The following is a 111,979-nucleotide window of genomic DNA, read 5'->3' as shown; positions in this document are numbered from 1 at the left end:
TGAAAAGAGGAGTTGTCACGTTCTGTTTGTTTTTCATCCAGAGATTGAGCCAGATTGCTCAAGATTGACTTCAAAAAAATGTTTTAACCCTATCCAAAATCTTGAACCCTTAACTTAACCATTTGGAATGACGCGGAACAGGAGGAGCAATCCAGGGTGTCATTTAAAAATAATAATTACGTTTGGAGCAATGAGACTATCCTGTACACGGGACCTGAAAAACTGTACATTTCTATGTTTCCCAGAGTCGTGGCTGAAAACAAAAGAGATGATCGTGGACTTCAGGAAACAGCAGAGGGAGCACCCCCTTATCCACATCGAAGGGACAGCAGTGGAGAAGGTGGAAAGTTTTACGTTGGTGGGCGTACACATCACAGACAAACTGAAATGGTCCACCCACACAGACAGTGGGGTGAAGAAGGCACAGCAGCCGTGGTGGTGTCTGGTGACAGTGTGGTGACGAAGGCACAGCAGCCGTGGTGGTGTGCCGTGGTGGTGTTTATAAGTAATCCCGCTATGACCACCGACGAGCCATCAACCACGCAAAGTGTCAATAGAGGACTAAAATGGAATTCTACTACTCCAGCTCTGACGCGCGATGGATGTGCCAGGGCTTGCAAACTATCACGGATTACAAAGGGAAACCAAGCCGGGAGCTGCCCAGTGACGCGAGCCCACCAGACAAGCAAATTCCTTCTATTCTTGCTTTGAGTCAAGCAATACTGAACTATGCATGAGAGCACCAGCTGTTCCCAACGACTGTGTGAGTCTCGCTCTCCGTAGCCGGTATGAGTAAGAACTTTTAAACAGGTTAGCAAGTGTCCAGCTGGCAAGTGTCTTCACTGACATTTTCAACCTATCCCTGACCCGGTCTGTAATACCGTCTTATTTTAAGCTAGCCTCTGCCGATTGCCCAAAGACCAGATGTTCCAGTTTTCAGGTGAAATGGAGGGTGAACCTGTGACGTAACTTTTGGATGTTAATGAGATGACACTCCAGCTTAACTCCTCCTCTATATTTACTGCAGTGGTTGAACAGTGCAGAAGAGAACCTCCCCAAACAGTTTTTTTTTCAAGACCAGTATGTAGGAGATCTAGTTTCAGGCATTTCTCTTACGCCTGCTATGTTAGGTTAGTTTCAAACAGACCACCATAACCCCAGTGCCAAAGAACGCCAAGCTAACCTGCATAAATGTCTAACGTCCCTTAGCACTCACATGTATCGCTATGAAATGCTTTGAAAGGCTGGTCATGGCTCACATTAACACTTTAATCCCAGACACCATGGACCCATTCCAATTCGCATACCACCCCAACAGATCCACAGATAACGCAATCTCTTGCACTCCACACTGCCCTCGCCCACCTGAACAAAAGGAACACCTATGTAAGAATGCCGTTCATTGACTACAGCTCAGCATTTAACACCATAGTCCCCTCCAAGCTCAGGACCCTGAGACTGAACACCTCCCTCTGCAAGTGTATCCTGGACTTCCAGACGGGCCGTCCCCAGGCGGTGAGGGTTGGCAACAACACATCCGCCACACTGACCATCAACACGAGGGCCCCTTAGGGGTGTGTGCTTAGTCCCTTTACTTTACTTTACTGTTCACCCACAACTGCATGGCCGAACATCCCCCACATCGATGGGGCTGTGGTGGAGCAGATCAAGAGCTTCAAGTTCCTCAGTTTCCACATCACTAAGGAATTAACATTGTCCACACACACCCACACAGTTGTGAAGATGGCAAGACAGTACCTCTTCGCACTTAGGAGGCTGAAAATATTTGGGTGGGCCATCAGATCCTCAAAATGTTCTACAGCTGCACCACTGAGAGCATCTTGACTAGCTTCCTCACCTCTTGGTGCAGCAACTACAGGGCACCCGACTGCAAGGCGGTACAGAGGGTGATGAGTACAGCCCAGTACATCACTGGGGCTGAGCTCCCTGCCATCCAGCACCTCCATAAGAGACGGCGTCAGAGGAAGGCCCAATAAATAGTGAAAGAATCCAGCCACCCAAGCCATAGACTGTTCTCTCTGCTACCGCACGGCAAGCGGTACCAGTGCACCAAGTCTGGAACCAACAGAACCCTGAACAGCTTCTACCCCCAAAGCCATAAGACTGCCAAATAGTTAGCTACTTAACCAAATAGCTATCCAGACTATCTGCATTGACCCTTTTTGCACTAACCTTTTTGACTCATCACATACGCTGCTGCTACTGTTTAATATCTGTCACTTTATTCCTAGTTATATGTAAATATGAACCTAAATGACCTCTTACACTCTTACACTCTTGCACATCGACGTGGTATTGGTACCCTGTGTAGATAGCCAAGTTATCTTTACTCATTGTTATTTATTATTACTTTTATTATTAGTTGTACTTTTCTATCATTTCTCTATGTTTTTGTTTCTGCATTGTTGGGTAGGGCCCGTAAGCATTTCACTGTTAGTCTATACTTGCATTCACTAATATACACTAAAACTTTGTATTTCTATATCCCTCTCTCCCTCACACAGAAAGAAGATGGCGGATCGAAGAGAGGGTGTTGCGGCAGGTGCTGTTTCTCCTCCAGATGCTGTTATTTTATCTAAAGATCAGGTGTACGCCAACCCCAGCTAAGTAACTCTTGCAAAGATTTAAAGCGCAATTATGTGTTTTATCTCCAGTACATTGCCACGATTGTCAGCTATGTAGCTGCTCTACTGATAGTCTCAGCGCTTCCTTGCTGGGATGACACAATCAATCTACTGTCGGGAAATGCAAACTCCCCAGACAAACACCTTGGTTCACCATTCCACACGAGCGAACAGTACACATCATACCATAATGTTCTGAATAATGGCCAAGTCTACCTCGCTCCCTTAATCGACTGAATCACTTGGGAGTCACAAACACAAGTCCAACACCTACCAGAATCTGCTAAGCTACCTATTCACTACCCTCCTGCTCTCTGGGGAGATGCACCTCAACCCTGGGCCTAACACCACCGAACCAGAAATACTCACCAGAGTGGAAAGCAGTGGAGGGCTGTGTCCTCAAATCATCACCGCCGCTGAGGTGGGTGAGTGTTATGGTCCCATGATTTCTCTTGAGTCACCTGACTCCAAGATGAAATTTGACTCTACAAACATATCCAAGTCGCTATATATTCGATCCCCGACCCTGCTTCTGGCACGCAAGCTGTTTTCATTCGTTCCCCACATCCAGTGCAAGCGCAAGGGATAGTTAATTGCACTAACAAACTGCCCCTATTCAAAACTAAACAAAACGGTCTAAACCCAGCAGTCAGATAACACCAGTGTGTCACTCACGCTGGAGTCATCTGGGACCCACAAGCTAAGCTCAAGGGGTACTAGAGGGGAACTTGAACATTCGCAGTGTCACTCCAAAATGTGTTCACATTCAACATCTTCTGACAGATTCCAACCTTGACTTCCTCAACCTTTCAGAGACATGGCTCCATAAAAACTCTCCATCTGCTGCTTTGATTGTGATTGGCTACAATGTCTTCAGGAGAGACAGGATTGAAGGAAGAGGAGGGGGTGTGATGATTTACATTACAGAACATATCGATGTAAACAAATTGAGTGGTCATGTGATAATGAACTAGAATGTATTGGCCTGAACGTTGCACTGTCTCCCCAAATGTATTTTTACCCTCATTGGAATGTACAGACCACCTTCCACCAAAAGTTTTTTTAAATCAGTTTAATAACATACTTAGGAAATGTGGTTTTGGGAAAGAGTGGGAGATCTTAACATTAATTATGAAGACAAGTCTTGTAGGAAAACCCTCAAACGTATCACTAATGCCTTTGACCTTACACAGCCAACCAGGGTGACTTGTTCTTCTAAAACACATATCGATTTGGTGTTCAGTAATAAACCAGAGAGATGGTTCAATATTCAATATGGTTACTGAGCTGTCTGACCATAATCTGACACTCATAGCCAGAAAGCTTTCTAAAGAACAGGTTTAACCTCTCTACTGTTAAAAAGCCTCATAAACTCAGAATACCTAAGGCTGAATTTAAATGATTTTGAAAATGCAATTGAGGGAATTAACTGGAATGATCTTCTGTCCTATACAAATGTGGAAGCTGACAGTCATGTTTTTCTATCCACAATCCTGACTACAGTAAATGGCTTCCTAAAGAAAACTAAATCCAAACCTCGCCAAAATAGCACTCTTCCTTGTCTAAATGGAGAAATCTGGAAACTGATGAAAGAACGAGATTGTGCTCTAAAAAGTCCCAAATTGGAGTATGACAGATGTAGGTTTACCATGTTCAGAAATAAGGTGAAGCCAAGGGAAATTCTAAAATGATCTGGGAGAATCGAAAAAAGTTAACAGGGAAAGACCATAGCAACACTGCAAAAAGACTAGAAATCAATGTGAATGACAGTCTAACACAGGATGCAGTCGAAACAGCAGTCTTCAATTTCTACTTTGTTGACTCTGTCAATGTACTGACACAGAACACCTCCACTGGTTTCTTTGGCTCACTAAAGAACTATAAAGCCAAAGATGTGTTTGGGCTGGACTCTACCTTTCTTAAAAACTACAAAGAGTCACTCACTGGCCCCATTACTAAGGGCACCAACACATCTATTTGCCAGGTGGTGTTTCCAGGGATCTGGAAGTCGGCCATAATAACGCCCATCTTTAAATCAGGTGACCTTGCTGATGTGAGTAACTACAGACCCATTGGTTTACTACCTGTGGTGTCGAAGGTTGCTGAAAAGTGTATAGCAGAGAATGATTGCCCACCTCAACAACAGCCCCTTCACATTACACTCCATGCAGTTTGGCTTTAGCGTAAAACGCTCCACAGAAACGGCCAACTGCTTTCTTCTGGAAAATGGGAAGTCCAAAATGGACAAAGGAGGCGTTGTTGGGGCTGTGTTCTAGACCTAAGGAAAGCCTTTGATACTGTTAACCATGAGATTCTCATTACAAAACTGTCGAAGTTCAACTTTTCCCCCGATGCCTTGAGATGGATGAAATCATACCTTGAAGGCAGAACCCTGTGTGTCAGAGTGAGCAATGAGATGTCTCCCACTCTTAGCTAAGATGTGGGCATGCCCCAAGGGTCAATACTGGGGCCCCTCCTGTTCAGTCTGTACATTAATGATTTGCCCTCTGTCTCTGTCTGTACTAGGGTCATGAAGTTCAAATGTCTGCAGATGATACAGTGATATATGTGCATGCAAAGAGCAAACAACAAGCTGCACAAGGACTCTACTGCATTGGTCCATATTACAAAGTGGCTCAGTGACTCATGTTTGTGGCTCAATGTGTTTGTTATTCACTGTGCATTTATTCCCCATGTCACTATTTTAATTGTATTTTTATGTTTTAATCTTTATCTTTAACTCTGCATTGTTGGAAAGGACCCGTAAGTAAGCATTTCCCTGTTAGCCTACCATCTGTTGTTTACGAAGTGTGTGACAAATACAATTTGATTTGATTTGACTTCCCGTGACTCACTTCCCCTCTGCATGTTGGGCTCTGCTGAGATTAACACACACACACACACACACACACACACACACACACACACACACACACACACACGCACACGCACACACACACACACACACAATGGGGAAAAACCCAACCCACACCTGGTATGAAGAGAAATCTTTATGACAGGAAATCTAATTTAATAACTGACTATTGCAAAATTAAAGCGAAGGCCACTATGACATTTCCACACACTGTTCGACATATGCTGTGTAACCAGAAAGTATTCAATGCAATTTGGTCAAAGGTTAGGAATGTAGTAACATTTCATATTAGGACTGCCAAAATCTCGAGTGTTCCACCCCTAATAAATACTGTACTCCCGATACTCCCCCACACACTGTTGACCCCCTCCCGCGTATGGCATGTAGAACATGTTGTTCTTCAGTTTTATAAGGACAGGTTTTAATAAGCTGTCCTTCAGATGCCACACACACACACAATCATCTATCCCGCAGCGACCACAGAAACCAAGGCTACTGTCTTTGCCAAGGCTATTCAACATGTTGAAATCAACCTCTCCTGTCTTTACGACCTATATTTTATATGACCCTTCTCTCTCTCTAAATATCTCCTATGCTTAGATACAGGCCTATGACATCCAACCATACAAACTGTGGTATCTGACCACCTCCCATAACGTCCGTCCACCTGCTGGGAAGTTAACTCTAACTAACATATACACACTAAAAACAAATGGTTATATATAGTGCCAAATTAGGGTTATTTGGCTTGTAACCATAGCGGAACCGTTTTTGGTGTTTTATGGAACCTTTTTTGAAGGTTCTATAAAGAACCATGCTCATAAGGTTCTAAATGGAACCTGTATGGGGCTATAAAGAACCCTTAGAAAAAGGTTCAATATAGCACCAAAAAAGGGTTACGCTATCGTTACAACGCATTTTGGGGCTATATAGAACCCTTTTTTATGGTTCTTTATATAACCTTAATGGAAAGTGGTTCTATAAAGAACCTTTCTCAATCTCAAAGGTTATTTGTAGAAGGGAAAGGGAAAGGGGGATACCTAGTGTCGTGACGTTTTATTAGTTAGTGTGACGACTGTTGCTCATCGAATGATTAAAGTTTCTAATTGTGTGATAAACTGAATCAAGCAATTATTAACTCATTAACCCGTGGCACCATGGGAAAACTAGTTTTTATTGAGTTTCTATTTCCCAAATTAACTCAAAGAATATCAGAATATCGATTTTACAACAGCCGCTAATTAACCAGTTGCCTCTACAGTCTAGTTCTGAACGTCGCATAATCCGGGAATCTGCACGGACCCGGGACTCACCAATGAGTTCATACCACACCAATCTTAGTTTAATATTTATTTACTAAAAAGCTAAAATGATGATAAAAGACACACATAGACAAAACACATTATAGGCTATTGATTAGAACTTAGTATAACGGGCCAACACACTATGGCGTGTGTTACCCACAATGGGGTAAAAGAGAGAGAAAAAATAAAGTACACAAGAGAAATATACATTTGGGTGAATTTGTCAGCTATGCTATTCTAAACCTTGCTCCAAACTGGCGCTCTTATGGGTCAGAATACAATGATGTAATTACGTTGCGATGACCTCCGAGGATTCTCTGCATAGGCCTTCAGCTGTTCGATGACGCACTACTTCGGCGCACCTCTCTGAGCGTCCTCCCGATGTCAGTGTCCTTTTTGGCTTAGGAGTCTGTTCCCTCACCCTTTGCTCTGGAAGGGGTCTTTTGAGGACAGACAGCTCTGTAGCTCACAGCTCACAGCATATGAATGAAACCCTTTAGATACCACGATTCGATGGGAGATGGAGGCTAGGTGGTTCGACTTGAATTCACCCGCTTAGACACAGCTACTCATCCGTACCTTGGGTAGAACAGGATTTCCTTGTCTTCAAACTTGCGTTGCATTCGGGGTTCGTTGACTTTTTAGACCTTGCTGCAGCTTGGGTCACGTAGTCTTCCTGTACATTCTACACTCACAGGTTTTATACCCTTGGGTCAGAAGTGGGCGTAACCGCCTTTAGGGCAATTCTCTGGGCGTACCAAGTTAATGAGGCAAGGTCTAGATTTCACTAAAATACAATTTTAGACAACTAACTTAACATTTCATCTTCCCCAAAACATTCCCTTTGATTTGGACATTTTCCACACAACGTACAATGTATAAACATCAAACATATACTAGGAAAACTCTTTATGTTACAATGTTTTCGTAATAACATCATCTATTAACCTTAACATAACAAAACAAAAATGACATACATTTTCATATTCCATCTATCGTCATGACCACCATTGTGGCTGACGGAAACCATTGTTCCAAAGTCCCTTTATTTCATGTTTAATGTTCTGAGGCTGGTTCTCCATAGTAACAGGACAAAGGAATTTGTCAGGGGCGTGAGGGGTCATAAAACCCCTCACATCTTCAGACTCCTAGATCTCTCCTCCTCTGTTGGGGTTGAGAGATAATCTGTAGGGTTGTGGTCTCCTGTAACCTGACCTGGTCAGGACAGTCATGACACTAGTCAGTTGAACGCATTCAACTGAAATGTATCTTCCGCATTTAACCCAATCCCTCTGAATCAGAGAGGTGCGGGGGTCTGCCTTAATCGACATTCTACGTCTTCGGCGCCCGGGGAAATGCCTTGCTCAAGGGCAGAATTTACGATTTTTACCTTGTCAGCTCAGGGTTTCAATCCAGCAACCTTTCGGTTACTGGTCCAAGCTCTAACCACTAGGCTAGAAGCATAGTTTATTTTATCCTGGTTTATAGCCATATTATATTGTTAAAATTCCATAGGTTTTATTATTGTATTTATTAACAGGTTGAATTAGCTCTGGAACAGCTGGGGGTCCCTGAGGAGAGACTTGAAAACTACAGACTTAGTCAACCTTTCTCAATTGATGAAATGCCATATGTGAGTCTTTCACAAGACACCATCTTGACCACAGTCACATATAACATGCAATATGACAACACAACAGATTAGACCAACTGGAATGACACTCTCACTCATGATTGCACAAAAAGAGCTGTGCGCAAACCACGCCCCCAAAATATTTGAATGAACTGCCGTCACTGTATTTGAATTATCACTAAAAGGGGAAAGAACCCTTTTTTGGACTGCAAAGAACCATTGAAGAGCTCAAAGGGTTCTTTGGGTCAGTATGGTTCCACATAGAACCATCACCCTTGCCAATGAACCCTTGAGGAACCCAACTGTTTTAGCGTATGTCATGTATTTTAGAGCGTATCTCATGTTAACTGCCTGTGGTCTGAGCAAGAGGCTAAGCCATATACCCTATAGTCAGGTGTGTGTGCGTGTGGGGAGTGTGTGTGTGTGCGTGCATGTGTGCGTGTTTTGTATGTTTGTATCTGGGGAGGTGGAGCCCTGAACACTTAAAGAACTATAAAAGGAGAGACAAAGGGGAGCATTGAAAGGCAGAGAGGTAACACGGGGGGCAGAGATGGAGAGAAAAGGATAAATACAGTGGGACGTTTATAGAGAGGGAAAGAGAGAGAGAGAGAGAAAGAGAAGGAGTGAAAAGAGTCATGAACAACAACAGAGTCATGTGGGAGAAGGAGAAAGGGAGCAGGGGGGGGGGTGATCAGAGAATTGAGGGAGAGAGACGGAGGGGGATGGTAAAAGAGAATGAGAAGAGGTAGGAAGACGAGAAGAGATGAGAGAGAAAAATTGTTAGAAGAGGGGATGAGTGAGAGAGTAAAGAATAGAGGAAGGGAATGGAAAGATGGAGAGTGGATGGGAGTAACAAGTGGACATTACTGATGCCTTCCAATCTTAGAACTAACCTGGACAGACCCTGCTTGGCTTCAGCTGAGATCGGGTGGCCAAACTGTCGCCTAACCTCAAACACTGACCTTCATAATTTTAATCTATTGAATGTCTCTACTGGGACAATAAAGATTGAGTTTAATTGATTTGAGTCACATGTAGCTCACATCGGAAAGTTAGCTATAACAGCGGTATTATAATTGTGTTACATTAGAAAAACTGCCCATTGGCCCCCTTCTCTCCGGACGACACGATAGGACGGCTGCCAGTCAGCACAAAGTCATTATCCAATCACAGCATGGAGTCTGGAGAGGGAGGAATAATCATAACAATAATCCAGCAGACACGTTTATTTCATTATAAAAGACAAATTAAAGTGTTTAAATGCAGAGCAGGCCACAGAGGAGTGCTGGTGGGAGGTATGTGTGTGTGTGTGTTTGTGTGTGTGTGACATGTGACTGAAGCACCGTTCTGGATCTTTCCCTCTGCTGTTTCTTCATTAACGGAGAAGTCAGGGAGGACGCAGGCAGGCAATTAATGCAACATCACAGCACTGACGTTTAACCCAAGAACATGCGAACAAACACACATACACGAACACACACAAACACATACACACAACCACATGCACGCACACACACACATTAAGGAGTGCACACGTTTCTAGGTAGACACAACAGAGCACTGCTCATTACGTCTGTTATGTTCTGCTATGTCTGCTATATTCTGATCTGGGTGCTGCTCATATTAAACACATCAATGGATCCTATTTTGATAATCCTGCTTTGTGGTCTGGTTTGTGGTCTGGTTTCTCTCCCTCTTTGTCTGTCTCTTTCTATAGAGTCGATATACAAAGCCCAACCCAACAGTCTGGATATATCACATACCAGTGGTGTCCTTGTAGCCTACCTCAGAGGCAAACCCGCGCGAACACACTTTCTCTCTTTCCTCTTATTCTTCCTTTCCATTTAGCTGTAATTGTCAGTTACTGACCTTTGACATGGATACTGTTTGTTAAAGACACACACACACACATACATACACATACATACACATACACACAATTGAGGAGTTTCGGCAGTTGCGATAGATGGTAAAATAAGTGCTGAATTGTCTAATCTCCAGAATATGCTAATGCCATGACAACAAACATGTTATGAATATGCAAATTGCTTTAGTCTTCAGTTAAACAGATACTCAAACAGCCATACCAACAAACATGTTATGAATATGCAAATTGCTTTAGTCTTCAGTTAAACAGATACTCAAACAGCCATGACAACAAACATGTTATGAATATGCAAATTGCTTTAGTCTTCAGTTAAACAGATACTCAAACAGCCATGACAACAAACATGTTATGAATATGCAAATTGCTTTAGTCTTCAGTTAAACAGATACTCAAACAGCCATGACAACAAACATGTTCTGGAACTTCCATGGCAGTTGGAAAGAGAGTAAATATCCAGTGATTGCTGCTTCCAAATATGACACCAGTGATAGTTCCTATCAAATATGGACCTGTGACATATTGCTTCATTAACCGATCATATTTGTTCGAAAACAGTGATCTCTTTTTTTGTGTGTCCACCTGTTGTGGGACCATGGTAATTGGAACAGTTAGTAAAATAGTTTACCGACACTGAATAAAAATATAAACGCAACATGCAAAAATGTCAAAGATTTGAGTGAGTTACAGTTCATATATGGAAATCATATATGGCTCACGAGTGGCGCAGTGGTGTAAGGCACTGCATCTCAGTGCAAGAGGCATCACTACAGTTGTCACGACTTCTACCGAAGTCGATGCCTCTCCTTGTTCGGGCGGTGCTCGGCGGTCGACGTCACCGGTCTTCTAGCCATCATTGATCCATTTTTAATTTTCCATTGGTTTTGTCTTGTCTTCCTACACACCTGGTTTCAATCCCATTCATTACCTGTTGTGTATTTAACCCTCTGTTTCCCCTCATGTCTTTGTCAGAGATTGTTTGTTATTCAGTGTTGTGTTGGTTTTTGTATTGGTACGCAACAGGTCCTCGTACCCACTTTGTTTATTGTTTACATTTAGTGTTTGGAGTATGTTTTGTTTATCGTTATTAAATAACTCCATTACACTCAGTTTGATTCTCCTGCGCCTGACTTCCCTGCCACCTATACACACGACTCTGACAGAATCTCTGACCAAATAATGAAGTCAGCAGGAGAAGGTACCTGGCCATGAAGGTGGAGGAGCGCGTCATGGGACAATCTGAGCGCCGCCATGGATCGCGTTGTCCAGAATATGGACTGCTGGAAGAGACCGGGAGTTTTTCCAGCACCTCCACCAACACAACCGGGGTCTCCCCTGAGTGCCCTTTCCCCGCCTGAACCCAGCAGGATCCATTTATCCCTGCCTAAGGGTTACGGCGGAGATACTGCCGGCTGCCAGGGTTTTCTCCTCAAACTAAGCTTGTATCTGGCCACGGTCCACCCAGCTCCATCGGACCATGAGAAGAGTTACACCCTCGTCTCGTGCCTCACCGGGAAAGAGGATGCAGCGTTGGACCATTTTGAGGAGTTCACCCGTGATTTCAGGACAGTATTCGACCACCCACCCGAAGGCAGAGAGGCGGGTGAGCGCCTCTACCATCTGAGGCAGGAGACGAGGAATGCACAGGAGTTTGCTCTGGAGTTTAGCACCCTGCCTGCCGGCGCTGGATGGAGCAACAGAGCCCTGATCGACCATTACCGCTGTAGTCTACGCGAGGACGTCCGTCGGGAGCTGGCCTGCAGAGACACCACCCTCACCTTCGACCAGCTGGTGGACATGTCCATCAGGCTGGACAACATGCTGGCTACTCGTGGACGTCTAGATTGGGGTCTGGTTGTTCCATCCTCCTGCACCCTCTCTCCTGTACCCATGGAGCTGGGAGGGGCAGTGCGCAGGGAGACCGGAGGGGGTTCCCGCTCGAGCACCATATGTGGTCGCAGAGGTCACACTGCTGGTCGGTGCCGGGTTGGTTCCTCTGGGAATCAAGGCAGCAGGCAGAGCACTCTGGCGTCACCCCAGGTGAGTAGGCATACATTTTCATCCAGAGTTTGTCTCTGTCACTTTTCCAGATTTTTTTCCCCGCGTTCCCAGTATAAGGCGCTAGTAGATTGAGGCGTGGCTGGGAATTTCATTAATAAAAGTTTAGCTCATAGTTTAGGAATCCCCATCGTTCCTGTGGATATGCCCTTCCCTATTCATGCCTTAGATAGTCGACCATTAGGGTCAGGGTTTATCAGGGAGGCCACCGCTCTTTTGTGTATGGTAACGCAGGGGGGTCACAAGGAAAAGATTAGTATTTTCCTTATTGCGTAATGGGCCGACTCCCACCACGGTAAAGGAGGTGCAGCGATTCTTAGGGTTTGCCAACTACTACCAGAGTTTTATCAGGGTTTTGGTCAGGTTGCTGCTCCCATTACCTCACTGCTAAAGGGGGGCCCAGTGCACTTGCAGTGGTCGGCTGAGGCGAACAGGGCTTTTAGGCACCTGAAGGCTCTGTTTACCTCGGTTCCTGTGTTGGCTCATCCGGATCCCTCTTTGCCATTCATAGTGGAGGTGGACGCATCCGAAGCTGGGATAGGAGCAGTGCTCTGTCAGCGCTCGGGTACGCCACTGAAGCCTTGTGCCTTCTTTTCGAGGAAGCTCAGCCCGGCGGAGTGAAACTATGATATGGGGGACCGGGAGCTGTTGGCTGTCATAAAAACCTTGGCTTTTTTCTCATCTGGACTGACCATCGCAATCTGGAGTACATCCGGGAGGCGAGGAGACTGAATCTTCGCCTGGCAGGTTGGGCCATGTTTTTCACCCGTTTTGTGTTTACCCTCTCTTACAGACCAGGCTCCCTGAACGTTGAGGCAGACGCACTGTCCCGGCTGTATGACACAGAGGAGCGGTCCATGGATCCCACTCCCATACTCCAAGCCTCTTGTTTGGTGGCACCGGTAGTGTGGGAGCTGGACGCAGACATTGAGCGGGCGTCACGTGCAGAGCCCTCTCCCCCTCAGTGTCCAGCTGGGCGTCTGTACGTTCCATCTGCTGTCCGCGTCCGACTGATCTATTGGGCCCACACGTCACCCTCCTCTGGTCATCCTGGGATAGGTCGGACGGTGAGCTGTCTTGATGGTAGGTACTGGTGGCCCACTTTAGCTAAGGACGTGAGGATTTATGTTACCTCCTGCTCAGTGTGCGCCCAGTGCAAGGCTCCTAGACACCTGCCCAGAGGTAAGTTACAACACTTACCAGTTCCACAACGGCCGTTGTCGCACCTGTCAGTGGATGTTTTTAACTGATCTTCCACCTTCACAGGGTAACACCACAATCCTTTTCTAAGTCCTGTCGTCTCCTCCCTTTGCCCGGTCTCCCTACGGCCTTACAAACTGTGGAGGCCCTGTTTACACACGTTTTCTGGCACTATGGGGTGCCTGAGGGTATAGTGTCTGATCAGGGTCCCAAGTTCACATCTAGGGTCTGGAAAGCGTTCATGGAATGTCTGGGGGTCTCGGTCAGCCTTACCTCAGGTTTTCACCCCGAGAGTAATGGGCAGGTGGAGAGAGTTAACCAGGATATGTGGGTAGGTTTCTGCCTCCTTGCCATCAGAGTCAGACCGAGGCTCCTGCGGTGGACAATTGGTTCCGGCGCGCGGAGGAAACCTGGGAGGGCGCCCACGTCCACCTTCAACGCACCATACTGCGCCAGAAAGTTGGGTCCCGGCGTACTCCGTTCGATCCATCTTGGATTCAAGACGTCGGGCGAGGGGCCTTCAGTACCTTTTGGACTGGGAGGGGAGATGCTGGGTTCCGGTGGGGGACATATTAGATCCTTCCATGCTGCAAGAATTTCACCGTCTCCATCCGGATCGCACTGCGGCTCGCCCTCCGGGTCATGCCCGAGGCCGGTGAGGACGACGAGCAAGTAGATGAGCTTCCCTGAGACGGTGTCTGACAGTTTGTGTAGAAATTATTTGGTTTTGCAATCCTACAGTTTCATCAGCTGTCCGGGTGGCTGATCTCAGACGATCCCGCAGGTGAAAAAGCTGGATGCGGAGGTCCTGGGCTGGCGTGGTTACAAGTCGTCTACGGTTGTGAGGCCGTTGGACATCTCTAAAATGACCTTGGAGGCGGCTTATGGTAGAGAAATTAACACGAAAACAGCTTCGGTGGACATTCCTGCAGTCAGATTGCCAATTGCACGCTCCCTCAAAAGTTGAAACATCTGTGGCATTGTGCTCTGTGACAAAACTGCACATTTTTGAGTGGCCTTTTATTGTCCCCAGCACAATGTGCACCTGTATAATGATAATGCTGTTCAATGAGCTTCTTGATTTGCCACACCTGTCAGGTGGATGGATTATCTTGGCAAAGAAGAAATGCTCACTAACAGGGATGTAAACAAATTTGTGCACAAATGTGTTTTCAGCTCATGAAACATGGGACCAACACTTTACATGACAAATTTATATTTTTATTCAATATCATTTTATTGGCCTTTGCAATTGATAGTGAAATTGTATGGCTTGCTGCAAGAATGTTGTACACAGTCAAGCTAGTGTGTGAAAAGAGTGTGTGTGTGTGCATGACTATTGGCTCCGTCTATGAGGTGAGGCCAGACAGGAGACAGTCAGGGACATTACTCTGATCTGGTTGAGTGAGTTATGTTCAGCACATGATGACTGAGCTAAGTGGTTTTTATTTTCTTACTCCTGTAACGTTGTCTCATGCTCTTAGGCCTGGTGAGAGTGTGGGGAAAAGAGTTACGAAACATTTACAGAGTTCACCATTTCAGAGCAACAGTAGAATACTGCGATGTGATCCAATCTGAGACAGGAGCCACGGTGTTGCAAACTTGTTTCAAAATGAGAGTCCACAGATGGCTTTTTTACTTGCAAAACACTCCTCTCTCAACCTAGAAAACACACACACACCAGTAGAAAAACATGCAATCTCTCAACAATCTCTCAATGGAAGCGTGACTATGAATAATCCTAACTCAGTCCTGCTTAAACTAGAAATGCATGCTTGTTTCATCTTTCAGGCACCACGCACTTACATACACACTGTGTGTGTGTGTGTGTGTGTGTGTGTGTGTGTGTGTGTGTGTGTGTGTGTATGTGTGTGTGTGTGTGTGTGTGCGTGCATGAGCATGTGTGTGTATTGGTTAAGACCTGGGTTTTCAATGGGGCAAGTGACTAATCTGTCTCGCATGACTTCTGATTCCCCGCCTTAGCAACTGTCGCCAGGTCGGAATCTCCTGATTTTGATTTATCTATCGGCCAGCACTTAGGTTCTGTTTTGTTAACAGGATTGCAGCCATTTATAACAGTGTTTCATTACTGTACTAAGAGCCGATAAGACACACACATGCTCACACACATGATCACTCACACACACTCACACAAACGTGCACGCAGTGACAAGCGCACGCACGCACACATACAAAGAGACGCTCACACTGACACACAGAGACACATGCACACATACACACGCACACACATACATACAAAGAGACACGCACACTCACACACACACACACAGGGACACAGACAAGCTAGCGCTAATTCACTCTGCTGACAGGAAAGCACGGCAAACAACATCCATTATGGACACCCAGCTAATTGGTAGTGGGGAGGGGAGGAGGGAGGAGGGAGCACAGAGGGAGAAAAAGAGGGGTATAAGGAAGGAGAAGAAGGACGAGAAGAAGAAATAACAATGTAAACATTGTAAGGGAAGAACAAGCCTCTGTTTTCTGATGCTTTAGAGCAGGACTGTACTTATTGTCCTCCTTGCTTCCTTTGTCCATCTCCCTGACATTTCTCTTGCCCTTCCCCTTCTTTCTTGACAGGTGAGCAGATACCTTGAGGACTCTGTCCCTCGGTTCCCCCTCTCTTCTTCTCCCCCCACTCTCTCTGTGACAAAAAAAAACTTAGTTACAGTAACAGCGATCTCCAAGACTTTAAATGTCACATGAATCAGAGCACAGAGACTAATAAACAGCTTCTATGTCCAGGCCATCAGACTGTTAAACAGTCACTACTAGCCAGCCTCTGCCCAGTACCCTGCCCTGAGCCTCAAACACTGTTACTAGGCGAGTCCCACCTGGTACTCAACCCTGCACCTTAGAGACCGCTGCCCTATGTACATAGTCATCAATCACTGGTTACTTTAATCATGTTTACATACTGTTTTACCCACTTTCTATGTATACCCTGTATTGTAGTCATGGATCATCCTATATAACTACTGCTGAACACACATTTTCTATTCACATACTGCCCATACTGTCTATACACACCATTCACATATATACAGTATATAATTATATGTTTTGAACACTGCTGCTACTCACTGTTTATTATTTATGCATAGTCACTTCACCCCCACCTACATGTACAAATTACCTCAACTAACCTGTACCCCTGCACATTGACTCTGTACCGGTACCCCCTGTATATAGCCTTGTTATTGTGTTACTTTTAATTATTTTTATTTTATTTTTTACATTAGTATTCATTGGTAAATAAACTTGGTTCAAATAAAATTGGTTCAAAACTCTTCTTGAACTGCACTGTTGGTTAAGGGCTTGTAAGTAAGCATTTCACGGTAAGGGCGCATGTGACAAATAAAGTTTGATTTGATTTGATTGGATTTATATTCCAGACTCTGGTCCGGAAATTAATTTACATAGCTCATTCTAACATTTCTACTACTGTACACTGCATTTTAGTTTATGTTGTGTAAGTTCCTCTGGTGTAATTATGTATAGATTGTATTTGGATTACTGTTACAGTACTATTTGGGTTGTTAATTGGATTCCTTCCGACATTTCTTGATTTCTTCTTGAATATGTTTTTTGTGTACTGTTTAACACTACACTGCATTGTTAGGAGCTAGTAACACAAACAATTTACTGCACCTACTTTAATAACATCTGCTAAACTGTGTATGCAACCACTAAACTTTGATTTGACACCCCCAATGAAGTGATAAACGGGGTACGGCCGTCTTACTGGCAGTGAACATTAAGGCCAAAGCCAAATAAAGATGGCGGCTGGGTTAGTGGCATTAAAAAAACTGCTGTTCCCCTCGGTAGTCAGTTGCACCTGGGAATAAATCTACTGGGCACTGATGAATGAAGCGGTTAGTTTATCGGGAAAATAAATATGTGTCGTGTGAGAAAATAACACAAATGTGCGTGTGTGTGGATTGTGTTTAGGAACTGTTTCTCTGGAACTTTAAGGTTTTATAAATAGGAGAAATGGGGAAAGAGAGAGAACAAGAACATGCTAAGGGAGAGCGAGAAAGGCACCAGAAAGAAAGACAGACAGACAGACAGACAGACAGACAGACAAAGAAAAAAAGAAAGATGGCAAGATAGAGAACAGAGTCGAGACGGATGTGCAGAATTAGAGTGTGAGATAAGAGGAGAGATAAAGAAGAAGAAAACAAAGTGAGGGAGGGGTGGAGAGGGCACAGCAGACATTGTTTACATTCTCTGATACATCATCCAACATGTCTGCTTATTTATGTCATTATCTCCAGCTACTGAGCAGACACAGATGGGCTACACACACACACACACACACACACACACACACATTTTACCACAGCAAAATATCCAGTGTTAAATCAACACTGAGAGTGTTAGATTTAACAATGAAAGTGTGGACCCATTTAGACACTGAACAGTGTTGAATTAACACACTGCTTAGTGTAAAGCTTATTTGCATTTCCCAGAGTGCCTTGCCTTTCGAGTAAATTGTATTTGTTGTATTTGACTGTATTTGTTAGTTACAGAGACATGGTTGTTGCATTCATCCATTTTCAGTCCTGTGGACTTCATCAAGTGAGATCCTAAGAAAATAATTAGCACAATACAATAAATACAGTACCAGTCAAAAGTTTGGACACACCTACTCATTCAAGGGTTTTTGTTTATTTGAACTATTTTCTACATTGTAGAATAATAGTGAAAACATAAAAACTATAAAATAACACATATGGAATCATGCCGTAACCAAAAGACTCTGGGTTCAAGTCCAGGCTCTGTAGCAGCCGGCTGCGACTGGGAGGTCCATGGCGCGACGCACAATTGGCCTAGCGTCGTCCGGGTTAGGGAGGGTTTGGCCGGTAGAGATATCCTTGTCTCATCACGCACTAGCGACTCCTGTGGCGGGCCGGGCACAGTGCACGCTAGCCAGGTGCACAGTGTTTCCTCCAACACATTGGTGCGGCTGGCTTCCGGGTTGGATGCGCGCTGTGTTAAGAAGCAGTGCGGCTTGGTTGGGTTGTGTTTCGGAGGACGCATGGCTTTCGACCTTCGTCTCTCCTGAGCCTGTACGGGAGTTGTAGCGATGAGACAAGATAGTAACTACTAACAATTGGACACCACGAGTGTTAAACAAATCAAAATATATTTTAGATGTTTGATTCTTCAAAGTAGCCACCCTTTGCCTTGATGACAGCTTTGCACACTCTTGTCGTTCTCTTAACCAGCTTCATGAGGTAGTCACCTGGAATGCATGTATTTCGATTTTTGTATCACTTTTTTGATTACTACATGATTCCATATGTGTTAATTCATAGTTTTGATATCTTCACTATTATGCTACAATGTAGAAAAAAGTAAAAATAAAGAAAAACCCTTGACTTGTATTTCATAAGGCCTTATTTTGAGGACCTAGTTTCACCTCAATACAGTGGCCTGAAACTCATGGTTTACAGGCAACAGCAGGCCTGCAAGTCACATTATGCTGGCTTGCAAAGTGATGTGTAATTCCTATTGGAATCAAGCCAGAGTGGGGAAATCCAACCTTTGGATTTTTTTATCACCCGCAACTTGCATTCAGAATGACTGCCAGGGTTGGGACGATGAGACTACCTAAAGTATCTAAACTGGAACAACCATTTTAGTAATGGGTTCAATAAGTCCAAGTAACATATTTCATTAGTTTAGAAAATGTATATAACTTATATTTGAATAGCAAAATATGAATTGATCAATGTACATGCAAAAACATTGATATTGAAACAAACCATTTAAAAAAATCTACCTGCAATAGAGCACATTTGGAAAAATGATAATGATGGGCGTGGTTTAGGTTAAACTATGGTATTAAAACCAACACTGTGGTTATTTTTTCACCAATGAGTGTTAATTTAACACTGACAGTGTTAATTGTTATGTTATACTGAAAAATCAACACTGGATAACACTGGCCAATTTGCTGTGTGAGTGAAAAATAATTCAATTCATTCCCATTAGAAGCTCAGAAAGGTGCATTAGGTCATCCTAAATCTGCCATGGTAAATGACAGAAATACATTTATTTATAAACAAAAAGTATTTAGTAATAATTAGCAATAATCATTTCTATATACTTCAAGGCATATAATATAAACCGCTTAAGCACATTGGATAGACAAAATCAATATAACATGTAGAAAAAATCAGAGCTGTTAGGTACATAGCTTTGGTTTGGTGCCATTACTGCTGTTCCCAATGGCCAGTCCATTTCTGTCCAAAAGCCCTCAGTCCAGGCTCTGTCGTGATTCTCTTCCCTGGATGGTCTCATACTCTAGGGACTCAGTGTCTCTCCCAGTCCCTCACATCTGCAACTGTGTCACACTCAGAGGACCAGGTCTTAAAGTTCAGAGCTGTGTACGTGTCACTGTTCTGTTCAGGACTGTTTGGGTCAGGTGTGTCCGCTGTGACATTACTTCCTGTGGATCTTCTCTTCGGAATAAGGACTAGAAGGCCTCCAAAAGCCAGGACAGCCACAACCCTCACAACAGGAGCCCAGACATACATTGCTTCTCCGCTCAGTGTTGGTGGTGAGTCATTTACTTACAGTGCCTTGCGAAAGTATTCGGTCCCCTTGAACTTTGCGACCTTTTGCCACATTTCAGGCTTCAAACATAAAGATATAAAACTGTATTTTTTTGTGAAGAATCAACAACAAGTGGGACACAATCATGAAGTGGAACGACATTTATTGGATATTTCTAACTTTTTTAACAAATCAAAAACTGAAAAATTGGGCGTGCAAAATTATTCAGCCCCTTTACTTTCAGTGCAGCAAACTCTCTCCAGAAGTTCAGTGAGGATCTCTGAATGATCCAATGTTGACCTAAATGACTAATGATAATAAATACAATCCACCTGTGTGTAATCAAGTCTCCGTATAAATGCACCTGCACTGTGATAGTCTCAGAGGTCCGTTAAAAGCGCAGAGAGCATCATGAAGAACAAGGAACACACCAGGCAGGTCCGAGATACTGTTGTGAAGAAGTTTAAAGCCGGATTTGGATACAAAAAGATTTCCCAAGCTTTAAACATCCCAAGGAGCACTGTGCAAGCGATAATATTGAAATGGAAGGAGTATCAGACCACTGCAAATCACCAAGACCTGGCCGTCCCTCTAAACTTTCAGCTCTTACAAGGAGAAGACTGATCAGAGATGCAGCCAAGAGGCCCATGATCACTCTGGATGAACTGCAGAGATCTACAGCTGAGGTGGGAGACTCTGTCCATAGGACAACAATCAGTCGTATATTGCACAAATCTGGCCTTTATGGAAGAGTGGCAAGAAGAAAGCCATTTCTTAAAGATATCCATAAAAAGTGTTGTTTAAAGTTTGCCACAAGCCACCTGGGAGACACACCAAACATGTGGAAGAAGGTGCTCTGGTCAGATGAAACCAAAATTGAACTTTTTGGCAACAATGCAAAAAGTTATGTTTGGCGTAAAAGCAAAACAGCTCAACACCCTGAACACACCATCCCCACTGTCAAACATGGTGGTGGCAGCATCATGGTTTGGGCCTGCTTTTCTTCAGCAGGGACAGGGAAGATGGTTAAAATTGATGGGAAGATGGATGGAGCCAAATACAGGACCATGCTGGAAGAAAACCTGATGGAGTCTGCAAAAGACCTGAGACTGGGACGGAGATTTGTCTTCCAACAAGACAATGATCCAAAACATAAAGCAAAATCTACAATGGAATGGTTCAAAAATAAACATATCCAGGTGTTAGAATGGCCAAGTCAAAGTCCAGACCTGAATCCAATCGAGAATCTGTGGAAAGAACTGAAAACTGCTGTTCACAAATGCTCTCCATCCAACCTCACTGAGCTCGAGCTGTTTTGCAAGGAGGAATGGGAAAAAATGTCAGTCTCTCGATGTGCAAAACTGATAGAGACATACCCCAAGCGACTTACAGCTGTAATCGCAGCAAAAGGTGGCGCTACAAAGTATTAACTTAAGGGGGCTGAATAATTTTGCACGCCCAATTTTTCCGTTTTTGATTTGTTAAAAAAGTTTGAAATATCCAATAAATGTCGTTCCACTTCATGATTGTGTCCCACTTGTTGTTGATTCTTCACAAAAAAATACAGTTTTATATCTTTATGTTTGAAGCCTGAAATGTGGCAAAAGGTCGCAAAGTTCAAGGGGGCCGAATACTTTCGCAAGGCACTGTATATGTTGAGGAACAAGGAAGTGGAGAGCTGAGCTCCCATCTCATTCCCAGCCTCACAGAAGTACTGGTCTTCAAGACTAATGCTGGGGATGGTGTAATTTTCTGTTCCAAGAGTGGTTGCCTCTTTCCACTGGGTCTAGGTACAAGTGGTTGGTTAGAAACTTTGGGATGGTTATTTGATATCCATTCTTGTACCAGATGCAGTATGGCGCCGACAGAGACGGTCACCTCGCTTCGAGTCCTTAGGAAACTATGCAGTATTTTGTTTTTTATGTATTATTTCTTATGTTGTTACCCCAGGAAATCTTAAGTCTTATTATATACAGCCGGTAAGAACTATTGGATATAAGAGCAACGTCAACTTACCAACATTATGACCAGGAATACGACTTTCCCGAAGCGGATCCTCTGTTCGGACCACCACCCAGGATAATGGAGCTAATTCCAGTAGGCGCTCCCGAGTATACTACTAGCCAATGTCCAGTCGCTTGACAACAAGGTAGCCGAAATTCGAGCAAGGGTTGCCTTCCAGAGAGACATCAGAGATTGTAACATTTTCTGTTTCACAGAAATATGGCTCTCACGGGAAATTGGTTAAGCCACCGGGCTTCTATATGCATTGCGCCGACAGAGATAAACACCTCTCTGGGAAAAGGAAGGACGGGAGTGTATGTTTTATGATTAACGACTCATGGTGTAATCATAACAACATACAGGAACCCAAGTCCTTCTGCTCACCCGATCTAGAATTCCTTACAATCAAGAGCCAGCCATTTTACCTACCAAAAGAATTCTCGTCAGTTATAGTCACAGTTGTGTACAGTCGTGGCCAAAAGTTTTGAGAATGACACAAATATTAATTTTCACAAAGTCTGCTGCCTCAGTTTGTATGATGGCAATTTGCATATACTCCAGAATGTTATGAAGAGTGAGCAGATGAATTGCAATTAATTGCAAAGTCCCTCTTTGCCATGCAAATGAACTGAATCCCCAAAAAACGTTTCCACTGCATTTCAGCCCTGCCACAAAAGGACCAGCTGACATAATGTCAGTGATTCTCTCATTAACACAGGTGTGAGTGTTGACGAGGACAAGACTGGAGATCACTCTGTCAAGCTGATTGAGTTCGAATAACAGACTGGAAGCTTCAAAAGGTGGGTGGTGCTTGGAATCATTGTTGTTTCTCTGTCATCCATGGTTACCTGCAAGGAAACACGTGCCATCATCATTGCTTTGCACAAAAAAGGGCTTCACAAGCAAGGATATTGCTGCCAGGAAGATTGCACCTAAATCAACCATTTATTGGATCATCAAGAACTTCAAGGAGAACAGTTCAATTGTTGTGAAGAAGGCTTCAGGGCCCCCAAGAAAGTCCAGCAAGCGCCAGGACCATCTCCTAAAGTTGATTCAGCTGCAGGATCGGGGCACCACCATTACAGAGTTTGCTCAGGAATGGCAGCAGGCAGGTGTGAGTGCATCAGGGACAGACTGATATTCTGCAAAAGCTACAGAGATTGGACTTCTGAGGACTGGGGCAAAGTCATTTTCTCTGATGAATCCCCTTTCCGATTGTTTGGGGCATCCGGAAAAAAGCTTCTCCAGAGAAGACAAGGTGAGCGCTACCATCAGTCCTGTGTCATGCCAACAGTAAAGCATCCTGAGACCATTCATGTGTGGTGTTGCTTCTCAGCCAAGGGAGTGGGCTCACTCACAATTTTGCCTAAGAACACAGCCATGAATAAAGAATGGTACCAACACATCCCCAGAGAGCAACTTCTCCCAACCATTCAGGAACATTTTGATGACGAACAATGTATTTTCCAGCATGATGAAGCACCTTGCCATTAGGCAAGTGGCTCTGGGAACAAAACATCAATATTTTGGGCCATGGCCAGGAAACTCCCCAGACTGTAATCCCATTGAGAACTTGGTCAATCCTCAAGAGGTGGGTGGACAAACGAAAACCCACAAATCATGACAAACTCGATTATGCAAGAATGGGCTGCCATCAGTCAGGATGTAGGCCCAGAAGTTAATTGACAGCATGTCAGGGCGGATTGCAAAGGTCTTGAAAAAGAAGGGTCAACACTGCAAATATTGACTCTTTGCATCAACTTCATGTAATTGTCAATAAAAGACTTTGACACTTATGAAATGTTTGTAATTATACTTCAGTATTCCATAGTAACATGTGACAAAAATATCTAAAGACACTGAAGAGGCAAACGTTGTGGAAATTAATATTTGTGTCTCAAAACCTTTGGCCACGACTGTAAATTCCCCCTCAAGCAGACATCAAGATGGCCATCAAGAAACTTCACTGGACTATATGCAAACTGGAAACCATACATCCTGAGGCGGCATTTATTGTAGCTGGGGATTTTAACAAAGCAAATTTGAGAACAATTGTACCTCAATTCTTCCAGCATATTGATTGCGCTAGCGCTAGAGCAAGTGCGACACCCTCAACCCCTGTTACTCTAACTTCCGTGATGCATACAAAGTCCTCCCCGCCCTCACTTTGGCAAATCCGACCACGATGCCATCTTGCTCCTTCCATCTTATAGGCAAAACTGTTTGAGGATGTACCAGTGACGAGAACCATTCAACGCTTGTCCTACCAATCGGAAGCCACTCTTTAAGATTGTTTTGATCACGCAGACTGGTCTATGTTCCAGTCAGCCTCAGAGAACAACATCGGCTTATAAACTGACTCAGTGAGTGCGTTTATAAAGAAGTGCATTGGAGATGTTGTACCACCTGTGACTATTAAAGTCTACCCTTACCAGAAACCGTGGATGGATGGCGGCATTTGCGCAAAACTGAAAGCGCTATCCACTGCATTTAACCACGAAAAGAGGTCTAGGAATATGTCTGAATATTAACACTGTAGCTATTCCCTCCGCAAGGCAATCAAACAAAGAAATGCCAGTACAGGGACAAGGTGGAGTCGCAATTCAACCCTCAGACATGAGATGAATGTGGCAGGGTCTACAGGAGATCACGGACTACAAAAAGAAATCCAGCCACGTCACGGACACCGACATCAAGCTTACAGAAGAACTAAACACCTTCTTTGCCTGCTTTGAGGATAATACAGTGCCACCGTTGAGGCCCACTAATAAGGACTGTGCCTCCCCCTCTCCTTCTCCAAGGCTGACGTGAGTGAAACATTTAAATGTGTTAACTCTCGCAAGGCTGCTGGCCCAGACGGCATCTGTCCTCAAAGCATGCACAGACCAGCTGGCTGGTGTGTTTACGTACGTATTCAATCGCTCTCTATCCCAGTCTGTTGTCCCCACATGCTTCAAGATGGCCACCATTGTACCTGTAACCAAGAAGGCAAAGATAGCTGAATTAAATGACTACCACCCCATAGCACTCACTTCTGTCATCATGAAGTGCTTCGAAGACTAGTCAAGGATCATATCACATCCACCTTACCGGCCACCCTAGACCCACTTCCGTTTTCATACCGCCCCAACAGGTCCACAGACGACGCAATCTTCAACACACTGCACACTGCCCTATCCCATCTGGACAAAATGAATACCTGTGTAAGAATGCTGTTCATTGACTACAGCTCAGCATTCAACACCATAATACCCTCCAAGTTCATAATCAAGCTGGAGGCCCTGGGTCTCAACCCCGCCCTGTGCAATTGGGTCCTGGAATTTTTGACGGGCTGCCCCCCGGTGATGAGGTAGGAAACAACATCTCCACTTCGCTGACCCTCAACACTGGGGCCCCACAAGGATGCGTGCTCAGCCCCCTGTTGTATTCCCTGTTCACCCACGACTGCGTGGCCATGCACGCCTCCAAGTCAATCATCAAGTTTGCAGACGACACAACAGTAGTGGGCTTGATTACCAACAACGACGAGACAGCCTACAGGGAGGAGGTGAGGGCACTTGAAGTTTGGTGTCAGGAAAACAATTTCTCACTAAACGTCAACAAAACAAAGGAGATGATCGTGGACTTCAGGTGTGTTCACATGTATATATACTGTATTTTATACCATCTATTGCATCTTGCCTATGCCACTCGGCCATCGCTCATCCATATACTTATATGTACATATTCTCATTCACCCTTTAGATTTGTGTGTATTAGGTAGTTGTTGGGGAATTGTTAGATTACTTGTTAGATAATACTACACTGTCGGAACTAGAAGCACAAGCATTTCACTACACTCGCATTAACATCTGCTAACCATGTGTATGTGACAAATACAACTTGATTTGATTTGATTTGAGGTGGCGCTTCCATTCAGAATGCAGGTGGTGCTACAGGTCAGTGTCACCTTCTGTCCTCTTATTACTGTGGCATGATTCACCTTCACCTGCAGACCTGTCGCAGACAGGGAATCTATAACCCCATCCTGTGGTATGTCTTAAATAGGAAGCAGTACTAGGGCTGTGGCGGTCACGAAATTTCGTCAGCCGGTGATTGTCAAGCAACTAACGTTCAGCCTCACGGTAATTGACTGTTAATTAACATGAACACGTTCAGCATCTCCTGGCTTCCACACATAGCCTACAAGCCACTGATGGGAAAGGGGGATACCTCTTAAGTTGTACAACTGAATGCCTTCAACTGAAATATGTATTCCGCATTTAACCCAATTTAACATCAATCGCATTTAACCCTCTGAATCAGAGAGGTGCGGGGGGCTGCCTTAATCAACATCCACGTCTTCGGCGCCCGGGGAACAGTGGGTTAACTGCCTTGAATAAATGCAGCCTCAGGATGTATTGACGCTTTGCCTGTTTGATTCGTCGCAGGGCATAGCAGGATTTCTTGTAAGCTTCTGGGTTAGAGTCCCGCACCTTGAAAGCGGCAGCTCTACCCTTTAGCTCAGTGCGAATGTTGCCTGTAATCCATGGCTTCTGGTTGGGGTATGTATGTACAGTCACTGTGGGGACGACGTCCTCAATGCACTTATTGATAAAGCCAGTGACTGATGTGGTGTATTCCTCAATGTCATCGGAAGAATCCCGGAACATGTTCCAGTCTGTGATAGCAAACCAGTCCTGTAGTTTAGCATCTGCTTCATCTGACCATTTTTTTATAGACCGAGTCACTGGTGCTTCCTGCTTTAATTTTTGCCCTTAAGCAGGAATCAGGAGGATGGAGTTGTGGTCGGATTTACCAAATGGAGGGCGAGGGAGAGCTTTCTACGCATCTCTGTGTGTGGAGTACAGGTAAACTAGATTTTTTTTCCCTCTGGTTGCACATTTAACATGTTGATAGAGATTTGGTAGAACTGATTTAAGTTTCCCTGCATTAAAGTCTCCGGCCACTAGGAGCGCCGCCTCTGGGTGAGTGGTTTCCTGTTTGCTTATTTCCTTATACAGCTGACTGAGTGCGGTCTTAGTGCCAGCATCTGTCTGTGGTGGTAAATAAACAGCCATGAAAAGTATAGCTGAGAACTCTCTAGGCAAGTAGTGTGGCCTGCAGTTTATCACAATATACTCAACTTCAGGAGAGCAAAATCTAGAGACTTACTTAGATTTCGTGCACCAGCTGTTGTGTACAAATATGCACAGACCGCCCCCCCCTCGTCTTACCGGAGTGTGCTGTTCTATCCTGCCGGTGCAGAGTGTATCCTTCTAGCTGAATATCCATGTCGTCATTCAGCCACGATTCCGTGAAGCATAGGATATTACAGTTTTTTATATCCCGTTGGTAGGATATTCGTGATCATACCTCGTCTAGTTTATTGTCCAATGATTGCACGTTGGCAAGTAATATTGACGGTAACGGCAGCTTTCCTAGTTGTCTTCTGTGGGTCCGGACGAGGCATCCGGCTCTTCGTCCTCTCCGTCGCTTCCTTCTGCGTAGAATTGGGATGTCTGCCCTGTGGGTTGTTTGGAGAATATCGTGTGAGTGATCGCTGTCCTGATATCCAGAAGCTCTTTGTCTAATCCGAGGTGAGTGATCGCTGTCCTGATATCCAGAAGCTCTTAGTCTAATCCGAGGTGAGTGATCGCTGTCCTGATATCCAGAAGCTCTTAGTCTAATCCGAGGTGAGTGATCTCTGTCCTGATATCCAGAAGCTCTTAGTCTAATCCGAGGTGAGTGATCGCTGTCCTGATATCCAGAAGCTCTTAGTCTAATCCGAGGTGAGGGATCGCTGTCCTGATATCCAGAAGCTCTTAGTCTAATCCGAGGTGAGTGATCGCTGTCCTGATATCCAGAAGCTCTTAGTCTAATCCGAGGTGAGTGATCGCTGTCCTGATATCCAGAAGCTCTTAGTCTAATCCGAGGTGAGTGATCGCTGTCCTGATATCCAGAAGCTCTTAGTCTAATCCGAGGTAGTGATCACTGTCCTGATATCCAGAAGCTCTTTTCTGCAGTAAGAAACAGTTGCAGAAACATTATGTACAAAATAATTTACAACAATCACAAAAAAAAACTACATAATAGCACAATTGGTTAGGAGACCGTAAAACGGCGGCCATCTCCTCCGGCGCCATCTGGCATTTGACTGAGATCTTCAGAAAATAAACATTTATTAAACCAGAAGACATTTGTGCAGGGCAGGTCCACTGACAACCCCTTCAAAGCACAGGCGCCGACAGAGATGGCCGCCTCGCTTCGCGTTCCTAGGAAACTATGCAGTGTTTTGTTTTTTTACGTGTTATTTCTTACATTAGTACCCCAGGTCATCTTAGGTTTCATTACATACAGTCGAGAAGAACTACTGAATATAAGATCAGCGTCAACTCACCATCAGTACGACCAAGAATATGTTTTTCGCAACGCGGATCCTGTGTTCTGCCTTTCACCCAGGACAACGGAATGGATCCCATGCAGCGACCCAAAAAAACGACTCCGAAAAAGAGGGAAACGAGGCGGTCTTCTGGTCAGACTCCGGAGACGGGCACATCGTGCACCACTCCCTAGCATTCTTCTCGCCAATGTCCAGTCTCTTGACAACAAGGTTGATGAAATCCGAGCAAGGGTAGCATTCCAGAGGGACATCAGAGACTGTAACGTTCTTTGCTTCACGGAAACATGGCTCACTGGAGAGACGCTATCGGAGGCGGTGCAGCCAGCAAGTTTCTCCACTTATCGCGCCGACAGAAACAAACATCTTTCTGGTAAGAAGAGGGGCGGCGGCGTATGCCTTATGGCTAACGAGACATGGTGTGATGAAAGAAACATACAGGAACTCCAATCCTTCTGTTCACCTGATTTAGAATTCCTCACAATCAAATGTAGACCGCATTATCTACCAAGAGAATTCTCTTCGATTATAATCACAGCCGTATATATCCCCCCCCCCCCCAAGCAGACACATCGATGGCTCTGAACAAACTTTATTTGACTCTTTGCAAACTGGAATCCATTTATCCGGAGGCTGCATTCATTGTAGCTGGGGATTTTAACAAGGCTAATCTGAAAACAAGACTCCCTAAATTTTATCAGCATATCGATTGCGCAACCAGGGGTGGAAAAACCTTGGATCATTGTTACTCTAACTTCCGCGACGCATATAAGGCCCTGCCCCGCCCTCCTTTCGGAAAAGCTGACCACGACTCCATTTTGTTGATCCCTGCCTACAGACAGAAACTAAAACAAGAGGCTCCCACGCTGAGGTCTGTCCAACGCTGGTCCGACCAGGCTGACTCCACACTCCAAGACTGCTTCCATCACGTGGACTGGGACATGTTTCGTATTGCGTCAGATAACAATATTGACGAATACGCTGATTCGGTGTGCGAGTTCATTAGAACGTGCGTTAAAGATGTCGTTCCCATAGCAACGATTAAAACATTCCCTAACCAGAAACAGTGGATTGATGGCAGCATTCGTGTGAAACTGAAAGCGCGAACCACTGCTTATAATCAGGGCAAGGTGACTGGTAACATGACCGAATACAAACAGTGCAGCTATTCCCTCCGCAAGGCTATCAAACAAGCTAAGCGTCAGTACAGAGACAAAGTAGAATCTCAATTCAACGGCTCAGACACAAGAGGCATGTGGCAGGGTCTACAGTCAATCACGGACTACAAGAAGAAATCCAGCCCAGTCACGGACCAGGATGTCCTGCTCCCAGGCAGACTAAATAACTTTTTGGCCCGCTTTGAGGACAATACAGTGCCACTGACATGGCCTGCAACGAAAACATGCGGACTCTCCTTCACTGCAGCCGAGGTGAGTAAGACATTTAAACGTGTCAACCCTCGCAAGGCTGCAGGCCCAGACGGCATCCCCAGCCGCGCCCTCAGAGCATGCGCAGACCAGCTGGCCGGTGTGTTTACGGACATATTCAATCAATCCCTATACCAGTCTGCTGTTCCCACATGCTTCAAGAGGGCCACCATTGTTCCTGTTCCCAAGAAAGCTAAGGTAACTGAGCTAAACGACTACCGCCCCGTAGCACTCACTTCCGTCATCATGAAGTGCTTTGAGAGACTAGTCAAGGACCATATCACCTCCACCCTACCCGACACCCTAGACCCACTCCAATTTGCTTACCGCCCAAATAGGTCCACAGACGATGCAATCTCAACCACACTGCACACTGCCCTAACCCATCTGGACAAGAGGAATACCTATGTGAGAATGCTATTCATCGACTACAGCTCGGCATTCAACACCACAGTACCCTCCAAGCTCGTCATCAAGCTCGAGACCCTGGGTCTCGACCCCGCCCTGTGCAACTGGGTACTGGACTTCCTGACGGGCCGCCCCCAGGTGGTGAGGGTAGGCAACAACATCTCCACCCCGCTGATCCTCAACACTGGGGCCCCACAAGGGTGCGTTCTGAGCCCTCTCCTGTACTCCCTGTTCACCCACGACTGCGTGGCCACGCACGCCTCCAACTCAATCATCAAGTTTGCGGACGACACAACAGTGGTAGGCTTGATTACCAACAACGACGAGACGGCCTACAGGGAGGAGGTGAGGGCCCTCGGAGTGTGGTGTCAGGAAAATAACCTCACACTCAACGTCAACAAAACTAAGGAGATGATTGTGGACTTCAGGAAACAGCAGAGGGAACACCCCCCTATCCACATCGATGGAACAGTAGTGGAGAGGGTAGCAAGTTTTAAGTTCCTCGGCATACACATCACAGACAAACTGAATTGGTCCACTCACACAGACAGCATTGTGAAGAAGGTGCAGCAGCGCCTCTTCAACCTCAGGAGGCTGAAGAAATTTGGCTTGTCACCAAAAGCACTCACAAACTTCTACAGATGCACAATCGAGAGCATCCTGGCGGGCTGTATCACCGCCTGGTACGGCAACTGCTCCGCCCACAACCGTAAGGCTCTCCAGAGGGTAGTGAGGTCTGCACAACGCATCACCGGGGGCAAACTACCTGCCCTCCAGGACACCTACACCACCCGATGTTACAGGAAGGCCATAAAGATCATCAAGGACATCAACCACCCGAGCCACTGCCTGTTCACCCCGCTATCATCCAGAAGGCGAGGTCAGTACAGGTGCATCAAAGCTGGGACCGAGAGACTGAAAAACAGCTTCTATCTCAAGGCCATCAGACTGTTAAACAGCTACCACTAACATTGAGTGGCTGCTGCCAACACACTGACACTGACACTGACTCAACTCCAGCCACTTTAAATCAAATCAAATCAAATTTTATTTGTCACATACACATGGTTAGCAGATGTTAATGTGAGTGTAGCGAAATGCTTGTGCTTCTAGTTCCGACAATGCAGTAATAACAAGTAATCTAACTAACAATTCCAAAACTACTGTCTTGTACACAGTGTAAGGGGATAAAGAATATGTACATAAGGATATATGAATGAGTGATGGTACAGAGCAGCATAGGCAAGATACAGTAGATGGTATCGAGTACAGTATGTACAAATGAGATGAGTATGTAAACAAAGTGGCATAGTTTAAAGTGGCTAGTGATACATGTATTACATAAGGATACAGTCGATGATATAGAGTACAGTATATACGTATGCATATGAGATGAATAATGTAGGGTAAGTAACATTATATAAGGTAGCATTGTTTAAAGTGGCTAGTGATATATTTACATCATTTCCCATCAATTCCCATTATTAAAGTGGCTGGAGTTGAGTCAGTGTCAGTGTGTTGTCAGCAGCCACTCAGTGTTAGTGGTGGCTGTTTAACAGTCTGATGGCCTTGAGATAGAAGCTGTTTTTCAGTCTCTCGGTCCCAGCTTTGATGCACCTGTACTGACCTCGCCTTCTGGATGATAGCGGGGTGAACAGGCAGTGGCTCGGGTGGTTGATGTCCTTGATGATCTTTATGGCCTTCCTGTGACATCGGGTGGTGTAGGTGTCCTGGAGGGCAGGTAGTTTGCCCCCGGTGATGCGTTGTGCAGACCTCACTACCCTCTGGAGAGCCTTACGGTTGAGGGCGGTGCAGTTGCCATACCAGGCGGTGATACAGCCCGCCAGGATGCTCTCGATTGTGCATCTGTAGAAGTTTGTGAGTGCTTTTGGTGACAAGCCAAATTTCTTCAGCCTCCTGAGGTTGAAGAGGCGCTGCTGCGCCTTCTTCACGATGCTGTCTGTGTGAGTGGACCAATTCAGTTTGTCTGTGATGTGTATGCCGAGGAACTTAAAACATGCTACCCTCTCCACTACTGTTCCATCAATGTGGATAGGGGGGTGTTCCCTCTGCTGTTTCCTGAAGTCCACAATCATCTCCTTAGTTTTGTTGACGTTGAGTGTGAGGTTATTTTCCTGACACCACACTCCGAGGGCCCTCACCTCCTCCCTGTAGGCCGTCTCGTCGTTGTTGGTAATCAAGCCTACCACTGTTGTGTCGTCCGCAAACTTGATGATTGAGTTGGAGGCGTGCGTGGCCACGCAGTCGTGGGTGAACAGGGAGTACAGGAGAGGGCTCAGAACGCACCCTTGTGGGGCCCCAGTGTTGAGGATCAGCGGGGAGGAGATGTTGTTGCCTCCCCTCACCACCTGGGGGCGGCCCGTCAGGAAGTCCAGTACCCAGTTGCACAGGGCGGGGTCGAGACCCAGGGTCTCGAGCTTGATGACGAGCTTGGAGGGTACTATGGTGTTGAATGCCGAGCTGTAGTCGATGAACAGCATTCTCACATAGGTATTCCTCTTGTCCAGATGGGTTAGGGCAGTGTGCAGTGTGGTTGAGATTGCATCGTCTGTGGACCTATTTGGGCGGTAAGCAAATTGGAGTGGGTCTAGGGTGTCAGGTAGGGTGGAGGTGATATGGTCCTTGACTAGTCTCTCAAAGCACTTCATGATGACGGAAGTGAGTGCTACGGGGCGGTAGTCGTTTAGCTCAGTTACCTTAGCTTTCTTGGGAACAGGAACAATGGTGGCCCTCTTGAAGCATGTGGGAACAGCAGACTGGTATAGGGATTGATTGAATATGTCCGTAAACACACCGGCCAGCTGGTCTGCGCATGCTCTGAGGGCGCGGCTGGGGATGCCGTCTGGGCCTGCAGCCTTGCGAGGGTTAACACGTTTAAATGTCTTACTCACCTCGGCTGCAGTGAAGGAGAGTCCGCATGTTTTCGTTGCAGGCCGTGTCAGTGGCACTGTATTGTCCTCAAAGCGGGCAAAAAAGTTATTTAGTCTGCCTGGGAGCAAGGCATCCTGGTCCGTGACTGGGCTGGATTTCTTCCTGTAGTCCGTGATTGACTGTAGACCCTGCCACATGCCTCTTGTGTCTGAGCCGTTGAATTGAGATTCTACTTTGTCTCTGTACTGGCGCTTAGCTTGTTTGATAGCCTTGCGGAGGGAATAGCTGCACTGTTTGTACTCGGTCATGTTACCAGACACCTTGCCCTGATTAAAAGCAGTGGTTCGCGCTTTCAGTTTCACACGAATGCTGCCATCAATCCACGGTTTCTGGTTAGGGAATGTTTTAATCGTTGCTATGGGAACGACATCTTCAACGCACGTTCTAATGAACTCGCACACCGAATCAGCGTATTCGTCAATGTTGTTATCTGACGCAATACGAAACATCTCCCAGTCCACGTGATGGAAGCAGTCTTGGAGTGTGGAGTCAGCTTGGTCGGACCAGCGTTGGACAGACCTCAGCGTGGGAGCCTCTTGTTTTAGTTTCTGTCTGTAGGCAGGGATCAACAAAATGGAGTCGTGGTCAGCTTTTCCGAAAGGGGGGCGGGGCAGGGCCTTATATGCGTCGCGGAAGTTAGAGTAACAATGATCCAAGGTCTTTCCACCCCTGGTTGCGCAATCGATATGCTGATAAAATTTAGGGAGTCTTGTTTTCAGATTAGCCTTGTTAAAATCCCCAGCTACAATGAATGCAGCCTCCGGATAAATCGTTTCCAGTTTGCAGAGAGTTAAATAAAGTTCGTTCAGAGCCATCGATGTGTCTGCTTGGGGGGGGATATATACGGCTGTGATTATAATCGAAGAGAATTCTCTTGGTAGATAATGCGGTCTACATTTGATTGTGAGGAATTCTAAATCAGGTGAACAGAAGGATTTGAGTTCCTGTATGTTTCTTTCATCACACCATGTCACGTTGGCCATGAGGCATACGCCCCCGCCCCTCTTCTTACCAGAAAGATGTTTGTTTCTGTCAGCGCGATGCGTGGAGAAACCCGTTGGCTGCACCGCTTCGGATAGAGTCTCTCCAGTGAGCCATGTTTCAGTGAAGCAAAGAACGTTACAGTCTCTGATGTCCCTCTGGAATGCTACCCTTGCTCGGATTTCATCAACCTTGTTGTCAAGAGACTGGACATTGGCGAGAAGAATGCTAGGGAGTGGTGCACGGTGTGCCCGTCTCCGGAGTCTGACCAGAAGACCGCCTCGTTTCCCTCTCTTTCGGAGTCGTTTTTTTGGGTCGCTGCATGGAATCCACTCCGTTGTCCTGTTTGTAAGGCAGAACACAGGATCCGCGTCGCGAAAAACGTATTCTTGGTCGTACTGATGGTGAGTTGACGCTGATCTTATATTCAGTAGTTCTTCTCGACTGTATGTAATGAAACCTAAGATGACCTGGGGTACTAATGTAAGAAATAACACGTAAAAAAACAAAAAACTGCATAGTTTCCTAGGAACGCGAAGTGAGGCGGCCATCTCTGTCGGCGCCGGAAGTACAGTATATACATGAGGTGAGATAATGGGAATTGATGGGAAATGATGTAAATATATCACTAGCCACTTTAAACAATGCTGCCTTATATAATGTTACTTACCCTACATTATTCATCTCATATGCATACGTATATACTGTACTCTATATCATCGACTGCATCCATATGTAATACATGTATCACTAGCCACTTTAACTGGGCCACTTTGTTTACATACTCACCTCATGTATATACTGTACTCGATACCATCTACTGTATCCTGCCTATGCTGCTCTGTACCATCACTCATTCATATATCCTTATGTACATATTCTTTATCCCCTTACACTGTGTATAAGACAGTAGTTTTGGAATTGTTAGTTAGATTACTTGTTGGTTATTACTGCATTGTCGGAACTAGAAGCACAAGCATTTCGCTACACTCGCATTAACATCTGCTAACCATGTGTATGTGACAAATAAAATTTGATTTGATTTGATTTGATTTAATGTCTTGTCTGTAAGTCACACTCCAGACATTTTGACCCAATACCACTACAACACAGTCAGACAATACACAATTATTTCACCATCTCACCGTGAACTCATTATAAAATGTTATGAACATTTTAGTGTGAATTGATACTTAAGCCGAACAAGACTGTGAAAAAAGAATGAGGCCATAGCTACCTGCCACAGACGAGAGAAAAAAACAAAGAATTCACTTCCTGATGTTTCTAAGCCTGCGGGGTCTCCCACTCCGCAGGCTTAGAAACATACAGATAGTCAACTAAACACAGTTTATAGCTGCTGAATAACTCAACCTGATCCTTACAAGAAAGGGTTAGCAATCGCTACTTCAACAATATGCAGCACTCAAGGAAATATGTTTCCCCATTGAGAATAACCTGTTTTATTCTAAGAACTAGCGTTTCAAGTATACTTACAGAGTGAGGGGAGAGGTGGATCTGGTCAGTGTGCATACTGGCAGTGCATGACAACATAGCCTACAGTAAATTAGGTGTCTGTGGTTGGCACAAGCAGTCAGTGGACGACCTGGTAATGCAGGCATAGATTCCTTCTGACCTTCTGACCTTAATAATAGTTCCACACTTTGAATGTCTCTGCCCCTGTACGCACTTGACAGAATGGTTGATATTTTTGTGATACAACGGACAGTTTGTCCAAGATGTTTACACAAACATTCTGTGGTGTCTCCACAATACTTATTTTATTTTTATACTAAGAAAACTCTCTGCTGTATCACAACCGCTGTGCCAAATGCATTGTACATTAGTTGTACAACTTGCATGTGTACAGGCCTGAGTCTCTCTCTTTCTCTCTGTCTTGCATTTTAACACACATTGACAATGATCTCCTTCTTCGGCGGTAGGAGTGTTATAGATTAATTCTCAGAGCATCACAAAGATAAACTCATAAACAAACAGACAAGCCCAGAATGAACCGCTCAGTCTGGAAACACGGCTGGAAAACTCCCATGAAAACTAACCAAAACACAAACCATAATTCACAGAGCAGGATGCTCCATCTGTAGCTGGTTTATTTCTCAATAAGCATGTAATTTGTCCTCCACTAGATGCAGAAACAGTGTAAACACATTTGCATATGCCAATGTGCATTTCAATAAGAATGAGAGATGACATAAAGGTGTTGAGAAAGAAAAGAAAGAAAGAACATATCCTTCATCTTTCTATCTCTCTACTCCCTTGTAGGACAGATGCTGTGTTGAGGCCGTAACAAAGGCCTGGGGTGAGTGTCTAACTGAGCTGTGTTCTGGACTGAGAGGCCAGAGGCCTGGGGGAATAATGGTTAGCAAGTTGAAAAATGTCTTCATCACAAAAAGCCTCAGACAGTAATAAATGAAATAGTTGTACTAAACACATTAATCCACGCTAGTGTGTGTGTGTGTGTGTGTGTGTGTGTGTGTGTGTGTGTGTGTGTGTGTGTGTGTGTGTGTGTGTGTGTGTGTGTGGAGAGTTTTGGGGATGGGGGGCCTGAAAAGGTTGTGTGAGTGCTATAGCGGAAGAAAGTGAGAGCTAGCAACCCACCGTCAAAGCAAAAGTACCCTCTTGCTCACTCTTTCACACGCTCTCTCTACCTCGCCCACATTCTCGCTCCTCTCTTCTCTCTCCTCCCCCACCTCTCACTCTTCTCCCTCTCCACTCTCTATCCCCCATGTTTCCCTCTCTCTCCAAACTGTGTATATTTGGGGCTGTCTATAGGGAGGTAGGGGTCGTTATTAATCTTGCTGCCTCTCTTAGCTTCAGGCATAACAGCAGGGCAGAATCAGTGCATGCGTGTGTGCGTGTGTGTGTGTGTGTGAATAAGCAGGAGAGAGGTTTTGGTTGTGAATGAAACTGTTATGGTGTGTGAGTAAAATGTGTGTGAGAATGTGAGTGGATGCTTGTGTGCTTGTGTGTGTGTGAGAGAGAGAGAGTACTTTGTCATGATGGATCACGAGAAACGCACATTCTTAACACACTCACACAAAACCGAAACCTGTGAAAAATGAAGAGCAGAGAAAAAGAGAGAGGAGGGGAGGGGACAGCGGAGGAAGAGGAGACGGAGAATGAGAAAGAAATAAAGGGGACAGAGAAAGGGAGGATGAGAAGAAGGAGAAAAATATTGAGGGACAGAGAGGCAAAAGAAAGGGGGAGAGAGCGCGAGAGAGCACAAGAGAGAGAGAGAATATGAGGGACAGAGAGAAAGAAGAGGGGTGAGTTTTTGGTTCTCATGAACTCATTAAGCGTTGTCCTCTCTGCCCTCTCTACTGCACTCCCACAATGCTGAACAGTGGCGTGCATCAATAACGCCTGTGACTGCATGAGGAGGACGGGTCAGACGAACAACCACCATCACCATGGTAACCATCACCACTTCCATCGCCACGACAACAATCTCTGTGGCACACAGGGGAGTCCCCTTCCTCGGTCCTTGCCACTGCTGGCAGGCAGCTCTCTGGGTTGAGGGCTGACTCAGGACTCCTAAACCAGTGGTTCTCAAAACTCTCCTCATGGACCCCCATACATTTCACAATTTTGGTGTAGCCCCGCACTAAGTCACCTGATTCACATATTCAAGGGCTTGATGATTAATTAACAAGTTAAATCAGGTGTGTTAGCTCTGGAATAGATCAAATACATGGAACGGCTGGGGGTCCCCGAGGAGAGGTTTGAGAACCACTGTCCTAAACCACAGGTCCATGGTCAGACATAAGTTTAGTCATCCTAATGGTAAAGGTTATGATTTGTGTAGGTTGGATCTGATCCTAGATCTGTGGCTATGGGAAACGCCTACCCTGCTCTACCCGGGATCCAGGGACTGGATGGAGGAGGAGGGTCTCAAGGAGGAGAGCAACACGACAGAGGTCCACTAAAACTGGGCTCCGTCTAAGACCTGCATGACGCTTTTTGTAGTACTCACACAATGCATTGAATTAGGTTTACTCTCATGTTAATATTCATTCGTTTAATGAATTCATTAAAGGTCGTTTAAATGTTAACGGTCCCTGTCGCAGCGTTGGTCAGATCTGTCACCGTAACGTTTCTTGCATCTCAACGAGGCCATGTGTCTGCCGCGCATGAACGCGTCGTCCTATTGATGAAGGAAAGACAATGTAGGCCATTTCTTGTCAGATAATAAAACAACAATTGTTTTAAAAATACCTTTCGAATCCAATGTCATTGTTTGAATGGGCAAATTACAGCATATTATGGCCTTTAGGGAAGGCGCAATCTCAGGTAAAATGGCTTGATATTATTGTCTGGTTGGGTTGGCTGCTGTGACAAACATTTGATTCCACTGTGAAAGTGGTTATTTGTGTAGCCCTAGTTGCGGGAGTGAGGGAGCTACTACTATTGGCTTTATGAAGAGAGAAAAGTGAAAGCGAAAAAGAGAGAGAGGGGAATATGTCCCAGGCAATTGGCAATATAACCAAATAATGGCCTCTAGAAGACATATTGTGAAGGTGGTGGCCGTTTGCATCGCGCAGACGATACGGAGTTAAATATCATATCTAATTATCATGTTTTTAAAAGAAATCATATTGCGGTTGTTAAGAGGACCGTCGCGAAATGTCAGATCTGTGTTGGTTTCACGCGCCTCTTGATAGATGTGAAGCGACGAACCCCGGGCTCAGGCCCACGGAGCTCGCGAGAGGGATATTTCCTTTAGGGCTGAAAACAAGGAAAGGAGGAGCGGATCGCGGACGGTTAAACCAATCAAATGGTTGTAAGGGAATGGATGTGCGAATTCAACCAATGAAAAGGCAAATAGTGGTCTTTACCCCACGTGGGGTGTGAGTCCCAAACAACACCGACCTTGCGTTGAAGCTGGTCTGGCCAATCAGGGAAAAATAAGGTGTTAATTTCGGTACGGATTGGTTCACAATTTCATACAGTCCCTCAGTCATCTGGTTTGTACCATTTGTTAACCCCTTACTACCACAGGAACATGGCATAGTAAACAAATTGTTTTACAGCCTAAACTGAGCTATTAGTAGACCAAATGAAATAATGTGGATTAATTATTTAGACCACAGATGTGGTTAGTTAGAAAAACTTAGACACAACAACATGTCAAAAAATAAAGACATATTCAATCTTGAAGAAAGAGTTTGGTCTTGCATAGCCCAAGTCAATCCCAGATGTTTTTCAGCTCACTAGAAAGGAAAGCAGGTGTTGAACAAGTAGCCTAAGCAAGTAGGCAAAGGCGAGAGAGAAACCTGATAGCAGGTGATGGTGCAAGATAAGGACACTTAGTTAGTGTTAGTGTAAGAACCGGTTGCCTAATTTAGACTGTGTTTCTGTTTCCTATCAAAAGAAAGCCTCATACCTATTAGGTGGCATGGTTTCCATACAGTGTAATAGCCGTTCCTCTAGCCTAGCGAAAACCATGCAAGTTGCCATCCCTGGGTGGCCTTATGTAGGCTTTTACTAATGGTGAATGCATGCTGAGCAATCAGGCTATAGTGCCTTATTGGCTGACATATTATCAGCATCAGATTTAGCTTTGTAGGCTATTTCACTATGTCCCTCGCTGTAATCTTTCCACTTTTAAGGAAAGGGACACATTGATAGGTCGTTGTTCAGCTCTCTCTCTCTCTCCCCATTTAATTGCAGTGATGATTTAAGGCAGATAACGTCCACGTGTTAACATCTTTGAGTTCACTTCTTACATTTCTGGAAGGCCCCCATTAACGAAGCTGAGAGCAATAAAACAGCGATTAAAAATAGTTTAGAGATTCCTGCCTTCCCCTCCTGCGCTGCTCAGTCACACAGGCACCAAGTCTGACAAACCAAGCATCAATCTTTTTATTTTCTTTAAAAACATATTCTGGTTCCTCCAAGGGTCTGGCTGGTAGGATAGCTTAATACTGCCTCTTAGTGGAGACATGTGGAACTACAGCTGTCAGACGTGGCCCTCATCTGGTCTGCTGATTAACAAACAGAGCTCTCGTAGTGTGTTTGTGCCCATGTGTGTGTGTGTGTGTGTGTGTGTGTGTGAGTGAGTGAGTGAGTGAGTGAGTGAGTGAGTGAGTGAGTGAGTGAGTGAGTGAGTGAGTGAGTGAGTGAGTGAGAGAGAGAGAGAGAGAGAGAGAGAGAGAGAGAGAGAGAGAGAGAGAGAGAGAGAGAGAGAGAGAGAAAGAAAGAAAGAGACTATCGACAGTGTTAGACTGACAGAGGAGAACAGAGATCAGCTTTCTTTCATCCGGCCCGTCCCAAAAGTGTGTCCCTGTGGATAGGAGCAGGGTTTGGGAGAGGGGGTAGAGTGAAAGAGGAGAAAGAGGGGTCGCGGCAAATGAAAGAGAGATGGTTTGCTGTCAGTTATAAATGGGAAACGGAGAAAGAGATTGAGTGAGGATGAGAGAGAAGGGGATGGAGTCTATGAGGGAGGAAGGAGGGAGATATCAGAGTGTGAAAGGAAAGGAGGAGGAGAACATAATGATGGAGAGATGGTAGTAGGCCGAGAAAGGAGAGTAAAATGCAGAATGACAGAAGAGTGGTTGTGAGAGAGGGAGAAAAGGACAGTGGAGAAGGGATGAGGCTAGTAGAGGGATGGGGTACGGTAGAGAGGGTGAGGATGAGTGCGGGAGGGAGTAGAGGGTATGGCTGACAGAGAGAAAATGAGCGAGGAGATGGTGAGGCTGAGAATGGGGTGAGAGGGTTAGGATGAGGGAAGAGGATGACACAGAGAGAGAGAGATAGAGAGAGAGAGAGAGAGAGAGAGAGAGAGGGGGAAAGAAATGAGGGAGGAGAAGGTGAGGCTGAGAATGGGAAAGAGGTAAGGGAGTTATGAGGTATGATAATGATAGGGGTGAGAGAGGGAGGTGGTGGGGTGAGAGAGGGAGGAGGAAATAGGAGTAGGGGTGTTGGCGAGCACCCTGCAGACCAGGGAAATGGCAGAATAGCACTTTAATAGGCTAGAAAAGACTGGGGGCTGTTAACTCTAACATTTTATTTTTAAACTCTGTCTCTCTCTCCCTCTCTGTCTTTATCTGCACTGTGCTCTCCTTCCTCATATTCTCTCATTCTCTCTCCTTTCTCATTCTGTCTTCTCATACTTTAGCTCTCTCTCCCCTTTCTCCCTGTAAGTTCACATACCCTCTCTCTCTCCCTCCTTCAACCCCCTCCCCCCTTTCTCTCCATCTCTTCCTCTCCATCATCCTCCCTCTCTCCCTCCCTCGTTTTTCCTTGGAAGAGGTGTAATGGTAGCTATTTGAGTGTCATCAGAGGAGCGCAGTTATGGCTTCTAATGGCTTCTAAAGAACCATTCTACAGTTGCCACGGTGAAAGTGGCACAGCCGCCATCCCACAATAACATCTGGTTGGCCATCGACAGCCGTTGCTGTGCCAACGGCAGTGAAAGCGACGGAACATCAACAGACGATGACATCGCCCCCCGGCCACAGAGAAGAGCTAATGGCGCGTGGGATAAGGTCCACATGAGGATGAAATATAATGGTGATGATAATAATAATAGAATAATATAGTAAATAGAAGAATACTTTTTATTAAATAATATTTATTGTTATTAAAGTGTGTGGGTGTGTGTGCTTGAGTATGTGTCTGCTTCTACTCCTTGATGAGGGCTCAGGTATGCTAATGTGAGGTTCTGATTTCCAATTCATCTCTGTTATTTCTTAGGTAAAGAGTATTGTGTTCACCCTGTGTAGACGTGCGCACATGCACACGCGCACACACACACACACACACACACACACACACACACACACACACACACACACACACACACACACACACACACACACACACACACAACCAGATTGCCTTACCAAGAGTATCAATTGACTTAGAATGAAGAGACATGCCAAAGACTTGTCAGTCCGCAGCAGCAGAATGCTAGTTAGAATCTAGTCTGGTGAATATCTCTCTGGGCTATCAGGTGGATGTCCACTTTTATTAAAGTTATTTTTTGACCCAGGTTGATTTCATATTCTATATCATCTACCATAAGCAGGGCCTTAAGCTTCCAGTTGCCCGCCATGATGAATAAAACAAGACAAAAAATATCAAATTATATCTCAAGAGGTTGATAACAACAATTTTATCTAAATAGACCTAGCTGTAGACCTGCGCTACAGTGCGATAAAAATGTGAAGGCAATGTTCCCGCATTCGAGGAGACCGCATTCACTGTAAACACTGCATATGTCGGCTCAATCAGAAATGACCAAAAATGTTAATCGCGCTACAGCACTGATGTTCAGGGCTACAGATTGAATCAAGTCCTTCATCGCTCTGTGACATCCTCAAAATGGATTGTTGTCTTGTTCCAGCTTTCAGTGTGTGTAGGAAGAGCTCCCTCTGGTGGCCTTGTTGGGAGCTGACTAGTGTTTTATCTGCTGTACCACAGGCCTTGAATCTCAGTGACTGATCACATGGTTAAATGGGTAGGCATTCACCTGATCTGTCCAAGACAAGGTTATGGTTTGTGTTTGTGTTTGTAGCTCCGTCATGTAGTGTGTGGTTATGTGTGTGTGTCCATACATCAGTGTTTGCATGTGGCCAGCTGGTCCAGTCTGGGTCGCAGAAAGAGTAAATAGATAGAGGAGTAGTTTATCATGAACTCTTGGACTGTCCTCTCACTCAAGTTTGTGTGTGTGTGTGTGTCATTCCCATGTGTGTGTGTGTGTGCGTGCATTTGGTCAGTCACTAACAGATGGACTCTGTGTGTGCGTGTATGTACAGTTGATGTCGGAAGTTTACATACACCTTAGCCAAATATATTTAAACTCAGCTTTTCACAATTCCTAAAAATTCCCTGTCTTAGGTCAGTTAGGATCACCACTTTATTTTAAGAATGTGAAATGTCAGAATAATAGTAGAGAGAATGATTTATTTCAGCTTTTATTTCTTTCCTCACATTGCCAGTGGGTCAGAAGTTTACATGCACTCAATTAGTATTTGGTAGCATTGCCTTTAAAATTGTTTAACTTGGGTCAAGCGTTTTGGGTAGCCTTCCACAAGCTTCCTAGAATAAGTTGGGTAAATGTTGCCCCATTCCTCCTGACAGAGCTGGTGTAACTGAGTCAGATTTGCAGGCCTCCTTGCCCGCACACACTTTTCCAGTTCTTCCCATTAATTTTCTACGGGATTGAGGTCAGGGCTTTGTGATGGCCACTCTAATACCTTGACTTTGTTGTCCTTAAGCCATTTTGCCACACCTTTGGAAGTATGCTTGGGGTCATTGTCCATTTGGAAGACCCATTTGCGACTTGAGATGTTGCTTCAATATATCCACATAATTTTCCTGCCTCATGATGCCATCTATTTTATGACATGCACCAGCCCCTCCTGCAGCAAAGCACCCCCACAACATGATGCTGCCACCCCTGTGCTTCATGGTTGGGATGGTGTTCTTCGGCTGCAAGCCTCCCCCTTGTACCTCCAAACATAACAATGGTTTTTAAGGCCAAACAGTTCTATTTTTGTTTCATCAGACCAGAGTACATTTCTCCAAAAAGTACGATCTTTGTCCCCATGTGCAGTTGCAAACTGTAGTCTGGCTTTTTATGGCGGTTTTTGAGCAGTGGCTTCTTCCTTGCTGAGCGGCCATTCAGGTTATATCGATATAGGACTCGTTTTACTGTGGATATAGATACTTTGGTACCTGTTTCCTCCAGCATCTTCACAAGGTCCTTTGCTGTTGTTCTGGGATTGATTTGCACATTTCGCACCAAAGAACGTTCATCTCTAGGAGACAGAACGCATCTCCTACCTGAGCGGTATGACGGCTGCGTGGTCCCATGGTGTTTATACTTGCGTACTATTGTTTGTACAGATGAACGTGGTACCTTCAGGCGTTTGGCTGATATCTTTGGATTTTCCCATGATGTCAAGCAAAGAGGCACTGCGTTTGAAGGTAGGCCTTGAAATACTTCCACAGGTACACCTTCAATTGACTCAAATTATGTTAATTAGCCTATTAGAAGCTTCTAAAGCCATGACATAGCTGTTTAAAGGCACAGTCAACTTAATGTATGTAAACTTCTGACCCACTGGAATTGTGATACAGTGAATTATAAGTGAAATAATCTGTCAGGAAACAATTGTTGGAAAATGACTTGTGTCTTGCACAAAGTAGATGTCCTGACCGACTTGCCAAAACTATAGTTTGTTAACAAGTAATTTGTGGAGTGGTTGAAAAACTAGTTTTAATGACTCCAACCTAAGTGTATGTAAACTTCCGACTTCAACTGTGTGTGTGTGTGTGTGTGTGTGTGTGTGTGTGTGTGTATGAGTGTGTGTGTATGTGTGTGTGTGTGTGTGTGTGTGTGTGTGTATGTGTGTGTGTGTGTGTGTGTATGTGTGTGTGTGTGTGTGTGTGTGTGTGTGTGTGTGTGTGTGTGTGTGTGTGTGTGTGTGTAACTCGTCAGGGGGAGGGGTTACGGGTGGTAGATTAGCCAGGTTGGGATCACTGGGAGAAGGATTAGAAGGGTTAAGGAATGGACACGTCTGTTTACTATCCAAATACGCTTTAACACACACAGGCCCTACTTTGATCAACAACTCTTTGTTGGTACACCAGAGGAGAAAAGATGACGTGATGATTGGTGCTCTCACTAAAATAGGAACAAGACACATTATGTTGCTCTCTCTTTCCACTCTCCCCATTCTTTCTTTCTCTCTGTCAACTTTTCCCCTTTCCTCCCTCTCTTTGAAATTCACATTTATTTGAAATTCATCCCTTCTTCCCTTTCTCTCCCTCCTTTTTTTTCTCTCCTTCTCTCTATCTCTCTGTTTCCTTCTCTCACACACGTGCTCCATTAAAGCTGACCGACAGAAATTGGAATCAGAGATGGTGTGTAACCATACACTGGCCAGGCAGGTAAGGAGAGCTGCACTCGGGCCACTGCCACAGAGGCACAGGGTGGGCTCTGGTTACCCGACGCTCACTGTATGTGTGTGTGTGTGTGTGTGTGTGTGTGTCTACACATTGTTTCTGGTTACCTTGGCTTTTGTCACTCCACCTCTCTCGTCATGGCAAGAAGTAGAGAGCAGAATAAAGCGCAAAACCAGATAAAGACAGGAGTACATACACAGCCGCCACGTCAGAGAGAGACAGAGAGAAAGGAGGGGAGAGATACAAAGAAGGAGGGAAAGACTAAAGAGTACTAAAGCATGCGTTCCACCACCTTGCTGTAGCGTAAAGATGAAGGGTTTATGTTTGGGTGCTTAGGAGTTGGGGAAGGAAAAGGGTGTCGCGCCGCTCTAGGGCCTCACTGAGATCTCAGGGTGGAACCTTTTTAATCAAAAGATGTGCATATTTAAGGGACGTGCGGATCAAACTAGCTTCTGGTCAAGAAGGAAACTGGAATGTGAATAAAGGCAGAGGTGTGAAAGAAGAGGAGAAGAAAAACAAACGGAAGATAACGTGAGAGGCAGAAAGTGACAGAGTGGTAAAAAGAGAGGGAGAGAGATGAAGTGAATGAGAAGGTAAGGACCAACGACAATCCACCACATGCTCTCCAACACATGCTCTCTGATTACAACCTCATTGATGCCTGGCAAGCACATAATCAAAAAAGCATACACTTTCTATTCAAACAGGCATAAAACATTCTTCCCAATAGATGTTATATTATTATCTACACCTCTACCTTCTTAAAATTAAGAAAAGAGAAAATATACATATGAGATTGTCTGATCACCATACTTACTACTGGCAACTACAAATGTCAGAATCTCCCAAAAGAGCTATAAGATGGTGTTTTGATGTTTCATTACTACACAATCCTACATTCTGTGATAAATTAGAAATGTAACTAAATGAATTCATAATGATCAATAAAAATTCAGTTGATGACTTCTATGGGATGCCACCAAAGGTTATCATAAAAATAAGGCAACTGCATTCGCATCTGGGTTGAATAAATCACAGGTAGAAAAGATTTCAGAATTAGAAATGTTGTTAACTGCCTTAGAGCGGTCTCAATAAACACTTTTTTTTAGCTAATAGTCTTTCCAAAGTCAAGATAGAACTTAATTTATTGATAAGACAGAGAGAAGAATTTGCGATACATTACTTCCATGGTAATCGTCCCAGTTGTTTACTGGCCAACAAGCTAAGCAGTAATGATCAATTAGCTGATATAGCCACTATTGAATCTGAAACAGTGGAATTACAGAACCCAAATGAATGATTCTCCCTCTTCTATTAAGAACTGTACACCTCTGATTGTAAATCCACACCAAGCCAGACTAAGTCCTTTCTAAAATAATGAAGAACTCTTCTCTCAACAGATGAAGCTGCCTCACTGGGAGCCCAAATCTCTCTCAATTAACTCAAATGGGCATTGGGTAACATAAATAAAATCATCAGGATTGGACGGTATTCCTCCTGAGGTCTATTTGACATTTGTGAATCAATTAGGTCCAATATTGCTCAAAATGATTAACACAGCCGTTCACAAAGGTTCATTGGGGATGTGAATGCAGCACTAATATTAAAAAAGGTAAGGATGCCGCCCAGTGTCCTCCGCCCAGTGTCCTCACTATCATAAACGCAAATAACACAGATATTAAACTTTTCCAAAAATGTAATCCCGCCTTGACACTTACCTAGTCAAATTGGTCCACATGGATCAAAGCGGCTTTGTCAAAAAACAACCTCCGTTGACTATTACATATCTTAAATGCTTAGTCAGAAACAACAGATCCTTGGGCTGTTTTATCTCTCGATGCAGAGAAAGCTTTTAATAGAGTAAAATGGTCATATCTCTGGTATGTCTTGGAAAATTGGAATTGGCTCCAATTTTATTCATATGATTAAAATACTATATCTGCCAATCCCTCAACCATAGTTATAACAGGCAATATCTGCTCAGCTCCATTCATAATCACTAGAAGCAGCAGGCAAGGCGATCCGATTTGTCCTTTGCCATTTTTATTATCCATGGAACCCCTGGCTCAAGAAATTCTTCAATCGAATGGAGTAACATCAATTTCCCTCAAATCTACTGATCACTTCATCTTATTATACACAGATGATATTTTACTGTATCTAGACAATGTATTTCAATTGCTCTGAAACGCATTGAAGATCATAGATAAATTCAGCTACAGTGGGGCAAAAAAGTATTTTGTCAGCCACCAATTGTGCAAGTTCTCCCACTTAAAAAGATGAGAGAGGCCTGTAATTTTAGTCATAGGTACACTTCAACTATGACAGACAAAATGAGAAAGAAAATCCAGATAATCACATTGTAGGATTTTTAATGAATTTATTTGCAAATTATGGTGGAAAATAAGTATTTGGTCACCTACAAACAAGCAAGATTTCTGGCTCTCACAGACCTGTAACTTCTTCTTTAAGAGGTTCCTCTGTCCTCCACTCGTTACCTGTATTAATGGCACCTGTTTGAACTTGTTATCAGTATAAAAGACACCTGTCCACAACCTCAAATAGTCACACTCCAAACTCCACTATGGCCAAGACCAAAGAGCTGTCAAAGGACACCAGAAACAAAGTTGTAGACCTGCACCAGGCTGGGAATCTGCAATAGGTAAGCAGCTTGGTTTGAAGAAATCTACTGTGGGAGCAATTATTAGGAAATGGAAGACATACAAGACCACTGATAATCTCCCTCGATCTGGGGCTCCATGCAAGATCTCACCCCGTGGGGTCAAAATGATCACAAGAACGGTGAGCAAAACTCCCAGAACCACACGGGGGGACCTAGTGAATGACCTGCAGAGAGCTGGGACCAAAGTAACAAAGCCTACCATCAGTAACACACTACACTGCCAGGGACTCAAATCCTGCAGTGCCAGACGTGTCCCCCTGCTTAAGCCAGTACATGTCTAGGCCCATCTGAAGTTTGCTAGAGAGCATTTGGATGATCCAGAAGAAGATTGGGAGAATGTCATATGGTCAGATGAAACCAAAATATAACTTTTTGGTAAAAACTCAACTCATCGTGTTTGGAGGACAAAGAATGCTGAGATGCATCAAAAGAACACCATACCTACTGTGAAGCATGGGGGTGGAAACATCATGCTTTGGGGCTGTTTTTCTGCAAAGGGACCAGGACGACTGATCCGTGTAAAGGAAAGAATGAATGGGGCCATGTATCGTGAGATTTTTAGTGAAAACCTCCTTCCATCAGCAAGGGCATTGAAGATGAAACGTGGCTGGGTCTTTCAGCATGACAATGATCCCAAACACACCGCCCGGGCAACGAAGGAGTGGCTTCGTATGAAGCATTTCAAGGTCCTGGAGTGGCCTAGCCAGTCTCCAGATCTCAACCCCATAGAAAATCTTTGGAGGGAGTTGAAAGTCCGTGTTGCCCAGAAACAGCCCCAAAACACCACTGCTCTAGAGGAGATCTACATGGAGGAATGGGCCAAAATACCAGCAACAGTGTGTGAAAACCTTGTGAAGACTTACAGAAAACGTTTGACCTCTGTCATTGCCAACAAAGGGTATTTAACAAATTATTGAGATAAACTTTTGTTATTGACCAAATACTTATTTTCCACCATAATTTGCAAATAAATTCATTAAAACTCCTACAATGTGATTTTCTGGATTTTTTTCTTAATTTTATCTGTCATAGTTGAAGTGTACCTATGATGAAAATTACAGGCCTCTCTCATCTTTTTAAGTGGGAGAACTTGCACAATTGGTGGCTGACTAAATACTTTTTTGCCCCACTGTAATTAATCTAACCAAATCAGACCTACTGTCTCTCAATACCCCGATGGAGGACTCCATCTCTACTTATGGAATCCCAATAATTTCCCATTTAAAATATTTGGGATTAGTTATCTTTCCTTTCTTAGATAAAACCACTGACAAAAAAAACTTTTACAGAATTTTCAAATCGATTCAACCTGACCTCAGTAGATGGACTAGCATCCCAGGTGCTTTAACCCGCAGAGTATCTATTGTCAACATTAATATACTGCCAAGGCTGAATTTCTGTAGTTCAATGCTTCCCCTTCTGGCTATTGAGATAAAACTCATAGTGCGGTTACAAAATGTATATAACAAGGTAAGCGATCCCGGATCAAATTAACACATTTACAAAGAGGGAAAGACATAGGAGGACTATACCTACCAAACTTTAAATTATTTTTCCAGGAACTAGCATTTCACCACATCCTAAATTGGTTTAGACATGATTCTTCCTATTCCTCTGAAAGAGGTGGCCTATACTGATAGATCCCTTAAAGTCCCAATGCACTTGTTTTTATCAGTAGCGCTACGTGGGTAAAATAACTGTGGAAGCCAAGCCAGAAGAAAATGCCATATTACAACAAAGGCTGAGACAATAAGATGACACAGTGGCAGGATAAATTCAACCACACGTTTGTTTCGTCACAAAACCGGAGAGCAACCTCTGTCCATTCAAGTCCACAAAGCATATTGCAGGTAACAAACTGTTACATGACCTGCAGCATGACCTGCAGGTTAATGTTTATTTTCGGGCTACTAAACAACTATTGATTTAGAACCACAGAGAGTTACCACAAGTCACAGAGAAAACAGGAACTGCCTCCACTATTCCATCACTACTTCAACTTCAACATTATCAAATCACTTCTGCTTAGTCTAATGCAGTGACAACTGAAATATACCAAAAACGATTTAAATCCAATCAACGTAAGCTAAATATGATGTGGTTGTCCATGGTTCTGATTTCTGTGTGTGTGTGTGTGCTTACATTCGTGCTAGTAGAAAAAAACATTTTGACTCACCCTACTTGTATAGAAACGCTAATGCCATCCTCCTCTCTTTCATGTTGACAAAACGGTCTATGACTCTGTTATACAGTACACACTTTTAGTTTTTGCTGTCCTAGGCCACCTGGCTAAAATGCATGCTTGCAAGCCTAACTTCCATACATAGGCAAAGATGAGCCAGCTAGTTAACATTAGCATGCTATGTCAAACTACATTTTGAACTTCCATCCTCTCAGGCCAGGGGCACAATGTATGAATTTTTGGTTGGATCAGAATCGTCATTATAATCATTGCCCTGTACGGAAAATTAAGTAAAACCACAAGTCCAAATCCCTATCTCCATCCATGGCTAATTTAGGAAAGGGACAATTTTAGCTAGCTTGCTAGCCACCGGAGGACAACAACACGAGATGCAACAATTCAAGTTTTTCTGTCAATTATGTTTCACTCTCGATGTGATGTGATTGGTGTGAAGCCAAATCCAAACTGGCTTCCCTTAACATTTATTTTTGGTGCGCCAGGCCCAATCACAGTTGAGCTCATTCAGTTTAGCTCAACACTGATTGGCTATTATTTTATACTTTTTATCAAGGGAGGCCAAATGCTCCCTGGCTTCCTTTGCATTCAATGCAATGGGCGGCAACAATGTCATACACTTTTTGACCTGACAGCATCAGATAGAAGGCTACACAGAGACAGAGGGGCACTGTTTCACTTGCTCAGATGCTTTCTCCGGTGAGATACTTTCAGCCACTTGCGAATTGAAGGACAATTATGAAACACAGAGAGACAAAAGATACATTATTTTATCTTTTAAAAAACATTATAGGACAATTTGGGGGGGAAGCCTGGCTTCCCTTAGCCTCCATGAATATACACCACTGTTTTTTATGTCAATATCAAATCATTTCTAGGTAACAATTAAGTGCCTTACTGTAATAGATTTCCATTCAAATTGGCAAAATTAGCTTTATAGCAAAAAAACTATTTCTCAAGCAAGAATATTGCTAGGAATGTCTGGGAGTGGTCTGAGTCGGGAGGGGGCAACTATGAACTAGCTGTAATTGGCAGAGAGATTTGGAACTCTTTGTTATTGGTCCATTAGCCAGTTTACCCCATGGTGATGTCACCATAGAAAGCCGAATCTCCCGGCAAATTAGAAGTATTTTCAACCAGCAACTATCAAGAAATTGATGGGAAATTGGGAAATCCCCCCCAATGGTCCAAATGTGGAATCCATACCCTTGATATCTATATTTCTAACTTAGGTCAGGTATGCTGGGGAAACCCAACTACCAAACCATCCAATGATGGGATTTATAAATAAATGACCTGGGCTCCCCTGAAAGGACTGATCTCTATAATATATAAACATTTGGAAAGCTCATACTCTAAGCTGGCCATTAAAAAAGTATGGTCCATAGATATAACTGGAAAAATATGGTCTTTGCTTCCTGTAATCCAAACCATCAATTTACACATTTGAAGTTTGTTCACAGACTGTATTTAACACCAAGGAAACATTTTTGTATTTTTTATTCTTTGCTCTCAGGCCCACGGGGAAGAAGTGGTATGGGGAGGGGTTTCTCTGGTAGCTAGGGTATAATCATTTGGGGGGTGCTTATATTTGTCCTGTTACACCCAAGTGTGGAATGTAAATGTGTTTCTTGCACATCCCAACTCCCCCTGAGACACAAGTGCCTTGCTCAAGGGCACAGCAACAGATTTGTTCACCTTTTCGACTCTGGGATTCAACCCAGCGACCTTGCAGTTATTGGCCCAACCCTCTAACCTTGAGGCTATCTGTCACCCCATCATTATTACAAAATCCTGTGTGATCAATATGATAATTTCTCTGTATGTATTTCTTAGTTTTCCTTTTGAGTGTCAGCCTACGGTACATGTGGTATAAACTGAGTGTGTGAATTGATATGAATATTCTACCTGTAACCCCCCCAACAATAAAAATGACAAAGCAAATAAAAACTTGGTAACTGACTGACTGACTGGCCGACTGGCCGACTGACTGACTGACTGGGTGACTGACTGACTGACTGACTGACTGGGTGACTGGCCGACTGACTGACTGACTGACTGGGTGACTGGCCGACTGACTGACTGACTGGGTGACTGGCCGACTGACTGACTGACTTGGTGACTGACTGACTGGCTGACTGACTGGTTGGGTGACTGGGTTACTGACTGACTGACTGGTTGGGTGACTTGGTGACTGACTGACTGACTGACTGACTGGCTGACTGACTGATTGGGTGACTTGGTTACTGACTGACTGACTGACTGGCTGGCTGACTGACTGGTTGGGTGACTTGGTGACTGACTGACTGGCCGACTGACTGGTTGGGTGACTTGGTGACTGACTGACTGACTGGCTGAGCGACTGGTTGGGTGACTTGGTGACTGACTGACTGACTGACTGGTTGGGTGACTGGGTTACTGACTGACTGACTGGTTGGGTGACTTGGTGACTGACTGACTGACTGACTGACTGGCTGACTGACTGATTGGGTGACTTGGTTACTGACTGACTGACTGACTGACTGGCTGGCTGACTGGTTGGGTGACTTGGTGACTGACTGACTGGCTGACTGACTGGTTGGGTGACTTGGTGACTGACTGACTGACTGGCTGAGCGACTGGTTGGGTGACTTGGTGACTGACTGACTGGCTGACTGGTTGGGTGACTTGGTGACTGACTGACTGACTGGTTGGGTGACTGACTGACTGACTGACTGGTTGGGTGACTGGGTTACTGACTGGTCACTAAGGCCAAGGTTGGAGACTGGTCAGGAGATCAGTGGCTCAGTAATCTCAGAGAAAGAAACTGGGAGAGAAAGAACAGGGAATTGAAAAAAGAGAGAGACTGGCTGAGGGAAAGAGAGAGAGAGGGAGAGAAAGAAACAGAGGGGGGGAAGCATAGAGGAAGAGCGTTAGAGTGAGACAGAGCCAAAGGTAACGATTGAGTGAGAGGAAGACTAAGAGAGGGAGATAGAGAAGGGGGAAAATATCAATTGAGGGAGAAAGGGAGAGGTAGTTTGAAAGAAATTGTGAGAGGAGAGGTGGAGAGGGTGACGTCACTTGTTGGATTGCAGTATTGAGCCCTGCTGATTACTATAATCCTGATTAGGAAACCGAAGGAAAAAAAACAGGAGCCCTGAATGACAGAAAGAGAAAAGACGAGAAAGAGTCCTTCACTACCACCAGAGAGAAACGGAGGTGGAGAAGAAACGGAGAAGGGAGGAGAAACAGAATAAGAAGAGGAGCAATTTGAAAGGAAACGTTTTCATCTGGGAATTAGGAGCATAGGAATCACAGAAACTACAGAAAGGAACCACATAAACACAGTAAGTAGATCATAAATCTGTGTAAAAAAAATGTAGAAGACAAAGTCACGGCATTATAGCTACCTTCCTCATTGATTTCTTCTCATATTTTATTGCCTAATTCTGCCCACCCTTTTAACCTCACCTCATACTTGTCATTCATACCCCCATGCCCTCCCCTCCCCACTCTTCCCCTCCGCCACACATTCTTCTTCCTCCCATCCCTCCTCCTCTTCCTTCCCCCAGGCCAGGATGCCCACTAACGGTACAAACTGTCCACTGAAGCTGCAGTTTGGTCTGATCAACCACGAGAGTCGCTACCTCACCGCAGAGGCCTTTGGCTTCAAGGTGAGATACCTCATCTGACACAGCTTAGTCTTACTGTGTTCCTGTCTAGACTGGTACCAGTCTGGTCCTGCTTTAGCCAACTCCTTTGTAGTTTTCATGCCAGAGTAGAGTAGATGCCAAAGAAGTTTATCTAAAGCAGGAAAGAGTTAGAAAGGGTGAAGACAGGGGAAGAGGGAAGGTGTTTTAGGTAGACAAGTGAAAACGGTCTATTCCCAGTGCTCTTGACAGTGATCTCTCCTCCATCAGGTGAATGCGTCGGCCCCGAGTCTGAAGAGGAAGCAGGTGTGGACATTAGAGCAGGACCCCCAGGACCCCCAGGTGGTTTACCTCCGCAGCCATCTGGGCCGCTACCTGGCTTCCGACAAGGATGGCAAGGTCACCTGCGAGGCCGAGGGCCGGAACACAGACTGCCGCTTCCTGATCGCTGCCCAGTCAGACGGCCGCTGGGCACTTCAGTCGGAACCCTACCTGAGGTTATTCGGAGGTTCCCGGGACTACCTGTCCTGCTTCGCCCAAGTTATCACAGAGGCAGAGTTATGGGCGGTGCACCTGGCGCTCCACCCGCAGGCCAACCTGCTTAGTGTCGCCCGCAAGCGCTATGCCCACCTGTCACCCGACGACGGCGAGATCGCCGTGGACCGGAACATTCCATGGGGCGTGGCGGCGCTCCTGACGCTCGTCTACCTGGAGGGGAAGTACCGCCTCAAGACCTGTGACAGCCGTTACCTTGTCAACGACGGGAAGCTGTCAGCGGAGAGCGGGCGGGGCACGGGGTACACGCTGGAGTTGAAGTGTGGGAAGCTGGCGTTTAAGGACTGTGAGGGGAAGTACCTGAGTCCCATGGGCCCCACGGGGACACTGAGGTCTGGCAGGTGCAGCAAGCCGGGGAAGGACGAGCTGTTTGACCTGGAGGAGAGCCACCCTCAGGTGGTGCTGATGGCAGCCAATGGGAAATACGTGTCTATACGGCAACGTAAGACAACCACAGTAGACAAAACACAGTATGAACATAGATGTCACACACGCATAAATATACAGTATACACTTCTTTTGTTCTCTTTTTTTGTTTTCTCTCCCTCTCCTCATGTGTCACTTCTAAAACTACTCAACTACTACCACTACTACTACTACTACCTCATATTCTCGTACCACTTGATACCTACTGTGGTAACTGAGCTTTCAGATGTACAGAAAATACATTAGCAGCCGTATTGAATATGCATGGACCTTCACCACTGTCATTCGATATGGATGATTGACAGCCGATAAAGACCATACCCATAATTATGGGTAATGTAGTCTTCAGATTCCTTATCATATTGTCTGAGGTTGGGTGTTTCCTCAAAGACGAGAGGAACGCAGTTGATATCAAATCAAATCAAATGTATTTATGTAGCCCTTCGTACATAAGCGGATATCTCAAAGTGCTGTACAGAAACCCAGCCTAAAACCCCAAACAGCAAGCAATGCAGGTGTAGAAGCACGGTGGCTAGGAAAAACTCCCTAGAAAGGCCAAAACCTAGGAAGAAACCTAGAGAGTAACCAGGCTATGAGGGGTGGCCAGTCCTCTTCTGGCTGTGCCGGGTGGAGATTATAACAGAACATGGCCAAGATGTTCAAATGTTCATAAATTACCAGCATGGTCAAATAATAATAATCACAGTAGTTGTCGAGGGTGCAGCAAGTCAGCACCTCAGGAGTAAATGTCAGTTGGCTTTTCATAGCCGATCATTAAGAGTATCTCTATTGCTCCTTCTTTCTCTAGAGAGTTGAAAACAGCATGTCTGGGACAGGTAGCACATCCGATGAACAGGTCAGGATTCCATAGCCACAGGCAGAACAGTTGAAACTGGAGCAGCAGCACGACCAGGTGGACTGGGGACAACAAGGAGTCATCATGCCAGGTAGTCCTGAGGCATGGTCCTAGGGCTCAGGTCCTCCGAGAGAGAGAAAGAAAGTGAGAATTAGAGAGAGCATACTTAAATTTACACAGGACACCGGATAAGACAGGAGAAGTACTCCAGATATAACAAACTGACCCTAGCCCCCCGACACATAAACTACTGCAGCATAAATACTGATATGTTGTCATGTTTGTGCATGCGTTGATCGTTTGTTCATTTTCTAACAGATCATTATTGTATTGTTAAAAGGGAAGTTCCAGTGTTGTAGTATCATTCCACTGCCTCCTAACAGTAGCTTAAACCCCTCCGCAGCATAGTAGTCTTTTTGTATTTCAGGCTCAGAAAACATGTCACCAGGTCAGTGGGAATGAGATTGGCAAATTATAATGGCTGATTATTCCAGTGCAGTTTATGTACTGTGTAGACTTAATCTCTGGCCTAACCTGCATGCACGACCACTGTGAAAAGTGTGTTACTGATTAATAGTGTCAGCATCACTGTATAATATGATAATGTAGTAACTTGTGCCTCTTTCCCATTGCCCGAGCCACAAACAATTCTGGAATCAGTTACCGGGTCTATGATAATGTCATAGACCAGGTAACTGACTCCAGAATCTACAGTGTTATTAGAATCTCATCGAGAGGGAATCTTTTCCTAGAATCTCTAGAGTGTTCTGTGTATCGTCTGTGTGTTTGATGCTGTGGTCTTTGGTGAATATTCTTGTCTGAGGAGTAGTGTTACTCTAACCTGAGGGTTGTAACTGTAGCTGTGGCTCATTGTTCCTGGTTAGCACTACGATCTGCAATAACCAAATGACTGAGTGAGACGAGCAGAAAGTGATTACCTCGAGGCCTGAGGGGTACAGGAAACCTCATGAGGGCAGGGAAGAAAGGGCGGTGACACACCTCTATGCTAGTGCTGAAAGACACTCAAACAGGATACACAAAACATTTCCTAACACTTACTTTTTCCACTCTCATTCTCTCTCTCTCTCTCTCTCTCTCTCACACACACACACACACACACACACACACACACACACACACACACACACACACACACACACACACACACACTCAGACGACAAGTGCACAGACACACATGCACTCACACACTTTCTCTCCCTCTCCATCTTGTACCTACAAACATGCATTACACACACTCTCTCTTTCACAAACACAAGCTTTGTCTCTCTCTTTCTCTCTCTCTCTTTTACAAACACTCCTGTATTGGTGAGTGATGAGGTGCAGAGTGTGTTAAATAATTGATAGTGCCAGGGCGGTTGTTCATTGAAGGCGGGGAGTCTGTTTTCAGAAACCCAAGCCCTACTCTAACTCTATGGGTCTCTGGCCAACAGCACACCAGGGGCATAGCCCATAGCAACTCAGCCCACAAATCAGAAAGACAACTGGGTCAGTCAGTCAGCCACAGACCCCAGCCCAGGGATGGAGATAAAGGAGGTTGAGAGGGCGACCCAGGGAGAGAGCTGCGAAGAGAATAAAGGAGGAGAGGGAAGGGCAAGTGAGGAAAAAAGAGTTAATGGAGGAGAGGAAAGGGAAAGACTGTAGGGAACAGCCAGGGGAGAGGGTGGGGAGAGAGGGTTCGTGAGGTAGACAGGAGGAGAAGGGTGGAAGGGGAAAGCGTATATAGGGAGAGTGATGGGAAAAGAAGAAATAGAGGAAAGTGAGCGGAGAGTGGTTGTGAAAGTACATGAGGAGGAGTAAGAGAGAGAGAGCGGAGAGCATAGTCAGATATAGAAGAAGTCACCTTCTCTATGTGTTCGCACATAAATCAACAGGACTGCCAGTTCTCCCTGAAGAGCAGACGTGTCACCGTCAGATAGTTTACAGACACAACTAGGCTCAGAAACTGACTTGATACTTCTCTCTCTTTCTCTCTACTGCCTTCCCACTCTCTTTCTATTAAAGTGCCCATGTGGTGTGTGTGTGTCCATGTGTGTGTGTGTGTGTGTGTGTGTGTGTGTGTGTGGGTCAGATCTGTTATCATGTCTGTCGTCACCTCTCTACTCCCTCGGGTACATCGATCTGGTCTGGGAAGAAATTGTAAGAGAGACGAACGCTCAAATACACACACACACACACACACACACACACACACACACACACACATCATCCCGCTACGGTCTGATAGACAGATAAAGGATGCAGTGAAATAAACAAAGAGAAAGAGAAAAAAATGAGAATAGCAAAGGAGGAGAGCAAGTGAGAAAGATACAAAGGGGAGAGAGAGAGGGATTAGAGAGAGGAAGAGAGGGACAGTGGGCTGTGGCATCATTAATAATGGATGGCAGAGCGACTCTCTGATGTATTAGTCGTGCCTGATCCAGTTTTGGGTGGGCAGGCGGGTGGGCGGGCTTCCAGGTAGGCCAACACCAGGAATTGGAGATGGGTCTGCGGTCTGTTTTAAACCTTACACTACACTCTTAGAAGAAAGGGTTCCAATAGGGTTCTTCGGCTGGAGAACTCTTTTCGGTTCCAGGTAGAACCCTTTTTGGTTCTACCTGGAACAAAAAAGTTCTACCTGGAACCAAAAATAGTTATTCAAAGGGTTCTCCTATGGGTACAGCCGAAGAACCCTTTTAGGTTCTAGACATAACCTTTTTTTCTAAGAGTGTAGACTAGCACACTCTACCCTAGGCTAGTGATTTTTGAACCTCTCCTTGGGGACCCACAAACGTTTAATGTATTTTAACTATCCACAGCTAGACCTTAAGTGAATCAGCTCAGCTAGTTCAGGGTTACAACACAATTGCTAAACGTCTGGGGATCCCTGAGGAGAGGTTTGAAAACCATTGCCCTAGGCTATGTAGCAGTCAGTGTGCACCATTTGGTATGATTGACCAACTGTAGTGTCAGCAATGCCTTTCAAGATATCAGATAGATGCAGTATCAGATAGTTTTAAAACCTTCCATTGATACCCCCTGAATTATAAAACCTTCTATTGATACCCCGAGTTATAAAACCTTCCATTGATACCCCCTGAGTTATAAAATCTTCCATTGATACCCCCTGAGGTATTAAACCTTCTATTGATACCCCCTGAGGTATTAAACCTTCTATTGATACCCCCTGAGGTATTAAACCTTCTATTGATACCCCCTGAGGTATTAAACCTTCTATTGATACCCCCTGAGTTATAAAACCTTCCATTGATACCCCCTGAGTTATAAAACCTTCTAGTGATACCCCGAGTTATAAAACCTTCCACTGATACCCCCTGAGTTATAAAACCTTCCACTGATACCCCCTGAGTTATAAAACCTTCTATTGATACCCCCTGAGTTATAAAACCTTCCATTGATACCCCCTGAGATATAAAACCTTCTATTGATACCCCCTGAGTTATAAAACCTTCCATTGATACCCCGAGTTATAAAACCTTCTATTGATACCCGAGTTATAAAACCTTCCATTGATACCCCCTGAGTTATAAAACCTTCCATTGATACCCTGAGTTATAAAACCTTCCATTGATACCCCCTGAGTTATAAAATCTTCCATTGATACCCCCTGAGTTATAAAACCTTCTATTGATACCCCGAGTTATAAAACCTTCCACTGATACCCCCTGAGTTATAAAACCTTCTATTGATACCCCGAGTTATAAAACCTTCTATTGATACCCCCTGAGTTATAAAACCTTATATTGATACCCCCTGAGTTATAAAACCTTCTATTGATACCCCGAGTTATAAAACCTTCCATTGATACCCCCTGAGTTATAAAATCTTCCATTGATACCCCGAGTTATAAAACCTTCCAATGATACCCCCTGAGGTATAAAACCTTCTATTGATACCCTGAGTTATAAAACCTTCTATTGATACCCCCTGATTTATAAAACCTTCTATTGATACCCCCTGAGTTATACAACCTTCTATTGATACCCCCTGAGTTATAAAACCTTCTATTGATACCCCCTGAGTTATAAAACCTTCTATTGATACCCCCTGAGTTATAAAACCTTCTATTGATACCCCCTGAGTTATACAACCTTCCATTGATACCCCCTGAGTTATAAAACCTTCTATTGATACCCCGAGTTATAAAACCTTCTATTGATACCCCCTGAGTTATACAACCTTCTATTGATACCCCCTGATTTATAAAACCTTCTATTGATACCCCCTGAGGTATTAAACGTTCCATTGATACCCCGAGTTATAAAACCTTCTATTGATACCCCGAGTTATAAAACCTTCTATTGATACCCCCTGAGTTATACAACCTTCTATTGATACCCCCTGATTTATAAAACCTTATATTGATACCCCCTGAGTTATACAACCTTCTATTGATACCCCCTGAGTTATAAAACCTTCTATTAATACCCCCTGAGGTATTAAACGTTCCATTGATACCCCCTGATTTCCTGTCTTCTTCCTCTCTCTCATTCTCTCCTCTTTCTCTCTTAGATGGGCTGTAGTCTGATCACAGCTGAGCTCAGCAGACTGTTATGGTGATGGTGTGGTGTGAAATGGACACACACACACACACACACACACATGAAATTGGACAATAAAGCGTGAAGCAGTGCTGAGATGAGAGGGGAATCTGATCAAACAGAAACACAAGCCCTGGTGATAAGATAGAGAATAGTTTTTTTTAGACTAAGCCAATAGTTGCTTTAGAAAGCTGGGTTGAATGTAACTAAGGAGGACCCTAGTGCAGAAGACTGTTAGTAAAGGGGTTGGTAGAATCTGCCTGCCTGTCTGCGTGCATGCCTGTGTCTTTAATTAATGTTAATGCTATTTGTATTCTGCATAATGGACAGAGGTCTTTGACATTATGGTGGGTTACGGGCCATCCACATGTGGGTGTATAAGGGCATGCATGTGTGAGTGTGTAAATGTGCGTGCCCACGGATTTCAGACAGCCTGTATTGACAGTTATGAGTATCAATAAAACTTGGATTGATTTCGAACTGAACATACCATGAACTGAATTTGACTGACCTCACACCTCTGGCCCCTCCCAGGTGTGAGTATCTCGGCAAACCAGGAGGACGAGACGGACCTGGAGACGTTCCAGATGGAGATTGACAAGGAGAGCAGGAAGTGTCTGTTTCGGACCAACGAGGGGAAATACTGGGCCCTGGTGGCCCACGGAGGCATCCAGACTACGGCCACAGAGAGGTAACTAACTCTAAACCAGAGGTGTCAAACTCTAGTGTCTGCAGGTTTTTGTTTTTTTCTTTCAATTACGACCTAAACAACCAGGTGTGGAGATTTCTTTACTAATCAGTGACCTTAATTCATTAATCAAGTACAAGGGAGGAGCGGAAACACGCAGACACTCATCCCTCCGTGGAATGAGTTTGACACATGCTCTAAACCTAAGACTAACCCCTACCACTAACCCTAGCTCCAGTCACAACCCTAGCCCTAGCTCCAGTCACAACACTAACCCTAGCTCCAGTCACAACCCTAACCCTAGCTCCAGTCACAACACTAACCCTAGCTCGTCACAACACTAACCCTAGCTCCAGTCACAACACTAACCCTAGCTCCAGTCACAACCCTAACCCTAGCTCCAGTCACAACACTAACCCTAGCTCCAGTCACAACACTAACCCTAGCTCCAGTCACAACACTAACCCTAGCTCCAGTCACAACCCTAATCCTAGCTCCAGTCACAACACTAACCCTAGCTCCAGTCACAAGACTAACCATAGCTCCAGTCACAACACTAACCCTAGCTCCAGTCACAACACTAACCCTAGCTCCAGTCACAACCCTAACCATTTATTATCCAGGTCTGCCAACACCATGTTTGCAGTGGAGTGGATGGGCCGCAGGGTGGCACTAAGAGCCAGTAACGGGAAATACATCTGCACCAAGAAGAACGGTCAGCTAGCAGCCGTCAGCGACTCCATAGGTAAGTGTTTTTTTGTCTTTAAGTGGGTGAGTGGGTTCCATGGTTCTTATGCTTTTTAAACCTAATATTCCTTCCTCTCTCCTTAATTTCTACCTCTACCTCTTCCTCCTCCTTCCCTCTCTTTCCCCACCCTCTCTTCCCTGATCAGGTGAGGATGAGAAGTTGATTCTGAAGCTGATAAACCGTCCCATGCTGATCCTGCGAGGGTTGAACGGCTTCATCTGCCATCATAAGAACTCCAACACGCTGGATGCCAACAGATCAGTCTATGACATCTTCACACTGCATTTCAGTGATGGGGCGTACCACATCAAAGGTGAGGATATGATATGCACATTCTAGCTTATTGCATAGAATTCAATGTATTTTTCATGAAGAATTTAAGAAGTTTTGTGCAACTGCTTATTTTAATCTATTGCTTTCTGCTTCAATCTGTCTTGACGTGTAAAGGCCTTTCATATAGTGCTGCCAGTCCATGTTGTCTCTCTCTAACTAACCCCTTGTAGGTGAGGGAGGGAGGTTCTGGTATGTGAACAGCAGTGGTCTGGTATGTTCAGACGGAGAGACACCAGATGACTTCTCATTTGAGTTCCTGGAGCACGGACGCATCGCCATCCGAGGCAAGAACGGCAGATACCTGCGAGGCCAGGGGGGCATGCTGAAGGGCGACGGGGTTACCCCCGACAGCTCTGCCCTCTGGGAGTACTGACCTATATGGGGGCCACTCTCCTACCCTGCCGGAGGTTACCCCTAACCACAGATCTAGGATCAGATTGGGGCAGATTACCAGATTACCCTAACCCCCATGTCCTAAAAATGAATGAACAGATTGGTAAAGAATATCTGACCCTAGACTAAAAGTTAGTGGCGACTTCTGCCCTCTCCCATAGGTCCCTTTCTGCCCATGCCACTCCCCTCAACCTACTCCTGGCATGCCAGCCAATGAAGAAGGCACAAAGAGAAAACAGACTCTTTTTACAGGGGAGGTCGAGGGAAGACATGCGTTTAAATGAATGCACTAATTGTAAGTCGCTCTGGATAAGAGTGTCTGCTTAATGACTAAAATGTTCATTTAAAATAAGGCAGAGGTCTCAAGTTTTCAGCTCAGAAGAGCCTGGTCAGAAGAAATTAATCATGTTTGCTGGAGTTAACACTGTTCAGTGAGTCAACGGCAGATTCCAAACAACACTATGCTTTATAGGCTTATGAGTTTTTTAAAAATGTTTTTTAAAATTAGCATGTTACTAGTAAAAGTCAGGATTCAGAGTAAGTACCATACTCACACATAGAGGACTAGTCATGGCTTGGGTTTTCATTTTGCAACATTATTTTAGCTACAACAACACTATTCATGATACAACAGCAATACAACTACGGATATTTCCATTTCCATACACATGGAATGACTTGACTTTGTTTATACCTGGCGCTAACATGCGTTCTTTCTCCTGTCGTGGTCCACATTCTCACATTCTGATCGTGCCCACATTTTCAGAAATATGTCTATACACGGTATTAAAATTAGTATTTTAATCGTATAGACCGGATGCATTAAAAGACACATTGTGGGTCTGATATCTTACAAGTGTAAACGGATTTGGGCCTGGTCTCCCAAAAGCATCTTAAGGCTAAGTTCAACTTAGGATCCTATGGTTCTAACAATGAACTTAGGCCTCAAGGTGCTTTTGGGAAACCGGGCTCTGGACAGTGAAACCATTTAAATCATCATTATCCAGCCTTCTAAAATCACTGACAGGTGGCACTATTGACTTATGGCATCAATATGTATCTTTAAGCAGCAATCAACAGTAGAAACAATATCAAAGCACACTCCCCATCCGTTTTGGTTAAAGGCTGAGGGATGGGGCTGGAGAAATGTAACCACTCTCAAATTCATAAACAGAGCTATAGCTGCAAGGACTTATATTTTGGGTTCTGATAGTTAAACTAAGCTCATGAGACATTTACAAGTTCATTCTTTTGATTTTACCTTTATTTAGTTAGCCAAATCAGTTAAGAACAAATTCTTATTTACAATGACGGCCTACCCCGGCTAAACCCTAATGACACCGGGCGCCGCCCTAAGGGACTCCAAATCACGGCCGGTTATGATACAGCTTGGAATCTAACCAGGGTCTGTAGTGATGCCTCTAGCGCTGAGATGCAGTGCCTTAGACCACTGCACCACTCAGGAGTTCTTCAAGAATCAATGGGTACATATCCTTAATTTATAAGTCCAAAAATTGATGTAGCAACTGCTGATTGCCCCTTTAAAATAAATAAATATTATTTTGAAAGAATAGCTGTCAAATAATTTGCATACAGGGAGGGACCAGGAAATGTAGTCACAGTAGATGGATAAGAGAAACATTTTAATACCACGTGTAGACATATTTCTGAAAATGTGGGCACAATCAGAATGTGGAAAAGATCAGGAAAGAGGACGCATGTTCGCACCAGGTATAAATGAGGCTATAGAGGAGTTGACATGGCTTGGGTTTTCAGTTTTGAAGTGTCTACTGGTCATCTGTAGCTCAGTTGGTAGAGCATGGCACTTTAATGTTTGCTATGCCAGGATAGTTGGTTTGATTCCTGGTACCACCCATGTGTAAAATATATGCATGACTGTAAGCCCCTTTGGATAAATATATCTGCTAAATGGTATACATTATTACTACAGCAGCTACAAATACTCCAGAACATACACACAATGCTACAAATACCTATAGAGACACTCTGGTGTAAAACCAATGTGCCTTAAACCAATTGTCTATTACACTCTCTTCCACCCCTCTCTCTCACTTGATTCTCTGGTTTCACCAACTGTTCTTTTCCACTCTTCCATTCCCATTCTTCCCTGTCGTTTTGCCAATTCTGACTTTCTAAGCGAGTGACAGTGTGTAATAATAAACTCAGAAAGTCATCAATTCATCGTAGCTGAGTCATCATTAGCGGACAGCTTCCTTAGCATCGTAACATTAACAAGCATGACCCTCTTCCCCATGTAGGGCAGTAGGCCCACTTCAAAACACAGACACATAGAGTAATGGCTTCAGGTGATAAGTAGGAGCCCTCTATATGGGATACAGGAGTGTAATGGGTGTCGTTTGAGATTTTTACAGGCTTTTCCCTACAATCAAAACAGTAACATCATCCTAGAAAGAGTATAGTGCTCGTGATTTACAGCCTGTCACTTGGCAATGATACATACTTCATTTGTCTTTTGTTTTATCCTTTTCTAATATAAATTTTTCTGAAAAGTTTTGAAAAACTATAATAAAAATAATCTCTGAGATGTGTAAAAGTTATGTTTCGTGTGTGGATAATGTTGTCAGTGAAGTGACTCTTCAAATCCGTTGTTCTAACTAACTTTACAGGTACATTTTAATCCACACACACAACCTACCTGCTATGTACTATTTTACAAACGTTCACATAAATAAATAAATGCTGTTTGTGTACTAAAACAGCAGAGGGAGACAAACAGTCATTTATTTCTCCTTTGCAGGAGATGTATTGGATAGTGAGTGTGGGGCTGAGAATGAAGATGCGGAGAGGATTGTAAATGTGTGGATGAGGATGTTGTGTGTGAGGATGTTGTGTGAGAGGATGTTGTGTGTGAGGATGTTGTGTGTGAGGATGTTGTGTGTGAGGATGTTGTGTGTGAGGATGTTGTGTGTGAGGATGTTGTGTGTGAGGATGTTGTGTGTGAGGATGTTGTGTATGAGGAGCGTATGTGGGATGGTAACGGTGTCAGAGGATGAGGAGGGGGTTCTCTCTGAGTTGCCTGTAAACGCTGAACAGTGTCTTGGTGGTCTGTCCCGTGGTCATCCCCAGTCCAATGGCTTCTGGGATACGAGCCTCCTGGAGATGCTCAGATAGGACCTGGCAGGGGGGAGGAGGAGGAAGAAGATAAAGAACAGGAAAAAGAGGTAAGGCTATAGACACAGAGAAAAGTTGAGAAAATACTACAGATTGTCTGTTTCTTGTGTGTTTGAGGATTTGTGTGTTTGAGTATTTCTTTCAACCCTTATGTTACCAGGTAGTTTGTTGTTAGTCTGGTCTCACCTGTGCCCGCTGTAGGGCCTGTCTCAAGCCCAGTCCCTGGACTCCCATAGAGGACTCCTGTGTGCTAGCAGTACCCTGGAGAAGAGCCTTTCAACACACACAACACACAGGGTGTAAGGGAGGAGAGGGAATGTAGCAAACAGGCACAAATGTTTATCACACACGTTGGGATTCCCTACCTGAACACGGCTTAACACTGCATGGTGTAGTCCACACACGGCTGCCATGGAGGAGCACTGCACCCGCACCTCCACAGCCTCCTTATCACTGGTGTCCCCTACAGTTACCTGGCCAACAACATACAGGTACAGTCATTCTCAACACATACCTCATACAATAGTCTCCCAGGAAAGTTAAACATGACCTTAAAGTGAGTCTAAAAGGATACAACTATAATAATATAATAAAATAAATTTTTATTTTTTTTAATCCAATGAGATTTAGTCAAGCATGCATACATTTTCTGTATGGGCGGTCCCGGGAATCAAACCCACTACCCTGGTGTTACAAGCGGCATTCTCTACAAACTGAGCTAAAGGACCACAACTGATACACCCAGTATCAATACAATCATGTTTTCATGATATGTAAAAATATAAAATAAATACACACCTCTTTGGCTGTGAGTTTGACGGTGTGTCGCCCTAGACACCGGGCGTAGACCACAGAGCTTTCCTGTCCTCCATTGTCCCCTCTGCCCCTCCAGTCCTCTTCTCCTGTCCCCTGTGACAGCAGCCAGCCCAGCACAGAGCCACACACACCCTGAGAAGGGCCAGCAGAGCCTGGTGGCTCCAGTCCTAGTGTCCTTCTCAGTAGCTCTGTTGAGACCTTGATGCTTGCTGAAAACAGCCCCCCATCAGACGCCACCATCCTCTCTCCTCCTCCTCCTCCATCCCCCCTCCCAGAACCCCTGCACCGACGGGTGCTCACGAAGGCCTCAACGATATCCATCGAGACGGTATCTGGGGAAATGGGGGGTCTGTTTGGGTCCCTGTGAGGGGGCGTGGTCCCAGTCACCTGCAGAGCATCCAGCCAATCCACTGTCAGCGTGTCAAGGGGCAGACTGACCCATCCACCCTCCAATCCCAGACGAGATGCCGGCTCCCCATTGGCCAGGAGGCGGGACAGCTCCTCAGACCCCAGCAGGCTTTGCAGGGAGTAGGTGAGCGAGCAGCTAACCGTCACAGGGAAAGATGTGTCCCCCGCCGCTGTTAGGGGCAACGACACTTCCATTCTCCCACCCGGCTCTAGTTTCTGGAATGGGAATGAGAATGTTTGAGAGGTGTTCTCCCCCCCTGCAGGAAGAGGGTAGGATAATGGTAGAACTCTCACACAGAACGTCCAGTTCCGTTCTAGAATGTAAGGACTAGAATTGTCCAGAACACAGGTCAGATTCAGGGAGTCTCTCTGTAGCAGGCGGCTCCACTTGGCAACAACGTGACACCTGATTGGCTTCTTGCTGACCGGGAGCTGCTCTCCACTGTTCTGATTTGCTAGCAGTAGGCAGCAGACATTGAGCACCTGATTCAGGTGTCTGAGGGAGTGGTTTTTGGACTGTATGGTGCTTTTCAACACAGATGCTCTGTGGGACAAGCAAGAGCACATACAAGTAAATTAACATGTTAAATAAGTACTATTCATCTGAATAAAACATGTTAGATCTACCATCAAATCTACTGCATGCCTCCTCACCTCTCACACACATCTCCGATGGCTGCAAGGAGGTCCCTCACTCTCTGTCCCACCTGTGATAAGGGGAGCCTGGGTATGCCCCCTGTCTCTGTCCCCTTAGGCAGGGTTAAACGCTGGAGCCTCCCCCGGAGAGACAAAGCCACCAACTGCACTATGCCTGTAACACACACACAAACACGATCCGAAAGAAAACAAACTCGATAACAAAGATCGGTTGCAGAAAATATTGGTTGAGCTGAACACACACTTTACCTGAGGCATTGCGTGAGGGCCCAGCCAGGGCAATGACCCTGCAGACATTAAGGCTGACAGGACTCTGTAGGGTAGCAGACTCCCTTGCTCTCACCATGGCCTGTCCCTGGCCTTGCCTCTCCCCGTGGCTGACCACCAGGCTCTCTTCTGGCTTTGGAGCTTCCTCTCGCACCCCTGGGAGATCCAGGGCTAGAAGATCTGACCCTGTGCTGTAGTACAGGCCCTCCCTGCCTGCACACACACACACCACAGGCCCCGACACACACCCCTCTGTTAATGCTGCTACCTTGCCCCCCTCCTCCGGCCCCCCTTCACAGGTTCTGACCAGCACCACCCCCCCCCATTGGCCTACTGCCACCAAACACTGTGGACCATCATTTGTCCCGGTCGTGGTTCCGATAAACATGATTGGCTGCTCCATGCTGTGTAGAACTCTAACGCAGGGGCCTGATCGTCCTGGGAGAAGTAAGGGGAGGGAGCAGAGACGCCCATCAGGCAGGCCGCAAAGGATCATGGGGGAGTTGATGAGGGCAGCGTCGACGCCGAAGAGGAGCTTGAAGAGGAGAGGCTCCAGGAGAAAATGTTTGATGCCTAATGATGATGACAAACGTGGTAGTTTTGTTGTTGTTGAGGATGATGAAGATGATAAGGGTGGTGCATCACTGCTGTAAACGCAAGCTAACACAGGTCTCATGACCAGTCCTGCGGAACCATTTTCCTCTGATTCGACATGGTGACCAACTGAAACGACAGGTAGACTAAACTGAGTCAGTTTCTGGTGGTCAGCTGCTTTATAGAGAGTAAACCACCAGGCTGCGTCTCTCAGTGAGACGGTCACCAAGGTCCCACCTGACCCTCCCACCTCAATCAGAGAACACACCCCCTCGTCTCTGGCTGCCAGCGAATTAGACGACACCTTGATCAGAGCAGGGCCAGGGGATTGGTCAGCTGGGGGAGTGGGAGACCTGGTGAGACAGGACAAGGGGGAGAGGGTAATCAAATATACGTCATTTTTGCATGTTCAGTCTCCATAGTTCAAATGAAGAGGTTCATACTTAGGGTGCAGAGTTGGTAGACTGACACAGTACACCCCATCACTCTCACAGACAGCATAAACAGACTGCTTGTCCTCACTCAGCACCATGTGACACACTGGACTCAGGAACTGAAGAATAGCCTGGAATAACAGACAAGATGAGTGTTTCTTGTCCATGAAGAATATCAGATATATTTGACTGCCAGGTTCAAATAGACCCCCTGTTACTGCAACTTCAGCGTTAATCAATAATCAGTTCACCTGCTATTTACCCCTGTTCACAAATAATCTGTTTATTGTAATTGTATCACCTGCTGCTATTCATTTCAGTGTTTATCAATAATCAGTTCCTTGTCATTATATTACCTGCAACTCACCTGAGTGTTCATCAATAATCAGTTCACCTGTTATTCACCTGAGTGAATGTGTCACCTGTTGTTCTTTAATTGAAGCGGGCGAAGTGTATGGTTTGAGATTCAGGCTTACCGTCAGTTTCAGCTCTTGTGTGTTGAAGACCGACACCTCGTCGCCCCCAGTGCATATCAACACATCTTCCCCAGACCAGATCACTTTAGCAGCTGTACCCGGCGAAGGACATCCGAACTCAGCCCAAGTCTCAACAACAGCACATCTCGCCTCCATAGCCGAGAGAACTGGAAAAATAACAGGTCAGAAAGATTATTCAACCAAGAGATTATTCAAATTATCTTTATAGTCACAATTGGGAAATGTATTGTGCAGTCAAAGTTATGATAGCAGCAACTTATTTACTAACTAGTTATGTCCATAATACCAATTTGTAGGTCGTTTCAGTGCTGTAACTTGATTGAAAAAAAACATCAACTGGTTGTTGACGGATGCAAAACTCCGTGGGTGTTTCTGACTAATCAGCGTTCCTAACCGCTTTTTTTTATACCCATTACCCAAACACCAATACCGACGTATAACGTCATGAGCCTCCCACCAATCACAACATCGCAGGAAAACATCCGCCAAATTTTCTAACACGTTTCAGTGCGGTCGTAAGCTTTTAGCTATTGTAAACTCTTGGTTGAAGGCGTTATGTACGGAGCCAGATAGCTGCCAAAAGGTTGAATGTACGTAATCGTTAGGATCAGTAAGAAAAGCCATTTGTGAAACATGACACGTAAACGTGAAATGTAATCTGTGAACATACAAACACCAGGTTACGATTACGGACTAACATTTTAGGCTTGAACAAATCTTGTTGAAATTCTGACATACAATAATGCCTTTCAGAGTTTTAGCAGTTTCATCTCGCACAAAAAAAACGTACCCCAAACCACTTGTTAGGAGTGCTACACGAACAAGCCTAACCCAGTATATATAAAAAAAAAAACGGAAGTCGGGGAAACCGGAAAAATAGGTATCCTGCACGTTTTCAAGTTAAAAGTCTCCATTCTCTCTTACTCCTCAGTTTAGTTTACTTCACATTTAGGTAGCTAATGTAATGGATTAGTTTGCCAGCGCAAGTCTAGATGGCACTAGCTGTATTATGCCTACAACAGTGAAGTTTGCTAGGTGTATCTCTACAGCATGGGCATATCTCTGGGTGATGTGGACACCCCCATGTATGCACCTTCTCAAAATGTGACTAATTCAATATTGTACCATCCAATTCTCTGGGTTCTGTCTGCAATCATAACCAGTAGTGTGTGTGTGTGTGTGTGTGTATATATATTACTAGGAATAATGAAACAGAATATATGTTTGATGACTCTATGAATTATATATGACCACTGGAGTCTTTGCCACTTAGTATTAATATTTGTATATTTATTTACACTCATAATCTTGCCAAAGCATATTCTGTAGGAGGGGTTAATTTAAATGTAAAATAATTTGACATGATTTATATGAACCGGGTCATGAACATATGGACTTTGAAATGAACAAGGGAGAGGTTACATTTAGGCTAAATCAGGCATAAGCTTATTCCCACACTTTACAACAACTGTTCAGTGGTCTTAGGTAGTCTCCGTATAGGCTAATCTCTCAATTGTGATACTGCTACCCAGGTGAAGAGCTTGTGATCTCCATGCAACACAGAAAAGCACCCCTCAGCCTCAGAAGATGCCCTTCTGAAGGCATGCAGCTATAGTCATTATACTCTAATGTAGGCCCATTTGCCTACTAGCCAAATAAAGTGCAGAGCATGCTTGATGTGGGCAACTCATCATTCTAACATATTTGATCATTTAAATCATCCTTCATTCAGTTCAGTCAGTCTGACATCCATTCTGTTTGTCTGAGTGGCAATAGGAACTAAATCAAAGAGAACGGAACAGTCTTATTCATTTGTTTATTGAAATCCGTGTGTATTCAAAAGTATCATAATTAAGGTCTTTAGTAATTAATAATTAAACGTTTCATTTAGGCCTATCCAAATACAAAAAAATAGGCCTTCAACTTGTAGGCATTGCAATTTAGGCTCACACAATGGAAATATTTTAGAACTCTATTTGTGTTTTATAATGTTTGATTTATTTATTATAGGCCTCCCCTTAAAGAGATCCTAGCTCACAGGCCTCTAAATATAGCCTCTAAATTAATTTTAAATGCCGCTGTGTGTTATTTAATGGCCATATAGTGATGGCTATTTAACAGTCGGATGGCCTTGAGATGTTTTTCAGTCTCTCGGTCCCAGCTTTGATTCACCTTTACTGACCTCACCTTCTGGATGATAGAGGGGTGAACATACCGTGGCTCGGGTGGTTGATGTTGATTGATGTTGATGATCTTTTTGGCCTTCCTGTGACATCGGTTGCTGTAGGTGTGCTAGAGGACAGACAGTGTGCCACCTGTGATGCGTTGGACAGACCGCATCACTCTTTGGAGAGCCCTGCGGTTGAGGGCAGTGCAGTTGCTGTCCAGGGGGTAGTACAGCCCGACAGGATGCTCTCAATGGTGAATCTGTAAAAGTTTGAGGGTCTTAGGTGCAAAGCTGAATTTCTTCAGCCTCCTGAAGTTAGAGGCGCTGTTGTGCCTTCCCCACACTGTGTGGGTGGACCATTTTAAGATTGTCAGTGATGTGTATGCCGAGGAACTTTAAGCTTGTCACCGTCTCCTCTGCGGTCCCATTGATGTAGATGGTAGTGTGCTCCTTCTGCTGCCTGAAGTCCACGATCAGCTCCTTCGTTTTGTTGACTTTGAGGAAGAGGTTATTTTCCGCCAGGGCCCTCACCTCCTCCTCACTGTAGGCTGTATCTTGTTGGTAATCAGGCCTAGTACAGTTGTATCGTCTGCAAACTTGATGATTGGGCTGAGCATGCTCCCTTGTGGAGTCCCTTTGTTTGAGGATCACCGTAGTGGAGGTGTTTCATGCCTTCACCACCTAGGGGCGGCCCGTCAGGAAGTCCAGGACCCAGTTGCACAGGGTGGGGTTCAGACCCTGGCCCCAAGCTTAATAATGAGCTTGGAGGGTACTATGGTGTTGAAGGATGAGCTGTAGTCAATGAACAGCATTCTTACATAGCTATTCCTCTTGTCCATATGGGATAGGGCAGCGTTCAGTGCGATGGCGATTGCATCGACTGTGGATCTATTGGGGTGGTATGGAAATTGAAGTGGGACTAGGGCCGGGTTCTCCAACTGGCAGCCCCCGGGCTGAATTTGGCTGTTGGTGGTTTTATTTGACCCCCCCCCAAGTATTCCGAGCAACAACAAAAAAAACTTTGTGGAATTTTCATTGTTGGACATAAAAGACTACAAAAACACCATGAAATCAGCTCAGTGATTTTAATTTAAGAAATCTGTTCCCAAGTATTCCCGCACATAATAGAGAGACACATGATCGTATACAAATGTAAGCAAGGTTTAAAATGATTAGATTTTAGTCAAACATCCCTTTCTTGCTTTCGGTCCTCATCTTTGTAAGTCACCTTGATTTTGCACATGTGTGTTTTATCAATTTCTTTATGAAAATATTTAGCTAACTCCATGACAGTAGCTGAAGCAAGGGTCTACAGCACCACACACATAGACTACAAACGCATGCGGGGCCTGGCATGTCCTGAGCTTGTGATGTGAGCACAATTGGAATGGGCGAGAAGGCCGACACTCCAGCCTTTGGGTCTCTCGCTCCGCACTCCAGTAAAATTGGGCAAGCTTCGCTTCTCGCTCCGCTCGCATATACTCTGGCCCGGACTTAGCCAAGTGCTTCTTCTGTCTCAAAGAACTGGAGGGCTGGGAGCCAGAAGAGGACCCAGAGTGAGTTGTTGGACAATTTATTGCTAAAGAACCCTAAATTGGTTCTTTGTGTCCTTTATTTCAATGTGTGTAACGTGAATGAAAGAATGCCGCCAGAAACATGTAACTAGTAATGTTGTGCAGTGTTGCCAACTTAGCGACACATTTTCAAAAAATCGACTAGCAACAAATCTAGCGACTTTCTGGTGTTATTGGAGACTTTGCGACTGACGTGAAAGCACATATCGTTTTACTCTTCTTCTTACTCTTCTCAATGAGCCACGGGTGCTGCCTTGGGCCCCATCCCCTGCTGGCTGATCCCGCCCAGGGCGGGATGCAAAATGTTCTTTGTCTAAAATAAATCGCTGCACAAAAATAAATCTATGCATTTGACTCGCACGGCCTCAGTCACTTACTCACCTTGTCCACTGTGTGTGCCTCTCTGTGACATACGCTAAACATCTAGCTGGCTAGCTCATGTCTAAACTGTACACTCAAAAATACAGAAAGGAGTAGGAATCAAACCCTGAATTCAAAGGCTGGTTGAAGCTGTGTATTGGAGATGATACATGGGCATACTGCCTATATTGTAAGGCTGATTTCTACGCCAAACTTAGTGATGTAAAAAACACATGGCATCTCAAAAACATACTCAAAAGGCAAAGCCTTAACAGTTCCACCCAAAACAAACTGCCATTTACGGTTTAAAAAATTGACTCTGCAAAAAAGGGGCCACCATGGCATTAGCTATCGCTGAACACTGTTCCATGCTGGCATGTGATCACATTGGAGAAGCATGTAGAGCTGCTTTCTCAGACTCCACTGCTGCTACCCACTTCAAAATGCACAGGACAAAGTGCACAGAAATGATTAATGGTGTTCTAGCACCATACTTTCTGAAAAAGTTGGTCGCAGATGTGGGTGACCAGCGTTTCAGCCTCCTCCTCGATGGGTCCACGGATGTAAGTGTTTCTAAGTACCTGGGGGGTTGTGATAAGGTAATTTAGTGACACCAAGCAGACAATTGTATCAACATTTCTGGGGCTTGTTGAGTTGGAGGGAGGAGATGTCAAATCTATAGCCCGTGCTGTTGTGGCTTTCCTCGAAGTGTTGTCTTAAAAAAGAGAAACTCCTGGGGAGAGGGACTGACAATGCCTCTGTTATGACGGGGATTAACAATGGGGTCCATAAAGTGCTGAAGGAGGAGTATGGCCTCAAATATCTGGTTCTTATTCGCTGTGTGCCACTCTCTGCCGCTTGCTGTAAGTCATGCTTCCAATGACACCCCCCCCCCCCCCCCCCCCCCCCCCGTAGTGAGGAGTACTTGGTACGAGAGACTTATAACTGGTTTTCAGTGTCTCCAAAGCGCAGGGAGGCCTACAAGGCCATATATGAGACCATCAACTGTGGGGGAAACCTTTACAGATAGCCAAGGTGTGTGCCACATGTTGGCTCTCCATTGAACCCACGGTTTCACGCATTTTGGACCAGTGGTAGGAGCTTAGGCTGCACTTCGCAGTCACCAAGTCCAGTGAACACTGCTACATGGCTGAGGTTTTATACTCCTGGTACAGTGATCCTCAAAACATATTGTATCTGACTTTTGTGAAGTCAGTGCTGGGTGAGGTACAGTTGGCCATCAAGGCTTTTGAGGGAGAGCAAGTAGATCCTCTTAAGCTACTTGACAGCTTGGTTAGTCTGATCAAGTCTGTGAGCAGCAGCAGGGTGCTGAATCCACTGGCAAATATTGATGTACTCAAAGGGCCAATAGATGGATACATCAGTCCCAAACCGTACCTTGGTTACCTCTTTGAGTCAAAGGCAGCTGAGCTCCACCTTGCGCCTGAGGATGAAAACAATGTCCGAAAGCGGTGTGTTGCCTTCACCATCTCCCTCACTAATGAGTTGAGGGTGAGACTGCCAGACAACATCGAAGCGGTGTGTTGCCTTCACCATCTCCCTCACTAATGAGTTGAGGGTGAGACTGCCGGACAACATCGAAGCGGTGTGTTGCCTTCACCATCTCCCTCACTAATGAGTTGAGGGTGAGACTGCCAGACAACATTGAAGCGGTGTGTAGCCTTCACCATCTCCCTCACTAATGAGTTGAGGGTGAGACTGCCAGACAACATCGAAGCGGTGTGTAGCCTTCACCATCTCCCTCACTAATGAGTTGAGGGTGAGACTGCCGGACAACATCGACGCATTGCAGTAGATGTCAGTTTTCAATGTGGAGGAAACTCTAAAGCACAATAAGAGCCCTGGAGGAATTAAAAAAAATAGCCAAGCTCCTTGGCTACTCCCCTGCAGAGATAGACAAGATTGTCCAGCAATGGCGTGCCATCCAGCTTAGTAAATGGAATGAGACACAAAACACACTGGGAATCTGGAGTGAGATTTGGAAGTTCAGGGATGCAGCTGATATCAACCCGTTTCAAGAACTTGCCATGGCTGCTGTGTCTGTTGTCCTTGCCACTTAGAAATCGCATGTCCTTGCAGACCCTTAACTCCATCCTGTACATTCGATATGGACTGAAGCTGTCTGGTGAGGCTTGCTATGAGCACCAGCTGCCTGATAATGTTTTGCAGCTTTTTGACACATCAGCTGCTTACTCATTTAAATCAGCTCCCTCAGAGGGGGAAAGCGAGATCAGACTAGGAAAATCGTTTTGAATGGTCATCCAAGTCGGAAACTCTGGCATCTTTTGAATGTTCGAAATCATAGTGTAAGAACACTTTTTTAAAGCCTAAAAGGATAAGATGATCCAACTTGGCTAACCACAGCAGTAAGCTGGGTACCTGTTTAGCAAATTCACTAATGTGTAAGTTTATTAATAACCTAGTTAGCTTTCACATGTTCTTGTCAAACTGTCAATAAATTAGCTAGCAAGAAACAAGATATGCCAAAAAAAATCTTAAAAACCATTTCAGGGCAAATAAATCAGATTTGACCATTCAGACACAAGTCGCAATGCTAGGAATCAGATTTGTATATGACATCTAACCACCTACCAAGGCGGAAAATGTGACTTGAAATATCTGATTCCATTGGCTTTTTGGCTGTTCAGACTGAAGGAGAAAGAAGAGATTCAAATCGGATAAGCAATTAAAAAAAAACATTTAGTCACTTCAAACTGCCAATGTGAACAAGGCTTTAGATCATGTATTTTCAGGCAGAGATACTTTTGGTCATGTAGTGTATGTTGACACCTGCTTGTTGAACACCTCATTCCAAAATCATAGCCATTAATATGGTTTTGGTCCCCCCATTGCTGCAATAACAGCTTCCACTCTTCTGGGAAGGCTTCCCACTAGATGTTGAAACATTGCTGCGGGGACTTGCTTCCATTCAGCCATGAGCATTAGTGAGGTTGGGCACTGATGTTGGGTGATTAGGCCTGGCTCGCAGTCGGCATTCCAATTCAACCCAAAGTTGTTCAATGGGGTTGCGGTCAGGGCTCTGTGCAGGCCAGTCAAGTTCTTCCACACAGATCTCTACAAACCATTTCTATATGGACCTCACTTTGTGCACTGAGGCATTGTCATGCTGAAACAGGAAAGGGCCTTCCCCAAACTGTTGCCACAAAGTTGCAAGCACATAATTGTCTAGAATGTAATTGTATTCTGTAGCATTGAGAATTTCCTTTACTGGTAAGGAGCCTAGTCTGAACCATGAAGAACAGCCCCAGACCATTATTTCTCTTCCATCAAATTGTACAGTTGGCACTATGCATTGGGTCAGGTAGCGCCAAACCCAGGCATTACAGGGTTAGCAATCTCTGCTCTAAAGAAACTGCGATATGCACATTGAGCTCATAGAAAAAAAATCTACTAAATGTAATGACGTTGTTTAATTAAAAACCGAAAAATAACCAACATTTTGGTTAATCACTCAGCACACAACCAAAAGGCAAATGTTTTCATGACTTTACGATTTTGGCTTTGTGGCAGTGGTAACAATTGGAAACCGTTTTGCCTGTTGTGCTGATGTTGGCAAGCTAATGGGCCAGGGTTCTGGTCTGGAAGCAGGCTTTTGACTGCAGTTACAGTAGTACTTAGGTTCTGCAGTTTAACTGAATCATGACTGAGAAAGACAATTCCCATTGATGGCCACGTAGAGAAGTCACATTTGAAAATTCCTAATAAGTCACTTTAGTCAACTTTGTGGACAAAACGAAGGCACTCCTTCGATATAAAGTTGTTTTTAACATGTCAGTTTGTTCCTTTCACGAGGTTGGAATAATAACACGTTCTACTACTTAAGACATTGTCTCGGAGTGGAGCTGGAGTGGATTGAGTTTGGCTGGCGTGTGGAGCGGCCTGGTATGTTTGGTCTGTTTCTCAAGCGTTCCCGGAAGTCTCGATGTTGCAACTCTGGGTTTAGAATCTCTGAATCTACACTGCTCAAAAAAATAAAGGGAACACTAAAATAACACATCCTAGATCTGAATGAATGAAATATTCTTATTAAATACTTTTTTCTTTACATCGTTGAATGTGCTGACTACAAAATCACACAAATGATCAATGGAAATCAAATTTATGACCCCATGGAGGTCTGGATTTGGAGCCGCACTCAAAATTTAAAGTGGAAAACCACACTACAGGCTGATTCAACTTTGATGTAATGTCCTTAAAAGATGTCAAAATTAGGCTCAATAGTGTGTGTGTGGCATCCACGTGCCTGTATGACCTCCCTACAATGCCTGGGCATGCTCCTGATGAGGTGGCGGATGGTCTCCTGAGGGATCTCCTCCCAGATCTGGACTAAAGCATCCGCCAACTCCTGGACAGTCTGGTGCAATGTGGTGTTGGTGGCGTTGGTGGATGGAACGAGACATGATGTCCCAGATGTGCTCAATTGGATTCAGGTCTGGGGAACGGACGGGCCAGTCCATAGCCTCAATGCCTTCCTCTTGCAGGAACTGCTGACACATTCCAGCAACATGAGGTCTAGCATTGTCTTGCACTAGGAGGAACCCAGGGCCAACCGCACCAGCATATGGTCTCACAAGGGGTCTGAGGATCTCATCTCGGTACCTAATGGCAGTCAGGCTACCTCTGGCAAACACATGGAGGGCTGTGCATCCCCCCCAAAGAAATGCCACCCCACACCATGACTGACCCACCGCCAAACCAGTCATGCTAGAGGATGTTGCAGGCAGCAGAACGTTCTCCACGGCGTCTCCAGACTGTCACGTCTGTCACATGAAAGCAGGTTCACACTGAGCACATCTGTGAAGAGCACAGGGCGCCAGTGGCAAACCTTCTTGCCACAGCTCGCATTGATGTGTCATCCTGGATGAGCTGCACTACCTGAGCCACTTGTGTGGGTTGTCGACTCCGTCTCATGCTACCACTAGAGTGAAAGCACCGCCAGCATTCAAAAGTGACCAAAACATCAGCCAGGAAGCATAGGAACTGAGAAGTGGTCTGTGGTCACCACCTGCAGAACCACTCCTTTATTGGGGGTGTCTTGCTAATTGCCCATAATTTACACCTGTTGTCTATTCCATTTGCACAACAGCATGTGAAATTTGTCAATCAGTGTTGCTTCCTAAGTGGACAGTTTGATTTCACAGAAGTGTGATTGACTTGGAGTTACATTGTTGTTTAAGTGTTCCCTTTATTTTTTTGAGCAGTGTATAATTTGTCTGCTCTAAATTCTTTTGACCAGCAGGAGACACTATTGAGTACACTGTGTTGATCAGTGTCTAATTTACCTATTTTCGACACATTTGGCTCAAAGGCCTCAATGCTTCAGGAAGCTTTGTTTCCCCATCACTAGAGCGTGTAACTGAAAAATACTGGTTAAAACAGTGTAGCTACAATATGTAATGTTTTGGGCGACCTGACCAAATTGACATTGAAACGTGAGTTATAAATATGTAATTCTCATTGAAAGCAAGTCTAAGAAGCGGTAGATCTGTTCTGTGTGTGCTATTTTCATGCGTCCCGTTCTTAAGTTTTGGTTTTACTTTGTTTTGTACTCTAGCTGAAAATCCAATATTTTGGGTTACTGAACAGAAGCCAGCCGCACCGTGTCAGAGGAAACATCGTCCATCGTCAGCTTGCAGGCGCCCGGCCCGCCACAAGGAGCCAGTAGAGTGCGATGAAAATCCCAGCCGGCCAACCACTCACTTAACCCAGACGACCCTGGCCCAATTATGCGGCACCTCGTGGGTCTCCTGGTCACGGCCGGTTGTGACCTAGCCTGGGATCAAACCCGGGTCTGTAGTGATGCATCAAGCACTGCGATGCAGTGCCTTGAAACGCTGTGCCACTAGGGTTTTGCTGGTACAATGATTCTCTACACTTTACATTTGCTTGTTTTGTCACAAACTGAAATTACGTTTTCGCAACAAAGCCTCCTTCACTCACGCCCCAAACTTACCCTCGTAAAACTGACTCCTACCGATCCTCGACTTCAGTGATGTCATCTACAAAATAGCTTACAACACTCAGACTGCATCCAGTTTGCTGAGTAATCACAGTGCCATCCGTTTTGTTACCAAATCACCTTATACCACTGCGACCTGTATGCTCTAGTCGGCTGGCCCTCGCTACATATTCGTCACCAGACCCACTGGCCTCAGGGTCATCTATAAGTCTATGCTAGGTAAAGCTCAGCCTTATCTCAGTTTACTGGTCACGATAACAACACCCACCCGTAGCACACATTCCAGCAGGTACAGTGGGGAGAACAAGTATTTGATACACTGCCGATTTTGCAGGTTTTCCTACTTATAAAGCATGTAGAGTTCTGTAATTTATCATAGGTACACTTCAACTGTGAAAGACGGAATCTAAAACAAAAATTCAGAAAATCACATTTGTATGATTTGTAAGTAATTAATTAGCATTTTATTGCATAACATAAGTATTTGATCACCTACCAACCAGTAAGACCTCACAGACCTGTTAGTTTTTCTTTAAGAAGCCCCCCTTTTCTCCACTCATTACCTGTATTAACTGCACTTGTTTGAACTCGTTACCTGTATAAAAGACACCTGTCCACACACTCAATCAAACAGACTCCAACCTCTCCACAATGGCCAAGACCAGAGAGCTGTGTAAGGACATCAGGGATACAATTGTAGACCTGCACAAGGCTGGGATGGGCTACAGGACAATAGGCAAGCAGCTTGGTGAGAAGGCAACAACTGTTGGCGCAATTATTAGAAAATGGAAGAAGTTCAAGATGACAGTCATTCATTCTCGGTCTGGGGCTCCATGCAAGATCTCACCTCGTCAATGATCATGAGGAAGGTGAGGGATCAGCCCAGAACTACACGGCAGGACCTGGTCAATGACCTGAAGAGAGCTGGGACCACATTCTCAAAGAAAACCATTAGTAACACACTACGCCGTCATGGATTAAAATCCTGCAGCGCACGCAAGGTCCCCCTGCTCAAGCCAGCGCATGTCCAGGCCCGTCTGAATTTTGCCAATGACCATCTGGATGATCCAGAGGAGGACTGGGAGAAGGTCATATGGTCTGATGAGACAAAAATAGAGCTTTTTGTTTTAAACTCCACTCGCCGTGTTTGGAGGAAGAAGGACGAGTACAACCCCAAGAACACCATCCCAACCGTGAAGCATGGAGGTGGAAACATCATTCTTTTTCTGCAAAGGGGACAGGACGACTGCACCGTATTGAGGGGAGGATGGATGTATCGCGAGATCTTGGCCAACAACCTCCTTCCCTCAGTAAGAGCATTGAAGATGGGTCGTGGCTGGGTCTTCCAGCATGACAACGACCTGAAACACACAGCCAAGGCAACTAAAGGAGTGGCTCCGTAAGAAGCATCTCAAGGTCCTGGAGTGGCCTAGCCAGTCTCCAGACCTGAACCCAATAGAAAATCTTTGGAGGGAGCTAAAAGTCTGTATTGCCCAGCGACAGCACCGAAACCTGAAGGATCTGGAGAAGGTCTGTATGGAGGAGTGGGCCAAAATCCCTGCTGCAGTGTGTGCAAACCTGGTCAAGAACTACAGGAAACGTATGATCTCTGTAATTGCAAAAAAAGGTTTCTGTACCAAATATTAAGTTCTGCTTATCTGATGTATCAAATACTTATGTCATGCAATAAAATGCAAATTAATTACTTAAAAATCATACAATGTGATTTTCTGGATTTTTGTTTTAGATTCCGTCTCTCACAGTTGAAGTGTTCCTATGATAAAAATTACAGACCTCTATATGCTTTGTAAGTAGGAAACACTGCCGATTTTGCAGGTTATCAAATACTTGTTCTCCCCACTATATCTCACTTATCATCCCCAAAGCCAACACCTCATTTTGCCGCCTTTCCTTAAAGTTCTCTGCTGCCAGTGACTGGAACGAATTGCAAAAATCGCTGAAGTTGGAGACTTTTATTTCCCTCACCAACTTTAAACATCAACTATCTGAGCAGCTAACCGATCGCTGTAGCTGTACATAGTCCATCGGTAAATAGCCCACCCAATCTACCTACCTCATCCCCATACTGTTTTTATTTTATTTACTTTTCTGCTCTTTTGCACACCAGTATCTCTACTTGCACATCATCTGCTCATTTATCACTCCAGTGTTAATCTGCTAAATTGTAATCATTTGCTCATATGGCCTATTTATTGCCTACCTCATGCCTTTTGCACACACTGTATATAGACTTTCTTTATTTATACTGTGTCATTGACTTGTTTATTGTGTTATTGGCTTGTTTATTGTTTACTCCATGTGTAACTCTTGTCTGTCACACTGCTTTGCTTTCTTGGCCAGGTCGCAGTTGCAAATGAGAACTTGTTCTCAACTAGCCTACCTGGTTAAATAAAGGTGAAATCATTTTTATATTTTTTAAACAAGGAGATAGCCTAGCGATTTCTGCATATTAGTATATATTTTGAACTGTATTGTAGTTCAGTTTATTGGTCTTACAGGTTCTTAAAAAGTCATACTAAACACTGAAATACTTTTACATTACAATAAAAATAACAAATGTTAGAGCATTGGGCCAGTAACTGAAAAGTCACTGGTTCAAAAATAGGTCTATACTAATGCTGAGAATGTTATTTCTCAACAGCCTGTAACTTGGCTAGAAAAATCATAATGCAGAAGAACATGCATCAGGTGACATTGAGGTCAAACGTCTCGTATGTCAATTTGGAAAGTAATCAGACCCCTTGACTTATTCCACATTTTGTTACGTTACAGCCTTATTGTAAACTGTACTAAATCATTTCCCCCCTCAATGTACACGCAATACCCCATAATGACAAAGCAAAAACAGGTTTAGATTTTTTTGCAAATTATTTTAAAAAACTGACATTTACATAAGTATTCAGACCCTTTACTCAGTACTTTGTTGACGCACCTTTGGCAGCAATTACAGCCTTGAGTCTTCTTGGGTATGACACTACAAGTTTGACACACCATTCTTCTCTGCAGATCACCTCTAGCTCTGTCAGGTTGGATGGGGAATGTCGCTGCACATCTATTTCCAGGTCTCTCCAGAGATGTTTGATCGGGTTCAAGTCCGGCCTCTGGCTGGGCCACTCAAGGACATAGACTTGTCCCGAAGCCACTCCTGCATTGTCTTGGCTGTGTGCTTAGATCGTTGTCCTGTTGAAAGGTGAACCTTCGCCCCCAGTCTGAGGTCCTGAGCGCTCTAGAGCAGGTTTTCATCAAAGATCTCTCTGTACTTTGCTCTGTTAATTTTTCCCTCGATCCTGACCAGTCTCCCAGTCCCTGCTGCTGAAAACATCCCCACAACATGATACTGCCACCACCATGCTTCACCGTAGGGATGATGCCAGGTTTCCTCCAGATATGATGCTTGGCATTTAGGCCAAATAATTAAATCTGGGTTTCCTCAGACCAGAGAATCTTGTTTCTCAGTGTCTGAGAGTCTTTAGGTGCCTTTTGGCAAACTCCAAGTGGGCTGTCATGTGCCTTTTTTACTGAGGAGTGGTTTCCGTCTGACCACTACCATAAAGGCCTGATTGGTGGAGTGCTGCAGAGATGGTTGTCCTTCTGGAAGGTTCCCCCATCTCCACAGAGAGACTCTGAAGCTCTGTCAGAGTGATCATCAGGTTCTTTGTCACCTCTCTGATTGCTCAGTTTGGACGGGTCGCCAGCTCTAGGAAGAGTCTTGGTGGTTCCAAACTTCTTCCACGCTGCAGAATTGTTTGGTACCCTTCCCCAGATCTGTGCCTCGACACAATCCTGTCTCGAAGCTCTACGGACAATTCCTTCGACCTCATGTCTTGGTTTTTGCTCTGACATGCACAGCCAACTGTGGGACCTTTATATAAACAGGTGTGTGTGTGTGCCTTTCCAAATCATGTACATTCAATTTAATTTGCTACAGGTGGACTTCAATCAAGTTGTATAAACATCTCAAGGTTGATCAATGGAAACAGGATGCTCCTGAGCTCAATTTCGAGTCTCATAGCAAAGGGTCTGAATACTTATGTAATTTTGTAAAAATTCATGAAAAAATTGATGTAAAACCTTGTTGTCATTATGGGGTATTGTGTGTTGAATACATTTTAGAATAAAGCTGTAACGTAACCAAATGTGGAAAAAGTCAAGGGGTGTGAATACTTTACAAATGCACTGTAACTACAGGCATATCTGAAGATACGTTTGTCATATATAATCAGTTCTAACAAATGAACACAATATAACCTTCGAATGTGAGGATCTGCTGTTAAACCTGCTGACAAATTGTAGTGAATGTTGGGGTAGAGAAGCTAACCCGGGTCGCTGGAGTGAAAGGCAAATACCCTAAGCATTGCGGATCGCTACAATATGTTGGTGTTGTGCACTAGTTGATGTGCGTAATAGCCATGCGTAAAAGGGAGAGCGAGAGACTTGTACACATAAAATAAAAGGACCCGCCTGCTTGTACTCTGCTGCTTGCTGCTCAGAAAAAAATATTTTATCCCTCAGCGTAGTGGTCAACCCTCATCAGTAATGGTTCACGCCTCAACCTCGTACATTGTTTAATCTCTATTGGGCGGTGAATTTGCTGGATACACCGGGAAAGCGCGCCATCCTGAAGACATGGAAATAAAGATTGCCAGTGGAGATGATTTTGATTAGTTGCGATAATTGACTTAATTTCACTATAATCTATAGTACTTTCGCCTTTTACTGGCATTAATCCTTCTAGTCAACCGCAGAAATAGTGCGTACAAATAGGGCATGTTACCAGTCCCTATACCGGTTGGGGGTTGACTCGATGCACACGTTTTTTTTTTCTCTCTGAGCAAATACTGTACTTTACATCAATCAGGCGAGATGAAGCTGTCCTTTAGTTCTCTGGTGATCACGGCTGGCATCTTCGGTATCCTCAGTTTCGCGTTCCTGGCTACGGCGATCGGGAGCGACTACTGGTACATTATTGAGGTGAACAGAACTAACCGGACCGATACAAACGTTTCGGATTCCCATTCCGGATTGTGGATAACTTATGAAGGTATGCATTTGGATGAAGTAATTTGAAACCAATGTCTTTCTTAGATGGATGCCTTTTATAGTATCAGTTAGGATTATGTGTTGTCATTTTTCCTGTAGCAAGACACTTTTATTGTCACAATGAAAACTGAATAAAATCCGTGGATAATCCATTTGGTCCTCTGAATGTGTTTATCCATCTTTTCAGGTCAGAAGGTGTATTCTTACACATTTAACTCCCCCAACTACTCTGATTCTGAGATGCACATGTTGAGTGAGTTACCTGTCCATTATCACCTTATTAAACAAGACAGAATAAAACATTTACAGCTATTGCTATTTTGAATAGATTCTCTTATTGATGAAGCCGCAATCTGTGTCTCAAGTGTTGGTGATAGAAGTGCTCCTATGGTTGGAATATTGTGTGTCTGTTTGTTTCCCCAGACATGCACAGTGCGATTGTGGTCCTATTGCCTCTAAGCCTGGTCCTGCTGGTGTTCGGAGGCATCTGTGGATTGATCAGTTCCCTGGCCCGGAGCCCCACCCTCCTCACTGGCACCGCCTCCTATCTCATCCTCTGCAGTAAGTGTGTCATCCATCATCGCTCATCCTTAGGGCCCTAACTCCTAGTCTTAATGCTAGTCTGTTTGTGCTACCATGCCAACGCCTTGTTACTCATTGTCATGTTTAGCATGACACAGAGTTGACATGATAGCACAAGGAGATCTGGGACAAGGGCAAGGTTACCTGACACCTGCATGTCCAAATGCACTCCTATGCAACATACTCCCATCCATAAAGTCTTTAGAACAGGGGTGGGCAATTCCTTGAGGGCCTGATTGGTGTCAGTTTTGCCCCAGCTAACACACCTGACTCCAATAATCAGCTAATCATGATCTCCAGTTTAGAATGCAATTTGATTAATCAGTTGGGTTTGCTAGGGATTGAGAACAAGTGATACCAATCAGGCCCTCGAGGACTGGATTTGCCAACCTCTGCTTTAGCGCAATGTTTCCCAACTCCAGTACCAAGTAACCCCAACAGTACACATTTTTGATGAAGCCCTGGACAAGCACACCTGATTCAACTAGTCAACTAATCATCAAGTCCTCAATGAGTTGATTTAGGTGAGTTTGTCTCAGGCTACAACAGAAATATGTGCTGTTGGGTGTGCTCGAGGACTGGAGTTGGGAAAGACTGCTTTAGAGCCAGACCATTCACTTAGAGTTGTGTGCATCTCAATCGTACAAAGGAGGACATTTGGAGGCATCAGGGTAATTTTAGATAATTGAGATTCACCCCTGTAGTTTCACAGTTGAAGTGAGAGGGTGGTGGTGTGGTTAATTGGAGCACAGATACAGAAGGTCTCACACCATCTGGCTCTGCATCACAGAACGACTTGGAAAGGTCTTGTTATTGTCGGCAATGTTATTTACCACAATGTCAGTCTCCACACACACTAAACTAAACTATCTCCATGTGGTTGGAGCTAGACTGATAATAATGGGTTTGATTTGACCACGGAGGAAGGAAGAATATTTTAAGATGGATGTTCTCTCCACTGCCCGCCAGTCCATCTTTTAAAATTGTATTGATTTATTTCACCTTTATTTAACCAGGTAAGCTAGTTGAGAACAAGTTCTCATTTGCAACTGCGACCTGGCCAAGATAAAGCATAGCAGTTCGACGCATACAACAACACAGAGTTACACATGGAATGAACAAAGCATACAGTCAATAATACAGTAGGAAAAAAAGAAAACAAAGTCTATTCAGCCCTACATCTCTCTCCTGTACTTAGTGGAAATGTTAGTTTGTTTGCCTCCCAGATAGTAGATAGATTACCGGTATTAGTATATCTGTTACTGATCTTTGGGGATGGCCAACACTGCAATATCCCTCTGCTTTCAAACACTTTCACTTCCTAATTTCATTTTTATTGAAGGGGGCTGCTGAGGAGAGCAATGATTTGGTTATATCCACTGAAATAAGTCATTTGAGTAATAGTGAGGGGGGTGGAGAGAATAGAAGAGGGAAGGTACTGGAGAGCAAGATATGGATGGGAATGACTTTAGCCAGCTTTAGAGGAGGAGAAAGAGGTGGAAGTTATGGGCTTTAAAATGGATGGAGATGAAGAGATTAGTGTTTGGGATTTAAACAAGAGAAATTAGGGTATGGAGAGATTGTAAAAATAAAGGTTTGTAGAGAGAGAACTAGGTTGAGAGCGATGGATGATGATAGACTTACACTGTACACCGATTCCCCCCCAATTACAAGGCCATATCACTGGAAAGGAACAGGCCACAGATGGCTTGATGGCACCCCTGCCTAGCCTGTTGATTACCAATCCAGTTATGAGGATTACCTTCTCAACCGTACAGTATATCCTTTATTATCGTTATCGAGAGTCACTTGGCGCTAGAGTTGTAAAGACCTTCTCTATGGAAAGTGCAAGTACACAGTACTGTATGTCCTCTGAGAGGAATATCAATTAATTGGACAGCACACTGGAAAGTGTTTTCCTTTTCATTGTTGGACAACATTACCAGGATTTAGCACCTTATTATTTAGGGGCCCGATTCTGATTAAGGAAATAACTATTGCACACGCCTTTCCGATGCACTTCTCAGTAGTTGGTATTCAGATTTACCTTATGAAGGTGCATAACGGGATTTGCAGGCGTGGTTCCCTTGCGCGCGCTGAATAAATGTAAAACAACTTTTCACTACATGTATCTTAAGCCATCCCTTTAAATATTGTGTACCTTTTAATTCTAATTTTATCGAAAGACTAGAATACATCGAGAGAATGGGTTCAGAAAATAGGGATCAATGAAAGAATGCCATCTATGCGTCTCCGTTTCAGCACCAACTGGTAGATATAAAAAATACTCTGATCTTGTAGATTAATACGGTATATTTTAGGGTTAGGAAAGTATCTATGAATCATAAACCGGTTTAGAGAGCCTTTACGCACTACATATCTTGATGAATAAAAAAGTGGTTTGATTAATCCTGAAAGTTGTCATACTCAAGTATAATCCATAAAATATTCAAAGGTGGAAAAAAGTGTACAATAGGGTTTGAACAATAGTCCTATGAATTTACCCTAATTCTCACTAATCATGAAACAACGGTCCACTCGTCGTGAACCGTGCGCAAGGTTCCAGGCTTAACCTGCTACGTGTGGTCTGATTTACTCAATGATTTAAAAAGGCTACGTGACCCAAATTATTGCACAACGTTAGCCTAATATGAGCCACAAATGCTAGCGACCATCAGGAACAATTACACGAACGTGACAGAGGAATGAAAGGGAAACGGAATGGAATGATGCAAAATATAGGCTACAAATGGAAGAAAATTAACACTGAAGTGAGTTATAAATGTATGTGGGTATTACTGACGGTGGCTCCCCGATAGTGCTGATATTTAACATTACACACATTGTAAAATCAAACCGGAGAAAAGCCCGGGCATAGGCTATAATTAAGACATTCTAATGAGCATGCATTAACTCGGCAGGTTCGGGGGCAGGTTCCCTACAGAAGCCTATAGTTTGGGTGTCCAAATTTCATCCACGCAAATTATACGGGCACACATTTAAAATTCGTAACAACGGCGCAGCTATTTGTAGCCTCTTTCACTGTGGAAAAGGGGCCGCAATACATGTCATGTTGATTTTCAGTTTGCTTCCGTATAGCTGGTTTCACATTCGTCTCCAAGCAAAAAATAAAGTATATGCTTTTTCCTCTTGGAACGGGCCGGTTCGCTCGACCTTATTCATGGGGTCCTCGCGCGTAAAAGTGGAATAATGAGGCGACTAAACCAAGGTCAGACTAAGGTTTATCTGTAGACACACCTCCGTTACAACTTAATTTCTTAGATCTCCACACCGAACAAATAGCGGGTGAATAGCATCCTGCTATCCTGCTTAGGTTCAAGGTCAGAATACTCATGCTGTTCTCCTGCTTAGATTCAAGGTCAGAATACACAGCGAGAGAAGTGCCTAAAATTGGAATTACGTTAGTTTTACGTGCGCTTAACTCTGGTCAGAAAAGGGCCCTAATAGATTATGAACTTGAGGGTAGAGCGTTGTTTACTGTTTTACTTAATCAAGAGTGACCAATGCAGCAGCTTCAGCCAACACGCCGCTCTTGACCGATGGGCGTCCCCACACAAATTGAATGAGTGGAACGAACATTCTAGATTCTACTAATTCTAACTCTACTGGTGCCCTTTCTCTCCCCGTGACACTGCCAGTTAGGCCTAGAATAACCCTGATAAAGAAAGCCTTGTGATGCAGGAGAACTGAGTTAAGGAACAAGACTCTAAATGCCTTCAGACCTAATCAACAGCACATGGCAATGTGTGAAATGGAATCAAGGCTGGAATTACACTGAACAAAAAATATAAACGCAGCATGCAACAATTTCAACTGACTACAGTTCAAATAAGGAAATCACTAATCTATGGATTTCACTTGACTGGGAATACTGATATGCATCTATTGGTCATACACCTTTTTTTTAAGTAGGGGCGTGGATCAGAAAATTGGTCAGTAATCTGGTGTGACCACCATTTGCCTCATGCAGTATGACACCTCCTTCCTATTTGTAGTTATTATGGATCCCCATCAGCTGCTGCCTTGGCAGAAGCTACTCTTTCTGGGCTCCAGCGAAATTAAGGCAGTAATACATTTTAAAAACATTACAATACAGTCATAACAGATTATACAACATTTTAAATGTGTGTCCTCAGGCCTCTACTACCACATATCTATTACATAAAATCCATGTGTACATGTGTGTGTATAGTGCGTATGTTATCGTGTGTTTGTGTGCATCTGTCGATGTTTGTTTGTGTTGCTTCACAGTCCCTGCTGTTCCATAAGGTGTATCTGTTTTGTAAATCTAATTTTACTGCTAGCAATGAGTTGCTTGGTGTGGAATAGAATTCCATGTAGTACTGTGCGCCTCCCATAGTCTGTTCTGGACTTGGGGACTGTGAAGAGACCTCTGGTGGCATGTCTTGTGGTGTATGCATGGGTGTCCGAGTTGTGCCAGTAGTTCAGACAGACAGCTCGGTGCACTCAACATGTCAATACCTCTCACAAATACAAGTAGTGATGAAGTCAATCTCTCCTCCACTTTGAGCCAGGCGAGATTGACATGCATATTATTGTTAGCCATGCTGCCCTGTTCTGAGACAATTGCAAGTCCCTCTTTGTGGCACCTGAACACACGACTGAACAGTAGTCCAGGTGCAAGAAAACTAGGGCCTGTAGGACCTCCCTTGTGGATAGTGCTGTTTAGAATGCGCTTTATTATAGACCGACTTCTCCCCATCCTAGCTACTGTTGTATACATTTGTTTCGACCATAGCAGTTTACAATCCAGGGTTACTCCAAGCAGTTTGGTCTTTCCACATTATTCATTACAATATTTAGTTGAGGTTTAGTGAATTATGTCCCAAATACAATGCTTTTAGTTTTAGAAATATTTAGAACTGTAGTTTCACCCATTCTGAAACTGCAGCTCTTTTTCAAGTGTTGCAGTCATTTCAGTCGCTGTGGTAGCTGACGTGTATAGTGTTGCGTCATCAGCACACTTTTTAATTTTTTTTTAAACCTTTTAAAGTCAGTTAAGAACAAATTCTTATTTTCAATGACGGCCTGTTCAGGGGCAGAACGACAGATTTGTACCATGTCAGCTCAGGGATTTGAATTTGCAACCTTTCGGTTACTAGTCCAACTCTCTAACCACTAGGCTACCCTGCTGCTTTGCTGAAAGCATGTTAGTAAAGATTGAAAAATATAAGTGGCCTAGGCGGCTGCCTTGGGGAATTCCTGATTTCTACCTGGGTTTTGTTGGAGAGGCTTCCATTAAAGAACATCCTCTATTCTGTTAGACCGGCAACTCTTTATCCACCATACAGCATTGGGTGTAAAGCCATAACGCATAAGTTTTTACAGCAACAGACTTTGATTGATAATGTCAAAAGCCGCACTGAATCTAACAAAACAGCTCCCCCCATTATTTTCTCTCAGCCAGTCGTCAGTAATTTGTGTAAGTGCTGTGCTTGTTGAATGGCCTTCCCTATAAGCGTGCTAAAAGTCTTGTCAATTTGTTTACTGTAAAATGGCATTGTATCTGGTCAAACAACATTTTTTTCCAAAAGTTTATTAAGGCTTGGTAACAGGCTGATTGGTCGGCTATTTGAGACAGTTAAGGGTTTTTTACTATTCTTAGGTAGGGGATTAACTTGTGTTCCCTCCAGGTAGGAGGGCACACACTTTCTAGTAGGCTTAAATGTAAAATATGGCAAATAGGAGTGGCAATTTCATCTGCTATTATCCTCAGTAATATTCCATCCAAGTTGTCAGACAAGTTGTGGCTTGTCATTGTTGATAAACAATATTTTACTTTACGGAATTCAAAATTACAATGCTTGTCTTTCATAATTTGGTTAGATATACTTGGATGTGTAATGTCAGCATTTGTTGCTGGCATGTCATGCCTAAGTTTGCTAATCTTGCCAATGAAAACAAATATTAAAGGAGTTGGCAATATCAGTGGATTTTGATGAATGAGCCATCTGATTCAATGAATGATGATATAGAGGTGATCCGGCTATGGATTGTGGAATGTTGTCCCACTCTTCATTGGCTGTGCGAAGTTGCTGGATATTGGCGAGAACTGGAACACGCTGTCGATCCAGAGCATCCCAAACATGCTCAATGGGTGACATGTCTGGTGAGAATGCAGGCCATGGAAGAACTGGGACATTTTCAGCTTTCGGGAATTGTATAAAGATCCTTGCGACTTGGGGCTGTGCATTATTATGCTGAAACATGAGGTAATGGTGGGGATGAATAGCACGGCAATGGACCTCAGGATCTCTTCACGGTATCTCTGTGCTTTCAAACTGCAATCAATAAAATGCAGTTGTGTTCATTGTCTGTAGCTTATGCCTGCCCATACCATAAACCCACTACCATGGGGCACTCTGTTCACAATGTTGACATCAGAAAACCGCTCGCCTGCACGACGCCATACATGTGGTCTGCGGTTTTGAGGCCGGTTGTGCGTACTGCTAAATTCACTAAAACGAAGTTGGAGGTAGCTTATAGTAGAGAAATGAACATGCCTGCCTCAAACTTCACATCTGTGGCTTTATGTTGTGTGACAAAACTTCACATTTTAGTGGCCTTTTATTGTCCCTGGCACAAGGTGCACCTGTGTAATGATGTTTAATCCGCTTCTTGATGTGCCACCTGTCAGGTGGATGGATTATCTTGGCAAAGGAGAAGTGCTCACTGACAGGTATGTAAACAAATATGCTTTTTGTGCATATGAAACATTTCTTGGATCTTTTATTTCAGCTCATTAAACATGAGACCAACACTTTACATGTTGCGTTTTATATTTTTGTTCAGGGATTTGGCTTTCTACTGACTCCTTGTGAATTTGGTCTGTGTGCCTTGTCTTCCTCGCTCTGTTGTGGTCACTCTACGTGTGGCGCTATTGTGTTTGTGCCTTCTATCCATCCTTCTTTTGTCTTCTCCCGGTCATTCTTATCTTTGATTTTATCTTCTTCAATTCCTCCATCAAGCATGTTTTCTTGTAAACGTCTCCAATTTACTGGAAAACTTGTCTCTTTGTGTATATGTGAGGGTCTTGTATCATCTGCCAAATGCTCAATTTAACAAATTCCATGAGCTTAATAAAAATGTTAAATACACATCACCATCAGTGAGCTTTATGGCTAAGGGGGCCCTAAAGCCTCACAACACAAAGGTCCTTTCAATCCCCTCAGGAAGAGGGACTCCGGGTCAGACTGACCCAAAGTGCTTCTGCAGCAGTAAGTAGCCTTGGATGAGCATTGGCTTGCCCGAGCCAGAACAGCTCATAGGGTAGGACTCTATCTGTTTTTTTTCTGTAGCTTGAGTCAGATTGATGTACAAGTACACCCCTTAGACATCGGGTGGGGAGAGATTACAGGTGTAAAAGAAAAACTATCAAAGAAATGCATACAAGGACAACCCCAACGCATTCCTCCCGTTAGTAACCATACACCCGCCAACACCCCCCTCCCACTGGTTAAATGGGAGAGCGTGAGATGGTTGCCATTTTGCAGTCTTCTCTAGTTTACATTAAGGGATATCTGGATATCTCAGTGTAGAGGTCAATGGGTATCATTGAACTACAGAAATTCAGCCGTGTCAATATATTCATTTTGATAATAGATATTCTGCAGGTTAAAACAACTAAAATATTATTTAATTTACTGAGGTCGGATTGAATTGATTTGAGCGTTCTGTTAAAGTTTCTGGCAAGGGTTTAATCTAAGGAAGGAACTATATCTACTCCCAATTATTTAAATTGGGAAACAATTGGTATTACTTAAGTAGAGATGGAGTCCACCATCGGCGTCTTGAGAGGCAGTAGGGCTGATTTGGTTAGATACCTTTTATAGCTTGAGATGAAGCATTGCATATCATAGATACATTCAGTGTTTGGGAGCCATAGGGCTACTTTGTCTAGATATGGTAAAATATACACTGCTCAAAAAAAATAAAGGGAACACTTAAACACAATAATGTAACTCCAAGTCAATCACAGTTCTGTGAAATCAAACTGTCCACTTAGGAAGCAACACTGATTGACAATACATTTCACATGCTGTTGTGCAAATGGAATAGACAACAGGTGGAAATTATAGGCAATTAGCAAGACACCCCCAATAAAGGAGTAGTTCTGCAGGTGGTGACCGCAGACCACTTCTCAGTTCCTATGCTTACTGGCTGATGTTTTGGTCACTTTTGAATGCTGGCGGTGCTTTCACTCTAGTGGTAGCATGAGTCTACAACCCACACAAGTGGCTCAGGTAGTGCAGCTCATCCAGGATGGCACATCAATGCGAGCTGTGGCAAGAAGGTTTGCTGTGTCTGTCAGCGTAGTGTCCAGAGCATGGAGGCGCTACCGGGAGACAGGCCAGTACATCAGGAGACGTGGAGGAGGCCGTAGGAGGGCAACAACCCAGCAGCAGGACCGCTACCTCCACCTTTGTGCAAGGAGGAGCAGGAGGAGCACTGCCAGAGTCCTGCAAAATGACCTCCAGCAGGCCACAAATGTGCATGTGTCTGCTCAAACGGTCAGAAACAGTCTCCATGAGGGTGGTATGAGGGCCCGACGTCCACAGGTGGGGGTTGTGCTTACAGCCCAACACCGTGCAGGACATTTGGCATTTGCCAGAGAACATCAAGATTGGCAAATTTGCCACTGGCGCCCTGTGCTCTTCACAGATGAAAGCAGGTTCACACTGAGCACATGTGACAAACGTGACAGTCTGGAGACGCCGTGGAGAACGTTCTGCTGCCTGCAACATCCTCTAGCATGACTGGTTTGGCGGTGGGTCAGTCATGGTGTGGGGTGGCATTTCTTTGGGGGGGATGCACAGCCCTCCATGTGTTTGCCAGAGGTAGCCTGACTGCCATTAGGTACCGAGATGAGATCCTCAGACCCCTTGTGAGACCATATGCTGGTGCCGTTGGCCCTGGGTTCCTCCTAATGCAAGACAGTGCTAGACCTCATGTGGCTGGAGTGTGTCAGCAGTTCCTGCAAGAGGAAGGCATTAATGCTATGGACTGGCCCGCCCGTTCCCCAGACCTGAATCCAATTGAGCACATCTGGGACATCATGTCTCGCTCCATCCACCAACGCCACGTTGCACCACAGACTGTCCCAGGAGTTGGCGGATGCTTTAGTCCAGGTCTGGGAGGAGATCCCTCAGGAGACCATCCGCCACCTCATCAGGAGCATGCCCAGGTGTTGTAGGGAGGTCATACTGGCATGTGGAGGCCACACACACTACTGAGCCTCATTTTGACTTGTTTTAAGGACATTACATCAAAGTTGGATCAGCCTGTAGTGGTTTTCCACTTTAATTTTGAGTGTGACTCCAAATCCAGACCTCCATGGGTTGATAAATTTGATTTCCATTGATAAATTTTGTGTGATTTTGTTGTCAGCACATTCAACTATGTAAAGAAAAAAGTATTTAATAATATTTCATTCATTCAGATCTAGGATGTGTTATTTTAGTGTTCCCTTTATTTTTTTGAGCAGTGTACAATCGAGCGTGTAATGATATTAAGTGATCAGTAGATTTTGGGGAAATTTGTGTTATTTCCATCGATTGATGAATTGCCTGAGCCAGGGGTTCCATGAGTAAGAATAGCAAAGGTGAAATTGGATTTCCTTCTAGTGATTCTGAACGGAGCTGAGTAGATTTAACAGGTCATAACTATGGCTAGATGAGAATGCAGTTAAATAAAGGAATAGCTTGAGTGGAGATGGTACAGCCAGGTAGGGAGAAACATCAGTCAGACAAGCAGGACTGGAGCTCTTTATCAGGCATCTCTGTCTCTGAAGTTCACAACTACTCATCCTCTGTCGGTAGGCTGGAACATCCACCAGCGAAAGTGTAGACTCCACCTGGGTGATGCTTGGAATCTATAAGTGTCTGAGAGACCCACACCTCTAGCCACGTACGAACCACAAGACTACCACACCTCTAGCCTTGTACGAACCACAAGGCTACCACACCTCGGAAGTAATCAGGAGAAGTCTCTTACGAGGCGAGCCTCTGTCATCTGGGGTCTGTGTCAATAGGGAATATCCAGAACTTGTTTATTTCAATTTCCTGTCCATTTCTGCTAACAAACGATGTCTCTGTCGTAGCCAGCAACCATATCCACCAATCATTGAGCAGGCTGATGGGTAGTTGATTATACTCCCTGTGGTGCTGTCTCTGGTTTTCTCATTGTAAGTCATTCGGATCACTTTTATTATTTCAGTCCTGTGTGAATAAGCCCTCTGTGTAATTGTCACTGATGTTCTTTCTAATGTTCCTGGCTTGATGGCTCTATGGTTTTCTGGAATTTTATGAGTATCTTTGTATTAGTCGCCAGTCAGTCCAGTGTAGATGGAGTCTGAGGGAAAAGTAAGGCTGTCTGATGGTCCATTTGAGGATTGTAGGTCAACTCAATAATAACTGACTCTCTCACTCACACACCTTCCACTCCTTCCTCCCTCTCAGCTCTTGACACCCTTGGGTGACATAGGGATAAATTAAAATTATGCCCACCTAGCCCCCCTGCCAACAATATGTGGTGATTTGGGCTGCTGGGTGCAGGGAGCTGGATACAAAGACGTTATAGTTTATTGACTTTTCCTATTCCGCCGGAACCAAAGACAGGAGTTTCCTCCATGGCAACATAACAGGACTCTGATGGCTCTTAAACTCCAATATCATCAGATGGTGCATGCTTCAGTCTACTTCTTGTTTCTCTCATTGTAATATGTGGGTTGTAAAGACAAAACCAAATACACCATTCAAGTGTTCCTCTCTTTCGCTGGCTGTCCCTTTGATCCTATTCTTTTATGTGTAAGAAGCTGTCTGTGGCGTCATTGTCCTCCAATGCTACCGCCTTTCAGGTGATCCTTCTCTCCAAGCCAAGTGTACCCTGTTAGCACTTGTACATACTTGTGCTTACATGAAAATAATGTTCAATCTCCCTCCAACTGCTTGTGTGCGCATTTGGTATATTAGCAATGACTTACTGTTATTGTCTCCCCAGGTTTGCTGACATGCTTCAAAGTGAGCCCCAGCTACATCAATTACGTGTGTGTGTGTGTGTGTTTCCTCAGGTGTTCTGACCCTCTCTGGTGTCAGCCTGTACATCAGTTACTCCCAACAGGCGATGGCTGAGACTGAGAGGCTGGTGGGGGCTGAGCGTTTGGCCCAGGTGGTCAGCACCTCTTTCGGCTGGTCCCTCGGCCTGGCCTGGCTCTCCTTCTGCCTGGAGGTCCTCGCTGGCCTGCTGCTGCTGCTAGCTTCCCGCCTAGCCACCCTGCAGCACGGACCACAAGGCCACGGCTGGCCTCTCCATGTTGTAACCTAACCCAAGAGGCAGATGTCACAAGAACTGGATAACCAACTGGCCCTGAACTGTACCTTCAATTTTCAAATGATTTGTATGTGCTCGTATCTGGCACCACAAATTAAGTTCTCTCTGGAAAAATTGTTCTTTAAGTATTTATTTTTTCCATCCAAAATGCCATATGTGGTTTAGTCTATGGGCAAAACAGTTGAGATGTAGTGCCATCTTTTGGTGTGATAAGTCACTACATTTCAATTGACAAATGCCCCCAAATAGCAAATTGTATTATTGTGGTCCTATAGGATGAGAAATTTAAACGTACTAGAACTACAGGCCTCAACCACAAGTCACTCTGAATGGCTGTTAGCGGTCAAGGGGTTTCATTTTGGAACTTGGGCAAGTGAAGGGCTATAGGAAAGAAGTATGTATCATGAGTGGATGTACTCAAAGCAAAAGCCATAGTAGAAATGCTCAGAGCAGACTGAGGGTGCATCTCAAGTGAGTCTTTAGCCAGATGCAGCAGTGGTATCAACGGAGCCTTGTCTGGCAGAAAAACAGTTCATTCAGACTCATTTACTGCCTGTTTAAAAAAAAAAAAACATCTGACATGGCTGACTTGCCTAAACAAAGGTGGTTTCTACTGACAATTGAGATGTACAAACTATGGCATTAGGGAGTGATGAGTGGATAAGAGGCAATCTGTAATTCTGATTAAGAAATTAGGAGACTAAATGACTTGGCGTTACCTTAGATTGTAAACTGTCATGGTCAAAACATATCGATTCAATGGTTGTAAAGATGGGGAGAGATCTGGCCGTAATAAAGAGATGCTCTGATTGTTTTGACACCACACTCCAAAAATCAAGTTCTGCAGGCTCTAGTTTTGTCTAATCTTGATTATTGTGTGGTCCAGTGCTGCAAGGAAAGACCTAGTGAAGCTGAAGTTGGCCCAGAACAGAGCGACACATATTGCTCTTCACTGTAATCAGAGGCCTGATATAAATACCATGCATGCCAGTCTCTCTTAGCTAAGAGTTGAGGAGAGACTGACTGCATCACTTATTTTTATAAGAAACATTAACGTGTCAAATCCCCAATTGTTTGCATAGTCAACATACACAAAGCTCTGACACACTTACCCCATCAGACAGAGCCCAAATCCATAACAAATTCATGAAAGCGTACAGTATTATTTAGAGCCATTATTGCATGGAACTCTGTTCCATCTCGTATTGCTCAAATAAACAGAATCTGTTTTTTTTGGTTTTTTTTAAAGGATAAAGCAACACCACACAACGCCTCTCCCCTGTTTGACCGAGAGTTTGTGTATGCATTGATATGTAGGCTACGTGTACCTTTTTAAGAAATGTATGTACAGTTGAAGTCGGCAGTTTACATACACTTAGGTTGGAGTCATTAAAACTTGTTTTTCAACCACCACAAATTTCTTGTTAACAAACTATACTTTTGGCAAGTCGGTTAGGACATCTACTTTGTGCATGACACAAGTCATTTTTCCAACAACTGTTTACAGACATTATTTCACTCATTCACTGTATTACAGTTCCAGTGGGTCAGAAGTTAACATACGCTAAGTTGACTGTGCCTTTAAACAGCTTTGAAAATTCCAGAAGATTATGTCATGGCTTTAGAAGCTTCTGATTGACTCAAATGATGTCAATTAGCCTATTGGAGGTGTACCTGTGGATGTATTTCAAGACCTACCTTCAAACTCCGTGCCTCTTTGCTTGACATCATGGGAAAATCAAAAGAAATCAGCCAATCAGCCAAGAAAAATTGTAGACCACAAATCTGGTTCATCCTTGGGAGTAATTTCAAAACCATCCCAACCGTGAAGAACGGTGGTGGCAGCATCATGTTGTGGGTGTGCTTTGTTGCAGGAGGGACTGGTGCACTTCACAAAATAGATGGCATCATTAGGCAGCAAAATTATGTGCATATATTGAAGCAACATCTCCAGACATCAGTCAGGAAGTTAAATCTTGGTCGCAAATGGGTCTTTCAAATGGACAATGACCCTAAGCATACTTCCAAAGTTGTGGCAAAATGGCTTAAGGACAACAAAGTCAAGGTATTGGTGTGACCTCAATCCTATAGAAAATTTGTGGGCAGAACTAAAAAAGCATGTGCGAGCAAGGAGGCCTACAAACCTGACTCAGTTACACCAACTCTGTCAGGAGGAATGGGCCAAAATTCACCCAACTTATTCTGGGAAGCTTGTGGAAGGCTACGTTTAACCCAAGTTCAACAATTTAAAGGCAATGCAACCAAATACTAATTGAGTGTATGTAAACCTCTGACCCACTGGAAAGAAATTAAAGCTGAAATAAATAATTATCTCTACTATTCTGACATTTCACATTCTTAAAATAAAGTGGTGATCCTAACTGGCCTAAGACATGGAATTTTTACTAGGATTACATGTCAGTAATTGTGAATAACGGAGTTGAAATGTATTTGGATAAGGTGTATGTAAACTTCCGACTTCAACTGTAGTTCTGTCCTTGAGCTGTTCTTGTCTATTAATGTTCTGTATTATGTCATGTTTCATGTTTTGTGTGGACCCCAGGAAGGGTAGCAGCTGCTTTTGCAACAGCTAATGGGGATCCTAATAAAATACCAAATGAGCATGCTAAAACGGACGTAGTCAATATAACAATTTGTTCGGCACTTTTGAAATGTGCAGTGACAGAATTCAGAACCCGTTCTTACAGTATTCTACCTGTACACCAAGTCAGGACTGTAGGATAAATAAAGGTAATAAAGGAGGCATATAAGCAGACAATGAAAACTCTTACAATATTCAATGATGGAATTTCTCTAAAACAGGCTATAGGCTACATGTGCACCACCAAGTCACAACAGTAATCTAAGTTATGAGGGGGAAAGGGACAAAATTATTAGGGTGAGGCACATGGCCTACTAACAGTTTACTACACAACATACACTTAGTATTACTTTCTTAGCTACAGTATACATATCTTCCTGGCATCTTACATAATTTATGCAGCAGCATACAAGACATATTTGGACTCACTTTGTTGTGCTGTGCTTACATGAACAGGAAGGTGGTGTTGGTGGTCTTTCTTGTGGGCAAAATTTGTCATCAAAACCTGTCATTCTTTGGATTTATGGGGTTTTCAAGACAACTGGGAACTCAGAGGAAAAAAACAAGGTTGAATCATGACATCAGTGATCTTCAGGTTGGAGCTCTAGAAAGAGGCCTGAGTTCCTGACTTAGAATTCCGAGTTGGATGACCGTTCAAAACGCATCTTCCCAGTTGTTTTCAATGTGGCAAAGTCATGCTGGATTAACAGCATGGCCAATGTGTTCAACCTTTTCTGGCCCATGGTGTTGCATGTGAATGTTTATCCTTTTAAGCTTGTAAAAGAGACCCTTAAACCCAGACATGGACCACACACCCTCTCCACTGAATAGCAGGCTAGTGATTGCTTTGCAACACTTGCAGTTAGCCACTGATTCCTTCCAAACCACTCAATGTTGAATTTGCGATTTCCAACTTGTTGTGTAATGTTTATGTCCAATATCCGATGAGCACCGATCATTTTTATCTATCATTTGAAAAGGATTTGCCAGTAGATGTTCGATGTGATTCATGCTTGTTCGTCGCTTGCTAGCTAAGATTTTGAAAGTATGATGTTGACATGATCAGTCCAATCAAAGCTACGGTAGATATAACGTTATTTTACGTAATTTTATCTGTGGCCAATGACCTTGAGCCTTCTTGGATGGGCACGTATAATGTAACTCCATGGCAGCACCCAAGGGGCTTAAATGTTCGAGCTCCCCTATTCAGATTTTGCGGCGACGTAGTGTTCCCATGAGTGACAGAACACTGAGCCAATCACGGCGCAACTAGCAAACATTACAAACCCCTACTCTCTTTATTTTTCACTGGCTGCCCCACCACCACAGAAGGCACTGAGCTAGACTGAAACACCAGCATTTTGGAGCTGCCTTACTCAAGAAAACAAAAAAGAGACCATGTATGTGGCGTTATTAACTCAATGATTTTTTTTTTACATTGCAAACTGATATGTGACACATATTAATGCCAAAATAACATGCAAAGCAGGCAACAGCAAACATGTTTGCTAAACAAGTGGGGCTCAAATCAGAAGGGGCCCTGCCCTACATTTCTGATTGAGCAGACCTATGCCGTGCTTACTGTGAATGTGATCTCAGTGGACGCTGAAATAAATAAGCTTTTAAAAGGTGCATAGCTGGCAAAACGCAAATGGAATTAATCCCAGCCAAGGACACAGCAGCTTACATACAGTACACAACAAAAATAATCATCCAAGATTTAAGTGTTCCGCAGGGCTGATAATAGCAGTGGTTGTGGTGCGCTGTGCGTGGAGGGAAGGTCAGAGCAGAAAGGCTTTTGAATGACTGCTGCTTGACCTTTATCAACAGTGGGCCAGTGGGAGAGAGAGGTAACCTTCTCAGCAGCCCAACCTTGTCCCTGCTTGCCAGTAGCTGGCTCTGAGCTGTGCTTTGCTGGTCTATAACCAACCTGGTCTCAGAGCATTTCGTATTATTCTTTACGTAAATCCGAGAGACTCATTTTAGTATGATGTGTCAAGAACCAATTTGACTGAGCTTGAAGAATTTTCAAAAGAATAATGGGAAAAAGTTGCACGATCCAGGTATGGCAAGCTCTTAGAGACTTACCCAGAAAAACTCACAGCTGCCAAAGGTGCTTCTAGAAAGTATTGACTCAGGTGTGTGAATACTTCTGTAAAATATATATTTCTGTATGACATTTTCTATGAATTTGCAAAAAAATCTAAAAACATGTTTTCACTTCATCATTATGGGCTATTGTGTGTATCCATTTTGAATTCAGGCTGTATGTACTGTATCAACAAAATGTGGAATAAATCAAGAGGTATGAAGGCACTATATACATCTACACTCTAACTAAACATTTAAAAACATATTTGTAGTGTGTTTTAAATGAAAATACATTGGTTTTCTCAGAAAATCCCAATTTTTGTCACCCTGATCTGTTTCACCTGTCTTGTGCTTGTATCCAGCCCCTCCAGGTGTTGCCCATCTTCCCCATTATCCCCTGTGCATTCATACCTGTGTTTTCTGTTTGTCTGTTGCCAGTACGTCTTGTCTCGTCAAGCCTACCAGCGTGTTTTCCCCATACTCCTGTTTTTCTCTCTCTACCCCGTTTTTCTTGTTTTTCCAGTTTTGACCCCTCTACCTGCCCTGACCCTGAGCCTGCCTGCCGTTCTGTACCTTACTGTCTCTGCCCTGGATTACCGACCTCTGCCTGCCCTTGACCTGTCGTCTGCCTGTCCTGTTTTGTTAATAAACATCTGTGATTCGAACTGTGCATTTGGGTCTTATCCTGAGTTGTGATAATTTTGGCATGTCCCATGTCATTTTTGTCCGACTTAAAGATTTGAACCCACTTAACATCCCCAACTTTCCCCAAGTGTTCACAACCAATGTAAAGCCCTAATAACATTTGTTGCTTTGACAAAGTGATTTCTGAATATGTATTATTTATTTCATTTGATTAGTGATTCATGTCCTTCAGGTTTAAGGTCAACCCTGTTACGTCAACTGAACTCTCGTTTAAATATGGTGAAATGATTCCTTTTTAAATTATTTTTTTCAAAAGGAGTTGGAGAAACATGTTTCTTATGACGTTAAAACGTGCTTTTTATGACAAAATGTTAAAATTAGGTGAAATAAAAAGTTACACTACCCAAAAAGGCACTCTATTCGTGGAACAAAACTTCTGTGTTCACTGATCTGTGAAGGGACTGGATAGGTGTCCATTCCTCCCATATCTATGACCACAGACAGGCTAGTGCCTACTACCTGTCCTATGGGACCAGGGCTAGGGGCTGTAGAGACCTGTCATCCAAAGGTAAATCAGAGAGTTCCACAAACACAGAGAAAGTGTGTTTCTCACAGTTCCTATTTTTCCCTTCCAGGCATCCATTTTCAAACGTCATGCTGTCACGCTGCTTGCTTAGCCAGTACCACTTCCTCACGATTTGGCCCATACCTGGCGTGAACTCAGGACCTCTGCCTTACACGTAGCCGCCCTCCTTAAGCGTCTTAGCCGATGGCGCCACCTCAAAAGCTAGCTAATGAGGCGACGCAAGCGGGACACTTAAGTGTCCAATATGTCACCCAGGCAAGCAGACCTTTCCTGCAAACAGTAGTCCCACTATAGTGAAAAATATAGATAGGACAAAGAGTACATATGAGGACCCCACCACTGTGTTGTTGGGTAGTTTATAAGGCTGTCCCCCAACCTCATCGATGTAAAATCCTATAGGAAATATAAGAGCCGCCATACAAAACAGGATCACTGTGGAGGAGAGAGAAAACATTTTAGGAAACACAGTCGTCTTAAAAACACTATTCACAATGCACACAATTTAGGGAGCAATATCTCTTACAACATTGAAAAAATAGGCAGCAACAGTGTACACAATGTCAGGCTAAATTCTATATTGCGTTTTCATCGGCATTGTAGCCTGATCTAAGTGACATACTGTATGTCATGTTATCATGTAGTGTGAATAGTCTGAATACCTAAAACCACACAGTTGTGTCTAGTCATTATGATCAATAACTCCCAGAATAAACTAATTCAGACATTACTCACCCCTCTGATATCAAAATAGACCATAATATCAAAATAGACCATAGATATTTAACAATATATATCTTACACCTGAGCGCTCAACAAAATCAATTTACATTGTCATATTACATTGTCAATACTTTATTATTATACCTCAAGGTCACTTTTGCCCAAAAAAGATTCAGCTAAAATAACCTATCGGAGTATAATAATAACAAAGAATGTTATTCCGTCATATCCCTTGGACCACTAAAATCCCTCCTACTGATTTTAGGTCTGCTAATAGCAGCCCCATGGTCTCTTTCCCTCTTAAAATAGCAACAGACCCATTTACTGTAGCCTACGTGTTCAAGGAGCCACTCAGCACAGACACAGTTACTGTACCACACAAAAGCTTTTCCTAAAATGAAACCCAAGTGACATTAATCTCAAATCCATTCGCTAACATCCATTAGTGATATAACAAGAATCTTAAGGTGCTTTGAAGCTGTAGGCCAACTAATGGCTATGCCTCAAATGACCCTGGCCTATTCCCTAGTCTGTACTACTTTAACCAGAGCCCACATAGGGGATAATGGGGGGTTATGTCTGGCCCCACTCATGAATGAAAGGGTTGTTGGCTAGTTTCTGTATTTATCCTATTGTGGTTTTTGTCTCTTTGCCATCACTGTAAACAAGAACTGGTTCTCCATTGACCAGCCTGGTTGAATAACCGTTACATAAGTCAAAATGAAACATACTCCCAGTGAAGGCAATCCAGCGGGCGTAACGAGTGGCTTCACGGTACCAGTGTGATAACACTAGCAGGCCGCAGGTCACCGTGAGGGAGATGATGCCCAGGATGATGAAGAAGAGGGTGGTGACCCACTCTGGGGGCAGCCGCGGGGGGATACAGGTCCGGTCACGACCGTGGATGGTCTGGCACTGCCGCACCAGGCCTACCGTCAGGGAACCTAGGGAGAGAGAGGGAGAGAGAGACAGAGATCAGTCAGGGTTAGATCACACACAACCAGCAGTCCCGCTGTCAGAGCACCTACAGAGAGAGTTCTTAATCACATAGACACACAGAGGGAGAGTATCTTTCATCACACACAGAGCAAACTCTCGCCGGTCAACTGTGCTGTCCCACCACAAGATGTACACATTGTTTTATTAGAAGAAGCATAACCCAGAGAAGCAGATTGCATCAGTTGTGAAATATCCCTCAACTTGTGATGGTGTCACCATTAGATAAGCTAAGATCTGTATGAGGCATGACGGCATTACATCACGACTGGACTAATGACCTCCCTGGTGACACCGGTTTCCACTTCCGGTCCCGTGTGACCACACAAAGTAGAGCTCAAGGAGGGTTGGTATAATAACAAGGCTGAAGAGTGGGACTCCTAGGCCCTGAACCAATGCCAGGGGTCCCTGAGGAATCAATCAATGGCGTAAGACTCAGATGGCTTAGGACCAGAGCCCCTGACACCACAGAGAGAGATAAGATAAAGGAGAGAGAGAGAAGAGAGAGGGAAGAGAGGCCTTACATCAGAAAGTAACTTACTGCCTAAGAGCCTCTGCTCTCCTGCCCCAAAGCCTGGTGGGTCCAATTATGTCAGTTAGTTAGGCCTGTGAAGACATAACGCTTTCGACAACAACAAGATTGTATACGAACTCCACCCTTCCTGTCTGTCCCTGACCCAACTCAGAATACAGTGGCAAGAAAAAGTATGTGAACCCTTTGGAATTACCTGGATTTCTGAATAAATTGGTCATAAAATTTGATTTGATCTTCATCTTAGTCACAACAATAGACAATGTGCTTAAACTAATAACACACCTATTATTGTATTTTTCTTGTCTATATTGAATACATGATTTAAACATTCACAGTGTAGGTTGGAAAAGTATGTGAACCCCTAGGCTAATGACTTATCCAAAAGCTAATTGGAATCAGGAGTCAGCTAACCTGGAGTCCAATCAATGAGATGAGATTAGAGATGTTGGTTAGAGCTGCCCTGCCCTATAAAAAACACTCACAAAATTTGAGTTTGCTATTCACAAGAAGCATTGCCTGATCTAAACCATGCCTCGAACAAAAGAGATATCAGAAGACCTAAGATTAAGAATTGTTGGCCTGCATAAAGCTGGAAAGGGTTACAAAAGTATCTCTAAAAGCCTGGATGTTCATCCATCCACTGTTGCTACTCTCCCTAGGAGTAGCCGTCCTGCAAAGAAGATTGCAAGAGCATAGCGCATAATGCTCAATGAGGTTAAGAAGAATCCTAGAGTGTCAGCTAAAGACTTACAGAAATCTATGGAACATGCTAGCATCTCTGTTGACGAGACTACGATACCTAAAACACTAAACCAGAATGGTGTTCATGGGAGGACACCACAGAAGAAGCCACTGCTGTCCAGAAAAAACATTGCTGCACGTCTGAAGTTCGCAAAAGAGCACCTGGATGTTCCACAGCGCTTCTGGCAAAATATTCTGTGGACATTCTGTGGAGTTGTTTGGAAGGAGCACACAACACTATTGGTGGGGAAAAAAGGCACAGCACACCAACATCAAAACCTCATCCCAACTGTAAAGTATGGTGGAGGGAGCATCATGTTTTGGGGCTGTTTTGCTGCCTCAGGGCCTGGACAACTTGCTATCATTGATGGAAAAATGAATTAAATTTATCAAGACATTTTGCAGGAGAATGTAAGGTTATCTGTCCGCCAATTGAAGCTCAACAGAAGTTAGGTGATGCAACAGGACAACGACGCAAAACACAGTAAGTAAAAGTCAAATCAATAACAGAATGGCTTCAACAGAAGAAAATACGCCTCCTGGAGTGGCCCAGTCAGAGTCCTGACCTCAACCCCATTTAAAATGCCGTGGCATGACCTTGTGAGCGGTTCACACTGGACATCCTAAGAATATTGCCGAACTGAAACAGTTTTGTAAAGATGAACGGTCCAAAATTCCTCCTGACTGTTGTACAGGTCTGATCCGCAACTACAGAAAATGTTTGGTTGAGTTTATTGCTGCCAAAGGAGGGTCAACCAGTTATTAAATCCAAGGGTTCACATACTTTTCCCACCCTACACTGTGAATGTTTACACGGTGTGTTCTATAAAGACATGAAAATGTATGATTGATTGTGTGTTATTAGTTTAAACAAACTGTGTTTATCTATTGTTGTGACTTAAAGAAGATCAGATCAAATTTTATGACCAATTTATGTAGAAATCCAGGTAATTACAAATGGTTCACATACTTTGACTTGCCACTGTATGTCAACTCAGCAACACTCAACCCCCTCGTCAGCTATTAAGGACAATTCACCCGTATAGATTTTTAAGAGAGAAATATAAAATTAAATAATTGTTTCTCATGAGGCGAGCAGTTTGCCAGCACCTTGTCATTTCCAGTGGCTCGGGACGAAGCGGAGAGAGGAACAGAGGCTTTGGCAGAGCGGAGAGAAGAACAGAGGATGGAGAAAGAGCGGCTAGAGGAGAGAGGAACTAACAGTGGCCTTGGCACAACCATTTTTTATCTATTGGATTAGAGAGATGGATGGAGATGAATTTAGTAATTGGACAGATCGGTCCAGTCCTGCTGAGACTTACAAATACCCCATTATGGCTCTGAAACAAGAACATACTGTACATCACTAAAGAGGGGAGGGGAGGGGAGGGAGAGAATGAGTATGGACTTATATGATGAGCATCCCTCAAAGGTTTACGGACATAGTATACTGCCCTTGATGTGAGTATGCTGCCAAAGATTGGAACTTTGTCCTTAGATGCCAGCACTGAGGCTTAGTAATAGCAATTTAGTGATTTGCCATTCGGTGCTCAGTATGTAAAGCACAGGACGCTCCTGAGGGGAGGACGGCTCATAATAATGGCTTGGATGGAATGTTATCAAACACATAGAAACCATCTGTTTGATGTATTCTATATTCCATTTATTCAGTTCCAGCTATTACTATAAGAAAATCCTCCCCAATTAAGGTGCCACCAGCCACCTGTGATGTCAAGACACAGTGTAAATGTATGTAATGTTGACCACAGCTGTTATGCCATGGCTATTGACATAGCATCCTAATTAAAATAAAAAAAATAAAAAAATTAATAAAAAAAAAATTAATCATTACTAAACTAAACTAATGTGTCATGTTTCCTCACTCATTATAGTGGTCCAGTTTGCTTCCCAATGACCAGAATCACAAATGAAGGGAAGATTAATAATATATGAACAGCCCTGATACAGATCATGTTATAGTACCGGACAGAGATCTGAGTGGAAAACTTCCCATCAATTGTGTTTTTTTACTTTAGCTGATTTGTTTTGAAGATAAACCCTTTCATTAGTTTAGATACAGTTGAAGTTGGAAGTTTACATACGCTTAGGTTGGAGTCATTCAAACTCATTTTTAAACCACTCCACAAATTTCTTGTTAACAAACTATAGTTTTGGCAAGTCGGTTAATTTTTCCAACAATTGTTTCAACAATTGTAATTTTTCCAACAATTGTTTACAGACAGATTATTTAACTTATAATTCACTGTACCACATTTCTAGTGGGTCAGAAGTTTACTGTGCCTTTAAACAGCTTGGAAAATTCCAGAAAATTATGTCATGGCTTTAGAAGCTTCTGATAGACTAATTGACATCATTTGAATCAATTGGAGGTGTAACTGTGGATGTATTTCAAGGCCTACCTTCAAACGCAGTGCCTCTCTGCTTGACATCATGGGAAAATCAAAAGAAATCAGCCAAGACCTCAGAAAATAAATTGTAGACCTCCACAAGTCTGGTTCATCCTTGGGAGCAATTTCCAAACGCCTGAAGGTACCACGTTCATCTGTACAAACAATAGTACGCAAGTATAAACACAATGAGACCATGCAGCCGTCATACCGCTCAAGAAGGAGACGCGTTCTGTATCCTAGATATGAATGTACTTTGGTGCGAAAAGTGCAAATCAATCCCAGAACAACAGCAAAGGACCTTGTGAAGATGCTGGAGGAAACAGGTACAAAAGTATCTATATCCACAGTAAAACGAGTCCTATATCGTAACCTAACATAACATAACATAACCTAAAAGGCCGCTCAGCAAGGATATGAAGCGGCCACTGCTTCAAAACCACCATAAAAAAGACTGCAACTGCAACTGCACGTGGGGACAAAGATCGTACTTTTTATATAAATGTCCTCTGATAAAAAATAGAATAAAAATAGAACTGTTTGGCCATAATGACCATGGATATGGGAGGCTTGCAAGCTGAAGAACACCATCCAAATCGTGAAGTATGGGGGTGTCAGCATCATGTTGTGGGGGTGCTTTGCTGCAGGAGGGACTGGTGCACTTCACAAAACAGATGGCTTCATGAGCAAGGAAAATTATGTGGATATATTGGAGCAACATCTCAAGACATCAGTTAGGAAGTTAATGCTTAGTCGCAAATGGGTCTTCCAAATGGACAATGACCCCAAGCATACTTCCAAAGTTGTGGAAAAATGGCTAAAGGACAACAAAGTCCAGATATTGGAGCGGCCATCACAAAGCCCTGACCTCAATCCTATAGAAAATGTGTGGGCAGAACTGAAAAAGCGTGTGCGAGCAAGGAAGCATACAAACCTGACTCAGTTACACCAGCTCTGTCAAGAGGAATGGGCCAAAATTATTGTGGGAAGCTTGTGGAAGGCTACCCAAAACGTTTGACCCAAGTTAAACAATTTAAAGGCAATGCTACCAAATACTAATTGAGTGTATGTAAACTTCTGACCCACTGGGAATGTGATGAAAGAAATAAAAGCTGAAATAAATCATTATCTCTACTATTATTCTAACTATATCCTGTCATGACACAATATTTCCCTCTCTTTAGCAAGCTTACACACCCATTCCATAGCTTGTCAATGATCTAAATGCTACTTTTTGTTCCTAGGCACTCTTGGAGGCCATTTCTAATTCTTGGGACTGTTTTAGATGCGTACCACATCAGGCTTGTCTGATTGCCAGGGCTTTGAGACACAGGGAGGTGTGTGTGACTGTGTGTGATTGTGGGCCAATGTCTGTAGTTAGTAAACACTTCCCCATGCAGCCCCAGTCAGTCCCCTGCTGCTACAGACTTCACTACAGAATACCTGCGTAACAACCAGGAGGCACGTTAGTATAACTCACACACCTCTATAAACTTGTTCAAAGCTTCACCTTCTGGATAACTACTTAGAGAGAGGTTTGCTGTCAACAAATAAACCATAATGCTGACTTTCCAGGATAAAGTTCAGGGGATGAAAGAGAGACTTTTGGATTTATAATAACATTTTCCAATCTGATGATGTCATTGTCAACATCTTCTTATCTGTGAGCAATGAGCATCAACATCTGGGTGCTGCCAAAATGCTAGACTGGCAAATTAACTTAATTGGCAGGAACAACTAGATCTATGCATTTATCCATTTCACATGAACAAAACAATATGTTTGGACCTCAGATATACAAACAGGGCCTTCCAGTCAAGGCAATTTCCTTGATAATTGAGTTGTGAGTGCTTCATCTGAAAGAATTCTACCTCCCAGCGGACCTCATCAGGAAAGACTCCACCCTTCTCCATTTACAAACAATGCTTCTCTCCACCTGGTAATTACTAGCAGGCAAATTAGGCTGGAACAAAAGGCTTAACCCTGCTTGATTTCATACCTTCTCTGTTGTGTGGGATGAAAGGAGGAAGTCTCACAAGGGAAGTCAAGCATGTTTCTGTTCCTTCTGTGCATTGTATGTTCAACCTGAATGCTAATGGACTGCTATAAATTGTACATTTTCAGGTTTGCATAAATTCTCAATGTGCTGGGCACATAAGACAGTTCTAACATTGTTATAACCATGTTTTAAAACCTCATCATCATTATGTGATGTTGGTGGTCTTGTGGGAGGGAAGTGGGATATTATCTCTAGTTTGGTCCTTCCTATGTTTTAATTCTTTGTCCCGGTGTACATGATGTATAAAAACATAAAAAAGTATGATCACAAATGATACCGTTAAAATCTAAACACAGGACTCAATAAGTTACATCTTCCTACCTCACACCAACCAGGGGAAAATGTCACCCCATCGTTTATGCAGTAGGCCACAGCACAGAACTACAATCTGCTGACTACAGCTGTAGCTAAAGGTCACCAGCTCATTCCAAGTAGCCTGTTTTGTAGTTGTAGCAACAACAGCAAAAAAAAACCTTTGCTGCTGCACTTCACTTTAACATGCCCTCAGACTGGTGACTGTAGATGAAATGCCAATGCCTCAGTCTGTCTGTGTCAGAGCTGAACAGACCTCCAAGGGCATAGCTGGATAAGTGGCACTCACTTCACATCACTCAGTCTGACACACTATTTGTCAACGGAGGTGAGTAGCTGGTACAGGAAGGCGTATATGCCTTGAAGGGACATGGGGTATAGGAGCATGGTGGGGCGGAAAAGTAGAGGGCAGATCATTTATCAGCAGCTGTATTTTGGAGAGTGATGATGTGGATGTAGGGAGAAAGAGAGCAGGAAGGCTATAAGTGTAACACAACATTTAGAAGGTCTTAGATGAGGCCTCGGTACATTCTGAAGCTCCCTTGACCTGTCAAGAGAAAGGACACCAGAATGCCAAAGTGTTATATTTGGAAAAAGTGTGATTCAAAAAGTTTGGCCAATGTGAAGTGAATTTCTAGAGGAATAGGGTATCAATGCACATTATTGACAGTCAGCTGTAGCAGCCTAGACGCCAATGGTAGACAGATGGTGTGTGCATGGCTGTCAAGTAAATAGTCAATTGAGTTAAATTAGCTCACCTAACTTACCAGCTGCATCTCCTGTGTTGATCCAGTCCGGATTGGCAATACTGGCGATAGCAAAGATATCAGCTGCTAGAAAGAGACATCCTGATATGACGGAGAGTTTATCCATTTCTCAGACGTGGATGCTCTCTTCTCCTTTATATTGAGTCAAAGAGGAAAGTCTCCTCTATCTCGCCCCCTCCAAGGGCAGATAGGACAAAAGAGATTCAGGCATGGATTTCAAGGTCCCATATCAATGTTTTGGTCATGCCCAGTGGATGTATTGTCATTGTCCTCTTGGTAGAAGGGCAAGCCTCTCATCTTCACGCAGCAGTCCTGGTGTAGGATTTATGCAAAGCCGTTTCCTTTCATTGCCTTATAACGATCGACCATGGCCCTGGCTATGAACGCCCACTGTTTCACCCATTACCATAGCTCAGTATCGCAACAGGGTAGTTTATGGTGTCAGGAAAATATATTTGAAAGATGAGTTAAAGGAAAACTCAAAAGTTCTGCGACCATTTTCGCCGAAATTATGTTATTTAAGAGATGCTTGCAAGAGTGCATATTATACCGCTTCTTTCCTGTGTCCGTTTATCTTCTCCATCTGAGATGTCTTCATTGCAAACAAATGGAAATTCCATAAATACATATATTGTATGCAATGGTCAGATTTCATAATCTGCCAATACTCCCTTCAATAGAAATACCGTTATTTGTCCCTCCTGCAATGCCCGTCAGATGTATCCATTCGAGGTTACAATGTAGCCTGTAATGCCCGTCAGATGTATCCATTCGAGGTTATAATGTAGCCTAGCAATGTAGTGAAGGGGGAATCAGCTCAATGGAATCAGCGGTAACAAAACTCGCTGTTCTCTGGCAATGTGAAACAAGCGACATTAAGGTCACGTGATCATTCGGCAAAATGTCTAAATAAAAGTCCCCCTGAAAAAATGTAACACGACTGTTACAAGATGTTTTTCTGATTTATAGTTTAAAGTGACTTAAACATGTATTTATTCATTTAAAAAAACGAACAATATATTAACGAAATAAATTAACAAATATCTATTTTCTGTCAATATTTTTTACTATAATGACACAACAATAACATCACTGTTGCTGGAAGTTTTAATCGTTTTAAACTATTTATTTTTTATTTCACCTTTATTTAACCAGGTAGACAAGTTCTCATTTACAACTGCGACCTGGCCAAGATAAAGCAAAGCAGTGCGACACAAACAACAACACATAGTTACACATGGAAT

General features: G+C 44.0%; 4 protein-coding genes across 8 annotated transcripts; 2 read left to right on the top strand and 2 right to left on the bottom strand.

The window, feature by feature from the left end:
- The first annotated feature begins 53,022 nt into the window (after positions 1 to 53,022).
- On the top strand, positions 53,023 to 63,832 carry LOC110499224 (fascin-2). The gene is made up of 7 exons (XM_036956048.1): positions 53,023 to 53,471; positions 53,697 to 53,798; positions 54,045 to 54,771; positions 60,705 to 60,861; positions 61,482 to 61,603; positions 61,752 to 61,919; positions 62,110 to 63,832. The coding sequence occupies exons 2-7, from the start codon at positions 53,703 to 53,705 to the stop codon at positions 62,310 to 62,312; spliced, it is 1,473 nt and encodes a 490-aa protein (XP_036811943.1). The 5' UTR covers positions 53,023 to 53,471; positions 53,697 to 53,702; the 3' UTR covers positions 62,313 to 63,832.
- Positions 63,833 to 63,958: 126 nt separating this feature from the next.
- On the bottom strand, positions 63,959 to 70,086 carry faap100 (FA core complex associated protein 100). Of its 4 annotated transcripts, none has more exons than XM_036956042.1 (9): positions 69,949 to 70,086; positions 69,138 to 69,304; positions 68,671 to 68,792; positions 67,616 to 68,580; positions 67,364 to 67,520; positions 66,284 to 67,253; positions 65,851 to 65,958; positions 65,672 to 65,758; positions 63,959 to 65,488 (listed from the first exon to the last, which is right to left on the bottom strand). In XM_036956042.1, the coding sequence occupies exons 2-9, from the start codon at positions 69,291 to 69,293 to the stop codon at positions 65,357 to 65,359; spliced, it is 2,697 nt and encodes an 898-aa protein (XP_036811937.1). In that variant the 5' UTR covers positions 69,294 to 69,304; positions 69,949 to 70,086; the 3' UTR covers positions 63,959 to 65,356. The 4 variants fall into 4 exon arrangements, with proteins under 4 accessions (XP_036811937.1, XP_036811938.1, XP_021431858.2 ...); XM_036956043.1 differs by having other exon boundaries at positions 69,857 to 69,949; XM_021576183.2 differs by lacking the exon at positions 69,949 to 70,086 and adding an exon at positions 69,427 to 69,827.
- Positions 69,063 to 96,411, top strand: tmem235b (transmembrane protein 235b). The gene is made up of 5 exons (XM_021576207.2): positions 69,063 to 69,319; positions 84,140 to 84,322; positions 84,509 to 84,574; positions 84,745 to 84,882; positions 96,014 to 96,411. The coding sequence occupies exons 2-5, from the start codon at positions 84,145 to 84,147 to the stop codon at positions 96,265 to 96,267; spliced, it is 636 nt and encodes a 211-aa protein (XP_021431882.1). The 5' UTR covers positions 69,063 to 69,319; positions 84,140 to 84,144; the 3' UTR covers positions 96,268 to 96,411.
- A 5,380-nt stretch (positions 96,412 to 101,791) lies between these two features.
- On the bottom strand, positions 101,792 to 111,599 carry LOC110499219 (uncharacterized protein C16orf52 homolog B). Of its 2 annotated transcripts, none has more exons than XM_021576211.2 (3): positions 110,727 to 111,599; positions 103,649 to 103,861; positions 101,792 to 102,629 (listed from the first exon to the last, which is right to left on the bottom strand). In XM_021576211.2, exons 1-3 carry the CDS (start codon positions 110,839 to 110,841, stop codon positions 102,445 to 102,447), a joined length of 513 nt encoding a protein of 170 aa, XP_021431886.1. In that variant the 5' UTR covers positions 110,842 to 111,599; the 3' UTR covers positions 101,792 to 102,444. The 2 variants fall into 2 exon arrangements, with proteins under 2 accessions (XP_021431886.1, XP_021431887.1); XM_021576212.2 differs by having other exon boundaries at positions 110,736 to 111,599.
- Positions 111,600 to 111,979: the final 380 nt, after the last annotated feature.

Source organism: Oncorhynchus mykiss, chromosome 20 (genome assembly GCF_013265735.2).
Source record: "Oncorhynchus mykiss isolate Arlee chromosome 20, USDA_OmykA_1.1, whole genome shotgun sequence".
In the NCBI taxonomy this organism is placed as follows: Eukaryota; Metazoa; Chordata; class Actinopteri; order Salmoniformes; family Salmonidae; genus Oncorhynchus; species Oncorhynchus mykiss.
Note: the sequence above shows the minus strand (reverse complement) of the source record. Positions and strands in the feature narration are given on the sequence as shown.

What these genes read in the sequence shown, in the direction of transcription:
- LOC110499224 (XM_036956048.1), top strand. Translation starts at nt 53,703, where the DNA reads ATGCCCACTAACGGTACAAACTGTCCACTGAAGCTGCAGTTTGGTCTG. An exon ending in ATACGTGTCTATACGGCAAC is followed by an intron (nt 54,772 to 60,704) that starts GTAAGACAACCA and finishes GGCCCCTCCCAG; the next exon opens with GTGTGAGTATCTCGGCAAAC. An exon ending in AGCCGTCAGCGACTCCATAG is followed by an intron (nt 61,604 to 61,751) that starts GTAAGTGTTTTT and finishes TTCCCTGATCAG; the next exon opens with GTGAGGATGAGAAGTTGATT.
- faap100 (XM_021576183.2), bottom strand. An exon ending in GCCCTCACGCAATGCCTCAG is followed by an intron (nt 67,521 to 67,615) that starts GTAAAGTGTGTG and finishes TGTGTGTTACAG; the next exon opens with GCATAGTGCAGTTGGTGGCT. An exon ending in ATCGGAGATGTGTGTGAGAG is followed by an intron (nt 67,254 to 67,363) that starts GTGAGGAGGCAT and finishes CTTGTCCCACAG; the next exon opens with AGCATCTGTGTTGAAAAGCA.
- tmem235b (XM_021576207.2), top strand. Translation starts at nt 84,145, where the DNA reads ATGAAGCTGTCCTTTAGTTCTCTGGTGATCACGGCTGGCATCTTCGGT. An exon ending in TTCTGAGATGCACATGTTGA is followed by an intron (nt 84,575 to 84,744) that starts GTGAGTTACCTG and finishes TTGTTTCCCCAG; the next exon opens with ACATGCACAGTGCGATTGTG. An exon ending in CTCCTATCTCATCCTCTGCA is followed by an intron (nt 84,883 to 96,013) that starts GTAAGTGTGTCA and finishes GTGTTTCCTCAG; the next exon opens with GTGTTCTGACCCTCTCTGGT.
- LOC110499219 (XM_021576211.2), bottom strand. Translation starts at nt 110,841, where the DNA reads ATGGATAAACTCTCCGTCATATCAGGATGTCTCTTTCTAGCAGCTGAT. An exon ending in AGATGCAGCTGGTAAGTTAG is followed by an intron (nt 103,862 to 110,726) that starts GTGAGCTAATTT and finishes CTCTCTCCCTAG; the next exon opens with GTTCCCTGACGGTAGGCCTG. An exon ending in CTGGATTGCCTTCACTGGGA is followed by an intron (nt 102,630 to 103,648) that starts GTATGTTTCATT and finishes TCTCCTCCACAG; the next exon opens with TGATCCTGTTTTGTATGGCG.